The sequence below is a fragment of the Neoarius graeffei genome, chromosome 2 (assembly GCF_027579695.1).
Source record: "Neoarius graeffei isolate fNeoGra1 chromosome 2, fNeoGra1.pri, whole genome shotgun sequence".
Lineage (NCBI taxonomy): Eukaryota > Metazoa > Chordata > Actinopteri > Siluriformes > Ariidae > Neoarius > Neoarius graeffei.
Window position 1 is genome coordinate 66,892,625 of NC_083570.1, and position 120,213 is coordinate 67,012,837.

Sequence of the window (120,213 nt, forward strand, 5' to 3'; positions counted from 1 at the left end):
AGTCATTCCAGCACAACACCGTTCCTTTTCACTCACAAAACATTCTCATTCTTCATACTTGTGTGCTAAAATGGGTTGCCAGATATACTTCAGTGGCCATTTAAATACTTGGGAGGCTCACCTGAGTAAAGTCTACATGAGGGGGAAACACTGGACTTTACAAATGGATTAAAAAAATAATAATAATCAGAGCGATCTTTTAACAGACTGCGAGAAGCAAATGGATCACTGCAATTCATAGAACCAAATGGAATGCAGGCACTAAAATGTGGATTTGCAGTCACCATTTTGTTGGATCTATTTGATTTTTGGAGAAGTTGGGGTAAGGACACGCCAGTTTTCTGCTGATTTTATACTGCCCCCTATTTATTTGGGATGTGACTATGAATTTGACATGTGGCCAAATCTTACATGTAGCACCTTTTACTGGACTCAGTTCCTCCAAATGAGCTTTGCTTTGTGGGCCTGTGTACTGATCTTCCTGCTGCTAGCACTCTCAGCCAGACATGGGTTTTTTGTTGTTGGGGTTTCTTTTTTTCCTGAATGATTCAGTATTTTTACTGAATCATTAGATTCGTAGTGTCTCGAAGATGAAAGAAGTCACTGTAGCACTAAATCATTGTTTTTGTTAGTTGCTACTGATGAGCTTTTCAGTACAGATCCACAATTAACTAAATGATTATCAGAGATTTTACACAGATTTAAATTACCTGTGTTAACTGTGGTGTGGTGGGTGGGGGGTTTAAAACCATCTGTGAACTGGGTAAGTTGTATTTGCAACCATGTATGTGCCAAACCAAATCTGCAACTTGTGTCTGGATGGTTTATGCTCCTGGTTCAGCAAATCAGTTGAGCTGGTGAGTTTAGTGAGAACTGTTCTGGCTCATTAGAGTTAGAGATTTCCAGCGCAATTCTTCTAAACATGGACTTGCAAGAATATTATAAAATGACTGGACTTTTGTCTGCCTTAGCCAGTGGCATGATCCAGCTACACATCTGAGCAAGGCATGCAACCGAACAGATTGGTGAATGAATCATTTGACTTGATGGATTCAAGACTTGTTGGTGAAAAAACACACACGGGGTGGAAAAAAAACAAATTTTATATTATTTTGCTGACTATTGTGATGATGATGCTTATTCATGACAGGAGTTTTGTTGGGATAGGGTAGAGTAACATTGAAATATTTATCTTAAGACATCTGTGCAGCCATGACAAATGAAGCTTGGCAGGAACAGTATGGGAGATGTTAAGGAAATTAAAACAAATGACTTATTTTAAACAGATAATATAAATAATGCAGTATATCTTAAACAGATTTGGAGCAAAGTGATATACAAAGACAAATATAATAACATTGCTCATAAAGGACAAGAATAAATACAAATAAGACTATCACAGTTTATCTAACATTTTATAATATCCCACTGCAATGTGAAATGAAAGGAATGGTAGGGTACTTGCTCTTCAACAAGGCATGCAAACAACTGCATCTAATATACCAGTGGAACTTATAGTCTGGAAAATATAGTATTTAATGTCTTGTCTGGGCTTTTATTGGTTTTATGGATTTACCATGGAGTGGTGTCTATAATTCCTGCATGACTCGCACTTTATGGATCTATATACAGTAATTTTAAAGATAACAAGACTGCATTTAAGTCCCCCCCCCCAATCCAGTGTACTAGACTGCACCATAGTATGCACCAGAAACGGCTAGTTTGTTTGTTTGCAGATAAATGCATAGAAAACGTGATGGATAAAGTGGGAAATGTGGAAATATTACACAAAACTATGGAATATGAGTTGGGCGATATAATGAACAAACCACACAAACTAAAAGCCCTTTCATGACACTTTTTTAAATTTTTAATTATTATAATATTCCCATCAATATCCCAATTTGATGTTACCTATTTTTGTTCTCAGGCACCCCAGTGAACCGTATCCCCATCATGGCCAAGCAGGTGCTAGACCTCTATAAGCTCTATAAACTTGTGACGGAGAAGGGCGGTCTCGTGGAGGTGATCAATAAGAAAATCTGGAGAGAGATCACCAAAGGTCTAAACCTGCCCACTTCAATCACCAGTGCTGCCTTCACCCTCCGCACACAGTAAGAACATGTGTAAAAGTGTCAATATAATACGCAGTTCTATTTTCAGTCATCTTTTTTTAGTCCCCTGTTTAAAGTGATGTAATATCGGTCGCACTGTGTGCTGATTATTACTTGTGCATCCTCTTTGTAGATACATGAAGTATCTGTACCCCTATGAATGTGAGAAGAAAGGGCTCAGTTCTCCTGGAGAGCTGCAGGCCGCCATCGACAGCAACCGCAGAGAAGGTCGTCGGCCCGGGTACAGTAACAGTCTGTACCGCTTCTCTCCTTCCCCCAGTGGTGGTGCCGCCCCTCACCTGCTCTCACCTCCCAAAATGCACCTGCCCAACTCTGGACATAACGGCTTGCAGAGCACACCAAATCCAGCCCTTAAGAAGGGGACAGGTAATCACAGCTGGATTCACACACCTACATTAAGCTGTAGCTTTATGTTTCAAGACTAAATTAATGCGCTGTGTACTGAAGTGTTACTTAAAGGTAACAATCCCAATATTTCACCCACTTACAACATCCAACAGGTTTACTTTTTTGAGTAAATTATATAATATTATAATATGTTTGTGTTATATGGTAGTCTTGCCCTGGTATGGAATAGTTAAGGGCCTGTTTTGGCAGTCTGGAGTGTGAAAGTCACGCTGTCTGCAAATTCCAGGAGACCCAGCATCACATGGGTGCAGAATCTTGTACATGTAGAGTGTGATCAGGAAAATAAGTGTAATATGCAGTAACCGAACATTATGGTGGAATACAAAAGGGTTGGATATAAACAACTGCAAACACCCAATGTATACAACTGAAACCGCAATGTTCATCAAGATGAGTCAATTGTGTATTTCACGACTTCAAGCTCCCCCTTTGTGTCAAGGTTGCCAGTGGTCTCTAATACTATATGCAAGATAAATATATTCTCCGATATATTCATGGAAACTTGGGAGGGAGGGGTGGGAGTTGAAATTAAAAATAAACTGATTTTATTTCATATTTTATATAATTGCAAGTTTGTGATTAAAAAAAAAAGTCTCGATCTCTAGGATGGCTGGTGTGTAGGAAGGTCAATATGTTTGTTTATATGAAATGCTGGGTCTGATTAGAAAAGTCCAAAGTGTCAAAGCCACTATAAGGGCTTATGTTTCTGGATGCTGTGCCATGTTTAGAGATCTTTTATAAATATGCTAATTGAAAATGCCTTCAACCTGATCCATGCCGTGTTCTTGTCCTGATGAACAAATGCACAGCATTCATCTGCATACTGAAACATGATCAGGTCTTATATTTCTTGATTCAATAACAATGGCATTATCAGGTCTTCTGTCTGTCTTATATGGATGCAGCAAAATTGTTGTATGGATAGCTTCTGCATTCAGCTCTGTCTGTGCACTCAAATTATCTCCCCAAAATAATATCATAATTGTGCTTTATAATATTTAGGATTACTTTAAGTGACTCATCTTGGAATTTAGCAGCTGAAAGATTGGGTGTAATTAAAGGATTAGAAATAAGACAACTGCAATTAAAGTTATTTTGGGGGAATTCTTTTTTTTCTCCTTTCCTTAAACATCCTCATCTCATCTCATTATCTCTAGCCGCTTTATCCTTCTACAGGGTCGCAGGCAAGCTGGAGCCTATCCCAGCTGACTACGGGCGAAAGGCGGGGTACACCCTGGACAAGTCGCCAGGTCATCACAGGGCTGACACATAGACACAGACAACCATTCACACCTATGGTCAATTTAGAGTCACCAGTTAACCTAACCTGCATGTCTTTGGACTGTGGGGGAAACCGGAGCACCCGGAGGAAACCCACACGGACACGGGGAGAACATGCAAACTCCACACAGAAAGGCCCTCGCCAGCCCCGGGGCTCGAACCCAGGACCTTCTTGCTGTGAGGCGACAGCACTAACCACTACACCACCGTGCCACCCCTTAAACATCCTATACTTATTCATATCAGTTATCTTTTGACATCAGAAAGGTTCAGTCTGTATGAATCATGCTTTTGTAGTGGTCACTCATTGTTATTCAATCTGAATGTTCAGTTCCTGAAGATGGTCCAGCCTCCATGTTGCCTGGTAGATTACCCCTGGCTTTGGCATTAGGCCACCAACAACAGCTGGCACGGGCTGCCACCTTGGAACAGCTGCGCGAGAGGCTAGAGATCGGCATGGGTGCTCCAGCTGTGCCCACTGGAGCCTCTGCCATAGAAGCGCCTGAGAGGAAGATGGCTCGCCTGGCTGAGGAGCAGCAGAGGCTGCTGCAGCAGGCCTTTCAGCAAAACCTACTTGCAATGGCATCACAAGTGAACCCTACCAATCTACGCCTCAACACTACCAATACCCCCCGTGGTGAGTCCTCAAGCTTCATCTCATCTGTTGGTTGGGAGATGTGAATGAATGCTGTCATGGCATTAATAGTGTTCCTAACGTAATGTGTTTTCTATCTTATCTAGAGGAAAAGCAGGATCTGTCTCTCAGTATCTCCTCAAATGGATCAGCCAGTATCACAGTGTCACTAGAGGTTAATGGGATTGTTTACTCAGGTGTGTGACAGGATTATATATCAGCAAAACTTTTTTTCATTTAAGTACGTTAGCCTAAAATTTGCTAATTGGTGACACTTCTATACAGGATCCCTGTATGCTCAGAAGTCCTCTGGAGTCCCAGCTACACCCACAGGCCAGAGCTCCACTGTCAATCCCAGCATCCCCTCCTCCTCTAAAGGTTCTGGCTCTACAGAGCCTGCTGCTAGTGGCTCTACCTAGCTCCCAGCAGCCACATGGTTTCTCTCCTCTCCCTTAGGGAAGCTCACCCTACAGAGAGTCCAGTGGTCTACAAAGCCAAGTCTACCTCCTTTTTTGAGACATCAGGTTCAGTCTGCTGAGAGTGATCTCCACTTACGAAGATTAGCTGTAATTATTCCACCCTCTTGCAGATGACCTCTACCCTTTACCACTCTCTCAGGACTTGAATGATCATGAGAATGATCTGATCACAACAGATACCTCAGATGTTTTAATGGTAATGTCATGAGCATATTTCTGTGCTCTAGCCATTTGATACCAATGCAGTATGCCTTCCTCTATGCATTTATGCCCGGAGAGTCATCCACCTGCAAACAATCATGGCACAAAATATTCTGCCAAAATCATACAGTGGGTGTTTGATTGTTGGACATTTTGCCATCAGTACTATTCTGCTGAAGTGTTTACCATACTTATGCACATCAATAGTGGATTCCCAAACATCCAGACTGGATCAACTTCTTTCTTTCTTTCTGTTTCTGTTTGTTCTGTGGATAAATAAGTTTCCCGGGTTTTTTTTTTTCCCTCCCATTTTGCTTTATTGAAAATGGATCATATTTTCAGATATTTTTGTTAGCAGCGGGGTTAGTTATTTTATTTTTTAACTTTGTGTATTTACTTGATTTGTGGATTTCTTTTCCATCATTATTATTATTATTATTATTATTATTATTATATTTTTTATTTTTAGTTTCTAGATATCCAGAAGTATTGTATGGCTTTTGAGAAGAGTTTTGAGTATTGAAACTGATATTTACGAAGCCAAACACAAACTTTTTTTCACTTGCAAACAGGTTGGTTTAAAGCAAAAAGAATCAAGACCATAATGGTGGGGACAGATGATGTTCCATGTCGGTCATTTAGATGGTGCTGTACGACGATCAAATAGGCTCACAAATCTGGGCCCATATTCCTTTACTCCATGGAGGAGGATTTAAGCATTTTTGATACTACTTAATCAAACCAGCTATTATATAATGCTGAAAAGAAGGACCAGGGTATTTGCTCATAATCGGTGTGTTCTCTCAGTACTGGTTTTAGTGATGTGCTTAAACATAACGACCCCAGTTCTTTTTCTCTTCATTTTCCCTTTTTCAAAGCATCACGTCTTTCCATATTGGAAAGCAAGTTTCTCAGGAATTTCAGATTGAACTTGGCTTTTTTTTTTTAAATAATATCTTGGCAACAAGGCGCCTCATGTATCAAAGCTAGATGTACCTCAGTGGAAGAAAGTGAATATAGCTACCTCAAAGTTACCTTTATGTAGTATGAGTTAGTATTTACCTCAGAATCGGCTCCTGATAAATCAAGGCAAATAAATATATTATAAGCTTTATAAATGACCTCTTATTGAATTCTGAAGTATTCTCAGGTTACTAATACAAAAATACCTCACATAGATAATAACATAGTAGGAGCATTTTTTTTTAACTCTGAGAAGTTATTAATGTGCAGATGCTTTATTGCAGTGTGCTGTACTTATCTGATGACTACACAGCTGAAAACCAAAGATCACCACACTGTATTTCTACTGTGTACTTTCTAGTGTTCTTACTTTTATTTACATGTGGAGCTTGACAAAGTGGAATTAAAGTCTGAGTTAGTGCAACAAGTCATGCACAGCCTGTCTTGTGGTTTTTCTTCAGACTTTGCAGTCCTGTGTTGGTTGAATATATGTGGATTTTGCAGTCAATTTATGGTGTGCTTTGTTCAGTCATATAAAATAGGCTGTACTCTTGTAAAGGAAAAAGGGTCTCTGCTCAGGAATTACACAGAACTAGGAAAGAATACAGTTCATCTTGTTAAAGACCAAGAGAAAGTATTATGTTTGATGTGGAAAATGTCAAAGGTTTGATCTGTGCATAAATCTTATCAATTTAAATGTCTCATTAAAATACTTAAGGCAAATAGAATTTGTTTCATTTATTACAACCATGTTATGCTTTATCCGGTTATCTTAAGAGCCAATACAACTGAACTGTAGTTCTCAACATGGAAGCAGGAGTCTGAAAAGCATGGCCAGGGGGTGTGTAATTTGTTTTATTTTGTGGTAGAAATTACAACTCACCATTAGCATCGTTATATCTATTCTTGACCTCTTGCTTGAACAAACAAGCAAGCTGAATTAAACTTTTGTGTGTGTGTGTATAAAGCAGTGCTCAGCTGCTCCACTCCCACTTTGATGACATGATGGTGTTGAAATAAATAAAAGGGATAGCTGCTGGTCTGTTGCAAAGGATGCTTGCGTGATGACAGGGATTAAGATAAAGGAGTGGTTCGGATGAGAAGGTGGGCTTAGTATTGGGGCACTCATTTTGTGATTGACCAAATATTCTATCTTTTGATACTAAATTTGTCAGTGGATTTTATACTTTAAAAGTCATTTCTTTGGAGATATTGACCCACTTCACATATAGAGCACTGAAGAATGGTGTGAAGGTTCTGGATCACATTACACGTATATGGTCAATAACAAGGTTTAGTGAACCTGAGCTACTGAAACTTGTTATACCAGGTTTATTAAATAATTACAAACTATTCACAACTCACATCAGTATAAGCACAAAGATACACCAGGCCATGAGACCAATTCAAGAGTAGAATTTATATATATATATATATATATATATATATATATATATATAAATAAATAAACTTTGAAGTATCACATTGCCCATTAACTTCTGTAAACATTTCGGTTGTCAGATGTGCTTTGTGTAGCAACATATGCCTCCGAGTTTATATCGCGTATTGCTCCAAACATAGGTGTTGGATGAGGTAGGACTGCCTTATGTTCTAATCTAGCCTTATTTTGAAGGGTTCCAGATCTGTCTTAACAACTTTAATGTCTGATTAAATTTTCAGTACTTGTCATTTAAGGTATACAATCTCATGTATCCCATAAATAATTCAGGTGAATCAGACACTGATTTCCCTGTTCAGCTTTTCATTACAATAATTTGAATATTCAGCAAACTTTGTCTCTCTGAGAAAAGAATTTGCAGGAGGGTTTCTTGGGGAAGAAAAAAAGTCACTATATAATAATGTACCTGAAATTTTAGCATTCAACACACTTATTCAATCAAGTACATGCCAGTGCCTTCCTCCACAACCTGAGTATACTCCTCATCAGCTCAGTCACACACCTCAGCCTGCCAGGCTAGGAATAGTCCATCAACACGGGAGGTCTTGTTTTGAGAGCCTCCAGTTAGTTGTTCATTAAATAGCACACAGGTTTGTGCTATCTCCAAGCGAGTTTTTGCTTGAACTCTTAAATTCTTGATCTGTTGTGGACACTATTTTTACTGTAAAGCAGAACACAATATAGTGACAAAAATCACACTGTATAATGCTAGGATAATGCTGAATGGACAGAATGCTAACTCCTTTTTAGGCATGTGAAACTGAAAGCACGTAAACAGACGTACACAAAACTCCAGCTCTGTAATACTATCATTCAATAGCCACTTGGAATAGAGATGAAATCTAATTAGGGGCCAAGCAGCGAAGCTGGCGAAGGCCCCTAATGAGTTTGTCGGTTTTCTTATTAGGGGCCAAGCAGCGAAGCTGGCGAAGGCCCCTAATGAGTTTGTCGGTTTTCTTATTATTATTATTATTATTAGGGGCCAAGCAGCGAAGCTGGCGAAGGCCCCTAATGAGTTTGTCGGTTTTCTTATTATTATTATTATTATTATTATTATTCAACTTTCTTCTCCTATGGGATGTCAATGGCAGCCCATAGAACCACACATAGGAAAATGCTCAAATTTGGCACACACATTCTAGACAGTCTCAGCATTCCCCACAACAATTTTTAGGTCCCCACCCCCAACCCTCTAGCGCCACCAGCAGGTCAAAGCTGCAGGTACATTTCTGCTTGTAACTTTTGAACCGTTGGTCCGATTTTCAAAAACTTGGTATCCCTGGAATCCTTGGGTCAAGACGAATCCAAAGCACCCCATGACGTCATTTTCCGCCCATATAGTTTTCCCGCCATTTTGAATTTTGTGAAAATCAATTAAAATGCTTCTCCTCCCTCAATTTTGGACCAATTTCTCCCAAACTTGGTAGATGGCAACTTTGGACTAAGCTCCACAAGAAACTTACCCGGTTTTTAGAATTTCATAAGCGTTTGGCCGTGGCAGCCAATCAAAATTGGAGGCGCAGACGCCAAACAGGAAGTGTGCTCATATTTCGGCCGGCCTTTGGCCTATCTTAACGAAACTTGGTGGGTTTATGCCCCACCCCTCCATGAAGGACCCCAAAGAATTTGGAACAAATTGGCTGCTAGGGGGCGCTATAACTAGGAAAAATGTCTTTTGGCTCATATCTCATGATGCGTTTTGGCTAGAAACAAAGTTCCACTGCCTATGGAATCCTTGGGTCAAGACGAATCTATCGGACCCTATGACGTCATATTCTGCCTTGAGGATTTTCCGCCATTTTGAATTTTGTTAAAATCAATGAAATTCTATGGAAACCCATAGAACCGTCTGACGACAGGTTTTCAAATTTGGCACACTGATTCTAGGCTGGCTCAAGGTTCTTGTCAGCAAATTTCAACTCACCACCTCAAACTCTCTAGCGCCAACAACAGGCCAAAGTTGCATGTACATTTCTGCTTGTTACTTTTGAACCGTATGTCTGATCGTCAAAATCTGTGTATCGCTGGAATCCTTGGGTCAAAACGAATCCAACGCATCCTATGCCGTCATATTCCGCCTTGTATATTTTCCGCCATTTTGAATTATGTGAAAATCAATTAAAATGCTTCTCCTCCCTCAATTTTTGACCAATTCCTTCCAAACTTGGTAGATGGCAACTGTGGACTAAGCTGCACAAGAAACTTACCCGGATTTTAGAATTTCATAAGCGTTTGGCCGTGGCAGCCAATCAAAATTGGCTGCGCAGACGCCAAACAGGAAGTGTGGTCATATTTCGGCCGCCCTTTGGCGTATCTTAACGAAACTTGGTGAGATTATGCGCCACCCCTGCATGAAGGAACAGAAAAAAAATTGGAACAAATTGGCTGCCAGGGGGCGCTATAACTAGGAAAAATGACGTTTGGCTCATATCTCATGATGCGTTTGGGGTAGAAACAAAATTCCACTATCTCTGGAATCCTTGGGTCAAGACGAATCTATCGCACCCTATGACGTTATATTCTGCCTTGAGGATTTTCCGCCATTTTGAATTTTGTTAAAATCAATGAAATTCTATGGCAACCCATAGAACTGTCTGACTAGAGGTTTTCAAATTTGGCACACTGATTCTAGGCTGCCTCAAGGTTCTTGTCAGCAAATTTCAACTCATCATGTCAAACTCTCTAGCGCCACCAACAGGTCAAAGTTGCAGGTATATTTCTGCTTGTTACTTTTGAACCGTACTTCTGATCGTCAAAAGCTAAGTATCTATGGGATCCTTGGGTCAACACGAATCCAACGCACCCTATGGCGTCATATTCCGCCTGGTATATTTTCCGCCATTTTGAATTTTGTGAAAATCAATTAAAATGCTTCTCCTCCCTCAATCTTTGACCAATTCCTTCCAAGCTTGGTACATGGCAACTTTGGACTAAGCTGCACATAAAACTTACCCGGTTTTTCGAATTTCGTAAGCGTTTGGCCGTGGCTGCCAATCAAACTTGGCTGTGCAGACGCGACACAGGACGTGTGCTCATATCTCGGCAGCCCTTTGATCTTTCTTAACCAAACTTGGTGGGATTATGCCCCACCCCTCCGTAAGGTCCCATACCACATTTGGTGCACATTGGCCATTAGGGGGCGCTATAACTTTCCAAAATGTGTTTTGGCTCATATATAATTGAGCTCATATCTCAGCAGTCTTTTAGCACACACACACACACACACACACACACACACACACACACACACACCTAGTACACTTGAAGTAATTTCAGCCATCACAGTCAATCGAATTTGACGGTGAAGCCGTGCATGCCTCTAACCATCTGGTTGGAGGTACATTTCTGCATGTAAACACTTCCTGTGCGTGCCTATGACCGTCTGCCTGGTCAGTTCTTTCTGTTGCCATGGCAACTTAGGCTGGGTCACCCTGCTTGGCCCCGCATTGCTGCTTGCAGCTATATTTATTATTATTCAACTTTCTTCTCCTATGGGATGTCAATGGCAGCCCATAGAACCACACATAGGAAAATGCTCAAATTTGGCACACACATTCTAGACAGTCTCAGCATTCCCCACAACAATTTTTAGGTCCCCATCCCCAACCCTCTAGCGCCACCAGCAGGTCAAAGTTGCAGGTACATTTCTGCTTGTAACTTTTGAACCGTTGGTCCGATTTTCAAAAACTTGGTATCCCTGGAATCCTTGGGTCAAGACGAATCCAAAGCACCCCATGACGTCATTTTCCGCCCATATAGTTTTCCCGCCATTTTGAATTTTGTGAAAATCAATTAAAATGCTTCTCCTCCCTCAATTTTGGACCAATTTCTCCCAAACTTGGTAGATGGCAACTTTGGACTAAGCTCCACAAGAAACTTACCCGGTTTTTAGAATTTCATAAGCGTTTGGCCGTGGCAGCCAATCAAAATTGGAGGCGCAGACGCCAAACAGGAAGTGTGCTCATATTTCGGCCGGCCTTTGGCCTATCTTAACGAAACTTGGTGGGTTTATGCCCCACCCCTCCATGAAGGACCCCAAAGAATTTGGAACAAATTGGCTGCTAGGGGGCGCTATAACTAGGAAAAATGTCTTTTGGCTCATATCTCATGATGCGTTTTGGCTAGAAACAAAATTCCACTGCCTATGCAATCCTTGGGTCAAGACGAATCTATCGCACCCTATGACGTCATATTCTGCCTTGAGGATTTTCCGCCATTTTGAATTTTGTTAAAATCAATGAAATTCTATGGAAACCCATAGAACCGTCTGACGACAGGTTTTCAAATTTGGCATCCTGATTCTAGGCTGCCTCAAGGTTCTTGTCAGCAAATTTCAACTCACCACCTCAAACTCTCTAGCGCCAACAACAGGCCAAAGTTGCATGTACATTTCTGCTTGTTACTTTTGAACCGTATGTCTGATCGTCAAAATCTGTGTATCGCTGGAATCCTTGGGTCAAAACGAATCCAACGCATCCTATGCCGTCATATTCCGCCTTGTATATTTTCCGCCATTTTGAATTATGTGAAAATCAATTAAAATGCTTCTCCTCCCTCAATTTTTGACCAATTCCTTCCAAACTTGGTAGATGGCAACTGTGGACTAAGCTGCACAAGAAACTTACCCGGATTTTAGAATTTCATAAACGTTTGGCCGTGGCAGCCAATCAAAATTGGCTGCGCAGACGCCAAACAGGAAGTGTGGTCATATTTCGGCCGCCCTTTGGCGTATCTTAACGAAACTTGGTGAGATTATGCGCCACCCCTGCATGAAGGAACAGAAAAAAATTGGAACAAATTGGCTGCCAGGGGGCGCTATAACTAGGAAAAATGACTTTTGGCTCATATCTCATGATGCGTTTGGGGTAGAAACAAAAATCCACTATCTCTGGAATCCTTGGGTCAAGACGAATCTATCGCACCCTATGACGTCATATTCTGCCTTGAGGATTTTCCGCCATTTTGAATTTTGTTAAAATCAATGAAATTCTATGGCAACCCATAGAACTGTCTGACTAGAGGTTTTCAAATTTGGCACACTGATTCTAGGCTGCCTCAAGGTTCTTGTCAGCAAATTTCAACTCATCATCTCAAACTCTCTAGCGCCACCAACAGGTCAAAGTTGCAGGTACATTTCTGCTTGTTACTTTTGAACCGTACTTCTGATCGTCAAAAGCTAAGTATCTATGGGATCCTTGGGTCAACACGAATCCAACGCACCCTATGGCGTCATATTCCGCCTGGTATATTTTCCGCCATTTTGAATTTTGTGAAAATCAATTAAAATGCTTCTCCTCCCTCAATCTTTGACCAATTCCTTCCAAGCTTGGTACATGGCAACTTTGGACTAAGCTGCACATAAAACTTACCCGGTTTTTCGAATTTCATAAGCGTTTGGCCGTGGCGGCCAATCAAATTTGGACGTGCAGATGTGAAACAGGAAGTGTGGTCATATCTCGGCAGCCCTTTGACCTTTCTTAACCAACCTTGGTGGGATTATGCCCCACCCCTCCAAAAGGTCCCATACCACATTTGGTGCACATTGGCCATTAGGGGGCGCTATAACTTCCAAAATGTATTTAGGATCATATATCATTGAGCTCATATCTCAGCAGTCTCTTAGCACACACACACACACACACACACACACCTAGTACACTTGAAGTAATTTCAGGCATCACAGTCAATCGATTTTGACGGTGAAGCCGTGCATGCCTCTACCCATCTGGTTGGAGGTACATTTCTGCTTGTAAACACTTCCTGTGCATGCCTCTGATCGTCTGCCTGGTCAGTTCTTTCTGTTGCCATGGCAACTTAGGCTGGGTCACCCTGCTTGGCCCCGCATTGCTGCTTGCAGCTATATTTATTATTTATTATTATTATTATTATTCAACTTTCTTCTCCTATGGGATGTCAATGGCAGCCCATAGAACCACACATAGGAAAATGCTCAAATTTGGCACACACATTCTAGACAGTCTCAGCATTCCCCACAACAATTTTTAGGTCCCCATCCCCAACCCTCTAGCGCCACCAGCAGGTCAAAGTTGCAGGTACATTTCTGCTTGTAACTTTTGAACCGTACGTCCGATTTTCAAAAACTTGGTATCCCTGGAATCCTTGGGTCAAGACGAATCCAATGCACCCCATGATGTCATTTTCCGCCCATATAGTTTTCCCGCCATTTTGAATTTTGTGAAAATCACTTAAAATGCTTCTCCTCCCTCAATTTTGGACCAATTTCTCCCAAACTTGGTAGATGACAACTATGGACGAAACTCCACAAGAAACTTACCCGGATTTTAGAATTTCCTAAGCGTTTGGCCGTGGCAGCCAATCAAATTTGGAGGCGCAGACGCCAAACAGGAAGTGTGCTCATATTTCGGCCGCCCTTTGGCGTATCTTAACGAAACTTGGTGGGTTTATGCCCCACCCCTCCCTGAAGGACACCAAAAAAATTGGAACAAATTGGCTGCTAGGGGGCGCTATAACTAGGAAAAATGTCTTTTGGCTCAAATCTCATGAAGCGTTTTGGCTAGAAACAAAATTCCACTGCCTATGGAATCCTTGGGTCAAGACGAATCTATAGCACCCTATGACGTCATATTCTGCCTTGAGGATTTTCCGCCATTTTGAATTTCGTTAAAATCAATGAAATTCTATGGAAACCCATAGAACCGTCTGACAACAGGTTTTCAAATTTTGCACACTGATTCTAGGCTGGCTCAAGGTTCTTGTCAGCAAATTTCAACTCACCACCTCAAACTCTCTAGCGCCAACAACAGGCCAAAGTTGCATGTACATTTCTGCTTGTTACTTTTGACCCGTATGTCTGATCGTCAAAATCTGTGTATCGCTGGAATCCTTGGGTCAAAACGAATCCAACGCATCCTATGCCGTCATATTCCGCCTTGTATATTTTCCGCCATTTTGAATTATGTGCAAATCAATTAAAATGCTTCTCCTCCCTCAATTTTTGACCAATTCCTTCCAAACTTGGTAGATGGCAACGGTGCACTAAGCTGCACAAAAAACTTACCCAGTTTTTCGAATTTCATAAGCGTTTGGCCGTGGCTGCCAATCAAACTTGGCTGTGCAGACGCGAAACAGGACGTGTGCTCATATCTCGGCAGCCCTTTGATCTTTCTTAACCAAACTTGGTGGGATTATGCCCCACCCCTCCATAAGGGCCCATACCACATTTGGTGCACATTGGCCATTAGGGGGCGCTATAACTTTCCAAAATGTGTTTTGGCTCATATATAATTGAGCTCATATCTCAGCAGTCTTTTAGCACACACACACACACACACACACACACACACACACACACACACCTAGTACACTTGAAGTAATTTCAGCCATCACAGTCAATCGAATTTGACGGTGAAGCCGTGCATGCCTCTAACCATCTGGTTGGAGGTACATTTCTGCATGTAAACACTTCCTGTGCGTGCGTATGACCGTCTGCCTGGTCAGTTCTTTCTGTTGCCATGGCAACTTAGGCTGGGTCACACTGCTTGGCCCCGCATTGCTGCTTGCAGCTATATTTGTAATTGAGCTCCACAAATTATCTTGATCTGCTGTGGAGCGATGTATCTCTTGCACTCTCAGAAAATAAAGTACATTATTGGATATTTAGGGGTACAACAGCGTACCCTTAAAATACTGCTAGGGAGCGTATACAGTGGCATGCAAAAGTTTGGGCACCCTTATTGAAAATGTCTGTTACTGTGAATAGTTAAGTGAGCAGAAGATGAACTGATCACCAAAAGGCATAAAGGTAAAGACCACACATTTCTTTTCAGCATTTTCTGCAGGATTTGTGTATTATTTTTGTTTTGTATAATTGGAGAATGAAAAAAGAAAAGGCACACCATGCAAAAGTTTGGGCACCCCAATACATTTGAGTTCTCAGGTAACTTTTACGGGTGGCACGGTGGTGTAGTGGTTAGCGCTGTCGCCTCACAGCAAGAAGGTCTGGGTTCGAGCCCCGTGGCTGGCGAGGGCCTTTCTGTGCGGAGTTTGCATGTTCTCCCCGTGTCCGCGTGGGTTTCCTCCGGGTGCTCCGGTTTCCCCCACAGTCCAAAGACATGCAGGTTAGGTTAACTGGTGACTCTAAATTGACCGTAGGTGTGAATGTGAGTGTGAATGGTTGTCTATGTGTCAGCCCTGTGATGACCTGGCGACTTGTCCAGGGTGTACCCCGCCTTTCGCCCGTAGTCAGCTGGGATAGGCTCCAGCTTGCCTGCAACCCTGTAGAACAGGATAAAGCAGCTAGAGATAATGAGACGAGGTAACTTTTACCAAGGTTCCAGACCTTAATTAGCTTATTGAGCTGTGGTTTGTTCAAATTCTTCATTAGGAAAGGTCAGATGATGCAGATTTCAAAGCTGTATAAATTCTCTGACTCCTCAAACTTGTCCCTAAAATCAACAGCCATGGGCTCCTCTAAGCAACTCTCTCGCATTCTGAATAATAAAATAATTTATACTCACAAAGCAGGAGAAGGCTACAGGAACATAGCAAAGTGTTTTCAGGTAGCTGTTTCCTCAGATTGTAAATGTTATTAAGAAATGGCAGTTAACAGAAACAGTGGAGATCAAGGTGAGGTCTGGAAGATGAAGAAAACTTTCTGAAAGAACTACTCATTGGATTGCTAGAAAGGCAAATAAAAAACCCTGTTTGACTGCAAAAGACCTTCAGAAAGATTTAGCAGACCCTGGAGTGGTGGTGCACTGTTCTACTATGCAGTGACACCTGAACAAATATGACCTTCATGGGAGAGTCATCAGAAGAAAACCTTTCCTGCATCCTAGCCACAAAATTCAGCGTCTGAAGTTTGCAAATGAACATCTAAATAAGCCTGATGCATTTTGGAAACAAGTCCTGTGGACTGATGAAATAAAAATAGAACTTTTTGGCCACAATGTGCAAAGGTATGTTTGGAGAAAAAAGGGTGCCAAGTTCCAGGAAAAGAACACCTCTCCAACTCTGGGTGTGGATCGATCATGCTTTGGGGTTGTGTTGCAGCCATTGGTACAGGGCACATTTCACTGGTCGAGGGAAGCATGGATTCGAATAAATACCAGCAAATTCTGGAAGCAAACATCACATCATCTGTAAAAAAGTTGAAGTTAAAAAGAGGATGGGTCCTACAATAAGACGATGATCCAAAGCACACCTCAAAATCTACAATGGAATACCTCAAGAGGCACAAGCTGAAGGTTTTGCCGTGGCCCTCACAGTCCCCTGACCTAAACATCATTGAAAATCTGTGGATAGATCTCAAAAGAGCAGTACATGCAAGACAGCCCAAGAAACTTGTAGAACTGGAGGCCTTTTGCAAGGACAAATGTGTGAAAATCCCCCAGGTAAGAACTGAAAGATTATTAGCTGGCTACAAAAAGTGTTTATAAGCTGTGATACTTGCCAAAGGGGGTGTTACTAGGTACTAACCATGCAGGATGCCCAAACTTCTGCTTCGGGCCCTTTTCCTTTTTTGTCATTTTGAAAATGTAAAAGATGAAAATAAAAAATTGTTTTTGCTTAAAATTTAAAGGGAATGAGTCATCTTTAACTTTATGCCTTTTGGAGATCATTTCATCTTCAACTTGCTTAACTGTTCACGGTAACAGCAATTTTGACTAGGGGTGCCCAAACTTTTGCATACCACTGTATGTACCTTTTTGGCCCTAAAAAGGTACACACAGTTACCCTGAGGTCCAATAATGAGCCCTGGGGGTACATTAATGTAGATTGTACCTTGGGGGAGAGAAATGGACTTCTTCTGTACCCCTATTTCTGACAGTGCGTTTTCCTGGAGAGCTCCTATTTTTTATTTGTAAATAACTTTGCACACTCCCGATTTCTTCTCACTTCAATATTAAGGGCTATTTTTTTTCCTTTTTACATATTCATGACAAAATTTTGTCTCTCCTTTTGTATATCTTTATTATTGCATATCTAAAAGCTTATATATTCTAATTTAAACTATTCACCTTTATATCTCATCTCATTATGTCTAGCCGCTTTATCCTGTTGAAAATGAAATTTGCTGGCATAGAAAATGTTCCCAGCAGCACGCCTTACATGCTATTACTTTATAATACTAGGATATGGTCTCAACATTGTACATCAGTCTCAGTGAATGTTGGCTGCTCATAGCACACATGATTTTTTTTTTTTACACACCTCACCAAAATCAGAATAATACGTTTTAAGTGTAGTGCTTGTCTAGAATGTTTATTGTTTGCTAGATTGTATTGAAAAAGTATTGAACCTGTGATACTTTGTGGAACACTACACCTACAGTGGATATAAAAAGTGTACGCACCCCGTTAAAATGATAGGTTTTTCTGATGTAAAAAAAATGAGACCACGATAAATCATTTCAAAACTTTTCCCACCTTTAATGTGACCTATAACCTGTGCAATTCAATTGAAAAACAAACAAATCTGTTCAGGGGAAAAACATAAAAAATGAAAAACGTACAATAAGCTGGTTGCATAAGTGTGCACACCCTTAAACTAATACTTTGTTGAAGCACCTTTTGATTTAATTACAGCATTCAGTCTTTTTGGGTTCACACCTGCCATCAATTAAAATGACTCTGATTAACCCCAAATAAAGTTCAGACATTTACTCCGTTGCATCCTCCAGCAAAAGCCAGGGTTCATGGAGAGCTTACAAAGCATCAAAGGGATCAGTCAGGAGAAGGGTACAAAAAGATTTCCACGGCATTAGATGTACCATGGAGCACAGTGAAGACAGTTATCAAGAAGTGGAGAAAATATGGGACAACGGTGACATTACCGATAACTGAACGTCCCTCCAAAATTGATGAAAAGACAAGATGAAAACTGGTCAGGGAGGCTGCCAAGAGGCCGACAGCAACACTGAAGGAGCTGCAGGAATTTCTGGCAAGTACTGTTTGTGTCCTACATGTGACAACAATCTCCCATATTCTCCATATGTCTGGACTATGGGGCAGGGTCACAAGACAGAAGCCTTTTCTTACAAAAAAAACCATCCAGGCCCAGCTAAACTTTGCAAAAAAAAAAACAACCATTAACTCTCCCAAAAGCATGTGGGAAAATGTGTTATGGTCTGATGAAACCAAGGTCGAACTTTTTGGCCACAATTCCAAAAGGTATGTTTGGTGCAAAAACAACACTGCTCATCAACAAAAGAACACCATACCCACGGTGAAGCATGGTGGTGGCAGCATCATGTTTTAGGGTTGTTTTTCTTCAGCTGGAACAAGGGCTTTAGTCAGGGTGGAGAGAATTATGAACAGTTCTAAATACCAGTCAATTTGGGCCCAAAACCTTCAGGTGTCTGCTAGAAAGCTGAAGATGAAGATGAATTTCATCTTTCAGCACGACAATGACCCCAAGCATACATCGAAATCAACAAAAGTTTTGGAATGGCCCAGCCAGAGCCCAGACCTAAATCCAATTGAAAATCTGTGGGGTGACCTGAAGAGGGCTGTGCACAAGAGATGCCCTCGCAATCTGACAGATTTAGAGCACTTTTGCAAGGAAGAGTGGGCAAATATTGCCAAGTCTAGATGTGGCAGGCTGATAGATTCTTACCCAAAAAGACTGAATTCTGTAATTAAATCAAAAGGTGCTTCAACAAAGTATTACTTTAAGGGTGTGCACACTTATGCAACCAGCTTATTGTATGGTTTTTTATTTTTTATGTTTTTCCCCCGAACAGATTTGTTTGTTTTTCAATTGAATTGTACAGGTTATAGGTCACATTAAAGGTGGGAAAAGCTTTGAAATAATTTATCGTGGTCTCATTTTTTTTTACATCAGAAAAACCTATCATTTAAATGGGGTGTGTACACTTTTTATATCCACTGTGCATTTAAGTGTCATGTATTATTTGTTGAGTTTTTCCTGTATACAAATTTCTGTTTGTCCAAAATCCTTTTTTTAAAAAGTGCAGAGTTGATTTTGAGAAATTTACAACATTGTTCCATTCAGTCATTTTTCTGGCTCATACAAAATATTTAAATATCATCCTCAGCAGCTTTGTCATTATCACTATTACTCAGTTGATTCACAGTGCACTTGAGCTGCTGGGGTTCTTTCTCAGGAGCGTCTTGTTCTGCGGTGTGTTCTACTGTCTTCTCATGAACTCCTGAATCAAGTCTACATTTCTGTTGCTTCTTCACCTCACTTCTTGCTGTGTCCATGGCACTCTCATTAGGAAAGAGTTTTGTCCAATACTGTAGTTAGAATGTTGTTATTTCATTGTGCCATTATTTCATTTCAGTTAAAACTGACATGCAGTATAGGCACAACTATATGCCGATGATTAACAACATTAGGTGTGGTCTGTAGACTGAAAAAGCTGAAGAAAACTTTGACTGAGTGAGTTGCATATAGGAATGAAATGCCTAAGTGTCTACCTTGATAACTTTAGGTGACTTTGAACCACAGTCCAGTACTGAGCCAGCTTTTCTCTGGACCATGGGAGACGCTGTATTACCCATCTGCTCCCGCCCCTTAAACAGACTTTTCAGCTGGAGCAGAAATTGGCATATAGATGAAATTATAAAATGCTGAGCATCATATTTAATTTGAATGTGCATCAACGTACATCAAGTGAACCTTACAGGAAATCATTTTAGGGTTCACCTATTTAAGGCAGTTATTCTAAAAGTCAACATTAAAGTCATTATTTTATTTCACAAGACATGTTGTGAAGTGCAAGGCCAAAACCTTGAAAACTGTTTACACTGTCTACCCACCTGCTCAGTGATTAGCCTCCTCTGTTGGTCAGGATCTATGATATCAGACCTTACTGCTGTCTCTTTTCCCTTTATTAATGGTGATCGCCTCTCTCCTTTTCCCTAAGTAAAAAAGTACTAGTCAGCATAGATAAACACTATATAAGGGTTAAAGACAGTGACAGAAGTAAATGGTTGGTGTTTGGATGTTGTTTAGGGCTCCAGTACCTGTTGGAGAGGTTTGACACTATGCACTGTCTGCAGATCCTGCTCTTTATCCTGCTTCACTTGTTCAGTTGTCCTTCTGCTTTCTGTTACCACAATGCAAATCATGATTTCAGTTTGTATGTAAAGTCTGGCCCTGGTTTCGTTTTATATCTAATGAGAACACAATGAGTGTGGTTACCTTCCATCAGGGAGTCTATGGGCTGAGAGTCATGTTGAGTGCGCAGCTTCTCAATGGTCCTCAGCTCTTTTAGCTGCACAAGGAGGAATGCAACAAGACAAAGATTATCTACAGGACCGGTCAAAAGCTTGGACACACCTTCTAATTCAATTTTTTATTATTTTCATTAATTAAAAGACACTTCATGTAGTAATAATGGATGTCATTTCTCTTTACTTAGTTGAGTGGTTCTTGACATAATATGGATTACTACAGTTTTGGAATAGGGCTATTTACTGTATTTTTATTATTTACTATTTATTGTTTGATCTCAAACACATTAAGAAGACAAAAAAATTCCACTAATTAACTTTTGACGAAGGGCGGCATGGTGGTGTAGTGGTTAGCGCTGTCGCTTCACAGCAAGAAGGTCCGGGTTCGAGCCCCGTGGCCGGCGAGGGTCTTTCTGTGCAGAGTTTGCATGTTCTCCCCGTGTCCGCGTGGGCTTCCTCTGGGTGCTCCGGTTTCCCCCACAGTCCAAAGACACGCAGGTTAGGTTAACCGGTGACTCTAAATTGACCGTAGGTGTGAATGGTTGTCTGTGTCTATGTGTCAGCCCTGTGATGACCTGGCGACTTGTCCAGGGTGTACCCCGCCTTTCGCCCGTAGTCAGCTGGGATAGGCTCCAGCTTGCCTGCGACCCTGTAGAACAGGATAAAGTGGCTACAGATAATGAGATGAGATGAACTTTTGACGAGGCACACCTGTTAACTGAAAAGCATTCCATGGGACTACTTCATGAAGTTGGTTAAGATAATGCCAATAGTGTGCAAAGTGTCAAGGTAAACAGTGGCTAATTTAAAGAATCTAAAATATGAAACATATCGTTGAACACTTTTTTTTGTTTACCACATAATTATATACATGTTCCCTATGTTATTTCATACTTCTGATGTCTTTAGTATTGTTCTACAATGTGGAAAACAGTCAAAATACAGAGAAACTTATGAATGAGTAGGTGTGTCCAAACTTTTGACTGGTACTATAAGTCCACTCATGGTTTATTATTCAAATGGTCAGCATGTTAATTAGAAATAGTACTTGATCTTAGGTTGTGTACCTCATTTTCCAGAGCAGTTATCTTGATTTGGGCCTCAGTTTTCTCCATGTCTCTCTGTCTCATCAAATCTTTGAGGCAAAGATCTCTGAAGAGGCATGCCAACAATACATTCAGTACAACAATAAGGGTGTGATACAGCAGGGTTCTACTGTGAGCCCCTCTCAGTCTCAAGTCCATTTTATCTTAAGCTGTACTTGATCTTATCCACACGAAGACAATAATACCTTAAATTAAAAACATTTTATTACTCTTTGTGTAACATCACTTCCCTTTTAAAAGCTTTGCTCTAGCTCTAGTTCTACCTGCTTATGCTTCTTTGCTGTACCTTAGTACTTCAGTATCATCTTCGTTTATAATACTGTTTAGACCATAAACCATAAAGAATTTTTCAGCAGAAACAAGAAACAGGAAACTTAATCCTATACTCAGAATCTTCATCCTATAGTCACATGTCAGCCTTGAATGGTAAAAGTGGTGGTTTTACTTGGTCACAGTTTGGTCTTGACTACATCATTTGTACATAAACAAAACCCTTTAATATATTATATGACAGATGGAATGACAAAATACTGTATAAATGACACACTATATAACTGGTTTCTGGTGACAGTTATGTATGTATCCACCTTTGTTTCAATTCCTCATCTCTGTTAGCCAGTTGTTGCTCCAGTCTCTGTACCTCGCTGTTCTGCTGGGTCACCTATAATCCCACAAAGGATGGGAAGTCATAAAAAATTATGTTCACCTTCAGTACAACTTTCATTTTTTTCCTCACCGTAATCTTATTCACCATTGCATTTGTACTTTTACATCTACCTTATTTGGCTGATGCTTTATACATAGTAACTTACAACTGAGACAAGACACTGAGCAGCTGAGGGTTAGGGGCCTTGCACAAGGGCCTAACAGTGGCAGCTTGGTACTGATCAGTAGCCCAGTGCCTTAACCACTGACTTATCATGGCCACTTCATCATTACTTAGCATTATGACAGCTTTTCAGATAATTTTCACCTGGCCACGAGCAAACTTCAGCTTGTGCTGCTGCTCCTCCAGCTCAGTGTCACGGCTCTTAAGCATGTCCCACACCTTCTGCAGCTCAGCCTTCAGCTGCACCAGCTCTCCATCCATCTCGTCCAGAGACACCTACAGTCATCATCACAGTCATACTCTTATACCACACATGTATTATTGGCAACTGGTGGCATCACTTGGTCTGGTCTGTAACAGAAAAACAAAAGGACCTACAGGGTTTCCCATCAGTCTCTGCTGCAGAGTCTGGCTCCTGTTCCTCTCCAGTTCCAACTGTTGTCTGCAGGCATCGAGCTCCACCCGCTCCAGAGCTCTGGCTTCTTTCTGTAAGTGTATGAATCTCACTATCATGTTGACATCGTTGCCTATGAGTACGCATATGAGAAAGCACTGAGCAGTTATTACTAGTTTCATTGTGGAATAATTTTAACACTTCATAACATGCAGTTAGATGTACCTTAACTCTGGCCAGCTCTTTCTCATAGTGTGTCTTCTCTTCTAGCAAACACTGGATCAGATTCCTTATAAGAGAATATGTTTAATGTCACTACACCCTCATGCATTCACACTGACCATATTATAATGAAAACTGCACAATGATAAGCTCCCATTAAAATAATTTTAATCCAACAAAAATGTTACAGGGTGGCACAGTGAACGCAGCAATCTGTGTTGCCGTCTCATGTGTGTGCACAGTGTCCTGAGATAGACTATAAAGGGGGTCTTCCTGCCTTGCATTCACCACCACTCTGACCAGGATGAAGCAGTTATTGAAAATGAATGAATGAGACATATCAAGGTAAGTCCATTTTTCCCCCAGACATGTTCTCATAGTCATAAATACCTGGACATACAGTGCCTTGTATACATATTCACATGTTCACCTTTTGCAGTGTTATAACCTTTGTTTGATTCTCTGATTAATGCTTCCTTACCTGGTCACTGAATTTTGGTGGATGGTCTCCTCTAGGCAGAGTCATGGTTGTACCATATTCTGTACATTTTTTAAGAATGGATTTAATGCTTCACAGAATGTTTAATTTTTTTAAAATAACCTAATCGACTGTACCAACTGCATCACACTGACTGATACTTATCCAGAATTTTCAGAGTTCTTCCAAATTTGCTTCAGATCTTTTTTAATATTGTAGCTCCATGGTCTTCAAGATGTTGTTTGCTTAGGTGTATATGTACACATCCTCATTATATAGACCTCGCTAATAAAGTTCTAAGGTTATGACAAAATAGAAACAGTAGACCTGCTTGAGGTTTGTGCCCCACGGTTTTTTGTTTTTTTTAAACAAAAAATATTTTCATCGGAGCTTACCAGTGTGTGTATTCTATGTTGTTTTACATCACATAACCAGCAGGTGTAATTTTAAAGCCATTTTGATGTTCCCTTTTCATTTATGTAAAAATGACAAATGCTGCATGCACATACTTACTGCCTGTCCTTCAACTCTGCATCAAGTGTCTCCAGCTTGATGGCCATTTCTGCTGCCTCTTCCCTTAGCTGAGGACACACGTGAAAAAGAATGATCTATTAAAACAAGGAAGTGGCTTTTGATTGTGAAGGTTGTGAATTTGTATATTATCTATTAAGCAAATTACTATATTGGGAAACATTTACAATTTGGGGGGACATGTGAGAAAATGTAGACTGTTGTCAAGTAAAAATATAAATAATTCAAAGTGGTGTAGTCCTTACCGCATCAGTCTCTTGCTGTTGCTTCTTGGTCTCTTCTAGTTGGGCTTGAGTAGACTGCAGATCCATCGCAACATCTAGCCATCGCTCATTCCAGTGGGCTGCCACTCTCTTCACCTCCTCCTTCTCTTGCTTCATCTTCTCCTCCATGAGTTTCAGCTCTTGCTCCTTAAGCCCGTAGTCTGCCTCAACATTCTGTACTTTCTTTTCCAGGCCTTGGCAATGTACCTCAAGTTCCTTCTTCTCATACTCCAACACTTCCTGTAATTCTCTACATACATGATATAAGTAGAGAATCCCAGTGTCAAAAGCTACTATCAAGTCAGCTGTAATAAACAAACAAGCAAACAAATAGTAAAAGTCAGACCCAAACTCACCTAAGCTGGCAGCATCTCTCCGTGAGATCTCTTAGCTCTTTCTGATCTCCCTGGTCAAACACATCCATCAGCTCCTCCTTCTCTCCAATCAGCTGTAAACGCTCAGTCTCCAGTGCAGCTATCTGATTGGTTTGGATCAGCTTCTCTGCTTCCAGTTCATGTAGCTGCTGTAATGTATTTTGAAGCCTCTCTGTGGCTGTGGCCAGGTCTGCTGATAGTTTCTCATTCACCTGGCCAAAAGACAGATGCAGAGCTTAAAAAAAATATGTCCATGCACAAAAAGTAAAAAATAAAGTAAAATAAATCTTATTGAAAGTGAAAAGACATTAAAAATGTTTAACAAAGTAGGGGATTTTTCTTATATGCTGCTATATGCCTTCATCTTTTTCAAAGTTAAAAAGATTTTATCTCATGTCTAACAAAATTCTGATGACACACTCAAGGATTAAGGTCTGTGAAGGTTCTCAGTCATCCAGGTCATTGTAAACCGGAGGTGCTAAAGAAGGCAACTGGACTTGCTTGAAATTCTTGAAGACGTTTCACCTCTCATCCGAAAGGCTTCTTCAGTTCTGTCTGACTAGTGGGGAGTTCCAGGTATTTATCCTCTAGTGGATCAAAAGCAACCCTAAGGGGAGTTGTTGAGGTCACATGGGTTGTTAACCCTCTCAGTCTTCCTGTAGGTGTTCGGGTCACTAGAGGCTAGGCGTGAATGGTGTTAACAGCTTAGAGGGTTGTTAGGGTGATCTGTGGGTCAATGGCTCTCTCTGCCATCATGTGAGTCACTGAAGTCAGCCGAGTTTTGGTGTGGATGTGTATTCAGTTTTCTGGGAAGTGTGCCAAGGACTGCATTGTAGGTGGCTGATAAGTGGTGTCTCAGACCACCTCCTCTGTTCAATGATGGTCATTCTAGGTTGACAAAGATGGCTTCTTTTACTCCTCTTTCAAACCACCAGTGTTCTCTGGCTAAAATGCATACATTGCAGTCTTGAAATGAGTGTCCTTTGTTACTGAGATGAAGACAGACTGCAGAGTCCTGGCCTGAGGAATTAGTGATTTACAGTTACATTACTGAACTGTATTATAGTATATACCGTTATAATGCAACAATAGATCAGTGTTATACCAGTATTGTACACTGGATATGTGAATACACCACTGTTTGTATTTTTCTGTTTCTGTATTTTGTCTTTGTGTAATTTTCTTTTATGCATCTGTGTGCTTGTTATTTTCTTTCCACTGTGTCTACAATAGAAAGGCAGGAAGAAGGTAAGAAAATTGGTTTTGGGATGAACCCTTATAATAATTTATTATCATCATAAGCTAAGAGCATCATTATTGACTTATTAACAACTAAAGACTGACATTTACCAACTGACTGTTTGTGCTTTCAGCTAAATTAGGAAGGTTAATGTTCTCTCATTCTTTCCTCCAGGGTCCTTAAACAAAATGTAAAATAGCTAAGTTTGGAATTCCTGAAACAAACCTCACATTTTACTAGCACACATGTAATTGCACTGCTCCACAATGTGACACATTCTAACAGCAGAAGCAGTGAGAGAATATGAAATCCTGACCTCTTTAGCTGAGTGCAGTTCCTCGTTCATTAATAAGGTACTCTGCTGTTGTTGGCTAGCCTGGCTCTTGGCCTGAGTCAGCTTGGAGTGGAGATCACACACCTGCTGAGTAAAGCCCTCTCTGCCCAGCTGGGATCTTTGCAGCTCTAGTTCCAAACTTTGCACTCTTTGGTGCAGTTCACTTTTCTCCTACATACATACATACATACATACATACATACATACATACATACATACATAAAAAGGAAAGCACCTTTATTTTGCCTGTAGCATTCTATCTATTTTTATTCTATCCACATTCACTGGAGGCGGCACGGTAGTGTAGTGGTTACTGCTGTCGCCTCACAGCAAGAAGGTCCGGGTTCGAGCCCCATGGCCGACGAGGGCCTTTCTGTGCGGAGTTTGCATGTTCTCCCCGTGTCCGCGTGGGTTTCCTCCGGGTGCTCCGGTTTCCCCCACAGTCCAAAGACATGCAGGTTAGGTTAACTGGCGACTCTAAATTGACCTTAGGTGTGAATGTGAGTGTGAATGGTTGTCTGTGTCAGCCCTGTGATGACCTGGCGACTTGTCCAGGGTGTACCCCGCCTTTCGCCCATAGTCAGCTGGGATAGGCTCCAGCTTGCCTGCGACCCTGTAGAACAGGATAAAGCGGCTACAGATAATGAGATGAGACATTCACTGGATATGAGCAATCGTGCACTCTGATTGGCTACTCTACTACTAGGATATCAGCTCATATACCATGAATAGAGAAAAAATCGTGGAGCCTGTTGCTGAACCAATCAAGGACAAAATAAAAACTCTACTTGAAAACAAAACCCAAAAAAATACAAAAAAAGCAATAAAATATGGAATAAAATTATTTGATGATAAGAACGTATCTTTTTTTATTTTCCAAGAATTATTATTGCATTTTCACAAACTGCTACTGTCATTTTGCCGGTTTGTTTACATTCTAAGCAGAAATTATTTTGTCAGATGCTTGGTATAAAGTTTTTATTTATTGAATTTGCAAAAAAATAAAAAAATAAAAATGCTCTATTTCTCAAAATCCAGTGAATGTGGATAGAATAAAACAGTTATTCCACTCAATTTTGTCGTACATGGCTTATAGCCGACTCACCGCTACGCACCTCGTCAGCTATCAGCTCAAATGACTCGAATTCATGGAATAATTGTTAAACAGATGGATGTTAGTGAGTAGCACTGAATCACACAGTATATTCAAGTCAGCATATCAGATGCTCGCTGGCCGTGCTGTGAAAATTGGGCATCTAAGTTTCCAAATCTGTCATTGCTTAACTCTCGAATATTTTCTATCGTGAATACCGTCATTAAAAAGCCTATAAGCTCTGCTTTCCAAGGAAATGTATCTCGTTAAGATCTGTTCAGTACTTTGGGAGTAACGGCAGGTTGAAATTGTTACAACAGAGTAAAAACTCTGCTTGTGTGACATCAGGAAACTGCCAGTAAATTTTGAGTCACAGGAAAGTGGTCAGACTGTCTCTCTTCTGATCAGTTTCCGACTGGATTACTCGTGAATATCAATCAGATGACTTTTATAGGGATGTTCTGTAGCTTTCACTGTTTCTGATGAAGTATTCAGCAAAATTTTCCGTCAGCGAGTTTTGATGTTATAATTCACAGGAGATTTTGAAGTGAGTTTTCATGGCTTTACTGACCTATTTTTTTCAAATCAAACTGATTCATGTAGATAAATAACTATTTTAGAAAATACCTGTAGTTTTGATGAAAAATACTGAGATCTTAGTGGTCGGAATGATATTAAAAAAAAACAGAAGTCAGAAATGTGAGTGCCAATTTCAATTCAGTTAATTGGAATTGTTTATTGGCTGTGACTCACACAGTTTTTTCGAGGTTAGCCTTGAAAGCTGTGAATATTAATCGAAAAAATCATTTATATTCTTTCATATAAACACTAGTAGGCCCTACTTTTGAGAAATACAAAGGCCTACAGAGCACAAAGAGGGTATTAGAAATAATCTTTTCTTCCTTTTTTATTGAGTATACCGATTTAACGTTTTTACCTAATTAGAAGAAGAAGAAGAAACCTTTATTCGTCACATGCACACTTCAAGCACAGTGAAATTCATCCTCTGCATTTAACCCATCTGAAGCAGTGAACACACGCGCACACACACACAGAGCAGCGGGCAGCCACACTAGAGCGCCCGGGGAGCAGTCAGGGGTCAGGTACCTCGCTCAAGGGCACCTCAGCCCAAGGCCACTCCACGTCAACCTAACTGCATGTCTTTGGACTGTGGGGGAAACCAGAGCACCCGGAGAAAACCCACGCAGACACGGGGAGAACATGCAAACTCCACACAGAAAGGACCTCGCCGGCCGCTGGGTTCGAACCCAGAACCCTCTTACTGTGAGGCGACCGTGCTAACCACTACACCACCGTGCCACCTAGTATCATTAAAACTAATTAAATGCTAATTTGCATAATTAGTTTTTACTAATTTTTCAAACTTTCTATTCAGCATACAACCATCTATGTGCCTGCCAATTTCCATGTAAATATCTCGAAAAATAGAAAAGTTAAGAAAAACATTTTATCTCATTTGTTAATTAGGCCCATTTTGTACCATGTTATCCTCAGGCATAATATTATGTCAGTTTTCTAAAAATTAAACTGTTTTTTTTTTCAGTCTTTGATTTGTAATATCTCAAAAATGGATAAACATTTTAATTCAGTAAAAAGTATGTTGTTCTGCATTCAATTCTAATTCAATGAGACTAGTTTCAAGTAATCAGGATTGAATTAGAATTTTCACCTGACATGCCTAATTCAAGGAGTACCATAATGTGCCTGAAAAGTCTAGAAGCACCTGGACCAGGCGATCTTTTTCAGCTAAAGCACTGGATAGCTTTGACTTCAGGTCCTCTATGTTGTCTTCCAACCGCAACGTTTTTGTGGTGAGCAATTCATTCTCCTGTAGAGGATTTTGGAGCACAAAGAGAAAAGTGTATGAAATGGTGCATCATTCATGTAAATTTGATTGCCCAATTTGATCACTTTTTAAATCTCTCACCAGTTCCAGCTGGCCAAGGTGGCTACGGGTCTCACTGAGCTGGTCCTGCAACTCACTCTGGGCCGCCAAGGACATACTAAACCTCTGCTTCAGCTCTTCCATCTGGCTTAATACCTTCTGCTGATCCTAAAATGCAACCCAGAGACAAGGGAAAAACCAGCTGTCTGTTTGGTTATATTTTATGTTTACACTTAAACTGTAAAAGTGACTGACCTCTTTATAGGCTCGGAGTTGTTTTAATGCATGGTCCTTTTCAGCCCCTAGGGTTGCAGCTCTCTCCTCTGTCTCTCCCAGGGCTTCTTCGAGCTTCTTCATTTTCCTCTCAGCCTTTTTCTGTCCCTGTGAACACCAGCATTTCACACAATTCAAATTATGAAGCATATTAAAATGTGTTTATAGTTTGTCAAATCAGCAATTATTAATTATTAGATATTAATATGGGGCGGCACGGTGGTGTAGTGGTTAGCGCTGTCGCCTCACAGCAAGAAGGTCCTGGGTTCGAGCCCCGGGGCCGGCGAGGGCCTTTCTGTGTGGAGTTTGCATGTTCTCCCCGTGTCTGCGTGGGTTTCCTCCGGGTGCTCCGGTTTCCCCCACAGTCCAAAGACATGCAGGTTAGGTTAACTGGTGACTCTAAATTGACCGTAGGTGTGAATGTGAGTGTGAATGGTTGTCTGTGTCTATGTGTCAGCCCTGTGATGACCTGGCGACTTGTCCAGGGTGTACCCCGCCTTTCGCCCGTAGTCAGCTGGGATAGGCTCCAGCTTGCCTGCGACCCTGTAGAAGGATAAAGCGGCTAGAGATAATGAGATGAGATATTAATATCAATAGATCTCAACATGCTTTCAGAGATGCATCAACTGTAGACTGATCAGTTATTCTATTTTTACTCATTTCAATGGTACATGCAGTGTCTACCTCTCTGACAAATTCATCTTTTGTTACAGGCACGGTCCTGCCAAGGTGTGCCTTTGAATGTGATGCTGAGATTTGAGCAGTGCTCCTGCTCTCAAGGCTCGATTTCATCTTCAAAATGTCAATCTCCAGCTGCAGCACCCTACACACACACACACACAGATGAATGAATAAAACTCAGATGTGGCTACCACAGTAGATAACTTGTGTAATGTCTATTATGAGTCACAGTTGTATTCTGATCCACATATTCACTTGTCTTGCAGGTTTGCGCTGTGGCAGCTCTCCTCAAAGCGACTTATCTCAGCTGCTTCTTTCTGCTCCTCAACAACACTCAGTGTCTTTGCCAGCTGCTGTAGGAGAAAAGCCATACACAAATAAGTGGCCATAAAATTGAAAGAAACACATGCTCGTCCTACCTACAGGAAATTAATACTTACTGTACACTTCATTAAAAAATATTACTTATGTATTTCTAGGCTTTGACAAACTCGACCCACTTAAACATTAACAACTTAAGGGTTAAAGCTGAAAGACTGAAAGAAAGGGTCAAAGCTGAAAGATAGTGTAACAGTAGGATTTACCAGTAAAACAATGTACTTGAGACAGTGTTGTAGTCGAGTCACTAAACCTCGAATCCAAGTCCAGTATCGAGTCCCCAGTGTTCAAGTCTGAGTCAAGTCCAAGTCATTAAAAAAAGTCAAGTTGAGTCCGAGTTGAGTCCGAGAACAAGACTCCAGCTACACCATTTGATGGTGGCTGTTTTAGCGCCATTAACATTAGTTTGTTCCTGAACATGACATATGAACAAGTGAATGTGCATTCTCTTTATCAGGGAGTGCGAAGTATTCTGTCAGATATGGTTGGGAGACGGATGTAAGTGCAGAAGGTGTGTTTATTAATACAAGTGAAGACAGGTAAACAATCCAGAATGGCAGGCAAAATTATAAAATAGTGAAACAGGCAACAGGTCGAGCGAGGCACAAACAGGCTATCGTAGACTCAGCAGAATCAAAGACAAGAAACAGGAAATCAGGGATCAGGAAACCAAACAAGGAACTAAGGCTCAGTAATGTGTCAGCGACGCAACTCAATACTTTGCAAATTAAGTGTGTTTTCACAGTTTTTATATAGGCGTGCTGATTGCACCTTAATCCTGTGCAGGCGCGAGTCATTTACGGCATACACGTGAGAGTCCACTCAACGCTGTCCGGAGTGCGCCCGAGAGTCTATCTTATGCATGCACCAAGGCATGCAGGTGTGACACTCTTACACGAAATTTGTACAAAATTAATGTAGATATAAATATCTTATGCCAAATTATTATGGCATGTTACTAAAAAAATAAAGAAAAAATCTGAATCTTCATCTCCATTTTCTGAGTTCAAATGCAATTAATGCACAAGTCCGAGTCCAAGTCATCAGTGATCAAGCCCAAGTCTCATCTCATCTCATCTCATTATCTGTAGCCGCTTTATCCTGTTCTACAGCAAGCTGGAGCCTATCCCAGCTGACTACGGGCGAAAGGCGGGGTACACCCTGGACAAGTCGCCAGGTCATCACAGGGCTGACACATAGACACAGACAACCATTCACACTCACATTCACACCTACGGTCAATTTAGAGTCACTAGTTAACCTAACCTGCATGTCTTTGGACTGTGGGGGAAACCGGAGCACCCGGAGGAAACCCACGCGGACACGGGGAGAACATGCAAACTCCACACAGAAAGGCCCTCGCCGGCCACGGGGCTCGAACCCAGGACCTTCTTGCTGTGAGGCGACAGCGCTAACCACTACACTACCGTGCCGCCCCCCAAGTCGAGTCATGAGTCCTTAAAATTAGGGCATGAGTCGGACTCGAGGCCGAGTGCTGGACTCGAGTACTATAAGCCTGATTTGAGACCCAGTTACTTAAAAAGGAATAAAATTGATAAAACAAATTTGAATGGACATTTTAAATAAAAGTCACTTCCTTATAAGAACAGACAAAAATAGACATTGTAACTCTAACAGCAATTGTTAAATCTCTGTGAAAATGTATTCTAGCCATTTTTCTTAAATTAAAAAATACTATTGTATAGGAAACACCAAAATGTCTACTATAAAACATATAAGCATAATTCATAGTACTTTTTTTCTGATTTGAATGTCTTCAATCATCTTAATTAAAACTTAATTTTAGTCTAAGAAAAGCCCAACCTTATGCTTGTGCTCCAGAAGCTGGGTAGTGTTCTGGATGTGCTGAAGCTGGGTCTCCTTGGCTTTCAGCAGGTCTGTTTGTGTGTCCAGACAGCTGTGAGCTTCCCGGAGCCTCTGGATGAGCTCTGTCCTCCTCATGCTGCTCTTCTCCAGCGCACTTCGCAGCTCAAACTCAGAATGGGATCTGGGGGTCCCATCTGACACAAGACGTGAGGCAGACTGCCATCTTTGCCTAGCAGCTGATTCACTGCGTTTCATTCCACACCGACTGCCAATGGAGTTAATACACACAGTATGATGTGTAACATAATGTGGATATGTGAATTGGTCTTATAGCAAAAGGTAAGAAAAATACAAGAAAAATAGTCAATTTTGATTTGTATATAGCTGTGGGGGAAATTATCAAATGGTCTGAAATCACAGAATAATTTGCTGACCTGGTGCTGATTTTGGAGCTGTAATCTGATCGAGACACACCCACACAACTCAAAGCTGAGGCCTGAAAACAATAGGACTTAGTTAGAAACTACCAAGACAACAACACATGAGTGTAAACAGAATGCATAGTTATTTTAATGAATTATTTTTTATTTTAGAACTTATGCTTCTATCTGATCACTATGCCACAAATGTTAATGTTACAAAGTTAATATTAACTTTATCAACTTTATTACAGACAGATCATTGCCCAGCTTCTGGAAATAATATACATGTGAGAAGGTTTATACCAAAATATTGCTCAAATGGGTCTCAATATCTTAAAAATGATAAGACATAATATCTCATCTCATCTCATTATCTCTAGCCGCTTTATCCTTCTACAGGGTCGCAGGCAAGCTGGAGCCTATCCCAGCTGACTACGGGCGAAAGGCGGGGTACACCCTGGACAAGTCTCCAGGTCATCACAGGGCTGACACATAGACACAGACAACCATTCACACTCACATTCACACCTACGGTCAATTTAGAGTCACCAGTTAACCTAACCTGCATGTCTTTGGACTGTGGGGGAAACCGGAGCACCCGGAGGAAACCCACGCGGACACGGGGAGAACATGCAAACTCCACACAGAAAGGCCCTCGCCGGCCCCGGGGCTCGAACCCAGGACCTTCTTGCTGTGAGGCGACAGCGCTAACCACTACACCACCGTGCTGCCCAAGACATAATATAATAATTCAAAATCTTAATAACATAAGTGTCAGACATAACCTTATAATTTAAAAAAAAGTCTTAGGGTTTGTTAGACATGATTACGCAAATTACTGACTAATTTTTGGAATACTTTATACAGTATATTACAAACTGTCCAGTTGTTAATCTAGAGGTCTGGGTGTCCATTCAGCACTTACTTGAGATTTAAAAAGGGACTTTTCCCACAAGTCAAACTCAGAAAGCAAGATGGGGTTTGAAGATCTGAAAGAGTTCCTGAGTTCCTGAGAACTCAAACCACAGTCCCATTCCCAGTCATTCCTGTCTGTCATGAATCTGTCATCACTGATCCAGCTGGCCATATTCATAAATGACCTGTATGAAGGCAAGAAATATTGTTCTGGGTAGAAGGTTTACAGCCAGCTGTTTGAAGAAATCTAGCTGTTGATGTCACTGCTGGTGGAAATTGTGTTGCTTGCTTTTTTCCAGAACATCTCAACCCTACCCTCATCCGGTAATATTTCACACAGCCTGGAGAGTTTTTACACCTGCCATGCACAGTAACAACACAACTGGAACATAATATTTTGTTTGCTTATGCTGCAAGCTGAGCAGCTACAATGTATTATAAGATACAACCTGATATAATAATAATAATAATAATAATAATAATAATAATAATAATAATAATAATAATGCCATTTTCACATCTTATAAAAAATATAAACAATCCTGTGCAAAAGGTTAATGTTTACCATTATAATCTTGCATGCAGTTGCTTTTCAGGTCTTCTCGTTTCTGCCTCTCTATCAGTTAGAGCTTATGTCTCTGCGCACTGTTTATTCTTCAGGCAACCTGTTGAAACTGTGGCCTTGATAGCAGGTCTCCATGGTGATGGTCACATACAGATGTGTGTGTGTGTGTGTGTGTGTGTGTGTGTGTGTGTGTGTGTGTGTGTGTGTGTGTGTGTGTGTGTGTGTGTGTCCAGTCTCCCTCCTCTATGAATGATCAGCTCACCAGTTTGGCAGCCCATGTAAATGCCAGCTCTGTGTCACCAATCCCTAAACACTCTCATGTGGGTTTTAAATTTAGTTAATTTAGATTTAAATTTTACATTCTAAAGTGGTTAAGTTCCAATCCGATTTCATATGACATTGTTTGCTTTTTTTCTCCTTAGTATGGGGGGGGACCCTCTTTGATAGGCTGAGTATAATTACACTCAGAACCAAAAGGTAAGTAATAGAAAGATTATGCTGAAACAATTTCTACAGTGTACATTTAGATATTATACCTTCTAGCAAAGTTGTATTTTTGCTGTATGTTCCTTCATCGTGGTTCTCAAGGACTGAATGATGGGAGAGGTTGAGTCAAGCAGCTGCTGCATAGACTGTATAATCCATATTTCTGTTTACAAATGCACTATTTTTCATGAGAATGTACTAAAACATTATAAAACTAACTTATCCACCACTGACTGGTATATAGGTACGGTAATACTGGTAAACTAAAGTGCAAAATAGTAAATTTACAAGACACACATGGCAAGATTAAGTTGTCTTTCTGAAAAATAACTTCAGGGCTGAAGCACCACACCGTGCTACTTCTCAGTATTTCATCATGTGTTGCAAAACTTGAGTGTGTATGTTTATGCTTGTAATAAATAAATAAATATTAATTAATAAGTAATAAATTGATGAATAATTAATGAATAAATAAATGCAACATAAACCCTGCAATATAGACCTTTATAATAATTTTAATATGTATGATGAGTCTGGGGCGGCACGGTGGTGTAGTGGTTAGCACTGTCGCCTCACAGCAAGAAGGTCCTGGGTTCAAGCCCAGTGGCCAACGAGGGCCTTTCTGTGTGGAGTTTGCATGTTCTCCCTGTGTCTGCATGGGTTTCCTCCGGGTGCTCCGGTTTCCGCCACAGTCCAAAGGTATGCGGGTTAGGCTAATTGGTATCTCTAAATTGACTGTAGGTGTAAATGTGAGTGTGAATGGTTGTTTGTCTCTGTGTCAGCCCTGCGATGACCTGGCAACTTGTCCATGGTGTACCCTGCCTCTTGCCCATAGTCAGCTGGGATAGGCTCCAGCTTGCCTGCAACCCTGTAGGACCAGATAAGCGGCTACAGATAATCAGAGGCGATTCTAGAGTCTGTTGTGGCCCCAAGCAAAAATTTCCAGGGGGCCCTTCTGACCAGTGTTCATCACCAATATGTTATAAATAATCAGACACCAATGAAAAATGTATGAAACCAAAGTTTTTTAAATTCCAAATGTGAAAATACAATGGTAAAGAACAATAAAAAAAAATAAATAAGCCCTCGGGCCCTGACTCTCGGGGGCCCCAAGCAGTTGCCTGCCTTGCCTGTTCACAAGCTGCGCGTCTGCAGATAATGGATAGATGATGAGTCTGTTATATTATGGAGTATGGTGATCTAAACATTCTTGCAGTTATTTCCCTGAAAAATTATCTATGAATAATTAATTGATCAAATAATTTTTTTATTTGTACAATTTTGTATTCTCTGAAGTAGGTAGTCACCAATCTGTTTGTTATGTAATTACAGCATATCAAAACTACCACTTAAACTATTAAATTTCCAAAAACATAATTTTAAGGATTATTTTTACATCACAACATACTGTGAAGTCTACAGGTCTTCATCGTGCAGCTCTGCTTTCAGTTGAAGACGTCTGAGGGGAGCGACTTCTATGCTAGCCACCACACAGAAGGAGCAGGCCTTAATGCCTGCCAGGTGCGGTGGCTGCGGTATATCCTACCGTGTAAAGACATAATAATTTTAGTTTCTCTGGTTTTCTTCTACCTTTCACTTTTCTCCTGGCCTTTCCATCAATGTCAAGAAGACAAAGATCCTCCACCAGCCAGCTCCAGGTCAAGAACTAAACTGACCTTCCCTCATGGTCGATGGGACTGTACTAAAGAATGTGCAGAATGTCCCCTACTTGAGCAGCTTTCTCTCAACAAAAGCAGATATCAGTGCTGAAATCCAACACCAGCTTCAAACTTCTAGTTAGGCCTTTGGTCAAATGGGTGAGAGGGTATTTGAGGAGAGAAGCACAAGAACTGACATGAAAATATTGGTATATAAGGCAGTTGTTTTGCCATCTCTTTTGTATGGCTCAGAGTCCTGGACCACATATAGGTGGCACCTCAAGACACTAGAAAAGTACCACCAGTGCTGCCTCTGCCATATCCTAGGCGTAAGTTGGCAGGATTGACGAACGAATAGCAGCACATCCTTAGAATGGAAGATGCCTAGGATATGGCAGAGGCAGCGCTGGTGGTACTTTTCTAGTGTCTTGAAGTCACAAGATGACACTGGATGGATGGATGGATGGATGGATGGATGGATGGATGGATGGATGGATGGATGGATGGATGGATAAACAGCATTGATGCTATGGTAATGCAAAGTCAACTCCAATGGTAAGGACGCTTATGCCGCTTTTCCACTACAAACGCGGTTGAGTTGGGCTGAGCCGTGCCGTGCTGAGTTGGGCTGAGTCGAGCTGAGCGGGGCTATTGGAGTTGCATTTCGACTACAACCGCGCTGAACCGTGCTGGCTGGAAGTGGGTGGACACATTGGGTGGAGTTAGCGAAAGTGGGTGGACGTCACGTGATGTCGTTAAGCGGCGCAAACAGTGACATCAGTGACCTTTTAAGCGGTAGTCTCACGACCCGGATAGTAAACAATAAACATGGAGGACATGGAGTCGTTAGTGTTGCTGGTCTTGGTTCTGTGGCTTGTTGTCACCAACAACGCCAACAGATACTGGCAAGAGCGTATAGATGAGGCGAGGCACATAAGGCTTCAGAAATTCTCGTAATTCGTAATTCTTCTTCTTCCGGGTTTACAGATCCCAGCATGCTCACGGGGCGTGTGTGGGCATGTGAGGACACTCCTCCTCACCAATCAGTGCACAGGGGAGTGTCTCCTCACGCCCCCAGCCTCACTCAGCTCGGTTTGGCTCGCTTCAGCCCTACTCCAAAACTGTGCGAGTTTTGGGTGCTAAGCAGGGCTGAAGCGAGCTGAGTCGTGCTGTTCTGAGGTAGTCGAAACGCGAGCCGTGTCGGGCTGAAGTGAGCTGAAGCGAGCTGAAGTGAGCTGAAAAAGGGTAGTGGAAAAGGGCCATTAGAATGGAAGACTTCCGTCTTCCAAAGCAAGTCCTCTCTGGTCAACTTGGCTTAGGAGGAAGGGCACAAGGGGGTTAGAGAAAATGCTTCAAGGGTAATCTTAAAGCCTCCTTAAAGTCATGTAAGATCAGTGTAGACAGTTGGGAGGGCCTTGCCTGCAACAGACCAGGATGGCAAAAGGTTGTTTGTGAAGGCGTGTCCTACTTTGAGCTAGAGAGAGACACCTCAAGACTGAGCAGAAATGTCTACGATGCAAGGAGCAAGAGAAGGCACCTCCACAAACAACTGCTGACTAGATGTATGTAGAAAATTGCATGCCTCTCGCATTGGATTGGTCAATCACCTCAGGGTGCACAAGTGAAGTTCAAGTGGACAATCATACTCGTTTCAAGTGATGCCTGATGATGATGATAATGACAATGTTATATGGGTGTACAATAGATTTATTTAAAGGATTATATTACACTGGATGGATGGATGGATGGATGGATGGATGGACAAACATGTTAAGCAAGAAAATTCCACTGTTTTAGCTCAACAGTGCTAGCTCAAAAAGATGTTTAAATATTCTTTCCTACGATGATGTCTCAATGTCACAACAGGTTTGACAACTGACACGTCACAAGATTGCAAGCAAACACAATAAATTTAAATTAAGCAATACTTAGGACATTTAAAAATATAATTAAAGTGCAATATTAAAAAATAGACAAACAATACTAGACAAGAACTCAAATGATAGTCAGTTTCATCTCGTTGAGCAAACACTGATTTCTTTCATGCTGTTAGCTATAAACATACTAAAAATATGCTCACGGAACATTGACCTTCCTATTTGACACGTTCAGAGTGGTCACAAACTCTCTCTCTCTCTCTCATTATCTCTAGCCGCTTTATCCTTCTACAGGGCCACAGGCAAGCTGGAGCCTATCCCAGCTGACTACGGGCGAAAGGCGGGGTACACCCTGGACAAGTCGCCAGGTCATCACAGGGCTGACACATAGACACAGACAACCATTCACACTCACATTCACACCTACGATCAATTTAGAGTCACCAGTTAACCTAACCTGCATGTCTTTGGACTGTGGGGGAAACCGGAGCACCCGGAAGAAACCCACGCGGACACGGGGAGAACATGCAAACTCCACACAGAAAGGCCCTCGCCAGCCCCGGGGCTCGAACCCAGGACCTTCTTGCTGTGAGGCGACAGCGCTAACCACTACACCACCGTGCCGCCCAGGTCACAAACTCTATTTGTCATATATGTTCATTTTTACTACGCATTATTTCAGTGTTAAAACACCTATTTTCATTTATATAGTCGACAATGGAATATACAAAATGGAGATATCTAGCAAGAATCAGCAAACCAATATGGCATCTAATTATGCCGGAAGTAAACAGCTTGTGTCTTATCTAGTTATTATGGGATATCTATAGTGCTCACAGATTGTGTAGCCACACTTTCCATCTATTTCAACAATCCAACTCAACAATCATCAGTCCAACTTTAACAATGCAAATCCACTAGCTCAGCAGGTGACAGTAAAGCACAGTAAACTGGTGAGCCTACTGTCATATCAAGAAAAAGAACTAGTTGGTTATATTTGCACATACGTACACAGCATGCGTGTTTGCACTTGTTTTCAAAGTTACGCTGACAATTAAGCATATCTGTAGCTTATAGTATTAGACACGGTATCTAACTGATTACTACACAAGATGGTGATCATTAGTGATGGGGCAATGAAGCTTCGAATCCAAATGAGTCAAAAAAAAGGTTAATTACTTGAAGCTTTGTTTAACACAGTGCACACCAGTGGCCCCTAGTGGTAAATAAATAGCAGAGGCTGATACATTTTTTTTGTGACTTATTTATGTAGAAAGTCGTCTTCTTCTTTTGGCTGCTCCCGATTAGGGGTCACCACAGCTCCCTGTCTTCCGCATCCTTCTCTACCACACCTGCCACTTTCATGTCCTTTCTCACCACATCCATGTATCTCCTCTTTGGCCTTCCTTGTTTTCAAGTCCCTGGTAGCTCCATCCTTAACATTCTCCTCTCAGGAAGTGTCCATACCATCTCAGTCTCATCTCCATCCATCCATTACCTGTAGCCACTTATCCTGTTCTACAGTGTCACAGGCAAGCTGGAGCCTATCCCAGCTGACTATGGGCAAGAGGCGGGGTACACCCTGGACAAGTCGCCAGGTCATCGCAGGGCTGACACACAGAGACAAACAACCATTCACACTCACATTCACGGTCAATTTAGAGCCACCAATTAGCTTAACCTGCATGTCTTTGAACTGTGGGGGAAACCGAAACACTCAGAGGAAACCCACGCAGACACGGGGAGAACATGCAAACTCCACACAGAAAGGCCCTCGCCAGCCCCGGGGCTCGAACCCAGGACCTTCTTGCTGTGAGGCGACAGTGCTAACCACTACACCACCGTGCTGCTCATCTCCATCCATCCATTACCTGTAGCCGCTTATCCTGTTCTACAGGGTTGCAGGCAAGCTGGAGTCTATCCCAGCTGACTATGGGCGAGAGGTGGGGTACACCCTGAACAAGTTGCCAGGTCATCGCAGGGCTGACACAGAGAGACAAACAACCATTCATACCTACAGTCAATTTAGAGCCACCAATTAACCTACATGTGTGGGGGAAACCGGAGCACCCGGAGGAAACCCACACAGTGGGAGAACATGCAAACTCCACACAGAAAGGCCTTCGCCGGCCGCTGGGCTCGAACCCAAGACCTTCTTGCTGTGAGGTGACAGTGCTAACCACTACACCACCTCTCTTAGCTTAATTCCCAAGCTCTCCACATGTGCTGTCCCTCTGATGTACTCGTTCCTTATCCTGTCCAACCTTGTCACTCCCATCGCAAACCTTAACATCCTCAACTCCGCCACCTCTAACTTTGCCTCCTGTCTCTTCTTTAAGGGTACGGTCTCCAATCCATACATCATAGCTGGTCTCACTACTACTGTCTTCTACATCTTACCTGTAGATTTCTGTAGAAAGTGTGTCATGTTAATTATTGATTGTGTATTTTAACATATGTAAAAACAATATATTTTGCTTATGTGTCTGATGGATAAACACGCTTGTAGGACATAGGGAGCTTAAAGATTCCGCTTCCCAGTTTGTTCTATTTGCATCAGTAAAACCTTCGATACTTCGTGGACAGAAATGCCATATAGTGGTTTCAAACAGTTTTAGCTGCTTCTGAACCACTGACGACTCAGTCACGTGGCTGTGTACAGTAGAGCCCTGCACTCCCGTGGGAGTCCCGTGGGACTCGCGGGACCCGCCGCAAAGCAGTGCGGCATGGGACAAATTTTGAAAGCTCATTGCGGGCGCGGGCGGGACTGGAAGTGCACATATGCACGCGCGGGCGGGAGCAGGAGTGCACATATGTGGCGCGGGCGGGAGCGGTGATAGGCTGCAGTCCCGCTAACTAAAAATGTGTTTGAAATAAAATGCATAAATTATTAATTTATGTTTATCATACAGTGGTGCTTGAAAGTTTGTGAACCATTTAGAATGTTCTATATTTCTGCATAAATATGACCTAAAACATCATCAGATTTTCACACAAGTCCTAAAAGTAGATAAACAGAGCCCAGTTAAACAAATAAGACAAAAATATTATACTTGGTCATTTATTTATTGAGGAAAATGATCCAATATTACATATCTGTGAGTGGCAAAAGTATGTGAACCTCTAGGATTAGCAGTTAATTTGAAGGTGAAATTAGAGTCAGGTGTTTTCAATCAATGGGATGACAATCAGGTGTGAGTGGGCACCCTGTTTTATTTAAAGAACAGGGATCCATCAAAGTCTGATCTTCACAACACATGTTTGTGGAAGTGTATCATGGCACGAACAAAGGAGATTTCTGAGGACCTCAGAAAAAGCCTTGTTGATGCTCATCAGGCTGGAAAAGGTTACAAAACCATCTCTAAAGAGTTTGGACTCCACCAATCCACAGTCAGACATATTGAGTACAAATGGAGGAAATTCAAGACCATTGTTACCCTCCCCAGGAGTGGTCAACCAACTAAGATCACTCCAAGAGCAAGGCATGTAATTGTCGGCAAGGTCACAAAGGACCCCAGGGCAACTTCTAAGCAACTGAAGGCCTCTCTCACATTGGCTAATGTTAATGTTCATGAGTCCACCATCAAGAGAACACTGAACAACAATGGTGTGCATGGCAGGGTTGCAAGGAGAAAGCCACTGCTCTCCAAAAAGAACATTGCTGCTCATCTGCAGTTTGTTAAAGATCACGTGGACAAGCCAGAAAGCTATTGGAAAAATGTTTTGTGGACGGATGAGACCAAAATAGGACTTTTTGGTTTAAATGAGAAGCGTTATGTTTGGAGAAAGGAAAAGGCTGCATTCCAGTATCATGGTTTGGGCCTGTTTTGCTGCATCTGGGCCAAGATGGCTTGCCATCATTGATGGAACAATGAATTCTGAATTATACCAGCGAATTTTCAAGGAAAATGTCAGGACATCTGTCCATGAACTGAATCTCAAGAGAAGGTGGGTCATGCAGCAAGACAACGACCCTAAGCACACAAGTCGTTCTCCCAAAGAATGGTTAAAGAAGAATAAAGTTAATGTTTTGGAATGGCCAAGTCAAAGTCCTGACCTTAATCCAATCGAAATGTTGTGGAAGGACCTGAAGCAAACAGTTGATGTGAGGAAACCCACCAACATCCCAGAGTTGAAGCTGTTCTGTATGGAGGAATGGGCTAAAATTCCTCCAAGCCAGTGTGCAGGACTGATCAACAGTTACCAGAAATGTTTAGTTGCAGTTACTGCTGCACAAGGGGGGTCACACCAGATACTGAAAGCAAAGGTTCACATACTTTTGCCACTCAAAGATATTTAATATTGGATAATTTTCCTCAATAAATAAATGACCAAGTATAATTTTTTTGTCTCATTTGTTTAACTGGGTTATCTTTATATACTTTTAGAACTTATGTGAAAATCTGATGATGTTTTAGGTCATTTTTATGCTGAAATATAGAAAATTGTAAAGGGTTCACAAACTTTCAAGCACCACTGTGTATAATTTGTCCTAGATATTTTATTTAGCATTAATAAAAACATTTCAGTATACCTAAATTTGCAGAGAGAGTCACATTGAGTGAGGAATAGCATCTTAAATTTGCCTTTGATCACTCTAATGACTCGCAGTTCACATCCAGCTAGCAAGAGAACCATGAGTGAAGTGATTTATGGCTTGCGTTAGTCTACAACTCTAATCAGAGAGACATGTTACACAGTGCCGGTAGGCTTGACTCAATGCTAGCCCAGAAATCCTTGCTGTAATATGCAAATTTGGCTGTCCAATCAGAGGCGGCTAAATTTGCATATTACAGGAAGGATTTCTGGGATAGCATTGAGTCAAGCCTACCGTCACTGTGTAACATGTCTCTTTGACTAAAGTTGTAGACTAAATCAAACAATAAATCAATTCACTTCTCTTACTAGCTCTGCTTTGCAATAAAAAACAAACAAACCCATTCACTTTTTTATGCTGATCAGAGAATTACAATGGTTTTTCATATGATAAAAATGTAATTTGCGATTAAATATTTTAATAGTTTGACTGCACTAATTATTACTGTTATTGGAGAGAGTACATGCTGAATTCCAAAACAAGGTAAATAATAACAACATGAGCTGTAGATATTTTGCAGGGCACCATCACACTGTGTCAAGACAAGAACAAGAACTTTCCTGAGAAATAACACGAATGTCTGCATCATGCGGGATTTGCGGGCGGAACAAAATATGGCAGGCGGGAGCGGGACTGAAAATCATAATTTTTTTGTGGGCGCGGGCGGGAGCAGGACTGAAAATCATAGTTCTTTGCAGGCGCGGGCGGGAGTGGGACTGCACAATGCGGGCGCCGGCGGGAGCGGGACTGAAAAATCCGACCCGCGCAGACCTCTAGTGTACAGCACAAAGCGTCGGGCAAAGTAAGAATGCCTGCTTTTGTAACAGAACAAATACGCAAAATTAGGCACCAGGAGAGATCAGCTGGCTCTCAGGAGGGTGGTTCGCTCCGCTGAAAGAATCATCAGGACCACCCTCCCTAACCTTCAGGACATTTATTCCAACCGCTGCAGGGACAGAGCCAGGAAGATCGCCGGCGACCCCAGCCACCCAAATAATAGACTGTTCTCCCTGCTGCCTTCAGGGAGACGCTACCGACAGCTGAAGTCCAACACTGAGAGAATGAGGAGGAGCTTCTTCCATCAGGCCATCAGACTGTTGAACTGTTCGCAATTATAACAAGGTACACTACTATGCACTACTGCACTTTGGACTTTAAGGACTCGTAACCGCACAGTCATCACATCTCTGCCATGCTTCCACTCATTTATTTGTGTGTGTATTTTTTTCTCCCCCCTTCCTCTTTTTATTTCTATAGTTTTTAATTTATCTTATCTATATACTAGGGGTGTGCAAAAATATCGATACGGCGATATATCGCGATACTTTGGCTTCCGATTCAATATCGATACTCAAAATTTGAATATCGATATTTTTTCAAATAATAAAATCATGTTTCAGACGGGTTGTAAATCCAGTACGACTTACGCACCTCCGCTCCGTGAGGTGTCGCTGTGCCGCTACCTCACTGCAAGGCACTCTTCGTCTTCTCTTTTTTCCCCGGTGGTTGCAGTGAGGAAAAAAAACAGGCAAGCATGGCTGTTAACGTAAACCTAGAGACGCCGCCGAACTTTAAGGCAGATGTTTGGAGCCACTTTGGATTCCAAAGGAAAGGAGAAAAAAAAAACAGTGAGCCAGACAAAGAGAATGCACTTTGCAAAACCTGTTTCGCTCCAATTAAATTAAGATGCTCCAATTAAGATGCCCACTGCACTTTTCAATGTGTTTCAGACAGTGCGTTGTTCCTGCAAAATACAGGGATGCAAACAGCGCGCCTTTTGGCGGATGGCGCTTTTTTCACGGCTGAATCGCACAGATCCGATTTTTTTTTGGGGGGGGGGGGGGGGGGCGTTGGAGTGTCTGATTATAATTCAAAGTAAATTCTGTATTAAAATTACTAAATAAGCAAATCCGTTACAGTCCATGAAACAGGAAGTATAAGGATGAGGAAAACACAGTTTAGATCGGGAAGCTGCGCACATTTGCGCAGTCCTGCCGCTCAGGCTGCACAAATGCACAAATGATTTTCTTCAGTGACACAGATATTGTGATGTGGTTGAAATTTCTTGCAATATATCGATTATCGCAGAATTGCTGTACCGTGATATTATCGTTATCGTGGGCAAAATATCGCCATAGTATCGTATCGTGAGGTATCTGGTGATACCCAGCCCTACTATATACTACGAAAAGCCATCAGGATTGCAGGTGACCCCATCCATCCATCCATCTATCTCACCTCACCTCACAGCCTCTTCACCCTGCTGTCGTCGGGGAGGAGACTGTGGAGTCTCTGGGCCAAAACCAGCAGGCTCAAGGACAGTTTCTTTCACCAGGCAGTCAGGAGGCTCAAATCCCTCCCTCCTCCTCTCCCCCCTCTGCCCCCCTCCTCCTCACCCCTCTGCCCCCCCTCTGCCCCCCTCCTCCTCCCCCCTCTGCCCCCCGCCACAGATTCTGCCCGTACACCCCCCTTCAGCATCTGACATCATGTCACCCTCACAGTCCCCCCCCCAACACACACACACACACACTCAACATTCATTCGCACACGGACTGCACATTTCACTTTACCTCACTCATTTGCACTATTCCGCACTACCTCACCTTAACAGCTATTAGTTTGTTTATACTGCTTATTTCTTGTTTACCTGCTATACCTCAAGTGCCCTTGACCGTTTATTTTATGTCCTTTGCTCTAATTTTATATATATATATATATATATATATATATATATATATATATATATATATATATATATATATATATGTGTGTGTGTGTGTGTGTGTGTATACCTGTGAGTGTTTAGGCTAATGTCTTTCTTATCTAGTGTTTATACTGTTTATATTGTTTATTTCAGTTATTCTGTTTTTATTTATTGCATTGCCTGTTTGCACCGTGGGTCAGAGAGGACTGATATTGCATTTATGCTGTATGTTGAGCATGTATAGCATATTTGACAATAAAGTTGACTTGACTTTTACACTCGCAACGACCTAAGGTACATAAGAATTTCACTGTAATTACTTGTAATTATATGTGACCAATAAAACTTGAACTGAACTTGAATTATAAGGCTTCTCATAAAAACACTAAATGCAAAAGGGTTTATCAACACACAAAGCCTTCATATTTGCCAAGTTAGGCTAAAATATGAGGCTACAGATGATGATAAATTAAGCGCCGTTTGGGAGCCGAAAGAGCCGACTCTTCTTTGAGAGCCGTGCCACAAGAGTCGGCTCTCTGAAAAGAGCCGAACTTCCCATCACTACTCACGGAAATTAACTTGAGAAGGGTTCGCGACGGCTTTACGACACCAGCGACGCATTTGCGGCTAGTTTGAGAGAAATTTTGTCGCACGATTTTTTTGAACGTGTTCAAAATTTCAGCGACGGAGGGACACTTTGCGACTCATGCGAGGAACTTGAAGCCCTGTGAATGTTTCGACACTTTTGAAACTCTCTCGGTCGCAGGCTTTACATCACTAGTGTTCAGGTGTTCTACACCTTTTGTGCTGGAGACTCACTGAGCTGTTTATCGAGATGAGTCGAGGACTATTTATTTGTTTATGTCGCAGTGACGCGCTGAGAAAACCCTTTCAGACTGTTCGCCGGTATATGAAATGGACGACAGAAAATGAAACAAAGCGGTTTATTGCAGAAAACACTGAGATAGTCAAAGGTCAAAGTTTAACACCCGAGATCGCGTTAAGACTCTTTACAGTGAAATGTCGCTTCTGGACGGAGAGACCAGAGTTCTGGCCCTTTCCTGACCCCTTCTGGGCGATATACTGGCCTGGGGGACAGGCACTGACCAGGTAATGGTGCAGGGCTCTTTAAACACTGTGTTAATATATAAACACTTTTCTTACCTCCCAAACCTTGTTACAGCTGATGTTGCAGTGTTTTGTTAGCTTGCACTGTGACAAGTATTCAGAACCTAGATTTAAAAATATTTACTTTTCAGCGGTTTTTTTTTTTAGGTATCTTTTAAACAATCCAGAGGTGTCAGCAGGTAGGAAAGTGCTGGATCTTGGCTGTGGATGTGGCGCATCTGCTATTGCTGCTAAACTCAGTGGGGCTGCTCATGTGGTGGCTAATGACACTGATCCAAGTAAGAAAGAAAGCACAACTTTATTCATCATCCTCTCTGCATTTAACCCATCTGAAGCAGTGAACACACATACCCAGAGCAGTGGGCAGCCATGCTAACAGCACCCAGGGAGCAGTTGGGAGTTAGGAGGTGCCTCGCTCAAGGGCACGTCAGCCCAAGGCTGTCCCATATTAACCTAACCACATGTCTTTGAACTGTGGGGGAAACCCACGCAGATACGGGGAGAACATGCAAATTCCACACGGAAAGGCCCTCGCCGGCCGCTAGGTTTGAACCCCGAACCTCCTTGCTGTGAGGTGACCATGCTAACGGCTACACCACAAGACATTTACGTTGGGAAAAAAAGGGGAAATATTTGAATATATAATTCTGTCAAAACATTAGGTTCCATATCACAAATATTTTGTATAGCTGATGCATTGTTGTTGTTCTGTAGTTGCTGCAGTTGCCACAAAGATGAACTGCGAGCTGAATGGTTTAGAGCCCTTGTCTTGTGTGACCGAGAACCTGATTGGCTCAGAACCTGAGAACTGGGACCTCATCCTGCTGGGAGACATGTTCTATGATGAGACTCTTACAGACAGCTTACATAAGTGGCTCTACAAATGTGTCAAGCTTCACAGAACACACATACTAATTGGAGACCCAGGACGGGCGCAGTTTGAAAACCATGACATCAAGAAACTGTTGTGTGAAGAGGCTCGGTTTGAGTTACCTGACTCGGTTCGAGAAGAAAATTACGGACTGACAAGCAGCACAGTGTGGCAGTACAGACCTAATTCCTAAGTTGATATGAACAGGCAGTCAATGTGAACATCAGTGAACAGTTTACAACTTCAACAAAACAGACTTCATGCGAAAACTATATTTTCCTGGTTTCACAATTATACTTTGACTATACAGGATACTGTTATAGAAGCAAATTACTTATAAATCATGTCTGTTATCATCCAAATGAGGATGGGTTCCTTTTTGAGTCTGGTTCCTCTCAAGGTTTCTTCCTCATATCATCTGAGGGAGTTTTTCCTTGCTACTGTCACCACAGGCTTGCTTATTAGGGGTAAATTAGGGATAACATTAAACATGAGCTAAAGTCTTTAATTTTCTGTAAAGCTGCTTTACAACAATGTCTGTAATTAAAAGTGCTTTACAGATCACCTTGACTAAGTTAACTTTAAAAAAAAAATCAGTCCATTTCTAAACGACAAGCAGTTCTATTTGTTAAGAAGACTTTAAAATACAACTGACACTTCAAACTCATTTTAATAAAGGTGTACATTATTTATAGGACTTGGTTGGTTAGTGTGAGAAAGCACTGTTTGTAGGATTTTAACCCATACACAGTGCCCTCCATAATTATTGGTACCCCTTGTAAAGATTAGGAAAAAAAATCTGCCTTTTGGAGAAGTAGCATATCACACTGAGAAAAATACAACCTTTAATTGAAAAATTTATTCAGAGAAAAAAAAAACCAAATCCCTCCTCATGAAATCATTAAACAAATCATTGTTAATACTTGCTAATCTTTGACCTGTATTGCACTCAAAACAATACAACAGCACACTAAAATTCATGAGGTTAAAAAAAAAACAACCCTGAATATTTTTTCAAAACATTTCAATTTTGATTCTTGCAAACACATTTCAAAAAGGTTGGGACAGTAAAGCATTTACCACTTAAGTGTTGTGACAAGGAATGGCAACACTACAAAAAGATATTTAGGGACTGAAGACACCAAGTGATGAAGTGTTTCAGGTGTTATTTTGTCCCATTCTTCCTACGAAACAGGTAGGTGTGCAACAGTACAGGGTCATCATTGTCATTTTTTGTTTTAAACTTTACCACACATTCTCTATTGGTACAGATGGGACAGACACCCTCTCTTTCTACAGACATGCCTTTGTAACATGTGTAGAATGTGGTTTTGTATGGTTTTTGAAGACAGCATATGTTGCTCCAAAACCTCAATGTACTTTTCTGCATTAATGCTGCCATCACAGAAGTGCAAGTTACCTTTGCCAGGGGCACCGGCACAACCCCATACCATGCCAGACCCTGGCCGTTGGACTGCTTGTTATTAACAGTTAGGATGGTTCTTTGTCTTTGGTCCAGAGCACACTGCGTCCATTTATTTAAAAAACACCTGGGATACTAATTAGTCTGACCACAATTCCACTGTGTGATGGTTCATTCCAGATGCTTCAGAGCCCAGAGAAGTCGATGGCGCTTCTGGACATAATTAACAAAAGGCTTCGTTTCTGCACAGTAAAGTTTTAACTGGTATTTGTGGATGTAACTCTGTATTGTAGTGCTAGAGAAAGGTTTGCCAAAGTAATGCTGAGCCCATGTAGTTATATCAGCTATAGATGAATGATAGTTCTTGATGCAGTGCCGTCTGAGGGATCGGAGATCATGGGTGTTCAGCTTAGGCTTGTGCCCTTGCCCTTTTAGGCACAAATTCCTCCAGATTCCTTGAATCATTTAAGAGACTTTATGCATCATAGAAACTGAAATATCAAAATCCCCTTCCTATCTTTCTTTGAGGAATATTGTTTTTAAAATTTCAATAAGTTTCTTCACACATTTGTTGACAAACTAGAGATCCTTGGCCCATCTTTGTTCCTCAAACACTAGGCCTTTCCTGGATCCGGATTTTGTACCAAATCATGATTACAATCACCCGTTTCAAAATCCAATAAATAAATAATTCTTTTACCTCATTCTTACCCACAAATTGTTCAGTACTACCACAAAAGTTCAAAGCAAGCAAGAAAATAAATAAAAAAACCAACCCTGTCTAGCTCAGAGTTCATTCAAGAAACTGGTTCATTCAAAAAGAGATGTTGACAGAAAAATCATCCTTCTCTAAACTAAAGATGCAAGAAATCCCTCTCATGTCACCTCTCTCCTGAACTCTTCCCTCTCTCTCATGGATTATTTTTTTTTTCTTCCAGAACAAATTTTGTACATTTTAAACACAAGTGATTTATGATGAACAGAGTTGTGTTGCAAGCAGCTGTGCTGCAGTTTTAGAAATATTTTATTACTATAACAGACATTTATTTAATTAATGATGTTTATTGACCATCTTCATTAGTAATTGACATTAAGAAAAATTAAGGTTCTTGCATCCAAAAAGTACTTTACAAAAGTTAATTTAAAAAAAAAAAAAAGTGTTACTAATATTTAGCATATTCACATCACTGAAATTCCATAAGCTATACACACTCGTTTCACCTAAGCTACAGTATGGACACTTTCAGTAGCTCAGAACACAAAATCTTGGCGATTATATGCAAATTATAGCAGTGACACCTGTGGCTTGAGAAAGTAAAACTGATTAACGTGTTTACTATGCATTTTTCCACTGTAGATTTTTGTATGCATTAACAGGTACATGGACATACTGCATGAGCTCAAAGCATGCATTAGAGAAGACTCAGTACACAGTCCAGGAGACCTGTTGAATCTTGTTAGGCCCCAGAAAGTTATGAAGTGCCTCCCTGGATTTATCTAAAATACAAAACCAAAATAGGTTTAAAGCAATGTTTCAACCCTGTAGTCACAAGGAATCAGAAGAATGTGTCATGCAAATTTGGGTCCACAAGTATTTGATCAGTGACAATTTTCATAATTTTGCTTCTGTACAACACCACAATGGATTAGAAATGAAGCAATCAATATGTGAAGTATGAACTTTCAGCTTTAATTAAAAGGGGTTTAAAAATACTGCATTAATTTTTTTAGGAGTTACAATTTAGTACTCATTTTCACAGGCTCAAAAGTAATTGGACAATTGACTGAAGCAGTTTCATGGCCAGTTCTGGCCCGTTTCCTCGTTATGCCAAATTAAGGAAATAAAGGTATGGAGTTGATTCCAACTGTTTAATTTGGTAGCTGTTCATGGGAACTCTCAAATGTGCAATCCATAGGGGTACTGATGTAAGTGAAGGAGGCCATAATTTGGTTGGGGGACCCAACCACAGACCTATCAGAAATGTTAGAAGTGGCCAAATTGACAGTTTGGTACATTCTTAAAAAGAAGGAACACACTGGTGAGATCAGCAACACTAAAAGGCCATGGAAGGCAACTACAGAGAATTCTATAATCATTCATTCTTTGATGAAGAAAAACCTTCACAACATCTAGTCAAGTCAAGAACACAGTCAATGAGGTCGAAGTCTACAATCAAGACACATCTTGATGAATATAAATACAGGTTTTACTTCATGATACTCACTGGTAACACTCAAGTACAGAAAGGCCAGATTAGACTTTGTTGGAAACCTCTAAAAAAGCCTGCCCAGTTCTGGAACAAGATTCTTTGGACAGATGAAACCAAGATTAATGTGTACCAGAATGATGGAAAGGACTCAATCTAAAGCATACCACATCATCTGTCAAACATGATGGATGCAGTGTTCTGGCATGAACATGTATGGCTGCCAATGGAACTGGGTTAGTGGTGTTTATCGATGTGACTGCTGATAGAAGTCGCAGAATGAATTCTGAAATATATAGAACTATATTTTCGACTCAGATTCAGTCAAATGCTGTAAAACTTCTAGGGCGAAGCGTCACAGTACAGATGTAAAATGACCCAAAACATACCGTGAAAACAACAAGAGTTTCTTAAGGTAAAGAAATGGAATGTTCTTAAAAGGCTGAGTCAACTGACCTTAACTCAATTGAGCATGCTTTTCACTTACTGAAGACAAAACTTAAGGCAGAAAGACAAGCAGCAACTGAAGGAAGCTGGAGTAAAAGCCTGGCAAAGCATCTCAGAGTAAACTCAGCTTTTGGTGATGTCCAGATTTCAGACAGTCACTGACTGCAAAGGATTTGTATCCAAGTATTAAAAAATAATCCTTAGAATTATGTTAATTTGTCCAATTACTTTTGAGCCTGTGAAAACAGAGGAACTATGTAAAAATTCCTAAATGGTTAATGCAATATTTTTGTTAAACCCCTTCAGTTAAAGGCGAAAGCCTTCACTTCAAATCAAATTCATTGCTTTATTTCAAATTCATTATGGTGGTGGTGTACAAAGGCAAAATTAGTCACTGTCCAAATACTTATGGGCCCAACTGTATATCAAACATATCATTAGTCTGTTTGTATAGACATAATACTATAATATACCTGTAATTAGGGGACATCCGTGAAAATAGAAATATCGAATGTTGAGACAGTTTGAGAGAACAGCAGCCACAGCCTTGTCTGTTAAGTTATGGCACCGTGTCATCTGTAACTCCTTTTTTTAAGAATAAATACAAACATGAAGCAAATTTGAGTAGAATGAAAGCATCAACCAAATAATCAATCAATCAATCTTTTAGATAAGTTTTCAGGGCTGTAATTACACTCAGCATCCACTTTAATAGGAACACCTGCATATTCCTAGTTATTTAAAGTCAACCAATTATTTGGCAGTAGCGCAGTGCAAAAAAAAAAACACACCCACATGCAGATACAGGTCAAGAGCTTCAGTTAATGTTCACATCAAACATCCGAATAATTAAAAAATAAATAAATGTGATCTCTGATTATAGCATGGTTGTTGGCACCAGATAAGCTGGTTCGAGTGTTTCAAAACCTGCCAATCCCCTTGGACTTTCATGCGCTAGTCTTTAGAATTTACACACAATGATGCAAAAAACAAAAATCGAACCAATTTGGCCATTTTCTTCTGACCTCCGTCATCAACAATGCGTGTCCACCCACAGTCGCTCACTCAAATGTTTTTTTGTTTTTCACACCATTGGGTGTAAACTCTAGAGACCTGTGTGTGTGTGTGTGTGTGTGTGTGTGTGTGTGTGTGTGTGTGTGTGAGAAAATCCCAGGCTGATTAGATAACTGTATGCATGTACAGGTGTTCCAATAAACTGGACAATGAGTATGTTTCAGTAGTAACAGGGTGTACTGTTACGGGAAAATAAAATCAACAACAGGGTTGTGTAATGTAACCCCAAGAAGCACTTATTTTCCTATCAATGTACATCCCAAAGTGTTTTATTCCCTTCAAACCTCAGCAACCTGTTAACAGTTAAAATTTTTATTTACATGTCATTTTTCATGAGCGTATAGTTATATTTAATACAAATTAGTTCCTCTTATCACTTGTTATAGAAGCTATAAACAGTCATTCACCTTTTACTAAATAAAAAAAAATAAACCCCACCACTCATTACTGAGAAACTGCAAAGCTCTGTCTTTAGAATTTCCCATGGCAGAAAACGAAATGCAACAACTTTGTTCCAAACCACTGACTGACTGATTAATGTCAGAGCTGCTTTCAACATTATGACCAATGAAAGTTAAGAATTCAGCAGTGTTGTGATAATAAATAGCAGTGAATATACACATTACCTTTAAGCTCTGACAGCACACTCCAGTTGCAAGACCAAGAACACCTTCATCAGTGACCTATCAGGAAAATGTTAAATAATAAAATTACAATTGCACTAATACATAGAGAAAAATGCAGTTTAATCAAAAGGATTTAAAAGAATCATTGCCTTTTAAAATAGCATTGAAAGGTTAACATCAATGCACATCACTGAAACTCAGCACTACATCAGAAGATACAAAGTGATGCTGACGTTGTTTGGGCTTTTTTTTTTTAAAGAAATGTTGGCTGGATGTAAATAAAATTAACATTTCTCCCCACCACAGCTATTCTTTTTGTGGTTTTAGGTATTAATAAATACAGTTAACAGCTTTTCTAATGTTTTTAATTGTAGGGTTAAATGGTCGGGAAATTTGCTGCAACAACTGAAACCTGAAATTGGAGGAGTCACTCTCTCTCACACACACACACACACTTTGGAAAAAATTAAGAGACCACTGGAAAATTCAGCTTATCTGGTTTTACTATTTATAGGTATGTGTTTGAGGAACATGAATATTTTTTGCTTTATTCCATAAAGTACTGACATTTCCCCCCCCCCCAAATTCTCACTTAAGAGCATTTAACTGCAGAACATGACAACTGGTCAAAATAACAAAAAAAAGATGAAGTATTTTCAGACATTGATTAATGCATGGAAATCAAGGTCATATTCTGTTTTAAACAACACAATACTAATGTTTGAACTTCGGATGAGTTCAGAAATCAAATATTTGGTAGAATAACCCTGACATTTAAAAACCACAGCTTTCATGCGTCTTGGCATGCTCTCCACAAGTCTTTCACATTGCTCTTGGGTGGCTTTATGCCACTCTGGGTGCAAAAATTCAATCAGCTCAGCTTTGTTTGATGGCTTGTGACTATCCATCTTCCTCTTGATCACATTCCAGAGGTTTTCAGTGGGGGTTCAAGTCTGGAGATTGGGTTGGACATGACATGACAGGATCTTGAGGTCCTCCATCCACACCTTGATTGACCTGGCTGTGTTGCATGGAGCTTTGTCCTGCTGGAAAACCCAGTCCTCAGAGTTTGGGAATATTGTCAGAGCAGAAGGAAGCAAGTTTTCTTCCAGGATAACCTTGTACATGGCTTAATTCATGTGTCCTTCGCAAACAAAAATCTGCCCCATTCTCACCTTGCTGAAGCACCCCCAGATCATCACCGATCCTCCATCAAATTTCACAATGGGTGCAACACACTGGCTTGTCGGCCTCTCCAGGTCTCTGTCTAACCATTAGAATACTAGGTGATGGGAGAAGCTGAAAATTGGACTCCGAGAAGATGACCTTACTCCAGTCCTTTACGGTCCAATCCTTATGGTCTTTAGCAAACATCAGCCTGGCTCTTCTTTGCTTCTCAATGAAGGGCTTCCCCCAGCTTTGCACGACTTCAGCCCCGCCCAGAGGAGCCTGTTTCGAACCGTCCTTGCCATGCACTTAACCCCAGCTCCCATTCTTTTTGTATGTCACTTGAGGTCATCCTACAGTTGTTGAGGGACATTCAAAGGAGTTGATAATCCCGGTCAGTGGAGAGTCGTTTTCACCCACCAGTCTGTAACTTTGTTGTCCCCAGTGTCTGCTGCTTGACCTTGTTCTTATGAACTGCCATCTTTGAAATTCTGAGGATGGAAGCAACCTGACGCTCACTGTATCCCTCTGCCAGTAAAGCCAGAATTGAACTCTTCTTTTTAACTCTTTGGGCATGATGAATAGATATTTTTGTATTCCAATTTAATTTAAGGTACTACTAGCACTGTTTTTGCCATCCAAACTGGTCCTATTGCAAGAGGATAGTGATGACCACAGCAGCTGTTTTTATATTTTTCTTCGTTAAATAAGATTTGGTTCAGGTGACCACCTAATCAGTACCATATTAAGTGAAATGAGGCGTGCTCGTGTTGGAATTCCAGCACAGACACTGGAATGAAATGGCTGCCATACATAGAGATGCTGATATAAGGAAAAAAAAATTGAAGTGGTCTCTTAATTTTTTCCAGAGCAGGCGGGTGGGCAGATAGATAAAGGCACTGCCTAAAAGTAGAGCTCCCAATGAGTGTAAAACATGTTTGAAAATAATCCTGTGTTATTTTTTAAAAAGTTATAATAAGTGCTGGATAAAAATCCATCTGTCTTAAGAAAATAAGAGATACAAATATTTTTGTCTGGTGGTCAAGTGTTTATGAGATACGTTGCCTTGCACTTATAAACAGGTACCGTATGGTTGCAAAAGCCAGCAAAAATCAGCATTACCATATTCTCTTAATATGGAGCCGCGCTTCGCTATGAATTTAATTGTACATCCTGCACACTGTGTCCAAACGTCTAAATTTATTGTTCAGAATTATAAAAACAAACATGTAAACATCTGACTGGGTCTATTAACATTCCTCAGAGCTTTGGATGTAAAATAAATTGGGGCTTTTAGACAAGATAAATTTAATTTGGGAAAATCTGTGGTCCAGTATAAGAAATGGTCCAAGTTCAGAGGCTGTCATGTGCGCAGATCAACTTTACTTCTTGTTTCTAGTTATATTTCTCTCTCACACACACACTTTTTGTGTATCATGTTTTGGAACCAAACTCTTCATATATTAGTATTAAACAAAAAACTTCATACAAAATAAATCACGAATATGAATGACATTTTTTGATATACATTATAAAAATAAATTTAAAAAACCCACACAACAACCCTCACTACTAATGAAATTAGACTGTTATCAGAATTCTGTCATTTCCTAGACTACACTTCTAGATCAGGTTACTTACCTCTGTCCCATCAAAATCGATGCTGCACAGACACCTGCAGTTAGCCCCGAGCTCAATCAGGGCTACATCACTGATTGCAGGGCATTCACGGAGGGAGATGACCTCTAGCCACTTACAGTTTCGCGCTAGCGCTCGTACACCCGAGTCGATTACAGCCACGCACCCAGTGAGGTCAACTACCTGAAGACCCACACAGTGTGAGGCCAAAGCTTTCAAACCTAAAGCACATTATTATTTTATTGTCATTAGTAGTAATAAGATGTACATCTTAAAAAAAATAGAACCAACTACACAATTGTGTTAAAGCATACCTTCTGATGTGATGTGCACACATCCTTTTAGTATTATACTCTTTAGTTGCGGACAGTGGATTTGTCTGAGTGCCGAGTCTGTAATGTTGCAGTTGCACAGGTTGATGGTGCGAATTCCTGCATGCAGGAGCTGCAAACACATCATTAAGCCAGAAACAATGAAGGAAAAAAAATGTACGTTTTCACTAATCCAGGTCATTCTGAATTTCCACTAGCCATACGTAGAAGTGAACAGGTTTGTGTAAACCTGAAGTTGTTCTACCCCTTCTCCCAAGAAAGTTCATCACTTCTATAGGAGAACTGTAGAACAGCAGCAGAACTGGCAGTATCCCATTATTAGCAGCTGGGACAGGTTCTCAAATCTGTACACATCCAATATTCACCTAGACATACTGCTACTACTATTAGACAATTGTGAAAGATGTTACAAATCCTGTGCTTATAGTTCCATGAAGCTTAGCATAAAAGATCCACAATTGGAGATCATCAACGTTATCACCATCATAGACGTATTTTACAGATGTTGACAAATTAATAGAAAAGACTATCTTGGCAAGTTTCTGGCCCATTGGAAGGCAACTGCGGAAATAAATACCATTTTTCTCAAATACATTCCTTCAGTTAGTGTCTACATGATGGAAAGAGTGCTGTCTAGATCCAAAATCTCCATAAGTCGTTCAACCAGGATAAGATCCGGTGATTGTGAAGGCCAAATGCACATGATGCACATTATTTTCCATACTCAAACCATTCAGTGAACCCTCATGTCCTGAGGATGTTGTCTTGGAGGAGACCACTCCCATCAAGATAGGTTAGGGTTGAGAAATGTTCTTAAACTATTGGACTATTAGCCCAAGAGCATTAGCTCAAAATTGAGTCCAACCCGGAACAAATTAGTAACAAGCTGAATTTTTCAGAATATGTTCAGAATACCCTTAGGAATAACATACTAAAAGTCCACGGGAATCCACCTTGTGCTCTCTGAGAAATTCAAGATGGCGTCCAAAATGGCCGCTGATTGGAGATTTTTCAATATCTCAGGGATAAAACATAATATAAATGCAATTAAAATGTTAAATATGTTCTCTCATACAAGCAATGCAAATTCACCATTGTCACACTATTAAAATTAACCAAGATTACAAGGTCATTAATGTGGAAATTACATGGAATTTGATGGTTGACATGATTGACAGATTAGCTTAGTAGGCTACTACATACATGAACATAATGTAAGACAACAATTAGACATCAATTTCCTTAATATTTAGTGCATCTTTAAGCTTTGATAAAATATTAAAGGGAAATTAAATTTGAGAACTCTATCTTCTAAAACTACAATGGCAAGCTGTTTCAGTACACTTCAACATTCCGGCGACTTTCATGACAAAAAGGTCTGCCTCAATAAAAGCTCTTGCTTATAAACAATGAGTAGACAAACACTTCTCAGTGCCTCAGTTGTAATGCTTGGACCTTTGTTGTACCATCAATGAAGTAGGGAATTTATTCAAGCTTAAGGGTGGAAAAAAATTAATCTTTGAGTTTCTAGCGCCAGTCTTTACTACTAGCAATGCCAGTGTGTTCGGACAAAAAATGACTGAACTCAGCATGACCTTTTAAACATGCCATTTTTCATTTTACACCACCAATTTACTTTAATTAATATTAATGAAAATAAGTGCTCCAACCCCTAGTAATTGTGTTTGTTGTTTTGTGAACAGAATAGGATGATACGGAGTGAACGAGTAACCAATGGATCCACACTATACACAAATATACTGTTATAATAATGTGTACATTGTTATTATATAATGTTAATACACAATGTAATTAATACACACATGTTGGAATTTACTCTCCTACCCTACAAAACATATATTCTGACCTTTTAATTGCATTAATATTTTGTTTTGGGCCTGAGATATGGGCAGATCTCCATTTGGTGGCCATTTTGGACGCCATCTTGAATTTCTCAGAGAGCACAAGGGGGATTTCCGGGGACTTTTAGTATGTTATTCCTAAAGGTATTCTGAACATATTCTGAAATTTTCAGCTTGTTACTAATTTGTTCCAGGTATAACCCTATTACTCCTGGGCTATATTTGCCCATGCAGTAAAGTAGTGAACATCAGACCATCCTTGTTTGTGAAAGACTGAGCCTTTCCAATTACTAATTGACCTGTTTACCTGTAGAATGTTCCAAACAGGTGTTTTTTGAGCTTTCCACAACTTTCCCAGTCTTTTGTTGCCCCAGTCCCAACGTTTTTGGAACATATCGCAGACCTCAAATTTCAGATGACTGTACATTTTTAAAAAACAAAATTTTGGTTTAAACAGTAAATAGCTTATATTTGTATTGCATTCAACTAAATATAGGTCAGAAAGGATTTACAAATCATGGTATTCTGTTTTTATTTATATTTTACACAGCCTCCCAACTTTTTTAGAATCAGGGTTGTATCTGTGGAAAATCTAGCCAAAAGGCATGAAGTGCTCAATCAGTAGAAAAAATAATGTTTATAATATGGATATCACTGTTTTACCTGACTTATGTTGGAATCAGTAAGAGTGCCTCTACTCGTCATTATTTGTAGCAGTTTGTCCTTGATACTGAATGGTAATGTCCTAATGCACTCCATATAGCAGTCTGCATACTGAGCCACACACCTCGCGCTCCTGCAGCATGACATTGTGTACACGTACATACACACACACACAGAGAAAGAGAATTACACAGTGGTGCAAAGATATGTTTATCTTCAAGTCATAAATATATATTTCATGAGTGTGTGAAGCGAATGAGTAAAATATTTTCAACACAAGAAGATAAACGTCATGTCCTCACGTCACTGTTTAATGTCCTTTATATTATATGGACACATCCACACAAAAAAAAGGAAGTTACATCAAAAGAATTTTAATTTTGAACCAGTTAGCCATTTTGATAACGTGCGTCAAGTCAGCGGGAAAACACTGGGAGTGACATATCGGTGATTATTATAATAAATACAGGCCCAAATAAAACCATGTATTCTATTCCCTTCTAGTGGGTTTATTGATGGCATGCAATATTATCATATTGCTTATCCTCCATGTATTACACCACTCTCCCCAATGGAGAAGGAGCTTGCAATATTCAAGTCAAGTCAACTTTATTGTCAAATAAGCTATACATGCTCGACGTACAGCACAGATGAAATATCAGTCCTCTCTGACCCACGGTGCAAACAGGCAATGCAATAAATAAAAATAGAATAATTGAAAAAAAACAAACAATATAAACAGTATAAACACTCTAGATAGGAACTAGACAGACTAAACACTCAAACAATATAAACAGAATAAACAAACAGTATAAAACACTAGAACAAGACAGACTAAACACTCAGACAATATAAACAGTATAAACACTAGATATTAACTAGACTAAACACTCATACACACACACAAATTGGTACAAATAACCAAACAGTCAAGGGCACTTGAGGTATAGCAGGTAAACATCAAACAAACAGAAACAAACTAGCAGCTGTTAAGGTGAGGTAGTGCGGAATAGTGCAAATGGGCGAAGTAAAGTGAGATGTGCGGTCCCGGAGTTCAGTGTGTTAATGAACAATTTTTTTTATATATATATATATATATATATATATATATATATATATATATATATATATATATATATATATATATTATTTTATTTTTATATATATATATATATATATATATATATATATATATATATATATATATATATATATAAAAGTGTGTGAGTGTGTGTGTGTGTGTGTGTGTGTGTGTATGTATATATATATATATATATATATATATATATATATATATATATATATATATATATGTGTTGGGGGGGGGGGACTGTGAGGATGACATGTCAGATGCTGAAAGGGGGGCAGGGGTGTGTGCGAGCAGAATCTGGGGCAGGGGGCAGAGGAGGGGCAGAACAGGGAGGGAGTTGAGCCTCCTGACCGCCTGGTGAAAGAAACTGTTCTCGAGCCTGCTGGTTTTGGCCCGGAGACTCCACAGTCTCCTCCCCGACGGCAGCAGGCTGAAGAGGCTGTGAGATGGGTGGGTGGGGTCACCTGCAATCCTGATGGCTTTGCGGGTGAGGCGGGAGTTATAGATATCCATAAGAGAAGGGAGAGAGACACCAATGATCTTCTCAGCTGCTCTCACGATGCGCTGCAGAGTCTTGCAGCAGGACACGGTGCAGGCGCCATACCACACGGTGATGCAGCTGGTCAGGATGTTCTCAATGGTGCCTCTGTAGAATGTGTGCATGATGGGGGCCGGGACTCTTGCTCTCCTTAGTTTGCGGAGAAAGTACAGACGCTGTTGGGCTTTTCTGGCCAGTGATGTGGTGTTGTTCCAGGACAGGTCTTCAGAGATGTCCACACCCAGAAACTTGGTGCTGCTCACCCTCTCCACTGCAGCACCGTCGATAGATAGTGGAGCATGCTGGGTGTGCTCTCTCCTGAAGTCCACAACAATCTCCTTCGTCTTCTCCACGTTCAGACAGAGATTGTTGTCCTTGTACCACATGGCCAAGCGGCTCACCTCACTCCTGTAGATTGTCTCATCGCCGTTGTTGATGAGACCCACCACAGTCGTGTCATCCGCAAACTTAATGAAGATATTGTTACAATATTGCACGTTGTCAAGACAACATGACATCACACATCACAGCTCATGCAAAGATCCAATGACAAAACTGTTGCGAACAATCATTTCTTTGTTGGCCGAGAGAGAAGACGAGGCTAATCCAGTGCTAGGCTTAAGCACTAAATAAATAAACTGAAACTAAAAAGATGCGCTGAAGACCCGAAAGGCTACCAAAACTTCATTATATATTCTTCACACATATTTACAAGGGGGCGGCACGGTGTAGTAGTGGTTAGCGCAGTCACCTCACAGCAAGAAGGTCTGGGTTCGAGCCCCGTGGCCGGTGAGGGCCTTTCTGTGTGGAGTTTGCATGTTCTCCCCGTGTCCGCGTGGGTTTCCTCCGGGTGCTCCGGTTTCCCCCACAGTCCAAAGACATGCAGGTTAGGTTAACTGGTGACTCTAAATTGACCGTAGGTGTGAATGTGAGTGTGAATGGTTGTCTGTGTCAGCCCTGTGATGACCTGGCGACTTGTCCAGGGTGTACCCCGCCTTTCACCCGTAGTCAGCTGGGATAGGCTCCAGCTTGCCTGTGACCCTGTAGAACAGGATAAAGTGGCTAGAGATAAGATGAGATATTTACAAGGGGGGAACCCACCCCATACCAATGGACATCGAAAAACTGGAAAAGAGATATGTCAGATATAGAACTTCTGCACTAGCGAGTGACTGACAGTTTGTAAACAAACATGGTCGTGAAGTTTGCTTCGTTAAAAGCGGAAGACAGAGAATTTTGGATGCCAGGTCGCGCCGTTGCGTGTAGATGTGGTCTATCGAGTATATTCCATTCAGCTACCATGATATTGAAGCAGTAGCTGAATGGAACATACAACCCCGATTCCAAAAAAGTTGGGACAAAGTACAAATTGTAAATAAAAACAGAATGCAATGATGTCGAAGTTTCAAAATTCCATATTTTATTCAGAATAGAACATAGATGGCATATCAAATGTTTAAACTGAGAAAATGTATCATTTAAAGAGAAAAATTAGGTGATTTTTAAATTTCATGACAACACATCTCAAAAAAGTTGGGACAAGGCCATGTTTACCACTGTGAGACATCCCCTTTTCTCTTTACAACAGTCTGTAAATGTCTGGGGACTGAGGAGACAAGTTGCTCAAGTTTAGGGATAGGAATGTTAACCCATACTTGTCTAATGTAGGATTCTTGTTGCTCAACTGTCTAAGGTCTTTTTTCTCGTATCTTCCGTTTTATGATGCACCAAATGTTTTCTATGGGTGAAAGATCTGGACTGCAGGCTGGCCAGTTCAGTACCCGGACCCTTCTTCTACGCAGCCATGATGCTGTAATTGATGCAGTATGTGGTTTGGCATTGTCATGTTGGAAAATGCAAGGTCTTCCCTGAAAGAGATGTCGTCTGGATGGGAGCATATGTTGCTCTAGAACCTGGATATAGCTTTCAGCATTGATTGTGTCTTTCCAGATGTGTAAGCTGCCCATGCCACACGCACTAATGCAACCCCATACCATCAGAGATGCAGGCTTCTGAATTGAGCGCTGATAACAACTTGGGTCGTCCTTCTCCTCTTTAGTCCGAATGACACGACGTCCCTGATTTCCATAAAGAACTTCAAATTTTGATTCGTCTGACCACAGAACAGTTTTCCACTTTGCCACAGTCCATTTTAAATGAGCCTTGGCCCAGAGAAGACGTCTGCGCTTCTGGATCATGTTTAGATACGGCTTCTTCTTTGAACTACAGAGTTTTAGCTGGCAACGGCGGATGGCACGGTGAATTGTGTTCACGGATAATATTCTCTGGAAATATTCCTGAGCCCATTTTGTGACTTCCAATACAGAAGCATGCCTGTATGTGATACAGTGCCGTCTAAGGGCCCAAAGATCACGGGCACCCAGTATGGTTTTCCGGCCTTGACCCTTACGCACAGAGATTCTTCCAGATTCTCTGAATCTTTTGATGATATTATGCACTGTAGATAGTGATAAGTTCAAACTCTTTGCAATTTTACACTGAAACTCCTTTCTGATATTGCTCCACTATTTGTTGGCACAGAATTAGGGGGATTGGTGATCCTCTTCCCATCTTTACTTCTGAGAGCTGCTGCCACTCCAAGATGCTCTTTTTATACCCAGTCATGTTAATGACCTATTGCCAATTGACCTAATGAGTTGCAATTTGGTCCTCCAGCTGTTCCTTTTTTGTACCTTTAACTTTTCCAGCCTCTTATTGCCCCTGTCCCAACTTTTTTGAGATGTGTTACTGTCATGAAATTTCAAATGAGCCAATATTTGGCATGAAATTTCAAAATGTCTCACTTTCGACATTTGATATGTTGTCTATGTTCTATTGTGAATACAATATCACTTTTTGAGATTTGTAAATTATTGCATTCTGTTTTTATTTACAGTTTGTACTTTGTCCCAACTTTTTTGGAATCAGGGTTGTACCCGATAGACCACAAAAAAAGCCAATGCTATTTCATTATTATACATACAGCACATTTTGAGGGAATAAAAAGACATGTATTCTATTCCCTTCTAGCGGGTTTCATTCATTCAGTTTGATAACATACAATATTGTTAGTATATCACTTATCCTGCATGTATTACGTCACTACCCAATGGTTTACGATATTGCATGGTTGTCGAGACATGATGCCACACGGAGATGTAAAACTTCCACACTAGCGAGTGACTGACAATTTGTAAACAAACATGGCCACGTGATTTGCTTCATTAAATACAGATGATTTTGAAAGACACGAACACCGAAAGGAACGTGTATGTATAATAACAATGCCTTTTTTCCGTGGCATATTGGGTATATTCCATTCATCTAGCATGATACTGAACCTGTCTTCGACTCGTCTACCACTCAATACCAGCCAATATTATTTAAATATGGTCACTCAGATCCACGAGGTATTTCGTATGAAAACATGTGACTTTTTCAACACAAGAAGATAAACTTCATATCTTCAAGCCAACTTGTGATTTTCATTTTATTATATAGACCCAAACAAAAAGTATCCAAATTTATCAAAAGCAATTCACTGATTTCCTCATGAGAGGCATATAGAGGTTTACATCACAGCTGCCATCCGGCTGTATTTTTCGTATGAAAAATGAGTGGCATATTTCCCAGTAAAACATTTATATGTCCATATATATACACACACACACACACACACACACACACACACACACCAGAAAGTCTGCAGACCCCTTTCATCTTCTCCACGTTTTATGTTAGACTTATTCTACAATAGACGGAGTTCATTTTTTGTTACAAAATTCTACACAAAATAGCCCATAATGACAAAGTGAAAGGGTGGCACGGTGGTGTAGTGGTTAGCGCTGTCGCCTCACAGCAAGAAGGTCCTGGGTTCGAGCCCCGGGGCCGGCGAGGGCCTTTCTGTGTGGAGTTTGCATGTTCTCCCCGTGTCCACGTGGGTTTCCTCCGGGTGCTCCGGTTTCCCCCACAGTCCAAAGACATGCAGGTTAGGTTAACTGGTGACTCTAAATTGACCGTAGGTGTGAATGTGAGTGGTTGTCTGTGTCTATGTGTCAGCCCTGTGATGACCTGGCGACTTGTCCAGGGTGTACCCCGCCTTTCGCCCGTAGTCAGCTGGGATAGGCTCCAGCTTGCCTGCGACCCTGTAGAAGGATAAAGCGGCTAGAGATAATGAGATGAGACAAAGTGAAAGCAGATTTTTAGAAAATATGCAATTTTATTTTACTGACAAAAATAGGTTATTTAGGGGTTACATACCTGTACACACCCTTAGCCTAATACTTGGCTGATGCACATTTGGCAGAAATTACAGCTTCAAGGCATCTTGGGAAAGAAGCTACCAGCTTGGCACACTTCTTTCTGGATATTTTTGCCCATTCCTCTTGACAGATCCCTTGCAAGCTCGGTCAGGTTGGATGGGGAGCATCGGTACACAGCCATTTTCAGCTCCTTCCACAGATGTTCAATTGGATTCAAGTCTGGGCTCTGGTTGGGCCACTCAAGGACATTCACAGACTTTCTCCAAAGCCACTGCTTTGTTCTCTTGGCTGCGTGCTTCGGGTCGTTGTCACATTGGAAGGTAAACCTTCGCCCCAGCCTGAGGTCCAGAGCTCTCTGGAGCAGGTCTTCTTCAAGGATCTCTGTGTACTTGGCTGCATTCATCTTTCCCTCTATCAGGACTAGTCGCGCTGTTCCCGCCGCTGAAAAACATCCCCACATCATGATGCTGCCACTGCCATGCTTCACTGTAGGGATCACATTAGCCAGGTGATGAGCAATGCCTGGTTTCCTCCAGACGTGACGCTTGGTATTCAGGCCAAAAAGTTCAATTTTGGTTTCATCAGACAAGAGAATCTTGTTTCTCATGGTTTGAGAGTCCTCTAGTGCCTTTTGGCAAACTCCAAGCAGGCGGTCATGTACCCTTTACTAAGGAGTGCTCCTGTCTGGCCACTTTATCATAAAGGCCTGATTTGGGGAGTGCTGCCTGGATGGTTGATCTTCTGAAAGGTTCTCCCATCTCCACAAGGATACGCTGGAGCTCTGTCAGAGTGACCCTTGGGTTCCTGCTCACATCCCTGGCCAAGGCCTGTCTTCCCCAATTGCTCAGTTTGGCCGGGCGGCCAGGTCTAGGAAGATTCTTGGTGGTTCCAAACTTCTTCCATTTATGAATGATGGTGGCCACTGTGCTCTTTGGGACCTGTGAAGCTGCAGCAATTTTTCTGTACCCTTCTCCAGATCTATGCCTTGACACAATCCTGTTTGAGGCCTGCATAATTCCTTTGACCCCATGGCTTGGAGTTTGCTCTGACATGCACAGTCAACTGTGGGACCTTAGGCAGCTGGGCCATAGAAGGTTCACGCTGCATGCTGCACGTTCACGTGAAGAACCGGACCCTGGGCCATTAAACTTCATGCTTGGATGTTCACGTGTTGCGTCTGTTCTACTTTGACCGAGTAACCAACAATATGGACTCTTCGGATGACGACGATTGCCTCATTCTGCTTTTACTGAGACAGAGGAAGAGAAAAAGGAACAGAATTTGGAGCCGAGAACACTTCCTTCTGAGAGAAACCCGTGGTGAATTTCACCGAACATTCTATAATCTGCTTGACAATCCCGATGAAGAACTATTTTTCAATTATACCATTCAATTATATTTTTTCTGAAGTTTTCCCCTGAAAGCATAGAGTTATCTCCCTAGACCCGTTCTGATTGGCTGGCGCGGCGGTGACCGCATGCATTGACTGGAATTTCCATCTTCACGCCTAGAAAAAAAAGTGTGCATGTTCATTTCACGCTTCACGCGTGAAGTGTGCAGCGTGCAACGTGAACGCCGTTCTATGGCCCAGAGCAAGTCATGCTACGTTTGTCCACTTTTCTTTACACGCGTGTAGCGTGCAGCATGAACCTTCTATGGCCCAGCTGCCTTATAATACGTAAGGTGTTGGCAATCCCCAGTCATGTCCAATCAGTTGAATTTACCACAGGTGGACTCCAATTAAGTTGTAGAAACATCTCAAGCAGTATCAGTGGAAACAAAATGCACCTCAGCTCACTTTTGGGTGTCATATCAAAGGGTGTGCAGACTTGTGTACATATATTTAACATTTTGATTTTTAATAAATTAGTGCAAATGTCTAAAAACCTGCTTTCACTTTGTCATTATGGGCTATTTTTTGTAGAATTTTGTGAAAAACAAAAAAAAAAAAAAAACACACACCTCAATCTATTGTAGAATAAGTCTGTAACGTAATAAAACATGGAGAAGGTGAAAGGGGTGTGCATATTTTTTAATATATGGTACATAGAGAATTAATGATGTACCACTGATTCTTGGGATTTTGGATAAAACAGGTTTTAATTTTGAAAATAAAAAGTTACTTAAATTACAAAATCTAAAAAGGTATATCATTATAGGACAAGGCCTTGGCTGTTCAGCAATGTACTGGTACAAGCTCCTCATTTTGTATTTTTTTTTTTTCATAAAATAGGCATTTTTTCAGCTATTACTTTGTTTTTATCAACACTGTCAGATACAATAAAAAGCAAATTATTTTGTATATACTTGGTCTAATATGTATTTAGAGTTTTTAAATCATTATCTGGCATTCTTAGCACACATACACTTCAAAGTTGAATATTCACTTTTATTCAATTTTTATACAGTTTCACGTGTACTCCTTTAAAAGATCTAATATTATACAATATTTACTTTGAGCCTAAGGAGACAAAGTAATGTTTTTTTATTTAACAAACTTATTTTTGCATTAAAAGAGACCATTACTTTCATAACTCAACAGCACTGAAGAAACATGTTGTAAGCATATTCATTTAAAACAAATAAAACTCCCTCTGACGGTGGTGACTTTAGAGACAGTGGCCTCATTACAACATAATTTCAATTCCAAAGTCAATGGCTTTTTGCTTAACAACTTTAACTATTTGGTCCAAAAAAAAAAAAAAAAAAAAAAAAAAAAATCCTGAGCAATGTAATAACATTTTTTCAAAGAATATAGGCCTGAGGTACAATTAAGCAATATCATTTTTAAAAAGTACTCCATCCCTATCATCAAATCATCATAGTAAGAAATGTTATTACCAGTGGGAATAATGTACAATGCATCACTAAGATCTTGAACTGTCATCTAGTACCCCCTACTCATAAAATAATACATTAGATTCTTCTGTAAACTGGACTGTAAACTGTATTGGACGTGAACAGATAAAACAACAAAAACGAACAAAAACTACGTTAACTAAAAACTCAAAAATGACTAAATTGTGAGCAAACATTCAATAAGAAATTGTGTAAATACCACAAAACACATCTGGCACAATAATAAAAATAATAATTCATATGTGAACTCCTTTGAGTATTCCCTGACTGTTTTACATCACTCCACCACTCATTTGCCTTTATTAAGAAGCATATGGTGTACGTCTCTCCTCTATGAAGTCCATGACTTCAGCCGACAGGTTGTATATCTCCCTCGTCCTGCTTGCACGACCTGGTTCCACAAGTTTGACCAGAATATGGTCAAATGGTATGAAGCACATATCCTTTCCACTTTTTTTGGATAAAATTGTGTGTTGGGCCCATGAGGGTGGAAAAATTCTACTTCCACATCCTGATGATCAGCGTCCACAGTGACAGCCTTTGCTAACCACCAGTTCTGCAAGCCAATCTCCACGATGAACTACATCAGTAGATAGATCTGTCACAGTCCCATCAGGACCACTCTTGGTCAGTGGTTCTTGCTCCATTGGCTCATGCTCACTTTCCTCCCATTCCATTTCCTCCTGCTCCATTTCCTCCATCAGCATTGCCAAAGGACTCTTCCTCTTTTGCATTGGTATAGGACAGTCATCCTCAACCTGTACCTTGGATGTGTTGGTAAACTGGAATATTGTTGGGCTGAAACACTCGCACATCTGTGGCTCACTGCAGAAACAGGACAGTGATCTGCAATAGATCTCAGAGTCGTTTCGGTGTGTCGGTATGACCTGATGGAGTTTCCTTGTTGCAGGAACAGGTCTGAGTGGTTGAGAAAGGAGTGCATCATATGGCTGCATGTCAGCTTCCATAATGATGTAGAGCTTAGTGCTGCTGAGGCTTCTGCCAACCATCTCATGGAAGATATTCCCATTCACAATGTCAGAAAACCTGACGGTGGTGACAAAAACCTACTCTTTCACATGATATGCAGGAGTTGTTCACATTAGCCATCTTGTTTTCCCTCTGTTGCTAGCTACTTCAGACCTCTTCTTAAAAAGTATACATTTGTCATAATCTAATCTAATATTTTTTAATACAAAAGTGACAGTGTTGACATGCTATGGTTGTGACTGTAGCAGTGTCCAAAAACATGAGCAAGTTTAAGAAAAAGATACCAAACTTACAGGAGCTTGAGTAATCTGGAAGCATGCAGTAGAGCTGAAGGTTTGAAAAGAGGGTCCTCAGGAATATAGTTGACTTTGTAGTTGCCTGATTTTATTGCTTTTTGTAAATATCTGACGGTGGCGACAAATGTGGGACACATTTTGAGCAACCACAAAATAGTAAACATCGTTCAAAACTCACTGTTTGCAGTTTTAAATACATACAAGTGTATTCTTTCATGTAGTAAAGGTATTATTCAATTAAATTACTTTGTTTTTTTAATCAAGTTGAAGTGATTAGCTCCTATCCAAGGACAACTGATTTTGTAGGCAGTGGCCAGCATATAATCATTAAATTAATAAAAAATAAAAAACAATCCTATAAAAGAACCTTACATATGTGCAAAGGACCCCCTGATAACTAATTTTATGAAAATGTTATTAATTTCCAACAGACTTAGCACTTTTCTTAGTGGGACATGTTTTTGCCAAAGTTTCAAGAATCAGTGGTACACCAAACAGGGATTTTACCTCCTATAATTTAAATTGCACAGGGGAATAAACTCGGAAGCAGGGGCCCCTGTGTGGTGTGACAACACAGATATGAAGAGAGTGAGTGTGAGTTTTTCAGCTTGCACACTAACCACAGCCATCGTTATAAGCAGAGGGAGCAGCAGTGTACACATGTACCCACACACACAAACAATAATGACTGACCAGTTACAAATAGTTTAAACTGCATTTAAACTAGCTGCATGAGGTGTGAAAACGTCTGTCAAAAAGTTGAGACTTTGATCACTCACAAATAAACACACATCTTGTGTGATTCATATCACTTGAAAGTTGACACCTTTAATCCCTCACAGTCATGAGGTGTGAAGTGTCATGAGATGTGTGATAATCACAGGCCCATATGTATACACACACACACACACACACACACACACACACACACACACACACGCGCATCTCAAATTAGAATACCATGAAAAAAGTTCATTTTTTTCATAATTTAATTAAAAAAAGGTAAAAACTTACATATATTCTATATTCATTACATGTAAAGTGAAATATTTAAAGCCTTTTTTGTTTTACTTTTGATGATTATGGCTTATAGCTCATGAAAATCAGAAATCCAGTATCTCAAATTATTAGAATATTCCCTAAGATCAATCAAAAAAAGGATTTACAATACAGAAATGTCCAACTTCTGAAAAGTATATTCATTTATACACTCAATACTTGGTTGGGGCTCCTTTACCATGAATTACTGCATCAATGCGGTGTGGCATGGAGGTGATCAGTCTGTGGCACTGCTGAGGTGTTACTGAAGCCCAGGTTGCTTTGATAGCGGCCTTCAGCATATCTGTATTTTTGGGTCGGGTGTTTCATCTTCCTCTTGACAATACCCCATAGATTCTCTATGGGGTTCAGGTCAGGCAAGTTGGCTGGCCAATCAAACAGTAATATCATGGTCAGCAAACCATTTGGTAGTAGTTTTGGCACTGTGGGTAGGTGCTAAGTCCTGCTGGAAAAGGAAATCAGCATCTCCAAAAAGCTCATCAGCAGATGGAAGCATGAAGTGCTCTAAAATCTCCTGGTAGATGGCTGTGTTGACTTTGGACTTGATAAAATACAGTGGACCAACACCAGCAGATGACATGGCACCCCAAATTCTCACAGACTATGGAAACTTCACACTGGGCTTCAAACACCTTGGATTCTGTGCCTCTCCACTCTTCCTCCAGACTCTAGAACCGTGACTTCCAAATTAAATGCAAAATGTACTTTCATCTGAAAAGAGGACTTTGGACCACTGAGCAACAGTCCATTTCTTTCTCTCCTTAGCCCAGATAAGACACTTCTGACATTGTCTCTGGCTCAAGAGTAGCTTGATCTTAGGAATGTGAAAGTTGTATCCCCTTTCTTGAAGATGTCTGTTCGTGATGGGTCTTGATGCACTGACACCAGCCTCAGTCAACTCCTTGTGAAACTCTCCCAAGTTCTTGAATCAACTTTTCTTGACAATCCTCTCAAGACTGCAGCCATCCCTGTTGCTTGTGCACCTTTTCCAGCCACCCTTTTCAGCAATGACCTTTTGTGGCTTACCCTCCTTGTGGAGGGCATCAGTGATCATCTTCTGGACAACAGTCAAGTCAGCAGTCTTCCCCATGATTGTGGTTGTGTGTACTGAACTAGACAGAGAGATACTGTTCATACTGTTTTACTCAAACTCGAAATGAAATATTCTAATATTTTGAGATTTTTTTTTTGTTTTTGTACTGTATGCCATACTGATTAAAATTAAAATAGAAAAATGCTTGAAACATTTTAGTTTGTGTAATGAGTCTATAATATATAACTTTCACTTTCTTAAATAACTGATGGAAAATATTGAACTTTTTCACAATATTCTAATTTTTTGAGATGCACTAGTGTGTAATTATTTATTTATTTATATATATATATATATATATATATATATATATATATATATATATATATATATATATATAATAAAATTACACACTAGTGCATCTCAAAAAAGTGTGTATTATATATATATATATATATATATATATATTTTTTTGAGATGCACTAGTGTGTAATTTTATATATATATATATATATATATATATATATATATATATATATATATATATATATATATATATATAATAAATAAAAACACATGTATGTGTGTGTATGTATATACAAGGGGAGGTTGAGCTCTTAAATCTCATACCTTAACAGTACTTGTGTTCATCATTACTACTGGGGGGGGGGACTACTCTGAAGCATGCCAAGACCAGATGGGCATGTGGAGATTGCCATACATCCAGCACCAAGACCCAAGATACCATCTTCTGTGTTGGATATGCCAAGTGGTTTCACAGAACTTGCAAAAACCTTTCCAAAACACAATTTCAAGAGCTGAACTCCATGGAGCATGAGTTTTAGTATAAGGGATGCTGCTACAGTCAGGGGTCCTTCAACTTCAGTCTCTCTTTAGAGAGATTTCGCAAGTTCGTCCAGGAAGAAGACGTCAGCCGCTTGAAGACAGCTGCCCAGCTTGAAAGTATTCTTCTCAGAGATTGTCAGCTTAAGATACCAGACACCAGCATAAGGTGGCCTCTCCAGCACCTACAAATGGACCAGGTATTATCCAAAATCTACACAGCTTGCAGCAATGGCAAAGACAGTAACAAAAAAACCATTGCTCTCTCAGGCAATGGTAGCTGCCTATTCAATGCTGCATCAGTGGCACTGTATGCTGATGGCCGTGCCCAGGAGCTACATGTGCGCACAACTATTGAACTCATTCTCCACAGTGATGCATATGTATATCTACATGCCATTCACCAAGTTCTGCTGCATAGAATAAACCATCAGAGATGGAGTAAAGGGCAACTTCTCTTCTGCATTCACCATGGCAGCACTTGTCATTCAACATCCCATTGCTTCAGTCTACTCTCCTCAGTGATCCAGTTTTTCATTGGCTCACAACAACTTTGGAGCCCCTACATAATTCCAGCAGCCACTCTGACACTATTTACATCATGTGGAGCAGGCTAGGGAGTGGATCACCCAACATTGTGGAATCCCAACCACTTTGTCCCACTCATCACACAAGCAGACACCACCAGGAGTCCTACTACCATTGACACCACAAGTCCAACACGTCTAGATATCTCTTCTATTGCAGTATTTGATGAACAGTTCAGCACATTTAAGTCCTCTCTCCATGTGGAAGAGTTCGCAGAACTTGTTCATAGGGCAGCAGATGTCCCCACTGATCCTCATCTTCCAGATCAGTAATCACTCGTGTTTGAATCACCAGAAGTCAGCCCATCTGTCTCCACACCTGGATCTCCTACCACCAAACATTCACTCCCAGGTTGCTTCATGGATGTCAAGGAAGTTTACACTAATCATCACCTCTTAGGAACCAGCCATTATAGCCATCCCAAGCAGAAGGAAAAAAACCCACCCATTTCATCCTCTACAATGTAGGCAATACAGAGGAGTGCTCCAAAAGGACTGCACAGCAATTTCAATGACAACTGTGGAGTCTGGGACAGCAGCAAGGGATCAACTAAGAAGCAAAAGTTCATCACCTCTTCAGATGGCACCCTTAGTTTCATTGAGAAGCATCATGGTGAATACTACAGAAACCATAAAAATCCAGAGACCTGTTTGATACCTCAACCAGCATCAGCAGACATTGTCATCAAGTACTACTATACAACACTAAAGCATGACTCAAACTACAAGAGAGTCACATGGATTGAGAATGTCCCACCATCTCTAAAAGCTAAGGAGTCCAAAGCAGTGATTGAATACATCAGCACCTTCCCAGACACCACATCAAGCCATGGCAATGCAAAGCTGTCTCATGGCCAGTACATACAGACAGCACCAGAAGTTATCAACAAGATCAAGATGTCAGCAGCCTCAAGTCAACCCCGCACAGTGTACACAGACATGGTCCTAGATTCATCAGTGAATTGTCCTCATGACTTGAAACAGGTGCAAAACACAAAATATGCTGTCAACCACCAAGCAAGAGAGAAGAATGGAGGGACACAGTACTGGCAAAACTCTGCAGACTACATTCAGGCAGTCATCTCTCAGCTAGACGACCACCCCTTTGTTCAGCATGTGGTGCTTCTTAAAGGGAAGCCACCTGGATTTATCTTGCATGTTGAGGACCAGCTGAGTGACATTGCACAGTTCTGTTCAGCTGATGCCAGTTATCCCTCCATCATGGGTATCAACAGGACCTTCAACTTGGGGGAATGCTACATAGCATGTACAGTCTACAAGAACAACAGAGTCCTCCAGAAATCATCACAGGAACCACCCATCATGTTAGGCCCCATTTACCTACAGTGGTGCTTGAAAGTTTGTGAACCCTTTAGAATTTTCTATATTTCTGCATAAATATAACCTAAAACATCATCAGATTTTCACACAAGTCCTAAAAGTAGATAAAGAGAACCCAGTTAAACAAATGAGACAAAAATATTATACTTGGTCATTTATTTATTGAGGGAAATGATCCAATATTACATATCTGTGAGTGGCAAAAGTATGTGAACCTTTGCTTTCAGTATCTGGTGTGACCCCCTTGTGCAGCAATAACTGCAACTAAACGTTTCCGGTAACTGTTGATCAGTCCTGCACACCGGCTTGGAGGAATTTTAGCCCATTCCTCCGTACAGAACAGCTTCAACTCTGGGATGTTGGTGGATTTCCTCACATGAACTGCTCATTTCAGGTCCTTCCACAACATTTCAATTGGATTAAGGTCAGGACTTTGACTTGGCCATTCCAAAACATTAACTTTATTCTTCTTTAACCATTCTTTGGTAGAATGACTTGTGTGCTTAGAGTCGTTGTCTTGCTGCATGACCCACCTTCTCTTGAGATTCAGTTCATGGACAGATGTCCTGACATTTTCCTTTAGAATTCACTGGTAGAATTCAGAATTCATTGTTCCATCAGCGATGGCAAGCCATCCTGGCCTAGATGTAGCAAAACCGGCCCAAACCATGATACTACCACCACCATGTTTCACAGCTGGGATAAGGTTTTTATGCTGGAATGCAGTGTTTTCCTTTCTCCAAACATAACACTTCTCATTTAAACCAAAAAGTTCTATTTTGGTCTCATCTGTCCACAAAACATTTTTCCCAATAGCCTTCTGGCTTGTCCACGTGATCTTTAGCAAACTGCAGATGAGCAGCAATGTTCTTTTTGGACAGCAGTGGCTTTCTCCTTGCAACCCTGCCATGCACACCATTGTTGTTCAGTGTTCTCCTGATGGTGGACTCATGAACATTAACCAATGTGAGAGAGGCCTTCAGTTGCTTAGAAGTTACCCTGGGGTCCTTTGTGACCTCACTGACTATTACACGCCTTGCTCTTGGAGTGATCTTTGTTGGTCGACCACTCCTGGGGAGGGTAACACAATTGTCTTGAATTTCCTCCATTTGCACACAATCTGTCTGACTGTGGATTGGTGGAGTCCAAACTCTTTAGAGATGCTTTTGTAACTTTTTCCAGCCTGATGAGCATCAACAACGCTTTTTCTGAGGTCCTCAGAAATCTCCTTTGTTCATGCCATGATACACTTCCACAAACGTGTGTTGTGAAGATCAGACTTTGATAGATCCCTGTTCTTTAAATAAAAAAAAAAAAAAAAAAAACAGGGTGCCCAATCTCACCTGATCGTCATCCCATTGATTGAAAACACCTGACTAATTTCACCTTCAAATTAACTGCTAATCCTAGAGGTTCACATACTTTTGCCACTCACAGATATGTAATATTGGATCATTTTCCTCAATAAATAAAATGACCAAGTATAATATTTTTGTCTCATTTGGTTAACTGGGCTCTCTTTATCTACTTTTAGGACTTGTGTGAAAATCTGATGATGTTTTAGGTCATATTTATGCAGAAATATAGAAAATTCTAAAGGGTTCACAAACTTTCAAGCACCACTGTACACTAGGATAGCAGTTATAAGAACTACCATGGGTTTTTCTCTCACCTGCAGTGCAAGTTCAACAGCATCACTCTGGCAGGTATGGAACTCTGCATCAGAGATCTGCTGATTGGCTCAGATGAGGAGAGAGCCCTGACTAAAGCCCTAAGATGGTGCTTCCCAGATTCTTCTCTGCTCCTTTGTATACATCATCTAGAAGATAACACCAGATGTCGACTGCAGGACAAAGTTGGTGTGGACAAGACGACCCAGAAGCTAATCCTGCAGGATCTCTTTGGGCCAAATGGCCTCACAAGTGCCAACAACGCATTCCAGTTTGATGAAGTGGCTCACACTTCAGCTGAAGTATGAAGAAATATTTCCCCCTCTTCACTCCTTACCTACACCAGAAGCTCCTGCCTGCCATCAGAAAATGTGGTTGCACCATGGAGGACTCATGACAACATGCCCATCAACTGGACCAACAACAACAGTGAGGCAATCAACCATTGCTGAAGCTGGAGACCAACTGGAAGCCTGAGAAAGTTCCAGATCTCACCGAGAAGACCCACCGCATCGTGCTACTACAGTACGCTGACATCTGCTGAGCACTTCACAGTCAAGGCAATTTCCAACTTGCCCCACATGTGCAACATCTGCAAGTTGCACACATCAACGGGACTGCTAAGACTGAGGAAGAACAAACTCTAAGACTTCATGGCCTACAGGAGCAAAAAAAAGACCAGCTAAGATGACCTCCACTGATGGCAAACTGACCATTACATCCACACCACATCTAGCCAAAAAGCCATGCCAGCAGTCCCACCCCAAGGCAGCAAAGACCAAGTAAACAGCACAGATTGCCTACATACAATGTAATTACAATGTATTTGTAAATTATCCATTCCATATATTGTGATTGTATAATATGTTAACATTAATAAAACATGTATTCCAAAATTCTTTCGTTTTGATCTTTAATATGGTAAGGATAACAGTCCAGACGGTGTGCCTACTACATCAGAACAGTGTTAACACTGTCCGGACAGTGATAGAAAGTTCTGGACGGTATCCAGGCGGCTCCAGACGGCAATTAGTACAACCAGTCAGATCAGTCCGCAGAAAGAAGTCCGGTCAATTTTGTTGCTTTAAAGTGCATCAGTACTGGTCATGCTTACAACATTAATCGTGCTTTATGTATTACTTATAGACAAAAAAAAGACGTTCACATTCAGTCTCAAAAAAAAAAAAAAAAAAAAAAAAAAAAACTGTAAAAGCACTTTTGTGGATAATTTTATTCCGTGAATTACCCGCAGAGGTAGAACCATGGGGAGCAGCCATTGCCGGCCGGAAGTACCGTACAATTGTTGATTCTGGGTTATCGGGTGCGAGTAAACAAGCAGTTTTCTGTGGGTCGAGATTCCCAGTCAAGTAACTTCAGAACACATTGAATAAATAGATCTAATACTTGTACTAGATCTTTATTTTATGGCACATATCTATTATTTCATGGCATTATGTGCAAGTAGGTTTGATTGTACTTTGGGGTCAAGAGCTTTGCCGGCGAAGCTCGACAGGTTTAGAAGGAGTAGGACATGTATTGAGATTAAAAAAAAAACTTGGATATTTATCATACAAGCATAATAAACATATTGACAAAAACTTTATACTTTTCAATGTACCCACTGCCAAATATAGTTTTTAAGTTATCTAAATTAGATGAAACATAAAACTTGTCACCTTACTCGGTCACACCGGAGTCGGAGGGCGCACTTCCACGTTCTGCATTCAAGACTATTTACATGCCCTGTGTCTGAAATCACTCCCTACTTACTATATAGGGCACTATATAGTGAGGACGGCATTTTGCAGCGCTGTCCGAAACGCTAGTGAGGATTATTACACCCTATATACACTGCACTCAAAGTATCCCACAATGCATCATGAAAAGTAGTGTACAACCAATGGTCACTAACCAAGCAATATATCCCATCATGCATTGCGGTCACGCTGAAAAAAATCAAATTAAGAGTCTCAAATTTGATTTAATAAAAGGCAGCAGCAAAGAAGAAAGTATTCAGCCTTGATTTAAAAGAACTTCAACATGCGGCAGACACAAAGTACTTTGCATTTATTAATGTAGGAAATACACTCAGTATAATATGTATTGATCACAAAAATACATGCATGTATTTATTATTTTGAAAACCCACCAACCTCCTGATCCGGCATGTTTTAATTGTGTGACAGTAATGACAAATACCAGCGCAATGGACAAGTGTCCGAAAGCGTTTTTTTCATTTTACCAATGAGCTCACTATATAGTAGTTCCCTATATAGTGAGTAGTGAATGAGTGAGCAATTTTGGACACAGGGATGGTAACAGCATGATAATCACTTTCACCCTTTCAGTTTCGTTTCCGCAGTGGGAACGCCCACCGTAAACGGGATAAAATTTGTCTGACATAGTTTGGGCTATTTGGAGGTAAAATTTGTTGCCAGATGGCATATGGATTTTATGCACTTCAGATGATTCAGGACAGTGATTCAATTCATGATTCAGGACAGCAATTTGGTTCAATCTTGAGAACTGCGACACTGATGAACAGTGCATTTTTTTTTTTAACTTCAGGCCACACCAATTCGATGAGGTGGTTCTCGGCATCGCCGCTTGAAGAAAATGCAAAATGAAAAAAAAAAAATCGAAATCAAACTCCCGCCAACAGAAAAGGTCACGTGACGTGAGATCGCCAATCAAATCGCCCCTTTCACTTTCGTTAAAGACTTGAAGTAGCCTACTCCTGGTCAAATCTTTTTTTCTGTGCATTGTAGATGTTCAATTGACTGTAATTCAATCATTTATTTAGCCTCTGTGTTTACTGGCTTGCCTGTATTGTTTGGTCTATTTCCACCGCTAATTTTACCATCAGAGCATTTTTTTTTTTTTTTTTTTTTTTTTTTAATTTCACCCGCTCGCTTCATATTTTTCCTGAAAAAATCCAAGAACCAACTAATTAAATTGGTGTGGTCTCAACTCAATCCAGGCAATGATCAGCTCGAGTAAGTGTAAATATTTCTATTTCTTATGAGCAGATCGGTTGATAATGTGTTTTCTTAAGCCCAGTGCACACCTTCCTGATTTCACCGGGGCTTCGTGTGTCGGGCAATCGGTTACAAGTATACAGGCCCGATTTGATCGGTTCAAAATTCCCCGCACACATTTGGAAGACATCGTACACATTCAGCCCGAATAGATGGTCACATGTTCAAGATATCACATGATACATACATACAAGAAGTATTAAATTTTGAATATTAGAATCAAAAAGGGATAATAATCCCAACTAGACAAATCAATAATAAGAATTGATTCTAATTTGTTCAGTCGTTCTTAAAATTCAACTTGTTCTGGGATTCCGGACAAGCGATTTCTGTACCACTGACAATGCTATAATACTTTACCACGCATTTTCAAAGCTGACACGATTACAGCCATAGCCTCGCTCCTCTTTTCCTGTTTGCTGTAATCAGGTGAACTAATGTCATAAAGACAGGTGGACGCTTCCCAAAGTGACAAGTTGTGCTTCCCGGTCTGTAGTCCATGTGTGATCAATCCTGGCTGTTTAAAATTATCATAACTGATGAGATCATAGTAACAACTCGCACACTACCGATTGTGTTGTGGACGAGGAGATCATGTCTGAAAATATCAAGACCAGTTTGATCTGAACCGAGCACCCGATGAAATCAGCTACGAGGTGCCCCCGCACACATTTACGATTCGCAAACGATTTAATCGGCCCGACAAAATCGTAAGCGAATCGGGAAGGTGTGCGGTGGGCTTTAGACTGGTGTTTGCAGCACAGGGTCAGTGACCAGTCCACTGCAGCCCAGCCAATCAGACAAACCAACGACTGTGCATCACTACCGGTGCTGGAACAGCCCATGAAGGAGGCAACATGTCGCTGACCATGCCTGACTGGTGGAACAGGGACTTAAAACTCGAGCGTGCTTTATAAGAGCTTATGACGAACGTTATATGACGGTATCATGCTGATCTTTTGAAATAGCGAATAATTAAAATTCACTACAGGGACCCTTTAATAATCACATTAACAAATGTCAGCTCATTCGTGACACCCTGTGGCAAAAACAAAGCGTTACTTCCTCAGAAAACACCATGGAAGACTTCTAATAGTAATTTTAATGTTCCGTTTAGTTTAATTCGGCTAATCTTCAGAAGGCTACGGAGTTTACAGCTACGGCTGTTATTAGAAGAGACAATAGTGTCGGCTAATGATAAAAAAAATTACTTACAGATCTAATAAAGAGTCCATCAACAGGCTTGGTGACGGTGACTGTTGAAAACGCCCCAACAAAGAGCTCAGTACCCCAGAGGGATCATTTGGAGCGGTATTCAGTGAAGGATGGCTACAAGAAGTGGAAAGCAGAAAGCAGGAAGGGAAGATATAATTGAGCGCTGCACAGTACATATTCATAAAAACGTGGAAATCACCAATAGAAGAAGGTTCAGAACTGGAAAGGAGATTAAAGACTGCAAACAAACTTCTACTGTCTCCTTCATCGCTGACCAGCCTGTGGTGGCTGTAATTCTACATTAAAGAACTTCGCGAGTACAAACCTTTGGAATAGTCACAGTTCAGTCCACATGATGCATAAAGTCTCGAAAGACAAAATATCTATTCCTTTGTAAACTGCAAGGCGCCTGCAGGTCAATTTATTTACAGCCTTCTTCTTCTTTGAGATTTTACGGCAGCTGACATCCACAGTGTTACACTACTGCCACCTGCAGGTTTTATTCCCTCTCAGTATCCACCCGTATTAAACCTGGTTTTCCACCCCTCATCTCATCTCATCTCATCTCATCTCATCTAGCCGCTTTATCCTGTTCTACAGGGTCGCAGGCAAGCTGGAGCCTATCCCAGCTGACTACGGGCGAAAGGCGGGGTACACCCTGGACAAGTCGCCAGGTCATCACAGGGCTGACACATAGACACAGACAACCATTCACACTCACATTCACACCTACGCTCAATTTAGAGTCACCAGTTAACCTAACCTGCATGTCTTTGGACTGTGGGGGAAACCGGAGCACCCGGAGGAAACCCACGCGGACACGGGGAGAACATGCCAACTCCGCACAGAAAGGCCCTCGCCGGCCACGGGGCTCGAACCCGGACCTTCTTGCTGTGAGGCGACAGCGCTAACCACTACACCACCATGCCACCCAGTTTGCCACCCCTGTCTTCCTTAAAGCAGATACGCAGAACCTTTATTTTAAAATAAATTTCTGAGTGGATAGTATCTCCATCCTTGACTCTTGTATGCTGCATAAATGGGAAAAATATATATATTTTTGAGAGTTAAAATCAACCGCAAAGTTGGCATTCGAGCTGCCCTGCTGAGCTAGCCATGCCTGAGTGCTTGACGTCACAGCGGTAACCGGTTTTAAAGTGCATATCATGGGTAAATTCAGGAGCAAGATCAATGTAATTTTCCTATTTTATATTAAACTTTGGTCAAATATCTGTCACATTTTGTATTTTGTGCAATTTATTTACCTTGCGCAATACCAGAAAAATTCAGTTGAAATCAAGCCATTTGAGATGAATTGGTCCGCCTCTGAAAAAACTTGGCATTTGGATTTCCCGGCAAACATTGATTTTCATGACGTCGCGTGCGGGACGCCTCCTTCTGAATCCTACGTCAGCGCTGGTTCGTTTATGAGAAAACGACCTGGTGGTTTTCTGCAAATGTCTTCAATGTTAGCATGTATTTATTAAAATGGTTAACAGATGTATCGTAGGAGGGTGTAGCAACACCAATCTTGATGGGATTAGTACTCATCGTTTTCCAAAAGACCGGACAATGAGAGAGAAATGGGAGCACTTTGTGCGAGGCTCCCAGAAGCCGAGGACCAAAGCAGAGCAAAGGCGGAGCGGGGGGGCGGCTTTGGGGGCTTAAGCCCCGAATGTTTCTTCCAAAGCCCCGGATCCTTTAAGTTGTTAAAAAATATGACAACCCTGACGTCACACTCACTCTAAATTACATTACAACTCATTAATGGGCAAATAGCCTACAACAAATTCCGCATTTCCCTAATTTTCAAAATGTTGCTATCTTAACGCGCCGCAACAATAAATTTCATCAACAGATACATTGTAGGCTACTTCACTGATCAGAATCTCCAGCATTTCAGCCTTGAAGTTCGACCAATCAGAATCAGAGTTCGGTGATCTGTGGCGTCGCCATTGTTTCGTAAATAAACTAACAAAAAGAAGAGCGACTCACCATGGCAAGCAAAAAGCAGTCGACACTTTTGGGTTTTTTAAAAAGAAAACCAAAAGGTAAGAATAGTTTTACTACTTGTGCTTGCAAACTGAAATAATAGGCTAGTTCTGTTATACTGCACAGAAAGTCCGACGCCACAGTTCGCTGAACTGACTTTGGTCTGACTGTCATTCATAACTTCAAAGTGAATGGGACGTTCATCAGCATTGTAAAGAGCTGTGTTGTGTTTAACACTTAAACGCTAAGATATTATTTTGGCTCAGGCCATTTATGGACGTCAAGTGTTCTGCCAACCTAAGTTAGGCTATAACTAACGCTGGGCTTCATGCTAGTGATGGAGATTCATATTCGTCTCTGATACATTGCTGTAAAAAGATTATATGAGGTGAACACACACAATCTGAGGTTTCCAATTTGCTGTAGATCCTCCAGCTCCTGGTGATTATGAATAACACTTCATAGAGTAACAGGATGAGAAGGCTACGTTGAAGGGTGAAAAACACTATAGTTACAAATCACCAACAACTTCTTTTCACATTCTGATTGCTATTCATATTCAGTGACAAAACATATGTTAACTAGGCTATAGTAATTTCAGCTGAAAAGTAAAGCAATCTGAAAAGTTTAGGGAAGGCCCAATGAGTACTGTAATAATGTCTAAAGCCTGCATTGACCTCAGTCTGACATTGCATGATTATGCATTATTTGTTTGTTTTGGTGTCCTACTCACTAATGTGATTTTATGATTTTGTAGAGGGTAGCAGTAGTGATCAGCTACAGACAGAGGAGCAGCCAGAAGCAAATGTGTCAGGATCAGGCATGGACATCGGTAATCCTTATTTTGTACAACGAGTCACTGTAACACGTGCATCAGGGGTATTTTGTTACACAGATGAGTCAGGAGCAATCAGGGAAGAGGCAGGAAAGATGTCAAAGCAATGGACAGCAAGTGGAATTTCTAGTTGTCTGATTCAGGACGGTGACCAAAATAGGGAGATGGAAGAACATAAAGAGGAAGGGACAGCAGGTGGAATGGTAGAGTGTGACCTAGGATCTCCAGAAAGTGGTCCGAAGCAGATACATCTTTCACAATATCCCTTCAGCCAGTTTGGGTCTCAGAATAGGACTTTCAACAAAAATTGGTTTGAGCAATTCAAATGGCTTGAGTATTCTGTGGAGGGCAATTCTGCATTCTGCTTTTCTTGCCGTGTATTCGGAAAGCAGACTACGCGCATAAATAAAGATGCACTCAGTGGTTCTGGATTTTCCAACTGGAAGAGGGCTCTGGATACATTCCGGGAGCATGAGAAGAGTGCCTTACATGTCTCAAGCATGTCCTGCTGGCATAGCTTCAAAACCACAAAAATACGAGGAGATGTTATTACTCAGCTTCATGCAGCAAATGCAGCTGAAATTTTAGAAAGGCGTGAATACCTTCGGCGAATTGCAGCCATAATCACCTTTCTTGGTACACAAGGAATTCCTCTCAGAGGCCATGATGAGCAAGAATCAAGTCAGAATCAAGGCAACTTCTTGGAATGCTTCAAGCGCCTCAAAGAATTTGATCCTTTCTTGCAAAATTACACCCCTAGTTCAACGACCACCTATCTTTCCCATTTTTCCCAAAATGAGATTATAACAAGTGTGTCACAAGAAGTCACAGAGCACATAGTCAAGCAGATTAAGGCAGCCAACATGTACTCTGTAATGGCAGATGAGGCCAGAGACGGCCACACAGAGCAGCTTGCAGTGTGTGTGCGTTTTGTGAATGCAGAGGGCAAAGTCACAGAAAGTTTTCTTGGGCTATGGAAACTGAAGGGTTTTGATGCCAAATCTATTACAGATGCCATTGAGGAACTCTTGCACTCACACCAATTGGGAGGTCTGCTGTGTGTTGCCCAAGCATATGATGGCGCATCTGTCATGAGCGGAGAAGTGGGGGGTGTGCAGGCCCACTTCAGGGAGCTACACCCTGAAGCAATATATGTGCACTGCTATGCACATGAACTAAACCTTGTTTTGTGCTATACATGCAAAGCAGTTCCAGCTGCTTCCGAGTTCTTTGAGCTGTTGGAAAATGTTTACACCACTTTCAGTACTTCCCTAGTAAACCACGACAAGTTCCTAGAAGTACAGAAGGAACTTGGCTTAACACCATCTGAACTGGTGCAGCTCTCCACTACACGATGGGCTTGCAAGCTGAGTTCTATAAAAGCTGTGCTGAAAAACCTTCCTGCCATCATGTCCTGCCTCAGCACAATGAAGAAATCTATGAACAAGGGCGTCCTATGCAACCTCCGCAGACCTAAGACCATGTACATGCTGCTCATGTTTTCCAAACTGCTTGGAATAACTGAAGGACTACATAGATATCTACAGGGGGAAAGTGTGGACTTGGGCAAAGCTGCCCATTACAAAATGGCAGTCCATCAGACGTTGAAGGACCTCCGGACAGATGAGAGTGCTGAGGAGATATTTACAAGGACCATGGCCTTGTGTGAGGAACATAATATTGAGCCTCCAGTTGTTCTCAGACAAAAGCAAGAGCGCTTTGATGATTTTGTGGTGGAGTCAGCCTGTGGAACAACCTCAAGCATGAGCAGCTCAAATGATTTCAAGCACCACCTTTTCTATTCATGCTTAGACAGGATGCTGGAGGAGCTCACCTGCCATTTTTCAAGTGTGAGAGAGAAGATTATGTCAGGCATTCAAGCCTGCAACCCTGCATCTGAGAGCTTTCTCTCCGAAGACTCACTGAAAAACCTTGCCCAACATTATAGGATTGAGCTGAAGTCAGAGGAAGTTCTGGTGGCTTCGACGTTCCTGAAAAGAAAGAGGGAAACCCAGACAATCACGGACACTGCCACTGTCTTCAACATGCTAGATCCAGACATGTTTCCTTCTCTCAGAGGTCTGTTTCAAGTTGCTTTGACTATTCCAGTCAGCAGCTGCTCATGTGAGCGCTCTTTCAGTGCCTTGCGCCGGCTCCACACATGGCTTAGGAGAACCATGGGTCAAGATAGGCTCAATGACCTGGCCATTATGATGATCGAGAAAGAAAATGTGGCTGCCATAAGCAGGGATAGCATAATTGACAGATTTGCTAAACTCAAACCACGCAGGTACAGCCTGATGTTGCCACCATAAAAGTAGAATACACAGATTCATTACTATACACCCTAGACTTTGCAAAGATGCTATTTTGTTTTCATTTTCACAAACACAGTCTTCAATACTATTGTAGTCAGTTGCACACTTGAAAAAAAGCCTTATTTTACTGAAGGAAATGGCATGTACTGGACTTTTTTGTTCGACATTTTTACATTACACAAAGGATGAGAAAATATACCAACATGCTGCAACAGAAGACCCAATTTTGATACTTTTTTCATATTTTTTGTTCTCACTTAAAATACATTGGTATTATTTTTCCCATTAAATAGAGTTCTGTGGGAAGAAAACCTCTCAGTCTCTTCCTTTAAAAAAATAATGAAAAATGTAATTTTACTTTTCATCAGGCAAGAAGAGATCGGTTGATGGATCAAGGTGTGTCTATGAAGTTGGGAGGGTGAAGGATAAGGTTTGAATGTGTGGTACATTAGCTAACAATGGTCTCCATTCTTGAGCTTTCATTGTCATCTAGTGGAAAGGACATGCAACAGTATACTTACGTAGCTACAATATTATGGGCCTTTTGTCAGTGAGTAAAGAAGTTTTACTGTCACATGCATAGGTCTAATTATGTGTAAAAATGCAGTGAATTTGGGTCTGTCAGTCCATTTGTGCATTGAGGGTAAAATAGGGCAGTGGTGCTGTATGAAGGGAGGGCTCACAGTGAGCATATCACTTTTAACATACAAAAAAGCCAACGAACAAAAAAGCAAACGAACACTTTGCAATCCTAATTTGAATCTACTTAAAGTTAGTAAAACATTTAAAAGTCTCAATTTTGCCATTGATGTTTACAGAAGTCAGTAGTTAAGTGATTATTATTTCTTTCCATTAAATCATATTGTCTTGTTCAGAATGTGCAGCTGAGAATGGAGTGTATGAATCAGAAGGGATTTACAATTTGCCATGTCTAGCAGGTCACCCCCAAATGCACTAGAACGTAGGAAATTGCATCTAAAAAATCCAAAATTTTCTGGGGGAGGCCCCCCAGACCCCCCACTGGGCTAAGCCCCGGATGTTCACGTTGTTTGGCTCCACCTCTGAAGCAAAGCTGAGAAAAAGACCAAGAAAATCAGCGATTCACAAGTTGACTGTTGCCAGGGTAAGAAATAAGAGCGACTATACTCTAAATTAGGTGTTCCTGTGTTTGTGTGGTATACGGATAATGTTGTTTATTGACGCACACAAAAGTAAACAACATGAAAGCGCTGGGCGATAATACACTTACTTAGATTAGATTAGATCAGATTAGATAGAACTTTATTGATCCCTTTGGGAGGGTTCCCTCAGAGAAATTAAAAAGATACAGTCCACAGCCTGGTAAAAAGCAGCCAAAGTAGAGTCCAAAGTAGCATGTTTAAAGTCCCCAGAAATGATAATAAATGCCTCAGGGTGCTGTGTCTGCAGCCTTGCTGTGACAAAGTAAATCCCCTCACATGCAGCGGCTGCGTCTCCCCTCGGAAGGATGTAAACACAGATGATGATGCTAGCAGCTCCAAGTCTGGGCAACATAAGACTGTCTTTATGGAGAAATGTCCCGGGTTACACCAGCGGTTGTTCACGTAAATGATGAGTCCCCCACCTTTGCCTTTCCTGCATGCTTTAGTGTCTCTGTCAGCTCTCACAGCAGTGAATCCCTGCAGGTCCACATTAGCATCCGGTACAAGGTGTGTTCGCCATGTCTCCGTAAAAATAAATAAGCTGCTCTCCCAGTAAATCCGCTGGTTGTTCAGTGCGGACAGCTCATCGACCTTATTCGGCAGCAAGTTCACATTCCCCATGATAACAGAGGGAATGGATGGTTTGTAGTGCCACCGGTTGCCCGCTAGCATAGCCTTTAGCTTAGTCCCGGCTTTTCAGCCCCTGGGTTTCCTCCTCAGCTCCGCCGGGATGGGGTGTTGTATCCCAGCTCGTCCCATTGTTTTCAGAGCCAGCAGCTCCTCTCTCGAATAAGCGAGAAAACTGGCTCCTGGTTGCATGCTAAAGTTAAAAATATCCATGGGATATGAAGAAAAACACACTATGTCTTCGTAAGAAGAGCAGAAAAGTAAAAAGGTGGGAAAAAAGAGGTTTAAAGAGCTAAAAACTACAGAGCTACTGGAGAGGCAGCTGTCTTCCACAGCGCCCAAGGTCACATTTTCTTTACATTTTACTTCCCATGTATCAAGGGATATGCGTGTCAGGGCTTGAGATCTTGGGACCTGTCAAACACATTAAATGTATATACAACCCTGCTTAGCCGATTCCATGTCTGTAGCTTATGAACTCTTTCTCCTACAGTAGCCAGTACTCTTCTAAATGAAGAAATATATAAATACATAATAGTAATTAGAAAAAATATGATTTATGTAGGGGCGGCACGGTGGTGTAGTGGTTAGCGCTGTCGCCTCACAGCAAGAAGGTCCTGGGTTCGAGCCCCGGGGCCGGCGAGGGCCTTTCTGTGTGGAGTTTGCATGTTCTCCCCGTGTCCGCGTGGGTTTCCTCCGGGTGCTCCGGTTTTCCCCACAGTCCAAAGACATGCAGGTTAGGTTAACTGGTGACTCTAAATTGACTGTAGGTGTGAGTGTGAATGGTTGTCTGTGTCTATGTGTCAGCCCTGTGATGACCTGGCAACTTGTCCAGGGTGTACCCCGCCTTTCGCCCGTAGTCAGCTGGGATAGGCTCCAGCTTGCCTGTGACCCTGTAGAAGGATAAAGCAGCTAGAGATAATGAGATGAATGAGATGAGATGATTTATGTAACAATAGATAGATGAGCACTGATACATTAATCCATGTGTTAGGAAGCTCAGATGACAATTCCATATTTCAATGCAAAATCGCTAGCTGCTAAACTTGGTCTACACAGGCTGGGCACTGAAACCGTGCAAGCTCACGCAGCCTGCTGGCGCTTCCGCACGTGACGTCACGAATCTGGCTCCAGACTCCCTTGGGATTTTTCCAGACGCGATTTATTATTATTATTTTCTGCTGTAGACAGATGGCCTTGTGCAAAATTACCCTTCTGGATGAGTGTGTAAAGGAACATACTTTCATATAAAAAAAAAACCTCGAAATTGGTCCAGGATATGCACTTTAAGGCCGAGGCCTTTTACAGCTATAGACCAAAGTCATATAAATAAAAATTTATGGTGAAAGTAAGAAATACTGTGACCAACTTGCTGAACTAAGACTGATTTGACTTCATTGATTGTGGGTTGACTCTCATTAAAACAGGATGGGTGTTATAACTTATGCAACATACATGTACATGCATGCATTTTCACTGATAAAATGTAAAAGGCTAATTAAATAATCAGATGAACTGAGACAATCACATTCTGAAGCAAATTAAATAATCTTATACAGGTAACTTAAACACAATACAAGTTACATGTATTAATCTAAATGCAGGTAAACAACGTTTTGTTGTTTTTTCATCCAAATGAGAGCCGGAGCTTACCCATCTGTGTTCTCGCTTCTTGAAGGCCGATCTTGTGGCCGATTGTTTTGAAACAATCTGACTTTCAGTTGTCTGTTCAGTTCTCCGTTCATTCGCTTCTTCCACGTAAGGGCGAGATGGCAGCAATATCCAGTTTAGAAATCAGGCGTCTGGTCCACTCATTCTCCATTTCCTCCATAAGGAGTACTCCGCCATTACTGCTCGGCTCAGGCAATCTAAACAAGAGTTTCTGCCCTTGACCACTGTCTCCACATTCTAATATACTCTTAAGGTTGTCTTTTACCTGCCCCATTTCCCGTAACTGTGTCATCATTTGCATTTCTTTTATTAAATTTACTGCATGACAGAAAGATATGTTCCACTGTCTTAGCCTCAGGGCTGATCGCAAAGACCCATTGGGTGTTTTCTCATGACATACAGTGTGCTGTTATGGTTGCTGTGTCCAATTCTCAGTCTGCTTATTATTACTTGCTCTTTCTGTTTTGTTCCCTACGGAAGTGTACTGCTGCCACACCAGGAAAAAAGACCAAAAAAAATCAGTATCATGTAATAATGTAAAAAGTTTATTGTTATAACAATATATTTTTCATGTTACAGCAACGGGCGGCACGGTGGTGTAGTGGTTAGCGCTGTCGCCTCACAGCAAGAAGGTCCTGGGTTCGAGCCCCGGGGCCGGCGAGGGCCTTTCTGTGTGGAGTTTGCATGTTCTCCCCGTGTCCGCGTGGGTTTCTTCCGGGTGCTCCGGTTTCCACCACAGTCCAAAGACATGCAGGTTAGGTTAACTGGTGACTCTAAATTGACCGTAGGTGTGAATGTGAGTGTGAATGGTTGTCTGTGTCTCAGCCCTGTGATGACCTGGCGACTTGTCCAGGGTGTACCCCGCCTTTTGCCCGTAGTCAGCTGGGATAGGCTCCAGCTTGCCTGTGACCCTATAGAAGGATAAAGCGGCTAGAGATAATGAGATGAGATGTTACAGCAACATATTTTCAAGTTATAACGTGATAATTTTAAACTCCTGTTTGAATCTATGGTTTGAATGAGGTGTGCGGCAAAACTGGGTAATATGTGCAATAAACTGGGTAATGTGGAGAATAAACTGGGTAATATGGCTCATTTTAGTGTGCAGGGACTGTCTAAAAAATGCAAGACTGAAAAGAGAAGCTACGAAAATATTAAATAACTTCACCCTTATTTACTGTAGTGTCACTAAAATCACTGCACACATCAACAGTCTCTTGTGAGTGATTTTGGTGACACTACAGTGTATAACAGCAAAGTTATTGAATATTTTACTAATAAAAATTCCCCAAAATTATGCAAAAGCACATTTTTTCCAAAATAACTGCAAAGGCGATGCCAGAAAGTTTTGGATGGGGGGGGCGAGGCGACGTGTTGCACACTGTTAGGTCAGAGATTCACCATCTCTTCCTCTTGCCCCAACCAGTGCGATTACCCTCTCGCAGATCGGTCCCCTCGTGTCACCCAGAGCTCTGGGGCGAATTGCAAAGAAAGACAGGAACTATCAATAGTTTCACAGTCTTTATTTACAAGTCACCGAAGATGAGAGAATACAGAAAGCTTTTATACATGTGTGCATGTGTGTGTGAGAGTGTGTGTGTGTGTGTGTGTGTGTGTGTGTGTGTGTGTGTGTGTGTGTGTGTGTGAGAGTGAGTGAGTGTGCGTGTGTGTGAGTGAGTGTGTGCGCGCGCGCGTGTGAGTGAGTGAGTGTATGTGTGTGCGTGAGTGTGTGTGTGTAGACCTTGGAATGTTCAGACACATTTCTTATCAATAATAAGCAGAATGTTCTTACACATTTCTTATCAATAATAAGCAGAATGTTCTGATGATATGATAGCACAGGGCAATATGTTCTTATGATAGCAATGGAATTTTAAGCAAAATACTGTTTCCAGCTGGTATTAACACAAAATAATATTTTGCACATTTCAGTAGAGCATACAAATAGGTTACAAATAAGTTAATACCTTAATAAATCCTTACAATTCCCCTCTTTGATACTAGATTACAACTAGTATCACACCCCAGTATTCTGATCATATATGTGATTACATCGAGAATTAGGAATTTAATTTGTTCTAAAACAGTGAGGGAAAATGAAATTAGAGGGCATATCGACCTGCAGAGTAGTGAGAACAGAGTCCTGTAAGACAATGGCAGGGGTTTGCGTGCTAGATACTGAAGAGGTCTGGTTTAACATTGCTTCAGAGCATAGAGGCAAAGGTGGACGTGTAATAATAGTAGAAGGCGGCATCAGATGACAGACACAACAACTTTCATTCGTGTGCGCTCGTGCAGTCCAGTTAGTGAATTGCCAAAAGACGTTGTCTCGAGGTCCAGCTCAAATAGCTAACCCTGCTCTGAGCAGCAGTAGAGTGGCCATGAAGCTCGTAATGTGGATTTTCATGGTTGTAATGAGGGTGATTGGTCCCAGATGGGGCGCGAGATCTCTTCCCCTCTTTGTTCACGGCTTCTTGCAGGAAGTGATCTGAAGATCCTCAGCTCCTACTTAGTCCCTGTACAGAGTTTAGAGAGGAGAGAGACTAGAGAGGGACACAGAGAAAACGTTAATAGCAAACTTGTCATTGTAACACAGCTTTGTTATGGAGCCTTCTTCAATCGCGTGGCATGGATCCACTGTGGAAAAAGGTCAGTTAGAACAGTAGTACAAGTAATGGCAACTATTTCTGCAGGCCCACTATATCTAGGTTCTCCCAATTGCCCAAATCGTTTAAAAAGTTGCACCAGCACCTTGTCTCCCATGTGAAAAGGGTGTGTGGGTGCTGCTGGTGGAGACAATATTGTACTATTGACCTTGGTACAAATTTTATGCAACTTATCTATAAGGGCTGCAGAATACTCATCCATATGTGTTTTCAAATCAGAGGTACCCAGAGATGGAGTTCTCTTCTTCCAGGGGAGAGGGAAAGGTCTTCCAAAAATAATTTCGTAGGGGGAGTATCCCCCTAGGCTAGGTCTTGGTGTCATACGAATTTCAGCCAGAGTGGCTGGCAATAAGTCTACCCAATTCTTCAAACCTGTGGCCTGCATGGCCTTAGTTTGTCTTTCAATGTCCAATTAGTACATTCTACGATACCAGAGGATTGAGGGTGGTACGGAATGTGAAAACGCCAGTTTAGTGAGAGATACTTGCAAAGGTTTTGTGTGACTTTTGAGGTAAAAGGGGTACCTTTGTCTGAGTCTATGGCGTCTGGAACCCCGTAACGAGGTATTATTTCTTTTGCCAGAATACAAGTAACTACCTTCGTGTTCTCTCGAGAACAGGGAAAGGCTTCTACCCATTTAAAGAATTTGTAGTATGTACGATTTCAGACAGGCAATCATGATCAATGTCATCCAGAGTGTCATCCTGAGAATTAAGGAGGCGTGCGAGAGCGTGACCTACAGTAGTGAAAGAGGATGTGGCATGAATTTCAAGATTGTTAGTAGAACAGAGAATGGTTTCGTATCCGGAGCGGCACTGCGCAGTCATATGTTGGGTCTGTAAATTTTGCAACACCTGTTTAACTTGATGTGACGAGTGCAAGATCAATGGGTGAGACAAAACCAATTTTTCCGCATCTAAAACCATCAGAGCACATGTGGCGACAGCCTTAGACACGCAGGTAGGCCTTGAGCAACAGTGTCTAACGTTTTAGATAAAAACACACAAGGACACATCCCCCCCATGCTCCTGGGCCAACACCGCAGAAGCTGTGCCTTGGTGTTCACAGGCATAAAGGTGGAAGGGCTTGGAGTAGTCGGGTAGACCCAGGGCCGGGGCTGAACAAAGGGCACTTTTGAGGGAGTGGTAAGCGTCCACCATAGTGTCAGTCCAGGTCAAAGGGTGCTGCAATGGATCATGATGAGAGATTGCAGAACGGAGAATCTTGTCATATAAAGAGCAGTCAGGGATCCATTGTCTACAGTAATTGACAAGACCCAGGAAAGCCATCAGTGCATGTTTAGTTGCAGGGCGCTTTGTGTCTAGAATCACCCGCACCCGGTCAGATGACAGCTTATGACATCCTTGTGAAAGTTCAAACCCCAAATACTTAACAGTGTCCATGCAATATTGCAGCTTGGTCCTGGAAACCTTAAAGCCCTTGTGCACCAGATGTTGGAGCAGGCGTAAGGAGGCGTCTTGGCAGATTTCTGTTGATTCAGCAGATACCAGAAGATCGTCTGCGTACTGCAGGACCACAGAGCCCTGGGGGAGGGAGGTCATGGAATGCGTCTTGAACTACGGCTGAGAAAACAGTAGGAGAGTCAATGAAACCTTGAGGCAAACGTGTCCAAGTATACTGTCTCCCCCTGTGCATGAAGGCAAACAAAAGCTGTGTCTCCTCTTCAACAGGAACACTGAAAAAGGCAGAACAGAGATCAATAATGGAAAAACAGCAATGATGAGCAGGAACCTGTGACATTACAGAGGAAACGTCAGGTACAATGGGTGCAACAGGGACAATCAGTTCATTAATCTTACGTAAATCCTGCGTAAAATGCCAGGTACCATCAGGTTTAGGTACTGGATTGATAGGTGTATTCTACGAGCTGGTACACAGTCTCACCACGCCTTGCTCGAGAAGAGACTGTAGGATGCCATCAATTCCCTGAGCCTTAGTTTCAGAGAGAGGGTACTGTTTAACATAAACAGGATGCACATGAATATTGAATCATATTCTGTGTAGTTTCATGTCAATTCCATTTCAGTTCCAGGTTGCAGTGCAACAAAATGCAGAAAGGTTCAAGGACAATGAATACTTATACAAGCCAATGTATCATAATAAATTGTGATTTCATGATAATTTATGACGTTTTTCTTAATGGTTAAATAAAGATAAACCCAAGTCTCCGATTTATAAACACCACTGGAAAGACAAATTTTTTTCAACATTCTTCAAGTAAACGTTTGTTAACTCTGTTTCTTGCTGAAAAAATTATGGTTAACTAAATACATTAAAGGCCTATCCATTCCATATCCTCCATGGTTTTTAAAGGCAAAAGTATGGAGGTTTAAAATTCAGCAAACAGTTAATCAGAACATTTCATATCAATAGTTCAAAATTGTTCAAAATTAGGAGGAACATGAATGAACTGAAATGAACAAAACAAATTTTAGATTTAACAGATTACACTTACTTGTCTTCTGCTCAAAACTGACTCTTTTTTCTTAATGGGAGGAGTGGTGCTGATGCATACTAACTGAACCTGTCAGCCACTTCTCCATCCTTGTTGTTTCACTTTCAGTAAATTAAAAAAATCGCCACGAACACGAGCTAGTTAGGATTAGCCTATTATATGTTCAGAATTTTCGTTTGCTTGTTTTCAGGTCTGCCTGCCTGTTTGCCTGTGAGGCAGAGATTTGTGAGGTGACTGTTGCCTAGAGATGAGAGGCGGAATAAGAGCACGTGCACACTACAAGTTTTATGTGGTGCAAATTCAGATGCAGAACACTTTTTAAATACCGTATTTTTCGGGCGATAAGGCGCACCAGATTATATGGCGCACTGTGAATTAACGTGTCTATGTTCACACATAAGGCGCACCAGATTGTAAGGCGCATTAAGCAAAACAACACAGTCCGGTAAATCAAACTTTATTCCACTCAGTTGTAACAACAAATACTGGTACAGAAAAATACACTCACGTATTGATTCATTCCTCTTCCAACCCACTTGAAACACACTTCGTAAGCATGCCTCTTAACAGGTACCATTTTGGGGGTCCTTTTACGTACACACAAATGTACTGTAATATAATGTTGAAGCACAGTACGTATTAGGTATAAAAAGTGGCAGGGGTAAGCATACTAAATACTGTTCTCTGATTGGTTTATTGTTGCTAGCATGTACTCCGGGCCCGGGCTACCTTACATGAATGCATTTCTAGTTTAGACATTACAGTCAGGCAGTCTTGTAGACTGCTCAGGGGTCCTGTTATGAGGTCGATCAGGTAATGACACAGCATACCGTAATGCTCCGAATATCCATTGAGCGGAGCGGCTTCATTGCTTACCAAAGTCGTACTTACACATTTCGACAAATTTTTGAGTGCATTGTACCACATAAAATTGGTCAGTAAGCACAACAAAGAATCATACATAAGGTGCGCTGGATTATAAGGAGCACTGTCAATTTTTGAGAAAATTTAAGGATTTTAAGTGCGCCTTATAATCCCAAAAATACGGTAATAATAATGATGAAATTACAGGCCCGTTTGATTGCCGTTAAAAACAAGATTGGATAAATTTAACTTTCTAATAATGTTACAAAGCATACGCTAGCTTATCTTGAAAATGCTGACTGCATTTGTAGATCAAGCAACTTGGGTGCCTTTGTCGAGCCCAAAAAGTTTGCAATGGACATTTGTCTGAAACTCCTCTTCATACTCCACGAGAGTTTGACTCCCCACTCGCATCTGTATTGCAAGCGTGCCTTGCCAGATGGCAGTAGGTACCATTTTCATGGTGGTCTTTGGTATGACCCGACTGCAAGTAGAATTCGCAATCTCCTGATCAAGGGGCGGACACGCTAACCACTAGGCCAACTCGCAGTTACCAGAAGACTAGCCCCCCACTCTAACCCTAGCTATGTAATAGACGAGAGGCCTAGGGCTACAGAAACGGAGATCGGCGGCGTCTAATGCGCCATATGGCGCGGGAAGGACTTTCCTCTTCATACTGATTTTCAGTGAGTGGTCAGGGCAGCAAGTAAATTCATGTAGATCTAGAGCAGCATCAAGTTTTTTGGTGCCCAGAACTGCTTGTACACCTCGTGAACGCTATCTAGCCATCCGGACAGAACACAAGTTATCAGTCAGATACAAATGTAGCAACACTGTCATAGCCTTGCTGTCACAGGGCCCCCGCTTTGGCGCAAGTACCCAAGGAAACCAGACATGTCTAGACAGTTGCCACAGCAACGGGTTAATTAGTACACAGAATATTCATAAATCAGCTTGTCTACTAAAAGTGATGGGTTTTGCAGTTCAGTGCAAGCCAAATAAGGAAAATCCCGGAAAGCGGAGGCAATCAGTGACATCAGGGCCAGGCTAATTTGCATCGGTTTTGGTGCAAATGGGTGCTACCAACTTACAGTACAAAGGGATGCTGCCAGGGCGCCGGGATGAAGGGACGCAGCGGGATTTAATAAGGGAAAACAAAGGCGCGCAGCGGGCTGTTTATTCACACTACTCTCTCCTTTTCTTCCTTGTAAATAGTCAAAGGACTTCCATTGTAACTTGGCCCCCCCAGCATAATTTTAGGGAGGGGGGACAGTCGCCCCCCCAGCCACCGCCACTGTGTAGTATAACAAGCAGGACACTGTTGACATGTGCAGTGATTTTGGTGACACTATAGTGAATAAGGGTGAAGTTATTTAATATTTTTGGAGTCTCTCTTTTCGGTCTTGTACTTTTTAGACAGTCCCTGCGCATTCGTCTCACAGCTGGCTGCACACAGAGACCAAGATTATTTGTGTAGCTCGAAGAACGACTTGTTTTGATTAAAATCAGGTTGAAGTTCATTGTCTACTTTGGTACAGTAGGAAAGAGGCGTCTGTTGTGTTTTAATAACGTTTCACTTAAGAGTTATTGCAGGAAATTTGAATCTGTGAATATACTTCTAACTTTATCACAGTTCAACCCAAACATGAAATAGAACTTGATTAAAATCATGTAACTGAGTCATATTACCCAGTTTATTCTCCACATTACCCAGTTTATTCACATATTACTGTACCCAGTTTGTTCCCCACATTATCCAGTTTGTTCTCCACTTTACCCAGTTTACTTTCCATATTACCCAGTTTATTCTCCGCACACATCATTCAAACCATAGATTCAAATGAGTTTAAAGTTATCACGTTATAACTTGAAAAGTTTCACATAATAACGTGAAAAATATTGTTAGAACAATAAACTTCACGTTATTACGCGATACTGATTTTTTTTCCCTTGTTTTCTGGTGTGGCAGCAGTACACTTCCGTAGTTCCCCTATTTCTTAACATACCTACTCTGTTGTGGAAACTCTCTCAAGCAAGAATACTCCAAGGTCGAAAAGTTAGACTTTTATTAAATCAATAACAAAAGCTGAGTCAGTCTGAAGAGTAATTCAACTCAAAAATCACAAAGTTTTAATTTTATATAGTTTCAAAATAACACCGTGTATGCGAATAATCTCATTGATTAACATGTCACGTCATACCTCATCAACATTTTCTATTGGGCAGTATATCTCACACTTTTCATATTTTGTATCAACTGGGCCAAAGATTCCAGTACATGAACGTACAATTCAGGAAGAGTTAAAACAAATGATAAGAAGTGATGCATCTTGAACAACACACTATTCAGAGTGTACAATACATGAGTCAAAATGACTGGATCCAAATCAGCATAACAAAGACTGATACAGGCTGCAGGTGCAGGACTAACACAACACTTGATAAAAGAGTAGTGCATAATGCAGAATGATTGAGTGCACAATACATCATTGAAAATGGCTTTGGCCAGACCACCACAACATATGATTTAAAAAAAAAAAAAGACACGATGCAGGTGTGGAACATAGCACAACACAAGAACAAGACACAATCCAGAATGACTTGCAACACTTGATAAAATGTAATGCACTGGTGTGTGAAACAGTCCAGTACATGAATCGCATGATTCAGAATGAACAATACACAATGTAGAAAGAAATGGGTCACTTGGTAAAATGTAATGCATTATCATGCAGGACCAGCACAACACAGTCAGAGTGATACATGGACAATTGCTTGTGTATTGGGAAAATATTAATCATAACATTAATGCTAATATTTGTGTTAAACCATAGCCTCATTTTATCCAAGTATGTTTGTTTAACTGTTTAATCTGTTAACTAGTAGTGTGTGTGTGAGGGAAATTTAGTGGATGAACATTCCTATTCTCTGTGTTTCTGTGTGTTGAGCTCAAGTGGCCTAGTGTACTGAGAAGTTGTTTTTTCCACATGCTGTAATCACCTTTCTGTGGCCTTGGCCAGTGATAAGCAGGGTGTCTGAGTTCTCCTTAACCATGCATATGCCTGCACATCCCAGAGCACGCCAGGTGCACGCTTTAACAAAGCTTCATAGAAAATCTTGAGCCAATCATGTGAAGACATGAGCAGTAAGCAAATGCCTTTAGAGTATAATAGATAACAGCCACTAAAACACAACTCAGAGTACGCGTACTCTCGGCATCATTGAAGTGGTGTCTTCGTCTTCTCTCTTCTTCCTCTTTCATTTCTTATTTTACATATGTTTTATATAATCTATTATAATAAATAACTGAAAAGACAACTGCTAAGCGTTCTGAAGTGTTTATTAGAAGTTTCCATTACAATTTGGCGTCCCTGGGTGGGCCCTACGCATCTGATCCTCGGACGATGGAACACTCCCAAGGCTACGGTGCGGAGCTGAGAACTCGGACGAGAGACCAGACCGTCAGGGCTCACCGAACCAGTAAGTGATAACTTTGCATTCTTGTGTAAAGAAATTAGTGGAAACAGTATTTAAAGACTGATATAAGAGATGGACAGAGATTGTCCCAGTCAAGGAAGACTGATATGCAAGAGACGGACAGAAGTTTGTCTGAGCCCAGGAGGACTGCTAAGCTGTGGTACCATCAACATGTTTGCAGAAATGGATAAAACACAATTTTGAGACAATAAACCACGAGTAGTTTATTGGGTTGTGTAAGAGAAAATCCGCCTAAGTGACAACTGGGTAATGGCTCACCTACTTGAGAGAGGGAAGTACGGGTGTGTGTCTCGCCGGACTCACGTTCAGCGATTCATAACTGGGAAAGAATTGAATCTTGCTCCCTTTGTTCTGTGTGAACAACTGGCCCGTTGTAGGAACGAGATAGAGAGGTTCGATCACGAAGTCGCCAAGACACACCGGTGTGCACGCAAAATATTGATGAATTAACAGAGTACTGTCCTCCTCCAAATTCTGAAACAGAGAAATAGATCTTGTACACATGCGTGAGTTGTTTTTGAGGTTATTGTGCTAAATGATACCTACTGAAGGTAAATTTCAGATAAATTGTTTACTAATAAGAACATACCTAAAGGATTATTGTGTCACATTTTTGGACATAGTCCAACCTGTTCTTCTTGTGAGCCTAATAAAAAAAACCTCAGCCATTGTTGTCATAACCTGTTGCTATAACAGTGTACAATGAGGAACAGAAACGGTAAGTTAGGGAAAGAAAAGAAAAAAGCAAGTAAGTGTGAGGCTACATGTGCTATAATAAGAATTGGATGTCCCTATGACAGCCTAAACATCCAGTTTATGAAAACCTCGTACGACGAGGATTATTTGGCACAGTTTGACATATGGGTAAAGGACTTAGGATTCCCCGAGAAGGGCAGTTTTAGTCCCAGGCAGATAGAACAGTTAGAAGAAAAGTTAAAACGGAAGGAAAAAGAAGAGTCTGCAGATAATGTTAAGTTCTTAGGGGACTGGAGGGCGTTTTCTGCATGGAAAGAAGAAACACCTAAGAGAGAAACAACAGGCAGGGCTCTCACCCTCTTCTCAGTGTTTGAAATTTCAGATGGACCCTGACCTGGAGTCTGCCCCACCACCCCGACACACTGCCTCCTCAGCAAGGTGGAACATCACTCCCACAAGCGCTTCACCCACAGAAAGGGGGAGAAGTCGAGACAAAGTAAAAAAAAAAAAAAAAAGAGCCTCTGGAATCTCTCCCAGCCTACCAGCCACCTCCAGCATCAGCGCTTCTCCGTCACACATGAGATCCGGTCTTGCATATGGCGACGAAAGACACACCCTTCTGGACCTGACCACATGCTCACCAGTGGGTCCACAAGGCCGTAACCTAAAGTCTGAAGTCCTTCATCTTCCAATGGTGGAAGTGGCTGGAGCTGACGGTGTGCTTCTAGTCCACAGACCCTGGACGACAGCTGACATGAAGGAAAGCATGGCTTCTCTTCCCAACGTGAGAGAGGTAGGAGGAAAGAGATTTGGTAATGAACTGTTGATGTTTTGCAGAGAATTCTGACTGACCACCCATGAACTTCGCCGCCTACTCATGACCAAGATGGGTATAGATTGGAACAAGATTTCCAGAAAGTGGCCAGAAGCCAACCAGCGGCTGGCAATAGTGAGTATAGAGATACCATTACTGCTCTCTGTGCTCGTCTGGACAGTGCTTTTCCCTTGAACATAGACATTACTAAGATCAGTATGTGTAAGCAAGAAGATGGTGAATTGGTGTCAGTGTTTCTCGCCCATCTCACCGCCGTGCACAAGAAACACAGTGGCCTGACCAGGCCCATGACCCTGGCTGCAGTGGAGGGCACTCCTGAGCCTCACCAAGATCGAGCAGTACGCTGTGCATGCAGAAAAGTTGCTGAAAGAGAAGGAGAAGACAAAGTCAGCACAAAGAGACCAAGATCTACACGCCGCCACTCTCACACTTCTCCAGACTGTTCAGCCTGGACCTAGAGGAAGAGGTCGAGGAAGGGGCCGAGGTAGGATGACCTGGGGTGACCCGTCCTGGATAAAAGGCGCAACCTGCTATAACTGCAATCAGAAGGGACACATTGCTTAAAATTGTCTCCACAGTAGCAGGCAGAAGCCCCGTGAGGAGTACAGCAAAGCAGACTGATGGGCCAACTCCGGGAACGGGCCCTACACAGAGAACAGGGGAGGTAACATATGCATACCTGATGATACACATAGACAGGAACATTTGCATAACATTAAACACATTAGTAGCAGCACCTGCATGCAACAGCAAGACTACACAAAAATGCCCGATACACCAGTCCAGATAGATACACCTGAAGTTGCATTAAGTTTGTTAAAATACACAACTATTCCCTTCTCTAAACTCCCTTGTATGCCCCTCACTGTATGTGGGCATGTGCTGATTTTTTTTTTTTAGTAGCTTCTGGTGCAGGACACTCAGTCATACAACATGGGGTACTTCCAGTAGACCCACCGCTCAGCTCAAATTAAATTCAGACAATGGGCATCTCAGGACGACCTGTAACCGAAACTTTCTCAGTCAACCTCCTGTGTAAAAGCGAGGGAGGAATAGTTACGTCCCACTCATTCCTCATCTCACATACATGTCCAGTAAATTTGTTAGCACGCGATTTAATGTGCAAATTAGGAGTAAGTCTCACGTCCACTCCAAATGGACTAACTATTGAAGTAAGTGAAATGTGCGGTGTGCAGTATGGGTTTGGAAGCCCCCTGTATGTGTATGTCTGGCGGCTCTGCTCAGATCAACTCACACAAACTCCTAAACACCTTGTACAGCTCGCACACTTGAACACCTCATCAGTTGACACAGATTATATGAAAGAGGAAGATTTGCATTGTACAGCACATGTTCACCAAGGGCAAGATGTAGATTTTGAAAAGACTTGGTTTGCAGACCCCCATGTACGTGAAAGATTGACCCTCAAAATTATGTATTGGTCTAAACATTATTGCGCTGTGCAGGTCCATTTTACTTGTTGTCCGAACAACTGCATCAATATTCATCGCAGTGTTCTCAAACATGTTATACGCAGCCTCGTGTCAGAGGACTCTGAGGTCGGCTGCTGCCAGCATGATTTCTCTGACATCGTTAATTCTACACCCCATGTCTCGTTAGCAAAGCCACGAGCCGCTCATTGGAAAGACGTGGGGAAATGGGTCAAGAAGTGCGCAGTCAATGGCAATGAATGGTCCCAAACAGAGGACCCTAGTGTGTTGTTTTGCCAAAAGCTTAGGGTCTACAAACTAAGTCATGCTATGTGTGTGCATGTTAAGCGCAGCGTAATATTAGCCACTGATGACCGGGATCCTGGGGACCCCGGCCATAGTGGCCTGTTTGTCTCTGTTTCCACAGGTATAACTTCAGCAGAGGTGCACCCCACATTGGCGGGAGTTCTGTTTGGGCAAAGGGTAAACATGATGTAGGCCTAATAAAGAATGCTGAACCAGTGGTGATCACCCCCAAATCAGATTTCAGGCCTAAACAGACCCAGTACCCACTCAAACCAGAAGCAATCGCAGGTATAAGACCGGTCTTTGATTCATTGCTGAAGGCAGATGTAATTGTCCCTTGCCAGGACTCTCCAGTGCGCACTCCTATTTTCCCAATTAAGAAGGCAAGAAAACCGTCCCAGCCCGATGAGTGGAGGTTTGTCCAAGATCTGCAAGCAGTCAATGCTGCGTTTGTTCCGTGCGCACCTGATGTACCTAAAGAGCGCTCTGCAGACCACACCCACTCTGGGACTGCCTGACCCCAATAAACCATTTGTTCAAACTGTAGATGAAAAGAAGGGTTTTATGACCTCTGTTCTTTTGCAGAAACACGGGGATAGATTGAGACCTGTAGCTTACTTCTCCAGCAGGCTGGATCCAGTGGCGGCTGGACTTCCTGTTTGCCTGCGTGCAGTTGCTGCAGCTGAAAAGGCGGTAACTGCCTCCAGAAATATTGTGGGGTATTCTAACCTCACCCTTTTGGTCCCACATGCTGTCTCCCTGCTTCTGTTGGAGAAAAAGACGTCACATTTGTCAGCACAGAGATGGTTAAAGTATAAAACACTGTCATACTTGATATGCCTAACATCACTGTGAAACGTTGTACTGTTCTGAATCCTGCCTCTTTTCTCCCTACAGAGGACAATGGAGAGCCACATGACTGTGTTGCTCTCACTATTTTTGTTCCCCCAGGGCTGACTTAAAGAGCGACCCTTTGGAAAATCCAGACATGGTCCTCTATGTGGCTGGTTCAGCCTCCAGAGACCTAGAGACGGGAAAGAAGAAAGTAGGTTTTGCCGTAGTCTCAGATCACAAGGTCCTCAAGGTGTCATGTCTGTCCTCAAACCTGTCGGGGCAGGCCGCAGAGTTCTGTGCCCTTATTGAGGCATGCAAATTGGCTGCAGGGTGATCTGTCAATATTTTTAATGGACAGCAGGTACGCATTTGGCGTTGTGCACGATTTTGGCACCATTTGGAAACACAGAAATTCTCTCACTAGCACAGGATCTCCCATTGCACATCATAAACTGGTCTCTGAGTTGTTGGATGCTATTCTACTCCCTAGAGCCATTGCTGTACGCGCAAGTGTGCTGCCCATACTAACAATACTGATCTTGTGTCTCAATGGAATGCCAGGGCGGACGCTGCAGCTAAGCGTGCAGCCTCAGCTTCCAGTTCACCCTCTAACCTTGCTTTTCCTCAGGTTTCTACCTCCTGTTTACAGCTAGCGGACCTTCAGAGCACTGCCACCCAGGATGAGAGTCGAGTCTGGAAACAGGCCGGCTGTATCTTTGCAAACTTGGTCTAGGTTTGTTCCTCGGGCCGTCCCTGTCTACCAAAATATATGTTCCCTTTCTATGCAAAATTGGCCCATGGGCTCACCCATGTGTCAAAAGGGGGGATGGTAGCAGAAGTAACAGAGATGGTTCACAAAGGGGTTTTCAAATTATGCTGCAAAATTTTGCAAGCAATGCTTGATATGCACACAACATAATGCAGGTCAAGGTATCAAACTAACTCAAGCAGCACACCCAATACCAGACAAACTGTTTGATCATCTCCAAATGGACTTCATTGAACTGACACCTAGTGAGGGAAAAGGTACTGCCTGGTAATAGTTGACATGTTTTCAAAATGGGTTGAAGTATTCCCCACAGCTAAACAAGACTCAGAGGCAATAGTCAAAGCACTCCTGAGAGACATAATTCCTAGGTGGGGTATACCTAGCAAAATCTCAAGTGACAATGGAATGCTCTCTGTTAATGCAGCCCTAAAGAAAATAGGAGCATTCCTAGGGATAGACCTGAAACAACATTGTGCCTACCATCCTGCCAGCGTGGGAGCAGTAGAGAGGGAAAATGAGTCCCTTAAAAATAAACTAAGCAAAACTTGTGCAGAAACAGGGCTAGGATGGAAAAAGGTCCTCCCTGTAGTGCTCACACAAATGAGGATGCAAACTAGGCCTAAACATGGGTTAAGCCCATTTGAAATTCTGTTTGGACGAGTACCCAACACGGGGATAGGGCCAGCCCAAGGAACACTGCTGGACACCAGACTGTGTGATGATGCAATGTTGAATTATTGTGCAACGCTGTCCTCTGCTTTGAAATCTATCCACAAACAGGTAAAAGAAGCACTTCCCAAGCCCGCTAAGGGACCTCTGCACGATCTACAACCAGAGGATTGGATAGTGGTGAAGGACTTCCGAAGAACCAAGTGGAACAAGCCATGGTGGAATAGCCCATTCCAGGTCCTGCTCACAACCCCAACGGCAGTGAAGGTCACAGGCAGAGTGACGTGGATCCACGCTAGCCACTACAGGAGGGTTCCTGAACCGACTGAGCAGGAGGAAGAGGAAGGCTTAAGTGACCCAGACGCTGACTAAAGCTCATGAGGAAGAAAGGCATCACTGCATGGAACAGTGCAAGTATCACATCAATCACGCACACACCCTCAGTAGGAAAGAGTATTTCAGTGTCTAGCCGATAGGTAAGTCTTAGGGTTTCGAGTTTCCTCCAAGTCCCGGTGAGGTGGGACAAGGGCTGATAGGGCGTGCCCGCCCTCTGAGCACCAACAAATGTCAAGAAGGACAAGGGTTAACTTGGAAACATCACTGAGGCACTGAACAAGATGCGCAAGGTTGCTGAACAATTACAAGCAGATGAACATGGAGGAGTTGAAGACAGCTGATGGTGTTGGTTCAGTGGAAGGAAGACTCTGATTCCATCCACCATACCGGTCCTGGGTTTAGTGATTGTGATGCTATGTTTGCTCCCTGTTTTCTGTCAATGTTGTATGTCTGTATTTCAGAGGCAGCTGACAAATATTGGTTACCAGATGGTGAAAATAGACCCAGACGACTTGCCTCCAAACCCACACGAAGACTATAACCCACCGTTCGATGACATCAGCACAGTTGACATGAAATTAGCCCTAACTTAAAACACTTTCATTTGTAGTTGTTTCCTGTTCTATTGTTTCCTGATCTATGTATATAGCTTGCTAGCATTAACATAAGACATCTATGTCTTACAAAAACAGCCTTAGCATTATCCCTGTACACTCAATGACGTGTTAAGTCAAATCTCTCTGGGAACTCTTGCCACTGAAATTGTGTACATTTCTTTCATTAGCAATTATTATCCTGTAGGATAAAAAGGGGGGAAACGTGAGGGAAATTTAGTGGATGAACATTCCTATTCTCTGTGTTTGTGTGTTGAGCTCAAGTGGACTAGTGTACTGAGAAGTTGTTTTTTCCACATGCTGTAATCGCCTTTCTGTGGCCTTGGCCGGTGATAAGCAGGGTGTCTGAGTTCTCCTTAACCATGCATATGCCTGCACATCCCAGAGCACGCCAGGTGCACGCTTTAACAAAGCTTCATAGAAAATCTTGAGCCAATCACGTGAAGACACAAGCAGTAAGCGAATGCCTTTAGAGTAGAGTAGATAACAGCCACTAAAACACAACTCAGAGTGTGCGTACTCTCGGCATCATTGGTGTCTTCGTCTTCTCTCTTCTTCCTCTTTCCTTTTCTATTTTATATATCTGTTTTATATGATCTATTATAATAAATAACTGAAAAGACAACTGCTAAGCGTTCTGAAGTGTTTCTTAGTTGAAATACATGACAAAAATGCCTTCGTTCTCCTCTCTGCTAAAACAGTTTGTCCTTCCAGAACATGGGGAGGATTCTGCCTGCCTGCTCTGTGGTGCAAACACACACACACACACAAGGGGGTAGTAGGAAGAGGAAGCGCTCACTCACTAAATGCCTTCAAGCTGAGCGAACCAGTCTTCTGTATGCATACAGAATACTTATAATAAATTTCCTTTATTCTGATTCTCCTTCGGATTCAGGCCTCATTATTTTTCCACCACACTTGATTCAGAGTAGACATTACTGGATACAAAATGATCTTGGCTAACTCATTACAACATATGATAAAAAAATGCAGGTGCAGAAGAAAGAACAATATACATTTAAAATAAGGCAGTGATTTAGCAGAAAACCTTTCAGTATAATCAATTTCTTTATTGTATTTACTTGTTTAATTATGATCATTCATAAATTAATTTATTACTACTTTTAATAGAATCAACTTAAGTTACTTTTTACTGAAAATTGACATTACAAGCTGGAATTAAAATGGATTTTTGGGGGGTTAGCACATTTGATTTACACAACATGCCTACCACGTTAAAGGTGCAAACTGTTGTTTTATTGTGACAAACAATAATTAAGATGAAAAAACAGAAATCTGGAGTGTGCATAGGTATTCACCCCTTTTCATATGAAACCCCTAAATAAGAGCTGGTCCAACCAATTCACTTCATAAGTCACATAATTAGTTAATTAAGAGCCACCTGTGTGCAATCAAAGTGTCACATGATCGGTCACATGATGTCTGTATAAATCAACCTGTTCTGGAAGGACCCTGACTCTGCAACACTACTAAGCAAGCAACATGAGAACCAAGGAGCACTCCAAATATGTCGGAGACAAAGTTGTGGAGAAGTATGGATCAGGGTTGGGTTATAAAAAAATATCCCAAAATTTGAATATTCCAGGGAGCACCATTAAATCCATTATAGTGTGGAGGAAAAGTAATAAATCAACACCTTGAGACTCATTAGAAGAAAGCAGACAGAACTCTGACTTTATTGTACTTTCGCAAAAGCAGGCTTCCAAACAGTGAATACCAGCACATTTCACCCAGAGAAGAAGCACTTCCTGTTTCCACGGACACACTTTAATACAGCTTTGCCATGCCAGGCGTTTTCCTTTTTCCCCTTCAAGGATAGTGGTCAGAGCATTTTGGCGCTGCGGTTGTCTTGGAGTTGCTTCTCTGAGTGTGTGCCATTAATAATAATAACAACAACAACAACAACAACTCTCTCTCTACGCACACATACTTGTAACAACATTCCTTGCCTTTAGACAGTGTTTTTCTAAAGCTTACTTCTCTAAAAATCACTACTTTGCAAATTTCCTCTACACATTTCCCCTTTTATCAATTCTTTGATAATTATAATAAAGTAGAAGTCTTTTCCTAATACATTTTTCTCTGTCCCTGACTCTCCTATACAGGCTTTCAAACAGGCACTTCATTAACAGGGAAATTGAAATGATTATACTGCTGTTTTTGCGAGACAGACATCTCTACACAAATGGCAGATTAACAGTTAGAAAAATATGCAGATTACATTATACAAATCAAACATGGCTGTCATACTATTGTTTCAACCAGCAACAAGCATAAGCAAGAATAAACAGTTTCTCATTTTATCTAGAGTTTATACTTATTCACAGTTGAGAAACCTACCTATAGATTCCTCCACAAAACAGACGTTGAGTTTACAGAGGCAACTTGAAATGTTTCCTTATTAAGTTGGTGAACCCATTTCATAACTGGGTCATTCTTTTCGCCTGATCACTGGAAACTCCAAGGAGTTCGGATATCTTCACCCAGGAGTTACGGTAGTACTTTCTTTCCGGTTTTGCAAACAGTAATATTTTAGTCAGTGCTGTGTTTTTTACATGACACACGTAGCCAATGTACTTGAGGTATTGACTATAACATCATGTAGAGGTGTTGTTTTGAGAATGTTCTTGATCTGCTCATTCATGTAAATGAAAGCCTAATCTGTCTCTTCATCTTCATTGTTACTTCCTGTAATGTGCCTTCACTTCCATCCATCTTTTACTATACTACGTAGACATTGACTTCAACATGCCTCCAGCTTCTTAAGCTATTGTTCATTTGGAAGTGAAGCAGCTGTTCCATATGTTAGCTGGGATCTTATGCAAGCCTCTGAGACAGAGGTGGGCAAACTACGGCCCGCGGGCCACATCCGGCCCGTTGGCGTTTTTAATCCGGCCCGCGGAAGACAATCATATAAACACGATTGAGCAGATCTATAAACTATAAGCATCAGTGTTATCACGTAGACAGGTGTTCTAGAGATCCGTCTTTCCAGTCAGTCGTATTCACGCAAGATTACATTTGCAGAGTGGTGCAGCGCGTGCCATGGAAATCATTCTGGCGCCCGTGCCACTGATGATCTTGAGAACACAGGATAAAACTTTACAATGAGTGGTCCTAAAAAAAGAAAAGTGGACAGTGAGTGCAGGGTGTTCAATAAAGAATGGACAACTAAATATTTTTTTACTGAAGTCCGATCAAAGGCTGTATGCCTTATTTGCAAAGAAACCATTGCAGTTTTAAAGGAATATAACATCAAACGGCACTTTTCCTCCAAGCATGCTAATTATGCTAACAACGAGTCAGTGCAAGCACGGACGAATACAGCTCAGCGGTTGCTGAGTGAATGTGAGTATTAACACTTTCTCTTTTTAAAACTATGTTGGAGCTGTAATAAGATGGTAGTCACATGTTTACAGACATAATATAAAAAGTATAACTCTTAGTAATTTTGGTTGTCGTGGGTGGCTGCTGTAGTGCTGGTGTTTGTTTTTATGTGTATATATTTTTTTATGTGCCAATCTATTGAACTGCAAGCATTTTTCTGCTCTGCCTTTGTTGACTGAGAACTAAAATAAATGTCAATCTGATCTGCATTTGGGTCTCTGTCAGTGAAGGCCTTACAATAACACTAAAGCTTTTCCGGTTTATGTTCGATATGTATGAATTTGGTGTTGGCCCGGCCCGCCTGGCAAATTTCAAAAGTCAATGTGGCCCCTGAGCCAGAAAGTTTGCCCACCCCTGCTCTAAGATCTTGCGTCTTGTACATAGATTGACGTTTGTGTCACATAGTACAGTTTTAAACTCATGAAACTTCGCTACAGCTCTCTCAATTCTATGTTGTGTAAAGCATTCATTAACATCATTAGTTATGACTTGTCCAAGATACGTGAAGGATTGTATATTCTCTATTTCTTGTGATTCAATGCTAAACAGAGTCTCCTGCTTCGCCAGTTCTTTGTTATTGAACACTTGTGTCTTGGTCTTCTTGAAGGAGATAGTCAATCTGAATCTTTTACATGTATCATTTAGGATGTTAAGTATATCTTCTGCATCCTGCACTGCTTTGCAAAATAGAACACAGTCGACATATAATATCCATCTTATAATTTCAGTTCCAGACATTTTCCATTCCTTCGTTGGTTTCCATTTGTACAGTAGTGTGGAATATTGTACTGAAATGGAATTCCCCAACCCTCAGAAAATGCTTTACCAATCTCAAGGGGATTATAATTCTCATATCAGCTCTGAGGCCAGTCCAAAAATTCCTCTGGATCAATCCTCACCATCTGGTAACTTTCCATGACGGCATGCACCATCTTTGTCATCATACCTTTCAAGCACTGTAGGACACATGGTCCAACCACGCAAATCAGGAGCAACACACAACCAGCATGAGTATGGTTATTAACCAATGTATCCATCCATTACCCCATTGGAGAAGCCAGGAGAACCAGGAATCAATCATTGACGGGCAGTGGGGCCATCAATGCTTCTCATATATAAGCAATGATCGAGGTGAGGTTTTGGTAGTTGTCTGGTATATAGAAAGAACAAGAGGTGTTTAATATCTTACACACTCCATCTTTCTCTGCCAATAAAGTGTCCAGTGCAAGTTTGTTCTGAATCACGACCTTTCTAAAGGTATCCAATTCTGTATTTATAAGGGTGAGGGCTGACTCTGTCTCGCTGGCTAGCCTTAACAGCTGCCATGCCAGCCCATTGATCTTGTTTAAGGCTGCTGTTGTTCCTCCACCCAGGAACAGAGACCACCCCACATTTGCTCCCAGCGATGTCCAAGGGTCAGCGAGGACATACCCATAATATCTAATGGGAGTTGATCTTTTCATGATGTGGTGAGCTTTCTTCTGAAATGCATTATCTTGAGCAATCATTAGACCAGGAAACACCATGGATGGGTAACAGCACCCATTCCAGTTCCAGTCTGTTGGAATTCTTGAATATGCGTGTGAACCACAGACCCACAGGCAAGAAGCCATACTCAGTTTTGTCTTTTTCTTACTGATGATGGAATCAACAAAGCCAATGCGGCATCTTGTTTCATTCTGTGAGCACTGTATACAAGTTTTACATTCAGACATCCTAAGAGATGTTGAACCATCAGAACATACACATGTCTCCGTGGGCACGTGGAACTACAGTGGTGCTTGAAAGTTTGTGAACCCTTTAGAATTTTCTATATTTCTGCATAAATATGACCTAAAACATCAGATTTTCACACAAGTCCTAAAAGTAGATAAAGAGAAACCAGTTAAACAAATGAGACAAAAATATGATACTTGGTCATTTATTTATTGAGGAAAATGATCCAATATTACATACATCTGTGAGTGGCAAAAAGTATGTGAACCTTTGCTTTCAGTATCTGGTGTGACCCCCTTGTGCAGCAATAACTGCAACTAAACGTTTCTGGTAACTGCTGATCAGTCCTGCACACTGGGTTGGAGGAATTTTAGCCCATTCCTCCATGCAGAACAGCTTCAACTCTGGGATGTTGTTGGGTTTCCTCACACGAACTGCTCGCTTCAGGTCCTTCCACAACATTTCGATTGGATTAAGGTCAGGACTCTGACTTGGCCATTCCAAAACATTACCTTTATTCTTCTTTAACCGGTCTCTGGGAGAACGACTTGTGTGCTTAGGGTTGTTGTCTTGCTGCATGACCCACCTTCTCTTGAAATTCAGTTCATGGACAGATGTCCTGATATTTTCCTTTAGAATTCCCTGGTATAATTCAGAATTCATTGCTCCATCAATGATGGCAAGCTGTCCTGGCCCAGATGCAGCAAAACAGGCCCAAAACACGATACTACTACCACCACCACCACCACGTTTCACAGATGGGACAAGGTTCTTATGCTGGAATGCAGTGTTTTCCTTTTTCCAAACATAATGCTTCTCATTTAAACCAAAAAGTTGTATTTTGGTCTCATCTGTCCACAAAACATTTTTCCAATAGCCTTCTGGCTTGTCCATGTGATCTTTAGCAAACTGCAAACGAGCAGCAAGTTTTTTGGAGAGCAGTGGCTTTCTCCTTGCAACCCTGCCATGCATACCATTGTTGTTCAGTGTTCTCTTGATGGTAGACTCATGAACATTAACATTAGCCAATGTGAAAGAGGCTTTCAGTTGCTTAGAAGTTACCCTGGGGTCCTTTGTGACCTTGTCGACTATTACACGCCTTGCTCTTGGAGTGATCTTTGTTGGTCGACCACTCCTGGGGAGGGTAACAATGGTCTTGAATTTCCTCCATTTGTACACACTCTGTCTGACTGTGGATTGGTGGAGTCCAAACTCTTTAGAGGTGGTTTTGTAACCTTTTCCAGCCTGATAAGCATCAACACCGCTTTTTCTGAGGTCCTCAGAAATCTCCTTTGTTCGTGCCATGATACACTTCCACAAACGTGTTGTGAAGATCAAACTTTGATAGATCCCTGTTCTCTAAATAAAACAGGGTGCCCACTCACACCTGATTGTCATTCCATTGATTGAAAACACCTGACTCTAATTTCACCTTCAAATTAACTGCTAATCCTAGAGGTTCGCATACTTTTGCCACTCACAGATATGTAATATTGGATCATTTTCCTCAATAAATAAATTACCAAGTATAATATTTTTGTCTCATTTGTTTAACTGGGTTCTCTTTATCTACTTTTCAGACTTGTGTGAAAATCTGATGTTTTGGGTCATATTTATGCAGAAATATAGAAAATTCTAAAGGGTTCACAAACTTTCAAGCACCACTGTAGATATGAAACCATGTGCTGCACTGGTTCAGGGGGTCTAGAACAACTGGAGATCAGGCCATTTGCTGCTATCCTAGAAACTTCTGTATTGTGGAATTGTTGTCCTATGGAGAGAACTAATTGCATACCCTCACCCACCCAGCACTTGGTTTTGTCCTTATTGAGCTTTCTAGCCATCTCACTGTCCAGTGGCATGTTGGCCCAGTTTGAATGCAATGAATGGCATATCCAGCACAAGTCACTAATTGATAGGTTCTTTGCAGTCTCTATAGCCAGTGCACACGCCGTGTTCCCGTGGCACTTAGTCAACGACTCAGTCACAGCTGTCGCCCTGTTTACTACAATGAGAAACAGAATTGTAATTACCACTGGGTTTATTCTCAACTCTCTGGGTCCTTGACTGTGTTGTGTCAGCTGTATTAGCTAGTAATGGTTGTGCTTCACCTTCAGGAAAACAATTTCTACAGGTAGGCGTATGCCCCAGCAACTTACAAATCCAGGTGACGGGTGGTTGATATCGTGGCATGAGATGGAGAAACACTGATAGATGCTGTTAGGGGGCAACACTTCACTATTCTTGACATATTTTGGTGCTCTGAGTGCAGGCACGCCCTTTTGCACTCTTCCCAACTCACCAAAATTCTGAGACACCCCACTAGCCTCACCTACTCACTGCTCTCTTTCTCCTTCATCTTCGATGGTTCCTTTTCATCCTCCTCTGTTCCTCCAGACAGTGGTGCATGCTTACAGTGTGGGGCGCGTATCCATATGGCTCTCTCCCCTATCTTAACAGCTGTTTGCGTCGTCAGCAGCACCTGATACAGTCCCAACCACTGTGGCCATCTCCAGCTCTTCCTTCTCAGGTCCTTGACAACAATCCAATTGCCAGGCTTCAAATCATGTAGAGGTCTGGACAGTGGGACTGGAAGTGTGTCCTTCACCTGCCTGAGAGTGATAGAGCGAGCAGAGAAGAGATCCATACAATAACACATTTCATCTTCACACAACACAGTGAGGGCTTGTGGTTTAGGCCCTGAGCCCACGACAGCATTGGGTGGCCTCCCAAACAGAATTTCAAAGGGGCTGAGATTGTTCTTTGCTCTTACATGCTTTCTCATATGGAACAACACAATAGGGAGGGCCTTTACACAATTTAGGCCCATATCTTCGCACCATTTAGCCAATTTGTTCTTCAATGTGCTATTTTCTCTCTCTACTGCACCAGCACTCACAGGGTGATGGACACTGTGGTGTGTTGGGTTTTGACCCATCACCTCACTTGCTTGTTTCAGTGCCTGATTAACAAACAAGGTACCATTATCACTGCTGATTTTCTTTGGAACCCCAACATGAAATAATTTCAGTCAGGAGGGCCTTTGCTACTGTACCTGCATCTTGTTTGGAGGTTGGAAATGCCTCTACCCGCTTAGAGAACATGTCAGTAATCACTAGGCAATACTTCTTTCCCTCAGCGGGCAAGAGCTCAGTGAAATCCATCTGCAAATGATCAAATGGCATGTCTGGTGTTGAGCGCGCAGCTATAGGCATACTCTCACTTTTCTCTTTATTGTGTATTATGCAAATGGGACATTTTTCACAAAATTTTTGGGAGAAAATTGAAAACCCCTTTGTGAATCAATATTTAGACATATAGCTCATCATTCCCCCTTTTGATACATAGTTCTGCCCATGTATCAACTTAAACATGGGGAAATAACCAGGGAGGCAGGGCATTCCCATATGACCTGGCCCGGTATAAGGACCATACCACACCCCATTACATTTGACACAACTGGCTTTTTTCCAGTGTGCTATCTCTTGTGATGTGGCTGGTGACTGAACCTGCCCCAGTGTAGCAAACCTGGAAAGAGAATTCTGAGACACAGTTAGGGTTAATGCAAGCACAAATGGAGAACCCTTGGAAGCAGCTGCTTTGGCAGCTGCATCACCAGCAGTGTTACCTGCAGAGACAGGATCAGTAAAATTAGTATGGGCATCATACTTACAAATAGCAACCTGCTTAGGAAGCAAAATGACATCCAACAGTTCTTTGATGAGTGTGATTTGCTATAGGTTTACCTGTAGATGTTAGAAACCCACAATGTACTAAAATCTTGTGCTAATCCTAAAGCATACCTACTGTCTGTGTATGTAGTCGCTGTCTTACCTTCCGTGAATTTACAAGCCTCTGTGAGTGCCACTAGTTCAGCGGCCAATGCTGAAAAGTGACCTGGAAGAGACCCTGAAATAAGTGTTTCATGGGCAGAGACCACTGCAAAGCCAACAAAGTTCTTACCCTTGTCTGGATTTTTTGAGGTGAAGCCGCCCAAAAAAAAAAAAAAAAAAAAGCACCAAGTCTGGGTTTTGCAAAGGAACTTCACTGAGATCAGAGCGAGGTAAACAAATCTGGGAAATGGTGGATATGCAACAGTGAGGCTCATCGTTGTCCTCCGCGGGTAACAGTGTTGCAGGGTTTAAGATAGAACAGCATTTCACTGTGTTGTTCAGCATCTTGAGTAACAGCATTGTATCTGAGCCAGCGAGCAGCTGACAGAGGAGATATTTGTTGTTCTAGGAGAAGAGCAGAAACAGCATGTGGAACCAATAATGTTTGCTCTGAATATCCCACTATGTCTCCTGAGGTTACCACGGCCTTTTCAGCTACGGCAATGGCTCTGAGACGCAGTAGTAATCCCACTGTGACAGGGTCGAGTTTAGCAGAATAATATGCAACTGGTCGTAACTTACCTCCATGTTGTAGTAATACTGATATCATATGTCCTGATTTCTCATCGACTGTCTGAACGAAAGGGCAAGCGGGGTCTGGGATCCCCAATGTGGGAGTGCTCTGGAGAGCTAACTTAAGCTCGACAAACACATCTTCTGCCTCAACGGTCCATGTCACCTTGTCAAGTCATTTGTATAGCGCTTTTAACAAGCATTGTCGCAAAGCAGCTTTACAGAATTTGAACAACTTAAAACATGAGCTAATTTTATCCCTAATCTATCCCCAATGAGCAAGCCTGTGGCGACAGTGGCAAGGAAAAACTCTCAGACGACATGAGGAAAAAACCTCGAGAGGAACCAGACTCAAAAGGGAACCCATCCTCACCTGGACAACAACAGACAACATGACTATAACATTAACAGTTTTAACATGAAGTCAGTTTTGTTGATGTTATAAACTCTTCATTGATGGAAACTTGAGTGCAAAACTGTTCATGACAACTGTAGTCCTAAAGTTAACAAGTCAACTGTAGTCCTCAGCCATAAAAAGCAGAGCGTCCTCCAAGTGTGACTTTCAACAGTCCACGTGGGGCCATCCTCCACAGGAGTGATGCGATGAGACTCCAACCAGACACAGGGCACCAGGATGGATCAGGCAGGTCCAAGGAGCAGAAGAGGTCAGCATCTCGATCCCAGGACCAACATGTAACCCACCCAGGACCGACATGTAACCTTGTCATGAGGTTGATGGATCCGTGAACTGAGGGGAGCCTCAAGAATAGCATAATTAGGAATAAACGTATGACAATACAAGCACATGCCCAGAAATGACATCATTTGCTTCTTGGTTAGAGGTTTTGATATATTTTGTATGGCTGTGATTCTTTCTGATCCCAGAGACTTACCCGAGCCTGACACAGTGTGTCCAAGAAATTTCACCACTGTTTGGACAAAATGAAGTTTATGCAGACTAGCCTTATGACCTTCCACGGCCAAATGTTTCAACAAGGAAATTGTGTCAGCTCTGTACTACTCCTCAGAAGGTGCGGCTAAAAGTAAATCATCCACATACTGAATTAGGGCGGAGCCTTCTGTCAACACAAGAGAACTGAGGCTTTGTCTCAACGCTTTATTGTAAATAGTGGGGGACTCGCAATAGCCCTGACATAGGTGCATAAAAAGGGTATGGTCAACCATCAAACTGGAAAGTGAACCAGAACTGGCTGTCTGGATAAATTGTCACACTAAAGAATGTATTTGCAAGGTCTACTATGGAAAAATGGGTACTATTTGGTGGTATTTGTGAAAGAGTAGTATGGGGGTTAGGACCATTGGGAGCTCGAGCTCTTACAGCTGCATTTATCACCTGCAAGTCTTGCACTCAGTGGGTTGGCCTGGCTCAGTGTGTTTCTTAACTGGGAAAATGGGAGTGTGCACAGGGGAGTCAGGACATTCTACAATTACCCCTGCTACCTTTAGAGAATTGAACATGGGCCTAATGTTCTCTATGGCTTCGGGTTTCGGGGATACTGGGACTTACAGGGTCCAAGATCAGATTTTGGGGTGATCACCACTGGCTCAATACCCTTCATCAGCCTTACATCATGTTTTCCCTGTGCAGAGCAGAAAGAGTTTTTCTCTCAACCTGATATGCATTTACCCTCTCAAAAATACACACACCAATGGGTCTGTCCATCTACATACGCATGTACTACAGTTCACTGCAACACAATCATTTGCCATTAATTTATGAGAGTAGAAGAGAAAACTCATTTATAAGCTCGCTTTGTGGAATAACCCCCTTGTTGGAAGGTCAAGGCTTCACCCCAGCCTGAGGTTCCGACGGCTGAGTTTTCTTTAAGAGGTGGCTGTCCTCCTTGGTGTTGTTGATATTTTTATGCATATGTAAAATCACACGTACATTATTATTTTATGCTGATTCAAAGCCAATTATGTTTTCAATAAAGAGTAAAACAAGTGTCAGTCCTGCGCGCTGTGACACGTGCACCAAAAGGCATGCCTCACGCTGCGCACGTGCCGAGTGAGCTCCAGCACGTGCGCTGTGAACACGGCGCACCTCTTATCAATTAGTGAACTAAGTGTTGGGCTATTTAAGGACTGCGCTGATGCTAAGGCAATACGAAGTATTACGCCACGTTCAGTGCGCATTACTGAGCCTTTCTTCCCACGTTTGTGGTTTTCCTGGTTTCTTGACTCCTGTTCCTAGTTCTCGTTTTACCTCTGACATAGTGTTTGCGCCTCGATTGACCCTTTGCCTTTTTTCTCGTTTATGATCTTGCCTGCTGATTTAGATTGTTTGCTTGTGTGTGTTTCATGCACTTTATTTTAATAATAAAAGTGCGATCTATATATAAACACTTCTGCACATACATCTGCCGCTTTCGCGTACTTGACAGAATACTTCGCCATACAATGGCTGTAGCAGACATGTATCAGTTCGCGATCCCACGCCGCTTCCAGGTTTCCTTGTCCCTGCTGCTAGCCTCATATTTCCGCTGATGTACCGATGCTTACCCTCCTACACCCTACGATGGAGAATATCACCCGTGTGGATTCCACATCCAGTGTGGGGTTCTCTGATGACTTCCTAGAGCCCAAGCCACCTGAACCCATCTGGGTGAGCTTCATCCTGACGTTCGCTCGGGCCCGGCACGATGGGCGGGCCTTTGGGGGCCGGGCCCGCCCGCTTAGTCACGTGGGCCCGCCCTAGTGTGGGCTCGCCCGCCCTGTCATAGGCTAGGGCCAACAGCTTAACACAATATTTTAAATAAATAAATAAATAAATCGCAGGCTACTACAATTAAATGCTTTTTTTTTTAAAGGGCATAATATTAAAAAGTCCTTAATTTAAAATGTGTTAAAACTATTTGTAATCATCTGATTGGTTATTTCGTAATGATCCAGGTTAAACGGAAATGGTGTAGCAGCTAAGCTTCTATCAAAATTTAGCGTTAACGTTCCTTAGCCATTACAAGCAGTCATCAGATGAAGACAAATCTCAAAATAACATGACGAAAGTGTAAACTAAACAAGATGGACATACGACGCGATTCTTCAACAGACAATTCGAGGAGGACGTGGAAGAAACCAGGGATGAGAATGGGACATTTAAAAAAAAAAAAAAAAAAAAAACTCTGAAATGTCTGCCAACTTTCCCACACACACATTTTTTATATTTATATATATATATATATATATATATATATATATATATATATATATATATATATGAATGAATGTTTTCAAATTCAAATGATGGTTTAAAACGTTTACAGGGGTGATAGCGTTCCGGCGCCGCGCCAGATTTCTGGCGTACCGCGGCGCCGGAAAAAAAAAAAAAAATCTAGTTCGCCCATTATCCTGTGTCATTCTGAGATGCGCAGATAGACAGTAAAGGGAATTCATTCCCTTTACTGTCTATCTGCGCATCTCAGAATGACACAGGATAATGGGCGAACTAGATTTTTTTTTTTTCCAGCGCCACGGTACGCTGGAAATCCGGTGCGGCGCCGGAACGCTATCACCCCTACGTTTATAAACTTACTTTTATAACATTTAATAATCCCTAGTACTTAATCACTAATTAATAAGTAGTAATGATTAATAATCAATAATAATTACTATTACTAATTATTATTAGTGGTTAATATTCTTATTATATTAAAAACACTGTTGTAGACGATAAGTAATAAAAGAAAAACTTTGTACAAATTATTTATACTGTACTATACTTAATTACTGTATTTTCTGGAGTTCTTTTTAATTGAGTTTTGAAATAAAGGTTGTTTATATATTTATATTAAACTTGGTACAATAAACAAATGTTAATTATGTAAAAAAATGATGCTATCATTATTTCCTATAAGCCCCATTTTCCACCTGACTCTTGTGCGCATGCGCGAACCCCCTTGCATTTCACTCCGGAGTGCTTGACCTCTAACACACGCGTGCGCCTCATGTCCGTGAAAAACCAGTTTCCCAGTGGGCGCGTCCCCAGCGCTGCAGTACCGTCTTTAAACACATTTGTGCGATCCAGCGCTTTTTATCGCAAACGATTCTTCTTATTTTGGGGGCGCTTTTTAGCGCCCACGTAAGCTACCTGTGTATCTCTCACTCTTCACAACCACCACACCGCCTCCAGCAGCCTCCTAACGTTAGTTCTTGATCTACGGAATGCACAGAACCAATGCTGCCCCCAAAAGGTGCGCTGGTCACTTTTAAAATTACAGTTTAAAAAAAAAAAAAACCGGATGGAGACATTTCACTCATTCGGTCCAATATTAAAATTTAATACCTCCCTTTCGAAAATTCCAGTCATTCCAAACAATTTAAGACGTTTTTAGGCCTTGAAAACCGAAAGTTGTATTTAAGACTTTTTAAGGACCCGCGGGAACCCTGGCCTCGCGCCGACCCCTACCCCCCGAAATTTTCTCAACGGATTTACACGTTTCACAAAAATATGACATTTTCAGCGGGAAAAACTCAGAATTCCACGGATCCGCGGAAAATTCTCATCCCTGAGAAACCCAAGCATCTTCAACCCTGCGCTGTCATGCACTTGGCGTTTGATTTGCAAACTAAGCACTGGAGGTAAGAAACTGGTTTTGATGTTTCAGTTAACCTACAAAACACATCTGTATTAAAGATTAATGTTGTCATGCTTCACAAAACTAGATTTGAGACATAAAACTTTTAATGCGCATGGTTTCACTTAGAAGGGATTCAGTGACTGCAGTTAGGCTTTGTGCAGGGAGGATGAGTGTGGCACGGGGGTACGAGTGTGATGTAATCTTCTGTTGCGCACTCTTAATTGTAAATATCAATCTTAATTTGCTGTCAACATTGATCACAATCATCCATTTGTGCATTCAGTGTTGGGTATTCAGAACAAGTTTACAACATGACTCGTGTGCAAACGGAATACTGCCAATATTCCATATGAAATGGAATATTCCCTGCAAATGCACTCAGTGACGGACAATATATAGCAGCGGAACAGGGTGTCTGAAGAGCTCAAAATACACCATTTTAGAGTGGTTTTTTTTTTTTTAAATTTGTTACGGGGGAGCATGCCCCCGTACCCCCCTAGTAAAACTGGGTTCGCCGATGCATGCCCACCCCCAGCCAGTGCAATGCCCGGCTACTAGACCGCTTCTGCCGCCGGGTCTGCGTTCGCTGCCGATGGGTGGAATATCTGATTCAGGTGGAACACCCGTGCCTTCGAAACTCTCAGACTTTCTTTGCCATGCTCAAGCTTATTTATGAATCATTAGCAAAGGAGGAACCCCTTGAAAATTTTTGGGGCGGGGCAATCAGGCCAGTGGTTGACTCAGCGGAGGAGACTTGCTCTAGAGTGCCTCCTAAAAGGCAACCACTCCAGTGGCCAACTCGGCTGAGGAGACCTTCACTCCAGAGCTCCCCCCCCAGTGGCCGACTCCGTTGAGGTGGCTGTTGCTCCAGAGCTCCTCCCAGTGGCTGATACAGAGACAGCAGAGGAGACTGTCTCTTTTAAGCTGGTTTCTCAGCCAGAACCAGCACCTGAATCCATGTCTGCTCCCATGCCAGAGGCGGAGCCAGAGTCAGTGTCTGCTTCCGTGCCAGAGCCAGAGTCAGGGCCCACTCCTGTGCCAGAGCCTGCGTCAGGGGCCGCTCCCATGCCAGAGTCAAAGTCTACTCTAGAGCCAGCGTCAGAGCCAGAGGCTACTCCAGACCCTGCTTCAGAGCCACTGCCAGAGCCAGCACCTGCGCCATCTTCAGTGCCGGTGCCAGAGTTAAGGCCTGAGCCTGTTCCTGAACCGGTGTCAGAGGACAACGGAACAACCTCTGCCGCAGTCGGCCATGAAGACGTCTGCATCGTCTTGTCACTAGGTCCTAACCCAGACCAAAGCAGTGCATTGACAG

At 41.6% G+C, this 120,213-nt stretch overlaps 4 protein-coding genes and 1 long non-coding RNA gene across 6 annotated transcripts in view; 2 read left to right on the plus strand and 3 right to left on the minus strand.

Moving 5' to 3' along the window:
- The window catches only part of arid3b (AT-rich interactive domain 3B), a 30,388-nt gene extending 24,894 nt beyond the window's left edge, over positions 1–5,494 (plus strand). The window contains exons 5-9 of the mRNA XM_060909119.1: positions 1,931–2,114; positions 2,248–2,501; positions 4,156–4,461; positions 4,566–4,655; positions 4,744–5,494. Coding sequence (XP_060765102.1) covers positions 1,931–2,114; positions 2,248–2,501; positions 4,156–4,461; positions 4,566–4,655; positions 4,744–4,877 — 968 coding nt within the window. The 3' untranslated portion in view covers positions 4,878–5,494. The remainder of the gene's footprint in view (positions 1–1,930; positions 2,115–2,247; positions 2,502–4,155; positions 4,462–4,565; positions 4,656–4,743) is intronic.
- A 14,089-nt stretch (positions 5,495–19,583) lies between these two features.
- On the minus strand, positions 19,584–34,182 carry LOC132869774 (myosin-7B). Its single transcript, XM_060903187.1, has 23 exons — positions 34,021–34,182; positions 33,108–33,169; positions 32,671–32,950; positions 30,724–30,821; positions 30,472–30,610; positions 29,770–29,889; positions 29,557–29,682; positions 29,353–29,457; positions 26,498–26,686; positions 24,924–25,153; positions 24,550–24,817; positions 24,287–24,354; positions 23,299–23,362; positions 23,058–23,165; positions 22,824–22,955; positions 22,438–22,511; positions 21,812–21,896; positions 21,454–21,462; positions 20,713–20,785; positions 20,535–20,617; positions 20,328–20,429; positions 19,986–20,099; positions 19,584–19,775 (listed from the first exon to the last, which is right to left on the minus strand). Exons 1-23 carry the CDS (start codon positions 34,180–34,182, stop codon positions 19,584–19,586), a joined length of 2,883 nt encoding a protein of 960 aa, XP_060759170.1.
- A 12,319-nt stretch (positions 34,183–46,501) lies between these two features.
- On the plus strand, positions 46,502–48,460 carry etfbkmt (electron transfer flavoprotein subunit beta lysine methyltransferase). Its single transcript, XM_060909133.1, has 3 exons — positions 46,502–47,007; positions 47,173–47,303; positions 47,740–48,460. Exons 1-3 carry the CDS (start codon positions 46,733–46,735, stop codon positions 48,087–48,089), a joined length of 756 nt encoding a protein of 251 aa, XP_060765116.1. The 5' UTR covers positions 46,502–46,732; the 3' UTR covers positions 48,090–48,460.
- Positions 48,461–49,517: 1,057 nt separating this feature from the next.
- amn1 (antagonist of mitotic exit network 1 homolog (S. cerevisiae)) lies at positions 49,518–80,598 on the minus strand. Of its 2 annotated transcripts, XM_060914748.1 has the most exons (8): positions 80,482–80,598; positions 80,157–80,270; positions 59,336–59,468; positions 56,793–56,922; positions 56,482–56,699; positions 53,674–53,730; positions 52,447–52,558; positions 49,519–50,816 (listed from the first exon to the last, which is right to left on the minus strand). In XM_060914748.1, the coding sequence occupies exons 2-8, from the start codon at positions 80,174–80,176 to the stop codon at positions 50,743–50,745; spliced, it is 744 nt and encodes a 247-aa protein (XP_060770731.1). In that variant the 5' UTR covers positions 80,177–80,270; positions 80,482–80,598; the 3' UTR covers positions 49,519–50,742. The 2 variants fall into 2 exon arrangements, with proteins under 2 accessions (XP_060770732.1, XP_060770731.1); XM_060914749.1 differs by lacking the exon at positions 80,482–80,598 and having other exon boundaries at positions 49,518–50,816; positions 80,157–80,266.
- Positions 80,599–106,441: 25,843 nt separating this feature from the next.
- Positions 106,442–113,494, minus strand: LOC132881821 (uncharacterized). Its single transcript, XR_009654080.1, has 2 exons — positions 112,230–113,494; positions 106,442–107,911 (listed from the first exon to the last, which is right to left on the minus strand). It is a non-coding gene; the product is annotated as an uncharacterized LOC132881821 (long non-coding RNA).
- Positions 113,495–120,213: the final 6,719 nt, after the last annotated feature.

Excerpts from the sequence above, each read along its gene's own strand:
- LOC132869774 (XM_060903187.1), bottom strand. The coding sequence starts at position 34,182 with ATGGCCAGCTGGATCAGTGATGACAGATTCATGACAGACAGGAATGAC. Across the intron at positions 26,687-29,352 it reads AAAAAGATCGCCTGGTCCAG|GAGAAAAGTGAACTGCACCA; the intron begins GTGCTTCTAGAC and ends GTATGTATGTAG. Across the intron at positions 24,818-24,923 it reads GAGAGATGCTGCCAGCTTAG|AGAATTACAGGAAGTGTTGG; the intron begins GTGAGTTTGGGT and ends TCATGTATGTAG.
- amn1 (XM_060914749.1), bottom strand. The coding sequence starts at position 80,176 with ATGGACTCTTTATTAGATCT. Across the intron at positions 53,731-56,481 it reads TCGATTTTGATGGGACAGAG|GTCACTGATGAAGGTGTTCT; the intron begins GTAAGTAACCTG and ends TTTTCCTGATAG. Across the intron at positions 52,559-53,673 it reads TGTGCTGTCAGAGCTTAAAG|GAGTTACAGATGACACGGTG; the intron begins GTAATGTGTATA and ends TCTTAAAAAAAG.
- etfbkmt (XM_060909133.1), top strand. The coding sequence starts at position 46,733 with ATGAGTCGAGGACTATTTATTTGTTTATGTCGCAGTGACGCGCTGAGA. Across the intron at positions 47,008-47,172 it reads GGGGGACAGGCACTGACCAG|GTATCTTTTAAACAATCCAG; the intron begins GTAATGGTGCAG and ends TTTTTTTTTTAG. Across the intron at positions 47,304-47,739 it reads GGCTAATGACACTGATCCAA|TTGCTGCAGTTGCCACAAAG; the intron begins GTAAGAAAGAAA and ends GTTGTTCTGTAG.